Below are 144,179 nucleotides of genomic sequence, written 5' to 3' on the forward strand. Positions count from 1 at the left end.
GGACACGGAACCATGCAGGACTGTGATCCTTTGAATGGCCCCTTCCGGAATGAAGCTTCCATTTAGTTGTTGCTGTAGATTCCTTGCTTGGGGCCGCTAAAGGTTTTTTTACTTTAATTCTTTGCTATTTGCAAGTTTTGAAAACATACTGTCTACGTTTTGCGTGAGCAGAAAAGAAAATTGCAAGGAAGGGGTTACGATAATCGGGAAGAGTAGGCAACGATTTATGGGTTATTACTAGAGGGTTTCGAGAGAGAGCTTGGGAAATTTGAACGCTGCGATGTTCAGTGCGTATTTTTTATCCGAAATTTCTCTCTTGACGGAGGGAGGGGGGGCTTCCTGTGGACCACAAGGTATCAGTGAGTAGTTATCGCATTCAAATGAACTGTCAAAATAAAACTGTCCCAAGTAATTCTTGTGACGTTTTCGTCTCTTGTTGCGACTGAGTAGTAATAAATTTCTCTATGCAGGTGGATAAGTTACGTCGATCTAGATGTCGGAAATGAGCGAAAAATAAAACCTAACTGCAGCACTTTTCATCTCGTGATAATGAAAACCCAAAGGTAGCTGCTGTCTTGTCTAGTATCCATGAAACTGTTGTTAAGGTTTACATTACTTTCTCGGGGTCCGTTTTCTCAGCTGCTTTTTTTTTTTGACTCACTTAAATTCCTAAAAGGAGCGACTTCAGTGAACGGGGGAGGATGGTCGCCAAATTGTTTGTTTTTTATTTCTAGCCATGAAGGTTTCGGTACCCTTGTACAAAAAAATCATTTCGAACAGACATAAAGCTTTTAGTGATAACTTTGTTTCGCGTATGTCAATCTTCGAGTGGAATACAAAATATGTAGGTGGACTCTCCGGATAGCATGAAATCTGTCCAGTGAGCAGGGCACCTCTCATGTCTCCAACAAAGGAAAACAGCAGACATTTGAGACTACAATATGCGTAAATCCACGAGAACAGCGGAAGAACTGCACAGCAGACCGCATATAGAATGCATTTTTTTTGCGGTTCCTCAGGAAATTGTTTGATACAAGCTAGGTTGCAGCAATACCGCATCGAATTGTAATCTTCATGAATTCAGCGACAACACAAATACAGCCATGCGATTGTGTCAAAAAAAGCCACATGGCAGCCAATAGGACATTCCTGATACAGTCGTCACGTGTAATGAAAGTACTACAGGTTTCTTCCGGCACAACCGGCAACCAAGCAGCTATGAGTACGTTTTCACTCTAAAAGCCAGAATAATACTGAGCCAAAGAGGGTGAAGGATCAAGGGATTGATTGCAATTATCCTTCAACTGGTACAAAATTACGCTTAATCGTGTTGTTTCTGAGGGAAGAGCGGTTAATTATGCGACGCTAATATGTATAAATTTTTAAGAGCCCGTTCAGTAGAAGAAAATACAAGGGACGACAGTGCAGAGGGCAAAACACGTCTAGAACGACCGAACTGTGTGTCCCACAGCTCCCAAAGCCGCTGCGACCAGAAAGGCATAAATTTACGATTAAATCCTATGAGTTTAACTGCACCTGCTTACACCCATATCATTTCTAACCAAATGTTTTCGCTAGATATCCTGTGTTCAGCCTTAAACACGCTCAGGACATGTTCTAGGAAAGCTTTTTGCCCTCAATACACGTGGGTTGTCGGGTTTCATATGAGGGCAGCGCTCGGGCACGCCACACCTTTGTTGCCTATCGGCTGTTGATAATGCCTCAGTAGATATCCCACACCACTCGCCTTAGCTCGGCCTATGAGAGTGTGATTATCATACAGAGTCGAAGACAGCGTGAAGTAAGTTTAATTTGTACCTATTTTCTTTAAAAAGTATCACATCAAGTAATATATTATTAGACAAATGCAAAGACCTTATGCTTCCAAAAAGAGAATTTCAGAAGCATTTCGGAAACGCTCAGGAAGGTAAGACAAGCAGATATGAATGTTAGGATAGTACCCGTAATAACTCTTGGTAGCCCTGTAGTTTGTTGATTTGAGTAATTAAACTTCCCTGAAACACTTATAACTGTTATCTGTATGTCAAAAGCCTAGTCTGGTAACTCTGAATAAAATATATATCCAACACTCTAAAATTTGTTGCAATAATACACAGTTATTACCGTAATTTGTGATTGCTTGCGGCTGCATCAAATTGTGTGCTAAAATAGTTGGAGTGTAGCAGGTCTGCAGTGTTCGTCGAAGACCGCTAATGACTGTGGTTTAGGATCAGATGCAAATAGTCCTCATCTGCTGGGACATAAGGGCGCCTTGCAAAGCGTCCATCCGGCATTACCCGCTTAAACAAACAGCCTTCTTCGAATGATAGGTAGGATTGGCTTTTTGTTTGTAGCTTTCGATATTATGCGTTAGGCTTGTTGGCTGTGTTCAGTGGTTCCGAAATCTAGACTTCCTTCATAGCTGCCAACATGAACTAAGTGCCCTTGAATTCATTTAATGTACATCTAATTCACCACACCACATTAAAAATCTCTAGAAATTTTCACTAATACTCGTCTTGGCACTTTCATTACGTATTTCAAAACAGAAAGTCTGAGAAACATTTCATGTGAATGTGGAGCTTTACATACTTTTAGAACATCAGGTTGGATGCCCGTTTGAGCTGAAATCACAAGAATTGAAGCAATATGACCCTTGAACTGCGTCATTTCAGCCCATGTGACTTTATTTCATTTTTTTTCGTGATAGGCGTGAGGCGAACTGCGAGCGTGGTGCGGATGTCCCTGGAAAAGAGGAAGTCTTCGATCCATATTCATCGCATCTCCTTGCGGCGTAAAAGTCCCATGCTCTGCCATGAGGCCATGTACTGGAATCTACGAGCGTGAGGCAGTGGCTTCTACAAGCGTCCTCTGCTTAGGAAGACGCAAGCCAACCTGACAGGTCTTGAAGCATTCGTTTCGCCTTGTCTTCAGAGGTAAGCAAGTGACCCTTGAAGCTGTGTAGCCAAAACCTGTTGTCATCTTTTCAGGCCACCCCAAATTATATTCGCTTTCACCTTATCACTATATTACTGCTCCTACTCCGCTTCTTGTGTGCAAACATCCTTTCGCAGCTTGTTTGCGTATTCACACCCGTCTTTCTCATGCGGGCGCAATGCTGGCATACTGCATTTCGAAGAACGTGCACTGACTGATTGTCAAGGTGCAGATATAGCTAGCAGTACGTTGTGGTAGACTTTCGCAGATTGCTATCTCTGTTATTCTCCTCCCAACATGTATTATAAGATTATGGTTATATGACAGCGCAGGTTACAATGATTAGCTGCATCAGGGATTTCCTCCGATGTATTTAAAGGCGTGCAGTAGTGCGTAAAAGAAAAGTGGACTTCTCAGATGTTGACTAAGAGAATGAAGATTTAACAGCATACTCTGCGGATAGCTCCAAGCCATCCAAATTACGGGGCGGGGGGGGGGGGGGGGGGGGAAGGGGGATGGCGGGCAGAATTCTTGCTTTATACTTAGTGAAATGGTGGCATGTTCATTATATGTACATAGTGAAAAGAGAGAAGCTGTAGGCATCTTTGAGATGATGCACAATGCTATAAGCCAAGAAAAGCAAAGTTGTTTGAACAGTTTATTGCAGAGGAGCGGAACAGACAGAGTTAACATGTGAAAAGAGAGCGTGTTTTATGATGCAGTGTCCGTATGCGACAAGTTTAAAGTTGGGCCAATGTTAGGTATCGTCTGCTGAGCTATATATAAAGAAAATTTACGCATTGAAGAGCCGAAATAAACGCTAAAATACTCTTCCCATGACTTGCCTGGTTTCCTTTCCTGTATTCGGTGCAACCTTGAGAAAATCATCCTTGATACAATTTTAAGGCGAGGAAGACCCTATGATAGGTTTCAGGTAATAAATTATGCCTTGTGATGGCGTTCAATGGATGCCAGTTTGTTTCGGGCTTGTCTTACTGTATTAAAATTTTGTTGTCATGTGCCTAAGATGAACTCACTTGCAGTAACAAAGTTGATGCATTCTTCTTGTGAGACACTTGAGCATTAGGGCGGATACAATTACCAAACTCCTATTTTGGAGCTCCAGTTTTGCTTTAGAAGGTATTTCGATCATTACATTATCCATGTCTTCTCAGCATATCTCCATGCAATGCCACTTTGAGGAGTAAGAACTTTTAAGGTGGATGAACGTCAAAAATGTGTGATTGTGTGTTTCTGGATGCATATTGAGCACACTGCCAACCATGATAACTTACTTTGCATTTTTTTCATGTGCGTCGCGCGGTTATTTTCTCGATCTTATTATATAGTACACACTTTTTGCACGCTTCATAGCTACCATGTTTTAGCGATTCTCTGAGTTGTTTGTCATGAGTAGTTTCACGCAAGACCGGTTGTTCTGCTGGTCGTGTTGCAACTTGGTCAGTAATAGCTTTCCCTATTTCACAGATTCCATTTGAAATCTCAAGTACCCATACAGATGCAGTTCATATGTTAAGAATAATCTAATTTCGCAATAAGCGAGCACTCATTGAATATGTGACAACCAGCTATCATCTTTTCCTTGTTAACTTCAACCTACAATTAAGGCACGCGGTTGCTAAATATTGCAAACACTCTCCTGAGCTTTAGGTGTGCGGCACTTCTGACATAAGTCACGAAGGTTTCAGAACTGTTATAGCACTCATTGAATCAGTATCTTAATGTCAATAAATCCCAACTTTTATTAATGCTTAGGTCTCAGCCTTAGACGCCACAACGCGTCAGGGGTACTAAGTTGTTGTCATTTAGGTACATATGACAACAACTGTTAGGCTATATTGCGTAAAGAAAACTATTTTGGTCTTACCTGGCCAGATTATCCTCCTTATAACATATAAAGACATAGTTCCACAAGCGTAGTATAACTGCGCTTAACACCTCTTCTCTGCCATTGGTTTTAATGTATTGCATTTTATAACTATTTCTAAAGAACTTGGGCTAAATTCAATAAAAATTGCAGTGAGCTGCTTGAAGGTTCTCAACCACAGGAAAGCGACAGCAGAGCATTCATGTACCAATGCGTACAGTTCTACACATACCGTGATACAAAATTAATACATCCGGTATTAAGTATTCGTATTAAAATAAGAACATTTAGCATACATTGTTATATTTACAAAAATATTCGAACATACTGTCACACTTCTCAATACTACACGACTCATGGGAAAGATGAGGGTTATTGGCTAGATTTAATTTTTTTTTAATCCTGCAGTCGTAAGGTCTGTAACATAAAACATCTACGCCTTGTGCGAGCTACGAATTCCATAATCAAGGAAGTGTATTGCAGAGGATCTGATAGTTCGGGAATGAGGAACGTTGCATCATTCAGGCAAATGAGTAACATACCGTGCCGCAGGATTTGCTGATTTAAGGTATGCAAAGGGAATGTGCGACGGACAGTTTTTTACCGCACGTTGGTACACTTTGGCTATGAGTCCTCTCTCCCTACCACATTCTTAGGGGACCACCTAGATGTTGTGAAGCTGCCACCATTTTTTTATTATTATCTTCAGCAGCCGCTGCAACAAATGAACGACAATTCCACATATAATTCTCCCTTTTTAACAGTCCATCATAAGCATCCGCAGTGCTGAAGTATTCATTTGAGTAAGTAAAGCCTCAATTCCCTGGTTTGACTGACTTGGAGTGTCCGCGTTATTATCCGTTGTGCAAGGTGATACTGCTATAAGTATAACACAAAAAGAGCATAGTACTTTTCGGTGATTTTCCAAGGGTGTGTGGGAGCTTTTTCCTCCATATGTGCGTGCTTGTGTGCAGTTTCGACGCGAAGAGACTCAATCAGCGTTCCATTTGTCCGGCAGGAGCTGACCACACAACAACAAGAAGGCACTTACCGAAAGGCAAGCTGCGTGGAACTCTGAATCAAATGTGAGTAAAGAAACGAAAGTTTATCAGCACTACTGGGGCTTGTAAAGCTATTTGTCCCTCCCCCCCCCCCCCCGCCCTTCCTGTGTGAGGTAAATTGCTAAGGTCCATTCAAAAGGAGGGGAAGATGATATGAGTGTTAACATTATTTATTTGCTGTCTGATGTGCTTTGCGTCTACAACCAAGATATATGATAGGTCGCCACAGCAGCACATTTCAAGAGTAAACTTTCTTAGCTCGCAAATGTCGGCAATGTATTCATTCACTCATTCATTCATTCATTCATTTATTTATACTGTCAGCCCAGATCACGGGCTATAACAGGAGTGGATAATGAGGCATGAAAAATTGCAAGTACACAAACAATTGAAACGGGCACAAAATACATTACATAAGGCGTTCGCCACTTGTACAAAAAATAAAACACTGGCATATATTTCATGTAGACGATAAAACATCATGCAGCTTATCTAAAAATTCCCTAAGAGAGTGTGAGGTGACAACAGAGTTTGGTAGCACATTCCATTCCTTAATGGTTCTTGGGAAAAAACTAAATTTAAAGCAATCATTTCGGACTGTGGGCATTGGTATGTACAAGCCGTGATGATGGCGTGATATTTCTCCAGTTTTAATTTCAAAGTGCTTTGAATGGTTTATTTTCAAGCTGCGATTAATAATCTGAAAAAGAAACTTGAGCCTGTCACATTTGGTTCTAAAATCGAGCGCTTCCAAATCAGCACGTTTACAAAGAGACTTTTGGGAATCAGAATGTCGGTACCTATTAAATATAAACCTAGCACTCCGACGATGAATTCTTTACAGCTTAGAGCAATTGAATGCAGTGTGGGGGTCCCAAACAATTTTTCCAGCTGTTGTGTCCTGTAATCTTCAGTGAAAAACTTTCATACTTTGTTTAGAAACATGCGTAAGTATTGCATTAGCTTTTTCGTTAAACTAGCTTTGAGCTTCATGCTTGAAACAGTTCCGTACTTCAGGGCGATATGTCTTACGTCTTGATAACCACTTTACACATTTCCTAATGAGTAAAACGACATGTAAATCTGCCGATAGCTCGGCGCTGCTAATGAGAAGCTAGCAGAAGTCAGTTTCTCTAAATTTTTCGAGTCCCTGGAATTTCCTAAATCAACGGATAAACTTGCCGTTACGTGCTTGCCGAGACACGCGAAAAATGCGATTATTCAGATAGAAAGACGATGCGTGAGGTGATGTAAGCCTAAAGTGCCGCCGCCGAGGGGCATCAGTGATGTAAAGTGTTTGATTGGTGCAATATGACTGTCGTAGCAGTCGGCGAACATAAACACCCAGCATTCCTGGACTTCACCAACTAGCGCCATCTGTCGACCATCCCTAGCGAACACCACTTAACTCAATGAGAAAAATTGATTCCCGCGTCCGCAGCGACTGTAGTCCTAACCGCCATGAGAAATCAATGGGGTGGAACGGGGATGTGAAATTTGTGATAATTTTTATCTTTATTGACATGCAGCACGTGATGGCAGCAGCGAAAACTCGAAGCTTTTATCCTGTCTTTGGTGCTTAGCTCCACATGAAACCCACGTGGCCTTTGCTATGTAGCTTCCTTCTCTATGTGCACTGAGTGCTAGTAGGCGAGATTTCAATCAGGATTCATGAAAATGACAGACGACCCCCCCCCCCTCCCCCCTTATCTTTCGACCCAATCGAGAAAGTTTACTTAAGAAAACCAAAGTGAGCCCCAATTTCTGGATGAAAAACGTCCAAGAAATACATGGTTCAAATGAGAACGTCTGTCCCTGGAGACACCATAGCGCGTTATCTTTGTAGAGTGTCTGCAGCGGGTTGGATATCGTCTTAGGAAGCGCTTTTCAATTTCTGAGCTTTTGTGGTGGCCGTATAGGGGTGCGTTAGTCTCTAATCAGGGGTACACTTTTAAGTCGCCTACAACTGCATACAAGAAATTTTTTTCTCGGTGGGAAAAGTGATCTTCTAAGGATACAATGCATTCTGCTCGAAGGCGCATGTCTAAGTTATTATTCAGAGGAACGCTTCAAATAATATTGAAGAGCCCAAGTTTATTAAGCCTCACGAAAAATAAATTAAGCATCAAGCTTCCATGCTGATACGGTAAGGCCGTTTCGGTGTGCAATAAAAAAGCGTTGCCACTTATTGCGCGAAAAAAAAAAGAATGAAAAAGGAAACGTTCCCCCAACCTCATGCGTAGTTCGCTAAAACATTACGCTTTGAAATGTCGTCAGACAGGGTCCTCCTATATGGAAGAACTTTGACAATGACGTAACACAATAAACTCGTCGTTTCACGGTATTAGTCGCCGTCAGGAAGTGCTTGCTGAAAAGAAATAAACATCTCCCGGACAACGCAAGCGCAGAAAAAGCCTCGGAGATTCACGTACTGTGCAGAGCTCACGTCTCGGTTCTGATGGCATTTTGGCCACGGTGATGCGGCGTTTCGTCACTGCGGAGGCCATTGCGTGGAGGGGCAACAAACACGGAACGCCCTTTCGGGAGAGGGCACCGCGATAGCTGAGAGTGCGCGCCGCGTTTGGTCTTAATGCGCGACGCTTATCGCAACGTATTCCCCGGCGTCGCCGAGTGGTGTCCTGCGCAATACCGGGGTGCTGGATGCCGCCGAAATGTGTACGTGAAAGCATGTGCCGTATATATAAGCGACGCCAACCGGAAAACAAGCAAAAGGAGAAAAAAAAAACGAGAATGAGTTGCACAAACCACCTTCTCGATCCCAAAATGGGAAATGCAACATGATTTTTACTGTGTACGATGCGAAGAACTTGCTGTTCTCCAGCTGCAAAAAATATTTAGTCGCGTGGATACTATTGAGCAACTTCTTTATTTTCTTTTTGCTCTAATTGTGGCTGTGTGATGCAAAAAAAGTTGTACCGTACGAAGATTCCCCGTCGTACTATAGAACTATGGCATGTGTATTAAACCTCGAACTAAGGAAATCACAGGCAACAGTGTCTCTTCTTGCGCGAACTTGATTATGGGGGGTTTAATGTTCCAAGGCGACTCAGGCTATGAGGGACGCCGTAGTGAAGGGCTCCGGAAAATTTCGACCACCTGGGGTTCTTTAACGTGCACTGACATCGCACAGTACACGGGCCTCTTGAATTTCGCCTCCATCGAAATTCGGCCGCCGCGGCCGGGATCGAACCCACGTCTTTCGGGTCAGCAGCCGAGCGCCGTAACCACTGAGCCACCACGGCGGGGCTCTTGCGCGAACTATAGTATACTGATTTAACTATATACATAGCTGCCATCCTGCTCGCTAACGCTAACTTGACGGATACTATAGCAAACCGAGACGGCATTTATCGCCACCTGGAACTCGCCCAGCTTCATTATGACGTCACAAATCTCGTAAAAGTCAAGAAAAAATTGCTTGCTACTTAGCAGGTAAAAGAGACCGGTTGTCCTAGATGTTATAGCGTACAATATAATCCTATTCGCAGCGCCCCAAGTAACGTCGCGGGGCTACACAGATACAGTTATCTGCTTGCCCGACCTCGGGAAATTCAGTTACTAGTGGGCATGAAGAAATAAAAAAAAGCGGAGATGACAAGCTTGCTTTACGTCTACGTAGAGCTCCTGCAGAATTGATAATATTCGGTATTTTATAGAATAAAAACTGCAAATGGAAAGTAATTATTCTGCTCATTTTTTATTTACAGGTTCTTATCGTCAGGAAGCTCTGAAGATGGAAGTCCAGGCCTGCGGTACCAACTGGCTGTACAAAGTAGGCTGGAGGTAAGCTATATACTCTTATGTAGGGACCACACACTACGAAGTTAGCGCCGTACAACATCACTATGAAATTAGTTTTTTTCTGCATTATATTGCGAAAACGTTCGAGTATTGAATCACCAGTTAAATTGTAGTCGGCTCTGTGACACGCTTGTCAGATAAGTCCCATGGTTTCTGAGACGATAATTCTTCATTCAGAAATAAAATATTTTGGCAGACTGCAAAATTCATTCGCCCAGCACCAACACTAGCCATGGAGAAGGAAAAAATATGGCGAACTTATCGTTTTTTTTCTTCCGCGCATTCGATTGTTTCATAAACGTGTATACTGATCCCTCCCAACTTTCTCCATCTTAGTTATAATGCTGTGGGAATATTCCTTGAGTAAATTATTCTCACTTTTAGCAATACGCGACAAGTCTCTTGGTATACACTTGAGAAACGAGAGAGCTCAGGTACACTGGAGTCACTTCATTGAAAATGTCAGCAATAATGTGTATTTAGTAACGCCACGGTTTTTCCGTCGACAAACCTTGACACTTTGGTGGCATATTGAGCAGTGTTCGCGAGTAAATGCTCAGTCGTCACTAGCCTTGCAGCGGCTCAACAAATGCAAGTAATCGACAAATTGCAGTGTGCTTTTTATACATCTGCTCAGCAAAACTTCCTGTCACGACAACAAACAATCGTTCCTGGGTTTAGCTGTGGTAACTCATATGCTGGCTTTCGCTACAACTGCTTTTTATTTGATGGTGGAAAATTACACAAGCAGTATGTTCTCTTCCACTTAGTGTTTCATGCAATTGCGCTCACTGATAGAAAGCCTAATGAAGACAAATGAAAGACATTTGTGGGCATGAGGTTTATTGCCTTCTCAAGTGTTATTTGCATGCAATGAACTTGGCCTTACGCTCCGAAGGAGAAGTCAGAACTCATGCATGGCAACGAGAGAAGGGTGGAAATTTTAATCGATACGATGCCTCAGTATGTAGACAATGTGGAAGAAATTAACAGTCAAGCCTAATATCGTCCGCGATGAAAAAGACGGAAATATATTTTGAGGCTTACAATAACGGAAAGCTGGGCTAGTTCCATTGAACTATACATCACAGCGCTAAACAACGAAGACAGCAGAGAAGAAGATGAGACAGGCGCTATCTTGTCTGAGCACAAGACAAGATAGCGTCTGTCTTGTCCTCTTCTCGGTTGTCTTCGTTGTTTAGCGATATATGATGTATATTTTGAGGCATTCTGAAAGGAATATTTTACACGGCGAAAACCTAATGGGTCTTGAGATTCAAGAACGAATTAGGTTGAGGTTGCAGTAATGAAGTGTCTGCTTGAACCTGGTTTTTGGTCACGGCCGTACCGGAGAGGCGAAGAATTTTCAGGCAGCATAAACTTCTTTTGGTGACAGGTTAAATTTTTGGCAACCTGACAAAGCTTATAAGGGTGAATAAATACATTGCGATAAAGCTTAATTTGTAAAGTATCTTTAGTAACAGTAAAGAGGATGAAGCAAGGGAGACTTCAACCAAGTAATGTATAACAAGCGAGACTCCACTTGACCTAAGTCGCAGTTTACGTATGCCCCTTTATTGTACACGTGGACATTTAAGTACAAGTAGTTAACATGGTGGCTGTTTGGTTCCAAAAAGGTTGTGGCGGGTGGGTCCTTTTGTAACGACTCTCTCTCTCTCTCTCTCTCTCTCTCTATATATATATATATATATATATATATATATAAATCAAACAAGGGAAGGGGAATGAGGGGCTCGTTATAAATATGAGAGGAGCCAACAGCCACAGAAACCATGGGACAGAGGGAATTTTTAATTAATTTATTTATTTTGTGCTGTTGTTCGATTTAGAATATTACTGAATGTGTTATCGCTGATAAACATTCTCAAGGTTAGGTTATTTGTAAACATAAATACCCCCGAAAGCAGAAGATTTGGCAGCCGTCGCCATAGCTCAGCGGTAGAGCACCGGACGCGTAATTTGGAGGTCGTGGGTTTGGATCCCACCGGCGGCATGTGGTTGTTTTTTCTTTTGCTTTTCTAATCAATTAGCTTTAAGCGATAACATATTCAGTAATATTCTAAATCGAACAACAGCACAAAATAAATAAATTAATTAAAAATCCCCTCTGTCCCAGGGTTTTTGTGGCTGTTGGCTCCTCTCATATTTATAACGAGCCCCCCATTCCCCTTCCCTTGTTTGCTTAATGTTCTGGCAGCCTTGACGCCATAGGAAGCATAAGAGGGTTCTCACACCGCTTCCACCCTCGCCGTTCGATGACGTTCTACGTCACATACAGCGGTAAATCAGGACGTGCTACGTCCGCCGCTTAAGAACGTGGGTGGCGCTGATGAACACTCTCAAGGTTAGGTTATTTGTAAACATAAATACCCCCGAAAGCAGAAGATTTGACAGCCGTCGCCGTAGCTCAGCGGTAGAGCACCGGACACGTAATTCGGAGGTCGTGGGTTCGGATCCCACCGGCGGCATGTGGTTGTTTCTTCTTCTGCTTTTCTAATCAATTAGCTATAAGCGATAAGATATTCAATAATATTCTACATCGAACAGCAGCACAAAATAAATAAATAAATTAAAAATCCCCTCTGTCCCACGGTTTCTGTGGCTGCTGGCTCCTACATGCTAGGCCTACATGCTACTTATATTGTTGGGTAGGGAGAACACAAAAAGATGGGATTCTCTTGACAGCACAAAAGAAAATGAACAAGATCCGAGGGCTAACCCCAGTTTGCTAGCCAACGTTTCTACAGGAGGATTTCTCTTTGCCTGTTCTTCAGATATAGCCCAACGACCCACCGCGGTGGCTGAATGGCTTTGACGTTCGGCTGCTGATATCACGGTCGCGGTTTCAGCCCCGTTCGCAGCTGCCGTATTTCGATGCTAGCGAAATACAAGCTCGCCCGTGTGTTGTGAGGTGTCAGTGCACTGATATATTTTGCCGTGCTTGTAGCGTGTCCCACCAGGCATCGGGTCCAGGAGCACCGCCGTAGTGCCGAAGGAGGAAGGAAACGTGGGCCGGAGACGGGGAGTAGGGGAAGTGAAGGAAAAAACTGTATTTACATGGTTACATGATTATTTACATTATTTACATAGAGCGGGACTGAGAATGGCTCTCAGTGGAAGGGGAACCTCTTCGTCAACCGTAGTCGACTGGAGCTAGCAGGCTTCTCTCGGCCACACTCACGGCCGAGTTAAATATCGTTCGGTTTCCCCAGATCCCTGGCTGGGGAATAATGGTCGACGAGCACTGTCCAATCGGATGGACCGAAGGGGACGTTCTTGTTACCACCCACGGCTGGGCAGGTGCGAGCTTTTCCACTCTCTCGCAGCTGGGTCGATGAAAGGGGGAGATGCCGACTCATCCAGCCCTGCGGGAAAGGAATCTCCCGAAGTCTTCCAGCAGGTGAATGAACTTGCTTCCCCGCCGATTGCCCAGAACGCGAGTCGGGGACACAAAATTCTTCAATTAACCGCCAGCGTGACCGGCGCCGGCACGTCGCCTCCGCTGTGGTCGCTCGGACAATACCTCCGGCGTGTCTCCGGCCTTCGCCGCTATAGTGGTCACCTCCGCTCAAGGAATTTCGCTGGGGTTACTGCTGACAATGGCCCCTGACATTCCTGCTACACTAATCCGCTGAGGCTCGGAGGGGCATTCCAAGCATCCCACTTCCCACTGCCGTCGCGAGGTTGTCGGCCTCGTTGATTTTTCACGGTAGATGCTTGATCGGGCCCACGTGGTCAGAAGTACGGTCACAACAGCACGTTTAAGAGCTCCGGGTGACCTAAATTAACTTGGAGCCCTTCAATGCGTCGTGCCTCCTAGCCTTAGTGGCGTTTTTAGACGTTAAACCACATAATTTCCTACAGCTCGTTCGATTGCTATTCACCTTTGAAACTAGAAATACTTTGAAGGAACCGAAGTTTATAAAAGGAAATTCGACAATGAAAAAAGCGTATCCTGTAAATTTAAGCAAATGTTTACCAATGCTTCGAGCAAACTTTTACATCCGATTTGTATTCTCAACACTACATGCAAAAAGATAAGCCCATGTGAAGGATCTTACTAATTTCTGTCTTGCGATGCTAACCAGAGCCAAATACTAGATTAGAAGACAAGTGATGCATTTGTCTCGGTCTTGGCTACATACCTTACATAACACTTGAATTTCAAATTCCGCTTTCTTTTACAGCAAGTTACATACAGAGTTATCATTTCTATAAGGTGAAACTGATATCGCTTGAGCCAGAAAGAGCAGCTGCGCGAAAAAAAAACAGAAAACGCATTCAGTATCCCTCCCCTGCAAGCAAAGCGTGGACTTCGGAAAGCAGTACACAGGACCGATTATCTTTAGGTAAGCTACTAGGTTCAATGCATTTCACAACATTTCAGTATGGTGCTACACTGATGTCTCCAACTGCGTATCACATCACATCACTTTATTTTCTTTAAGGACCCCTTTCGGGATGTTACATAAGGGGTGGGTTTTTATGCGGTGACAAGTGTTCGTCGCCAAGTCATACACACGTTTACTTCATCGAACTTTGCTTGAACGTTGCGGGTGGAGTACTTTTCTTTTTTCGCCGTACCAAAAATTGTGAAAATTAGCCTAAGGATATTATTACTCGCCTCATTGTATATATTCGGATCCCATCCTTTGACGACAGCGACGCATATGCGGTTAGAGAGGTATTTAAGAAAGCTGCAAACTTAACAGGACAATTCGAAAAAATGCGCATAACACATGGAACAGTTGAGGCCACAGAGTCGTTAGCTGGCTTGAAGCTGCAGTGAACACAATGGGAACGGATGAACCGAAATGCTACAAGAAATAGAAATACACTCGAGGATGACTGCGTTACTCGTAGGTTAAAATTTTATTCGCTCGCCTGCGTACGCGAAGTGACCCACTTCCACTCATGGTCTTTCATTCAGGATAACATACACCGACTACTCTTTATGTATTTTACCGCTCATTGCTGTCCAATGACTACGAGCTTTTAGAGCACAGTAAGATCAAGATTAGAAAGAAATAAGTCGTAGATGTTGCTTTTCATCTACGAATGGATCTGACCTTCGGCCCTGTTGCACTTACTCTTCTTAGAGGGGCAGTATTCTTCGAACTTTTGCAAGCGGTCCTGACCTTGGATGTAAATTGCGATGTGAAATTATGAGCACATGTTTTCTAGTACCCCTGCGAATTGAAGGCTCTAGCAGAAATAAGTCCAGCACCAGCTTGAAATACAGAGCTATGTTTAATATAAGGGAAGGTAACAGTTTGTTTAGACATGCTTCTTCGTTCATTCTATGCGGACATAGTGTTTTGTCAGAAAGCTCCCCTCATTCCCTTCCCCAGTGCAGGGTAGCCAACCGTAAACCTTCCTGGTTAACATCCCTGCCTTTCCCCTCTCTCTGTATCTATCTATCTCTTGCAGAGACGGTGACTAAACCAAATTACAACTCAACTTCTTCACAAGAATTACTACTTCTACTACTCCTCCTCTTCCCTCTTTAATCCCCTCATTCCCTTCCCCAGTGCAGGGTAGCCAACCGGAAACCTTTCTGGTTAACATCCCTGCCTTTACCCTCTTTCTGTATCTGTCTATCTCTTGTAGAGACACTGGCAAAACCAAATTACAACTCAGCTTCTTCACAGGAATGCTATGTTCAGGTGAAAAAAAAAAAGAAAATCCCTTAAATCTCGCACAAATTTCACTCGAGGATCTTTTTTCTTTCTTCGTTTGCTTTCATGTGAGTTCTTTCAACAAGTCCAGCACGTTCTGCAGCACTAGTGAAACTTTTTGCCTGTTGGTTCCATCCTAACGTTGTGTTCATGCGAGCTTGAATGCATATTATACATAGTATCCAATATACATTATCCATTATACATTACACATATAGCGCACTATACATAGTATCCATGAACGAAGTAAACATGCTTTATGCTATCAGTACAGTGCCTCTCAAGCGTCCATTGACTCGAAACTGTTGCTTCGCTATTCCTAAAAGAGCAAGAATAATTGAAAACATGAGAGTGCAATGGACTTCTATAATTACTTGTCAAGAAACATTATACAGTCACCCGAAATCTATTTTGGACAGCTGAATATTGTGGTTCAAAGGTTAATGAACCAATTCGCGTCAGCTATTATGTGTGACAAAACAACTGACTCATCACGACGACATTTCGATGAAACACCTGCAGACATTGCGAGTGCGAAGATATTATACCGGTCGCTGTAATATTGAATTCAACTTATGATATTTTTGTCACATTGTCGGACAGCTCATGCGCAAGGCCTGATTAGAAAACATGTTGTAAGATTAGAATCATTCAAATAAAGTTTTGTGCCTGATGGAAGCCTTAAAGCATGTGAATAGCACATGGCTACTACGATATCTACCGATTCGATAAGTATGCGCTTTTCCTTTCCACTATGGAAAAAAGAAAAGATGGGGGGGTTGGCGTAACTTTTCATGTCAGGTTGGTTGGTTTATGGCGTTTAACGTCCCAAAGCGACTAAGGCTATGAGAGACGCCGTAGTGGAGCGGCGCTTCAGCACAGCGCCGCGCTTCATCACAGTTAACCTGAGAAATTAACGCAAAGCTAAAATTTGGCGGAAAAGTAAAGCAGTAACAACACTAGTATTAGAAATCTCTTTCCTCTTTTCCTCGCATATTTTCAGGAAAACAGAACATGTTGGATACATATTTCTACATACTGTGCTACAAGAGGCGTATACGCCTCTTGTAGCACAGTATGTAGAAATATGTTGGAAATGTTTCTTCTCTTCTTGCCATTCATCCGCTGCTTTCAAATAGCAATGCATGATGACGAGTTATGCACCGATTACACGGGAAACGCCAAGCACAACAGATTGATTTGCATGCAATACAAATTTTAATACACGTCTACAGTTCACGAGCTAAACCCTTTCCAGATTTTAGTTCAGACATTTACAATAACAGGTCTAAGCCTAAGCCGGTATTCGCGAAGCGCATAGGCGTATAAGAATGCTAATCTCTCTCATGTTTCAGTTATCTCCCCCTCTTGAGGCTCTTTGATGTTTGTTTATTACATGCGTTCTTTCTTGTGTCGAACTTTGTATTCGGGCTTTCGTTAATTTTACGGTAATAATCAAGCAGCGATTTTGCTCTTTTAAGATACATATGGCGGGCAAGTTCATGCAGTGGCGCAATCATAATCCATCCGATATCTCTCCTTTTTCCTTCTTTCTGCCTTCATTAGTTCACGTTAGTGACTGCGCGTGAAGAAACTAAGCCTTGAGGTGAAAGTAGGTCTGCTGCAAGGGTCGGCTCTGAGCTCATTTTTTTTTAGTGTCGCGATGAAAGTGCTGGCAAACGAGGCAACGAAACAAGTTCCTGGGACGATGTAGTATGCCAAATGATATCGTACTTTTGGGCTAATCGAGGAGAGAAGCGCTGACGATACCGGAGGAATGAAGAACAGGTATTGAGGACAGAGGTGAGCATAAGCAACATGAAATACTTGTCCAGCCGACCAAATAAGTTTGGGAACGGGAATCCGGAAGTGAAGAACATGGCCATAAGAAAGTATAAGCAGCATCAGCTACCTTGGCACCACATACCGAGGTTGAGAAATCGACTTAAAAGTTCGGTACAGAATACGTACAAGCGGGATAGAACAGCTGGAAAGACATGTCAGGAACGCTAAGTTTCAGCGGGCGACCTTGCGGCTAAAGGGTCATGTTTATATGATGGTGGTGGGAACGGCCATAATGTCTGGGATGGAGACAGTAGCTGTGAGGGACACTGGTGTCTAGAGAGAGAGAATAATCATTTATTATGTAAAAGGAGATTGGAGCGGATTATGTGTGGAGTCCTCAGTCCAGGGATCCTGCAGTTTATAAAGTATAGAAATGTGTATCTATATCTAGAGGATAGATATGACTGAGGTAAGAATTCTCAGAGGGATGTGTGGTGTTACCAGAAGAAACTGAGTGCGGAACGACTTCAGGTGTCAAGCATAGGAAAATAGCTACAGGAGTTAAGACTTCGTTGGTCTGGCCACGGCATTTGGAAAGATGATGCTGATGCCGGAAGAAATGTCTTAAAGGTGAACAATGAGGATGTGGATGTGGAGAGAACAGGTGTCTGCAGGCATTTGGAAGAAGAAGCGTTCAGTATGGATACCGCCCAGGACAGGAAGGGGTGGAGCTCACTAATTGGAATTAGTGACCCCAGATAAGCAAGTGAGATAATAAAGAGGAGGATGAAGACTGATTGCAGCTTCTAACGCCCAGAATACTTTTTAATATTTTTCTTGTTTATCTGTCGCTTGATTAAGTCCCGGTTAATATATCAGTCAGTGGCACTCTGCGGGTAAACCTCTAGCATATTCATATGTATCATCTCGTCTGCCAGCTCTGATTTTGTCACAAATAACATGTGGAATGCCAGATCGATGCAGGGAAATGGTAGGGACTGATCTTAGCAAGAAGTTGTCCGGGGAGACAGCTTCTATAACATCAATCATCCGATCCTACCCTCTATACCACAAGGGGCGGAATCACTATCAGCATAATCTCCCACCACTTTCTTCTATCCCTTACCAAATTTTCCTCATCTGCCCATCATGTCTGCACATACCAAAGTCCGAACCTTTCATCATCGCTGTATATAGCTGTTCATTGTCATTAACTAAGCACTTCAAGCAAGAAAATTTTCTTCTGTGGAAAATTTCTTTTATCTCTCATTTTATTAACTTTCAATTGGATAAAGTCCGTTACATTTAATGGCACTGTTTTTTTTTGTTATCAGTCCCACCATAGTATTAGGCGTTAGGGGGACAGCTCATGAGATAAAAGTGTGGCAACTGTGTGTGTGTTCGGGGGAGGGGGGGGGGGGGGGGGGGGGGCTGGAAGGAAGCGGGAGGTGCCGGGAGGAGTATGCGCTCTGAAAGGAAAACAAGACTGATTTTTTCCTAGTGACCTAACATGTCTTTGTTCGCGGCACTAAGTGCGCCTAAAAATCGCATTTAAACCAGCGTCATGCTGTATTTTCGTAACGGGAATAGTGCATTAGTCAAAGTATTTCACTTTCGGATACTTCGTCGCCTTGAGTAAGATCACGCACACAGGAGGGGAATGACCTCTTACTTACGTATTCAATACAAATTTTATATGCATCCTGCTATTTGCTTTTAATATTTCCCTATTTCCGTCCACTTCTTAAATGTGTATTGCAGCCCAAGGTGTGTGCCGTCTTGGGCTAATGTCCTTGGACCCTTCCCTCTTTGATTCAAGCTGCATGCTTGCATGTGCTAAACACATCGTTGATCATTTTGAAACATGAAAAAAAAATGATGAAACATCATTATGAAACAATTCACTTTCGAAATACCACTTAGAAACTCAAGAATACGCACTGGTGTCATGTGGGATGCAAATTCAGCTCAAAGAGGTGGGAAAAGGTGTCGTTTCTAGACGTCCTCACGAGCGCTAACACTTGCTGTCTGAAAACAAACAAACCGAATTAATTGAATAAAATTTTTGGAAGCAGATACGAGCTCGTAGATTGATTAATACGCATTTTGAACTGTACCTCATCTTGTTCATCTGACATGTTTCGCAATTCACTAAGCAGTAAATGTCTATCTGAATTTTTTCTGTGCTCTACACTTCCAAGACAATTTCACACAATCAGGTCATTCAGGTGCGGCACCAATAACATTTCTTGTTCATGATAGTTTTCTATTATCCCTCTCTACAAGCACTACCTCAGCTAACCGCAGCGGACGTTTTGTTTATTGAGATGACAAAAAATATGCTTAGAAAACAACAGCCGGACATGTGAATGCATTGCCAGAGTGAGTAGAACGACGTTGCGGCACGTTGTGACAGCCGTGCGTGTGGTTCAAGAAGTGACCTCCGACAGTGTGCGACATTGTCTACAACGGTGGAACGTAGGACTTTGTGTTATGCTGATATTATTTCGTGCATATGTGAAGAACGCAGACTAGGCAGCCATATTATTCATTAGTATATTCATAGTCTATCCATATGAGTGCGGTTTAATGAAGGAACGGTGTCAGGCCGCGCAGGGAGGTGTCAAAGCTTTGTTGGGCATAATGGGAACTCCATTGCAATGAACAAATAAAAGAAGTTGCTGGGAGTATACTCCGAGTGTATACGCTAGTTAAGATGCCGTTAAATATCAGGAATTTTCAGTAAGTTTATCAGATAGAATTATTATCAAACATCATGCTACACAGAAAGTAACAGAACACTGATGTGTGCAACAAACTGAACGCGTTGTGTTTGCTTTAATCATATGTGGTGACCTCATGATCCCACATGCGAACCAGTTTTTTTTTTTTGAGGGGGGGGGGGGGGTGCGCATGTTAAGAAGATCGCAGACACAAACTGTCGACATGGTAAAGCCCCACCATGAACGTTGCTCGTTGTAAAAAAATACTTTACGTAATTGGGGGAGTGGATTCAAACTGCATAGAAAGACTGGACTGGTGGGGCATGACAAAAAACCAGCATATTAACGCAATAACTTCCTATTTTTAATTATACTTAGCAAGCGCAGACCAGCATCTTTTACGCCAGTTTTTTTAATTGCATAAGGACGCAGTGCATTTTTGGAAACCACCGCACGACAACTGAACTTGACTAAACTTTTTCCTTGCGTGGTCTACAGCGTTTAAAAGGCTTTTCCTTCCGTGATTATCTAGTATGTCAAACCTCTCTGTTCACACTTGTGTTTCTCAAGATTAAGAACGAAACATTTTTTTTTCAGCATTCTGATATACCGTTCTCAGGGAATAAAATGAAAGTGTATGTTTCCAGCTACCATGATGCAACATACACAACTATAAGGTCAAAATCCAAACAGCGATAGCTAAACAGAGAGCAATTAAAATAAGTATGCTTAATCTGAACGCTGCTGTACATCTGAAAAGGCATGGCGCAATTTAAGCGTACTCGTCTTGCTTCATCTTAGTGCTGCATTTCTTGTGGCAATGGAACTTTCCATGAAGTGCCGCAAATGCATGCATTATCGGTGAGCAGCTGATCACCTTCCTTAAGTATATGAGCATTAAAAAAAATTAACATGAAATGAGGTATGGAAAAAAAATCGAGACGTTCATACCTTTTGTTTCTCGGACGAGGGAAAAGAAAAACTTTTGTGCTGTTTTATGGATGCTTGAAGAAATAGGGCTCTTACTCGAACTGGTGTTTTCTTTTGTTTTTGTTTTTTCATATGAAGTCGAGAATTTGATCGAAACAAATCGATAATCATTATATGTGAGTAAGAATGTGCTTTTTTTAGGTTTTGGTGAAAACATAACGAGCTCAACGTTGCGCAGACAAAAAGTCCCCTTTCTTTCGAATCCCGAGAAGCAAGAAAAACAAATAACAGTTGCAGAGATCCCGCCTCGAATTTTCACGAAACCACCCTGCAGTCCTTCAATCCGCAATAATGAGCTCAAAATTTTCAGAGTGGAACACCATTTATGCTTTTCTCAACGCATAACTTTCACACACTCGTTTCGATACGAACGTCACTACCTGCCAAGAAGCTTCGAGAAAAGAAGGCATAATAAAACCACGAGCAGAAGCAAGTTGAAAGCTCTGAGCCAAATCAGGCTTCCTTGTGTTATAGGCACGCAGCCCTATAGAATCCCACTCGCACCTTAAACAGCTCCTGAAGGGCACCCAATCACCTGCGACTGGGATAAGAAAAGGGTAAAACAAGCTCTCCGGTACTTTTCACATTACGTGCATGTAGAAAAGGAAGCTACCGAGCGTTCGAATCCTTGGGGGCAGCGAGATGCTGATTTCGTTCATTGAGTTGTGCTCCTTTTTTTAGCCATGACGTAAGTGTGTCTCCCCCGAGAAAAGAAAGTGGGGGATACGCAGATAATGCGAGAAGCGAAGAAAAAAGGATAAGAAGAAATCCTTAGAAGAGGAAAGAAAGATGTAAGGAAGAACGAGCTGTTCACTTCGCCTAGGGGGCGCCAGTAAAGAACCAGTGACGGACAGTTGTTTGGCTGCCGGTTAAGCGGGCCCTATCGACTTAGGCAGCGACGGCAAACAAGGCTGCGGACGGGATCGACAGCAGGTAGCGGTTTGGTGTAAATCAAGCCCCGCTGGAGGCGATCAATTTGCGAGACATGAGCGCGCTCGCTCGCTCGCCGAGCGACAGACTGGCGCGCCTTTTTCGCGCTAAAGAAACGCGCGCGCAGGAGGAGCGGAGAGCGCGCCAAGCAATCGTGATGGCGCGCTCGCGCTCGCTCCCTTTCGAGCAGCAGCTGCTAACGCGATCGAACGCCGATGGCAGCGCGCCGATCATTCTCGCGCATTAGGCGCGTCAGAATAAAGACTAATGAGGCATTCAGGCGAGGTGTTGCTCTCGCCACAAACTTTCTCTCCATCCTTCCATCTTTCCTTCGTTCGTTCGCGGGGAAATGGAGACGTCATTCAAGGCGAGTGAGAGCGGGTGAAAGAGGTGGGTCGAGATCTCGCGTGCCTCGACGGAGAGGCAGGCATATACGTGCGCGCACACGCTCTCATGACGAAGAGCGCGTAATTAACGAGCGGCGCGCGCGGAAGGCAACCGAACAGCCGCGGGCAGCCTAGTGCAGGCAGCGGCAGCGGAACGGGCTGTCACGTGACCACGCGATTCCCCGCCGAGCGCTCGGGCGCGCGCGCGTGTCTGTGTGTCGCGCTTGTTTCACGTCCGGCGTGAATGGGCGGCCCATTGGCTGCCGTGGAAAGCGGGACCTGGCCGGTTTCTGCCATTGGCGTGCCTTGTTTACCCTCGCACAGCTGATGCCTGCCTGCCCGGCTGCGAGGAGGGGGCGAGGGTAGCCCGTCGCCGCGAGGGGGCGATCCCGCGAGTGCGAGCACGCTGGCGGCGGCGGCGGCGACGGCGGCGGGTTTTTTTTCATCGCGCGCGCGTGTGCGTGCGTGTGCGTGTGCCGGGGCGACCAGGACGACGACGACGAGGAACGGCGAGCCGACCGCTGCCAACATAATGAGCCATGAGCGTCAATTTTATGGACGGCCTGTTGGGGAGTGGTAGCAAGCCGCCGGACACGGCGGCGGCGACGGCCGCTCCGGTGCCGTTCCGTCCGTACCAGACGAGCCGCGCCGCGGACATGTACCCGTTCGTGCACGGCCCGCAGCCGGCGACGTCGTCGGCGTCACCGTTGGGCTACTTCGCCGCCTCGGTGGACTTGGCCAAGTCGGACGCGATGGCAGCGGCCGCGGCGGGCTACGCGGCAGCCGCGTTGGGACTGAGTCCGCACGCGGCGGCGGCCGCCGGAGGCGCGGCCTCGGCGTCGCCCACCACGGCTTCGCTGATGGCCTCGCAGCAGTTCCTGGCCGCGGCCGAGCTCGCCTACCCGCTGCCCAGGCTGGGAATGATGAGGCCCGAGGACGCACTGGCCGACGTGCCGCGCTACCCGTGGATGGCGCTCGCAGGTGAGGTGATGACCGCGGATCTGTCTCTGTCACTGAGAGTCGCCTTCCCCACACGCTGCGCGGCGCGCACGATGCCGGCGACGCCTGAGGATGTGCCCCGGGCTGCCACTGCGCCGCGCATAGGTGACAGCGTAGCAAAGGGGGACGCACTGTGGCGCGCAACGAGGCGGGGTGCGTGGAGTCCTGACCCTATAGAAGGCTTGTATCGCAACTGTATACCATGAGGTTGTCTTTGGGGCGAAAGGAACCACTACAATATGGGCCGGAACTGCTTTTGTCTGGACGCGTTAAACAATGCTGAAGGAAAAAGAAACAATGCTGTGTGAGAACAGTGGGTTTAACTGTAAACGTGAACTAAAGGCTCAGACCTCAGTCACAATTATTGCTTTGAGATTGGTGAAGGTAAGTCTGAAGAAGACAGTGTTGCTTGCAGCTGAACTGAAGTCTACTGAAGCAAGTACAGTTGAGTTCCCTATTAATGCCGCGGCCGCCGCGGTGGCTCAGTGGTTATGGCATTCGGCTGCTGACCCGAAAGTCGCTGGTACATCCCGGCCACGGTGGTCAAATTTCAATGTTAGCGAAATTCTTGAGGCCCGTAAACTGTGCGATATCAGTACACGTTAAAGAACCCCAGGTGGTTTCCGGGTCCCTTCACTACGGCGTCCCCCATAGCCTGAGTCGCTTTAGGACGTTAAACCCGATAAACCAACTATAAACCGTCTATTAATTACGCTGTCTAACCATGTTTCCTTTTTATTTGTGTAAGCATGGCACCTGTTCTATGTAACGAACTATATCTGGTCTGTTTAGTTATCATGCATGAACCTTATCTCTCTCCTGCCTGGACGTACACGTCCGGGGTATTTCTTGAACAAATATAAATAAATATACAGGGATATGAACCTCTCTTATTCTCTTAAGCAAGAAACAATGTGTTGTGACTGCAATGGGGACAAGCCGCGTCATGTAGTTCCTGATACGCATATGTCTTTGAAACTCTTCTCAGCTTATCTCTAGCCGAGACTACACATGGCCAGATTGTTTTAAAATAAACACGCATATAGGCGTTGTCTGAGGTAGGCCTAAAATGTTTTTAGTAGTTTAGCACTAATGAGGTGTTTATAGCTAAATTGCTTACGCAACTAATTTCCCAAATTTTAGTGTGTTAATTTAACCTAATCCAGGTGTAGCGACTATATCAGAAGTATTTTAGCTTTATCGAACTGATGATTAACTGTAGTACTTCAACGTATGTGTTTGATATGCTATGAATACTCCTTCTAAAAATCATCTCGCAAAGCAAAGGTTACCAAATACCGAGTGTTAAATTATTGTTTCATTAATTACACGTTGCTATTACTCTTCCCTATCTTCGCTTCACTTGAATAGCTCGAATCTAGTGTGACATAATCATCTATTTAATGTAAACTCACCTGCCATCACACGTTGCTATGATTGCCTGAGCGATACACGGCTTTGCTATCTTCTCGGTCTATGTCACGTGTTGTGCCGGCTTAGAAATTGAGTCTGTCTTTCCAGTAGTTTCCTTCAAAATCCACCAATACCAATTAAACTGAACAGGCAAGTTATACCATTTTGCTTTTTCAGCCTTTTCTGTGTTGAGCGTGCAACATGTTGCCACCATGCTAAAGGTGCCAATGTCTAGTGTTGTTCTAAGCTAAATTACGTGTGTGTATTTCACACGTTTTTTTTTTACAACTTGAGGCATATAAACAACTGGAGTCCTTAGTGCTTTGACGCACTTTCATCTGCTTAGGTCTCCTACCCTCACGCAGTGAACTAAAGTGCACGTGTCAGTAAGCATGTGCACTTCAATAATGCGTGCTGCTTGAGGTCCTGACCGCATGACAGAGGCTTTCAGGTGCATAAGGGACACTTCTTTCAGCGCTAATAACTTGATATGGCTTCATAGTAGCAAAAATTGCGCGTAAATTCCTTTTGCGATTCAATCAGCCATTACTGCAAAGCAGTAATAAAGTAAATTTATTGAGGTTAATTCGCTCCATGAACAAATGAGAGAAAGCAATTTTAATACGATGATAGCATCAAGGAAAATTTTTCTAGGGTAGCCTGAGCAGTAATCGCTTTTCTGTTCTATATATACCTGTGTACACTGTGCACAGGCTACTACTATTGGCATGCTTATCGTACTCGCTTAGTGTTTTCCTCTATTTGCTCTTTAAAGAGAACTTGATTTATTTCAGTCATGCGGTTCATAAAAGCGTATGCCACGTCATCTTGAGCTCGCTGAAGAAAAATTCCTTACTGCTAGATCGCACCATGTGCTTGTGGGACACGTGTGCGCTGAATGCATAGCTCCCTCTGGCGAAGTATGCGGGCTCAGGGGTACTCAGTGAGGTGCTCCTCATGTAGATACATGTAACTCTTGAGCAGTGAAAAGTGTTAGTTTGGAGAGCTCTTATTCGCCTTCCTTCTCTAAATGATTTTCCTAAGAATATTATGCATGCACTGAAATATCTGAACAGTGAAACCAGAAAGATGTATTAAGGGAGTAATTAGACGTTACCATCCTCCCAAGCGCAGCCATACGGCGACCGGGGAAAGGTCTATAGCTTCCACAGAAGCTTCGTAGTTGACGAAAAATTCGCCCTGGTCCGAGGTTCGAACCCCGGACCACCGCCCCACCGGAGAAGTAGCTCTACCCACTTTCCTAACCGGGACGGCTAACAGCCCTACAGATTTCTTCCTCGGCGGATTCCCTCAAACCTTGGACCAACCAGAAAGATGGAAAACTCTTTCTGGGTATAGCAAAACGTCGCCTTTAACTGTGCCCCTAATCCGAAGTTTAGTCTTGGAACTTGTTGCAGGCGCGTGGAAGAACATACCCTATAAAGAATTTAGTGCGCATCTGTTTTCCCGTTGTATCGGCATGATCAGCGGGGTTAATCAATAATTTTCACCATGCTTTATTCTACACGCACCACTTTCTTGATCTAATAGGCTCTCAACTTCCTTTTGTTGCTATTGTTTAGTTGAGGGCTGTTTTTATTCAATATGTTTAGACACACGCACCTTCCGGTCTAACACTGTGAATTAAAGAAAAAACATTATATACAACAACTATGGGACGGAAATCAGTAGACGCGCACACAAACACTAAACGTGCTCTAGGCAACTACCGTAAGCGGGGCGTGAGGGGAAGAACGCTTTGCGCATGCGCCCCACTTCCGGCCTGCAATCATTCTACGCGCGATGTCCTAAAATGCTGGCTGTATACCAACGTTACCTACTAGCTCATAATTTACGATCCCTTTGTCTCAGCGATTACCGCGTATTCCGGGACTCATTTCGTAAAAAAACAAAAACGAAATTAGCTCTAATCGTTCTCATTGTTTGAATTGGCCGCCTGTTTCTCACTATAAACCGCTAGAAAATGTCGGTTGTATTGCTCTAAAGGCCCTTTGCGGGGGTTTTATTTTTACGGCCCTCTAATGTGGCACCGAGAGGCGTTGGAACGAAATAATTGTGCCCGTAACTTGATACACTTTGAAACCTTTGGTTTCTTCTTGGGCGTAATTAGAATTTTTGACCCAGCAATTAACGGGAATGCATTTGAATACTCGTGGCTAGAACAAAGCAAGTTCCTTTGGCGAATAAATGACGCTGTAGTCTGGTTTAATAAACTCTGCGTGTCCCCTTTCCTTTTTTCCTGCTTTATGTGGCAGTAATGGAGCGAAACAATCGCGCTCCGTTTACTGTCAGCGATCCCATCTTTCAGGTCTCTGCCTGGCAACCCGCAGCGGAACTGTCGTACTTTTTTGGTCGAGCTTAAATGACAAAGAAGAAAAATGTGTCCAATAGCTGGCTGCCAGTAATATATTGAATTGAGTGCATAGTGACACTTGATGCCTTATCTGATCGTGACGGCGTTGCGAGGAATGCAGAACACGAGCACATTTTCTGCTTCTCCTCTTGTTGCGCCGAATACTTTGTATTTGGCGCTTCTGCTAAAACGCATACAAGGAGGGCAGTGACCCCTCATGACTTATCGTTTTTTGCCATCGACATGGCTCCACGAACGAGCCCTATACACAGGGAACGATCAATGAACTCGGGTCGGGTTTGTGGGAGTCGAATACCACAGCATCACATTTGACGTAGAAGTTTCAGTTAAGCTGTTTGTCAGTTCGGATACTCCCAAATGTAGACGCAAAGACTAAGCGGCAGTTAATTTAGGTGGGCGTTTCGCGCAGCCCGAGTGTTTTGACGGCGCGCATGAGTCAGTGCCCAGACAGCGCTTTAATCATGCCTGCCTTCGTTTAATTCCACTGCCATCCTCTCCAGCCGAGTTGGTTACAATAACCCACGAAATGAGGCTCTACAAAGACAGAAAATCAGCCTTCTTGTCTGCATCGCCGGGCATAACTTATTTCTTTTTGTATGATAGCAGAGGTAAAATTTGCCGGCACACTTGTTCACGAACCGCTCGTGGCTCGTTCGATGCAAACGTTCCCATCATGGGACGTAGTTGGGTTCCGAGCCGTCAGTTATGCAGGCTTTAATGGGATGCTGCTTTTTCTTTCATTTACTATATTTTAAAGCCTCTCCCTCCCAAATGTCTCTGTGTGCGCGTGCGTGCCCGCAAGTTAAGAATTAAATGAATTTGTACTTAGCAAAGTTAACAATAATACCGTCACGTACCTCTAATAGCGATATTGCTTGCTCTAGCCCGAGCCATTTGCTTAGCAGCAAGAAAGAGCCCGGAAGCATGAAGCCTTCGTAGTGTATCTCCGTTTCTCAAAGTATTTTGTTCACGTGGTAACCCCCGCATTACAACACATGGTGACTGAACGAACATCCTCTTAAAAGTAGCAAAGGCTTGTATCCTACTGTTTACACGCTGTCAGTGTCTTTAAGGCGTTCGGATATGGCACACAGTTGCATGGATGTGAACATATAGCGCAGTAAATACTTTTTCCGGGCTCCGGGCAAGCACCGTTAGAGTGCTACTTTCTGTCGTTACTATACAATGGCGAGATTCAAGCTATGAAACATCAGTCGCAACAAGGATAAAAAAAAGTGCCGGTCGGTTTGCGTACTTAGGCCAAGTGCGAATGAGGCGCGCAAGCACTTAGATTTTCACTTTGGTCCCGGTGTTCGAATTGCGATAATGGGTTAATGCCCATATATGCGGAATAAGTCATTTTCTACTTTACATTCATAGATCCCAGAGAATCCTCATGCCACTCCTGGAGCAGTGGTGCAGCGGTTAAACAATGTGCCACTGCCCTACGTTGGCAGCCCCTGCCATCGGTTGGGCCTGTAAAACTCAGGTTGCTTTTCCTGACCAGTCTCTCGTGACCAGTCATTAATTTGGTTTATGGTTTATGAGGGTTTAAAGTCCCAAAGCGACTCAGGCTATGAGGAACGCCGTAGTGGAGGGCTCCGGAAATTTCGACCACATGGGGGTTCTTTAACGTGCACTGACAACGGACAGTACACGGGCCTCTAGAGTTATGGCTCCATCGAAATTCATAAGCCGCGGCCGGGATCGAACCCGCGTCTTTTGGGTCAGCAGCCGAGTGCCACAACCACTGAGCCACCGCGCCGGCTTGATCAATAATTGCGCTACCACGGTGGGCAGATTGTCATGACAGTTCAGGAAGGTTGCCTAGGGTGGGCAACCTTCCCAGGTGTGTACTCGCACACAAACATCTGGGAGCGTTGCCCACAACCCGGTAAGCAGACTGCCACCAAACAAGCTTCAGATAAGAAAGTATACAACGGCTAAATGCGAGGAATAGCCACTATATAAGTGCTAACGCACTCAATAACGTCCCTCATAGCCTGAATTGCTTTGGGACGTTAGACCCCAGTAAACCAGTAAAAAAAACTAAAGAACGGTGCCTTCCTCTCTGGGGTAATTGGTCGCTCAAAGTTTCATTGGCTTTATTCGTTCGTGCAAACACTGCAGCGCCTGCGATTGCACTGCCTGGTTGGAAAGAACTTAGCAACATGTTTTCGTACCTGCATCCCCTTGCACCGGCTTCATACGGCAGCTGAAAACATTCTCCGAGGGAAGCTTTTGAAAGCAGTTGACATAGTAGAAAGTAAACTGAGATTTTCCCTTTACGTGCTAGGCGCAGAATTCCTGGGCGTACGAAGATACTCAACGACAAATTTACCTCAAGCTAATGATGTAATAGTTCGCTTTGGTGTTCAAAGAAAATGCACTAGATGCAAGTGAACATGCCGCCCAAGTGCGAATTTTGGGACTTTTATCTCTGTTTTATACGAAACAAGAAAAGGAAGTTAAAGAACGTGCCTTTCGTCACCTGTCATCGAAATTTAGAAGTCACCGCTGAAGATGCTCACGAGCTTCCTTTGTAGAAATGCATGGTTATCCTTATGTCATTGTGATTTATATCGCAAAAAGCAGAAATATGCCTCGCTATAAACATGTTCGAGAGAGCAGTGGTATTTTATCCCATAAGGTTTCCACATTTCCGGGAACATCGCGCCACCTACATCACCGAGGCGCCATCATTAGTGTGCTACATTGAATATCTGGGGTTTGCAGTGACGCAGCAGCGGTTATGATCCGTACGATGAGGTGAAGAGTAGCAACGTACAGAGGTATGCAAAACATCGGTGTCTTGAGTACTCTCAGATTAATCGTTGTTTTATTTATTTGGAAATACTGCAGAGTCGGCTGACTCCAAGCAGGAGTGGACAAAAAAAAACAAATACAAGAATCAAGAATACAAGAATACACGAATACAAGAATACAAGAATACAAGAATACAAGTACAACTTCACCCCCGCATTTTCAGGTTTTTAACGAACTCTTGCGCACTGGGACTGTCGACAATATTCCTTGGTAATTTATTCCAAGCGCGTATGGTTCTCGGAAAAAATGAATACTTAAAGGTATCGTTTAGGGGGCTATATTCACTAATCATTTTCCCGTTATCAAAACGCGTGTCCTTTCTGGCTTGCGAAATGATCGGCTAACAGCGTATGTTGCGCAGGAGATGCGGTGCAAACACTAAAACTTCAGAAATCCCTACTGAAACTTTCCATATGACAAGTTTCATAACTATATACATTTCCATAAGAAATTTTAAGGAGTCACTATGGGACTGTATGGAAGCCCGTTTGTAAACTTACGGGCTCCATATCACGTCATGTACACTGTACGGAAATGGAATGAAAATTATACAAGACGCTTATGGTCCGTGTACAGAGAAGATATGGATTTCGGCATATTTTTCCATACGTTATGGACTCCATATTCCCATAATTCCAAACGAGTGGCTCATATCGAACGTTTCAATAGGGATAGTGAAATAGCAGAACACCGATGGTTTCTCCACCTCAGTGTAACACATGACAGTTACACACTAAAGATTTATGAAATATGGTCTTGTTGAACGGCGTGGCCAGAAGTGAACACCAGAAGTGAGAGCAATATTTCTAGAACTTGGGAACACTTCGCGTAGCTGTTTAAGATGTCGAGCCCTTAATTCCAACTGCCAATCTCTTCTGAGCTGTCAGTGCTTTCCCCTTAATCCGCGATTCCCAAACTATTGCTTTTGGTTCAAGACATGCACAGATGTGTATAGCCCAGTAACGTTATGCGTATCACGCGTTTAAGCGCCCACAAACGAATGGGTGTCGACTGCATTTCGTTTGGGGTGCGTCTAGCATCGTAATGTTACTTTGACGCCAGTGCTTAAATTTATAAGCGCATTAACGAGAAGCGCATGCAGCTGAGGCGAGCCTTTACGACTCCATTCGTGACTCCATTTCATTTCGCGGATAACTATCCTCCGCGTAATGAGGAAATTCGCAGTTCACGCCACGCCTCGACGCGAACGTGAAGGCGGAAAATAAAACCTCGTCTCGGCGGTAAATGGCGGTTTTCCCATTAAGAGCACTTAAGCAGCCGCTGGGTTCGCAAACATGACGAGTTTGATCGGTGACGATATCACGTCGGCGCTCGACTCCGCGCAGATATCTTCGTAATAATAAGTGGGCTGTTTGGAAAGGACGCCAATGCGCTGCGCGCAGGGCAATCAAACGGCGTAAATGCAGCGAAGAAGGCGGTGTGCGTCGTATCTTTCTCGAGGACTTTCGCACTCGTTATTAATTGCTTTTCAGCACTATCCTTCGGACTTTAGATAGTGCGGTTTGAACGGGATCTGATTGGACTCTTGAGCAGCTCGATGGGAAGAAGTTAAGTAATATAGTTGGTTTGTGAAGATAGAATTTAGTATCGTAACTAGATTTAAATTTACGCGTGCAAAAGCAACCAACGATATTGTTTTATGTAGGGAGCAGTGAATATGAAACTATGCATGATAGTATCGTTCAGCACAGTATAAATCAGGGAGGCAATGCAGTCTGATTCAAAACACAGCGAAGCACAAAACAGTGATGAATTTATTTCAGAAAACAAAGGAATAAAAGAAGAATGACAGAAAAAATCAGTAGCGTTGGAGTTGTAGCTGCATAAACTCAGTCAGCAGGACCTTGGATGTCGATGTAATAAAAAAATATGCAGCCTTATTCCTTTTTTTTTTTACTCGAGAAGACACGACATATAAAGAAAGTGCAGCTCTGGTTAGGTGCTCATTTCGCTTCCATTTTAGATCTGCAAGGTTCCTTGCACAAAATTGACAAGCAAAATTCTTCCCCCTTTGTTGAAAAACAGAAGGGGGAAAAATTGTGTTTGTGAACTGTGTACGTAGAATTTAGCCTGCTTAAGATGGCTAACGAAATGAGTACTGACTATGAAGTCCACTCACCGCATGAACACATATTTTTGGCCAAATCCCCTTTTTGTCCAATCTCTCCCCCTCAGTTGATTAATTTAGCTGAAACAAAACGAAACGAAAGAAGCGAAAGCATGTTTGTTTTTGTCGTTTCCTATGGCGAGCACTTCATATACAGTAGCCTCATTTTGTTACAGGTGGTTCTAAACACTCTAATTGCTCTTTTTAATCACTCTGGGTTCAATGTTTGCAAATCGTGCGGAGTGACTAACGCTATGCATGCCGTGCCGAATAAGAAAGTAGCGTGCAACTTCAATTTTCCAAAACAATTTGCCTTTCTTCAGATATCCGAACATCCTCATCACGTGGACCTTCCATATTTATTGGCAATTGCACACCACTAGAAACAAGCCAAGAACATGAAGCCAACACACATACAGCTCTTGTGGGCTTAACTTTAAACGTGCTATAGCACGTGTCGTCATTATATTTTGACCATTGCGACCACTTCACTGCGTACAGATTCGCAAAGATATACAGAAATTCTACACTGTGTGTGTGAATCCGAAATTTCGTGCTATCTTGTGTCCTTACGCCCCGTGTATTGTCATATACTTGTGATACGAGGTTAGGTTTTTAGTCACTGAGTACTGAAGACCTAACTGCCTTAATGCCATCATTTTCGGAACAAAAGCCACAAGGCCAAGTATAATACATTTAGGTGTAATCAATCAATCAATCAATCAATCAACCAATCAATCAATCAATCAAGAGTTTTTATTTTGCACAAGCTAAAAAGGGGCTGGGAGATACAGTTTGAGGAGGCTCCAACATCCGTGATAACAAACTATGCCTTTTGAAAACTAAATGCATTCTATGTCATGCGAACAACGTGAAAGGAGACATTTTCCACGCGGGCATTGCAACAAATCGTTGCTGCATTGATGTGGTAGTTTCTTGCACGGGTGCAACCTGTGAGGCAGTGGTAAAGTTTCATTTCACAAGTCGCTCTCTAACTTTTCATGAGTGCGGATGACAGGAAGTGCACGTCTAGACACTGAATATAATTTATGTGCATTAAGCATTGAACCGTCCCTTGACTTCAGATACGAAAAATAACTTGATCGATGCTTGAGTCTGGAGATCGCTTAGTGGCAGACGAATTCCAAGTAGCTCCTTTGGTCGGAATATATAAAACACAGTCCCATTGAGTTTACACTCTAGCACCAATAAAAAAAACCTTAATGTCTTTAATTCTGAACGTTTGGCACCGTTCTTACACTATATATCCTTACTATCTTAACACCCCCTGGCGCCACAAGCTTGTGAATGTTTTTTACTGTACAGGTCTCCAGGATGGACGCGTTTTCATGTTCAGAATGACTGCTGTGGCTGATCGCTACAGCTGACGCTTTTTTTTTCTTCTGCCCAACAGTTTACCAGTGAGGATAGCGGGCACGAATTATAGGCATCAATATCTTCTTTCGCCTGTTCTTTGGGCAGTAGCTCTTGAGTTAGAAGCCGAAAGCTTGGATCTGTATGTAGCTGTTGCGTCACTATATATATGTCGAACTGCTCAAGAGCACTACCGTGAAAGGTATACCTCTCATGTCTTTCTTTCCGTGAACTTTTCGAAAGCTCGTGTATTTTTTTTAAAACTGCTGTCACTCGTTTGTGCTTGTGATGCAAAAAGCTACGCAACGTAGTATATTAACCAAGAAATCGTAGAATGCGCCACAGCTATAAGCGTCTAGGGCTGCGATTTATGCGCACAATGCCTTTACCGATAAACACTGGGCACTATTTGGAATTCCTGATACTCCGAGTTTTTTTTTTAGCAGAATATCTCTATATCGTCGTGCAAAAGAAAAGGAGACGCTGTTTGTGTCCATACCTTTTGTGTTGACCTCCCCTTTTAAACTGTCCGGTAGGGAACGTAACAAGTGCAGAAGACAAAGCTTCTCTATTTGTAATAAGCAATGAACAAAACTAAAAAGAAATGAATGCAATGACTGCTATGATCAAAATAAAAAAAGAAGACAAACAGAGGGTAGTCGTCGTGTTCTCGAATCTCCCGCTGCACTGCGTATAGGTGCACAAAGGTTCATTTCAGGCCGCTCGCTCGCAATATCGCGCGGACCGCCCGTTGGGACCTCATTTACCGCGCCGTTTCGTAGGGAATGGCTGGCGCATGATTCTTTTCTGTATCCTCGTTCTTTTTTTCTTCATTTTGTCGCACCGCGCACATCGTCCCCGCTGAGTCTAGCGTCAGACACCGTGGCCTGAAACGTCACGGACCGCCACCGCGTGTTTCTCACACCCTCTTCACAAGCCGCCAACCTCGGACGCCCCCTCTCCCTCGTTCGTCCTTGCAGCCACCGCCACTCGCTGTAGGTGCTCAGTCTAGAGCGAGAGAGAAAGAGAGGCGTTCGGCGTTTTCAAGTGACTCATTACGGGCGCACTATACTAATACGCAGAAAGACAAACGTCTACACGCCGCGCCCCCCTCTGCTTTCCCGATACTGGGTTTGTCTTTTATTCAAGCGTCGCTGCGTAGTCTAACCTATGCTCTGCTGCTATGGCCTGCAGCCACTTGGGAACACCTTTAGCCTTTTTTTCCGCGGGATTTATGCCCGTTCGGCGCGTCAGGCTGACTGAAGAACGAGGAACGCTCGGAAGCTGTACGTCATAAATCACGCGCGACTTAAACCTACCCCCTCCGCCCCCCACCCCAACGCCCCCTCCCGGGTGCCCTCGCGCTCGCAAGACACCTTCTTTATTCTTACATTTTGTTTTTCTTAACGGCGACCTTGAAATTCCTGGCCACGCCGTTCTCTCTGCTATACTCTGTAGTCAAGCCGTGTGCAGCCCTGGAGGCCGCATGCCGCGAAACAACCTCGAACTCTTTTGTCCCACGACGCCGTTTCGGGAACGAACGGCGCACCGTGGTCGTGTACGTCGCGTGTATGTGCGTGTGCACGCGGACGCCAGCAGAGCAGTGCGTCCCGCCATCTATGCGTGCTCCGTGGACCGAACGATGCCGAATGCAGTGAAACCATTGTCTCCTTTAGCCAAGCGGGGGCTTGTTTTATGCCTGCAGCTACACCTCCTCGCCTCCTCCCCCACCCGCTGTTTTTTTTTTCTTTTTTTGCGCCATATCAATTCCAGTCAGTACACGCGCTAAACCGGCCGCAACGTGCACGCAACGTGAAGAAGCCGACCGTTGCTCGACGCTGCTACCGTTTAGTCCACGCCGAGAAGGAGAAAGGATAACAAGAAGCTTTTTTTGATGGCCGCACTTTATGGGCTTTTTGTTTCGTGCACGCTAGGCCGGTTTCGTGCGAGCTGCGTTCTTGTTGCTGCCTGTGGGAGGCTGAAAGCCAGAACGACATTCTCGATATATGTACACATATACTCTGTGTATGTATACACATACTGATATATATCGATAAGGTGTCGTTGCGGCAAACTGACGTCCTGACTGAGATTCTCTTTTTTCCTGGCTGTCATTTGGTCCTGATTTTGTTTTATGTATAGGCCGTGACGTGCAGAGCCCGTGATTTCGATTTGATTTACGATTTGAATTCTACAACCCGCCTATTTTTTATTTATTTATATTAAACAGCGTCAGCTTAATGTAAGGCGCTGGTGCTTGCTGCCACTGATTGTGTCGCGTAGCTCTTTTATTCTGTCGCTTTGCTTAGTTCCGGTATAGTCTCGTTTAATTTGTCCCTATTCGAGGCTTAAAAGTGTTCCCATTGTTGGATGGAGCGTATACCGGTGTTGTCACGAGCGGTATTTACGATTCGAGATAAGCCAGCAGCGCACACGGTATGAACACAAGTAGATCCGAAATTTTATGATCGCACTGTACAACGCTTTCGGGATCTACAGGTGTCTGTACTTTCGCAAAAATGCCTTTCTGCGAGGCATCCAAGGAAATTCTTTTTTTTTGTGTGTGTTTTTCCCCTCTCTTGTTTCTTTTTCTAGTTTTCCTTTTCGTTATTGGCTGAATGCAAACAAGTCTGGTTTGTTCGTGTTCTGTTATTACCCGGGAATCGTTTCACAGCGTTTCGCGGAGTTGGGGCTTCGCTGTACAGGGGCGACTGGAATGCGCCCCGAAAGCAACTCGGGCATGACGGCTAAGAGCTCCGCGCTTGTCGTTACCTGTGCTGTGCTTCGGGTGCGGCCATTAGAGCAGCTGTATACCGGGGCGCAAAACGACCTGACAAGTGCGAGACAAAAAAGTGCTTGCGCAGAGACGCATCGAGCAGGTATAAATTTTCCCGAACAATGGCAGCCATTCGATAGCAGCAGTGGTCGTTCGCACGATTTCCTGATTGGAAAGTTAATTACCCGAGACGATCGATATATCCTACTTCCTCTACCACCACCTGGAAGCATCGAAGTGAAAAATTTTTGTGCCGCGTACAAGCTGTCTACAGCGGGACATCACTATTATTGAAAAACCACACGCATGCGTCGGCTTCACTGTAGCTCACCGAGTTGCCTGTTGGGCATCCTGATTTCTGAGTTTGTGTGGGTTTGTTGGGTGTCGGTGTTAGTGTTTCCTTCTCTAAGCTGCTATCGAAGTGACTAGGCCTAACGTAGGCTTAGCTGGAATGTGCCAGACCTATAGTAATCAGACATAGTTTCCGTTAAATCCATTCCAAGGCAACACATTCAGTTACTCAGTTGGACACAAATTCCTACTCAAGCAAACGCGCACCCGCCTGAGATTACTTTTATGCTCTGAGTGTATTAGCAGAGGGTCAATGGAAGGCTTTGCCGGCCTAACTCATTTCTGTCTTGAATGTATGCGTCCCTTCACCACTTTGCTCGCTCAGGCATGGAACACAAGGTAAGGGAGTCTCCCTTGATTTCAAGCTTAATTATCAATACAATGGGAATTTCCATGGGCTTAATAGCAACCACAAAACACCTCCTAAGGAAGCTCGCCGAAGCTATTAGCACTTTTTATATCCTTCTAACGACACTCACAATTTTACCCACTGAAATCCTTAAGCCGCCGCGGTGGCTAAGTGGTTATGGTGCTCGGCTGCTGGCCCGAAAGACGCGGGTTCGATCCCGGCCGCGGCGGCTGGAATTTCTTTGGAGGAGAAATTCTCGAGGCCCGTGTACTGTGCGATGTCAGTGCACGTTAAAGAACCCCAGGTGGTCGAAATTTCCGGAGCCCTCCACTACGGCGTCTCTCATAGCCTTAGTCGCTTTGGGACGTTAAACCCCATAAACCAACCAACCTTAAATTGCATTACCAGAAATTCTGAACAAGTGAACTTTTCAGCGGCAAATAGTTTATGAACGCAGTTTTGTCATACATCGTAAGATGTCACTATAACAATTAGTATATCCGCAGATCTTCGCTCGGCACGCTTGCATTTTTTACCCATTCACGTTCTTGCTATAGTGAAAAACGCTACGTCTTGGTTTTCTGTGGCATTCTTAACTATTCGACGCGAGCGGTGTTCAAACTTTAAAAGAAGGATTTTGCTATGCATCGGAAGATTGGGCCATTACCTTAAATATTTCCATAGCAATACCTAAGAATATTGCAATATTCAAAATTGATATCCAATATTCCTGGACTTGGTGACTGCAGTGGCTTTTCCACTAACATTTGTATTCGGCATCTTTGTATGCCTGATGAAATTTGGCGGTTGGCTCTTTTTATACACAACAGATGTGACTACCGCTTAACGCCCTGCTAATCTGAAACAAAAAGAAGGAAACTGGCGTCTATGCTTACGTTTTTATATCTATATCTGTTCTGGTACAAGAAATAAATATCGTCTTAGCCGTATATTTTCCGTTGGGTGTTGATTGTTTTTTTCTTCTGTTTCCGAAATTTACCTCTCGAATTCGAGCATTCTTCACTTACACCCAAACAAGAAGAAAATTTAGTAAAAGAAGCAGCATTGTATAGCTCAATTTTAATCTCGTCTTACAACCAGCTTTATAGTCAGGGGCCAAGCGCTCGTGTACCAGGTATCTGCTATGTTTTCTTAGCTTTTTTTTTAATGGTTGGGATGGCTTATCGAAACATTACCTATAGGCATGCGACGGAGGTCATTCCAGACACACTGTATACCCTCCCTTCTTGCTTTGCATAGGTTCGACAGTAGCTGCTACGGAGCATCTATACGCCCTCTGGACATTCGTGCACGGTTCGAACTTCGTGCAGCCTATATCTGCTCTCCGCCATCGACTCGTAATCCCGCGTAAAGCAGGACGCGTCTGAGTGTCTGTATAGCCGTGCCAGGCCGCCTATACATACACAGCCGCACAATGCCTCGCATGACTGCATGTATACATTCCGTGCTCGCGGGTGCTACTGAAACAGTTGCGCGGCGACACATAATCCAACCCCCCCCCCCCCCCCTTCCCTTCATCCTCTCCACCCTTGTTCTCGAGCGCAGCACAGTCTACACTTGCACAAAACTATACGCGTTGGGGAACTCCCAACCTCCTCTATACGGCTGCTCAAGGAATTATTCTGCGGCCCGAGATTCCAGCCCCAGATTAAAAGCGAAAAATAAAACGGATAAAAAAATGCAGCTATAGCAACTGCGATTCTCCAAAGCCACCCCATTTCAGTGTGCGTAAAGCGTGCCTTTTCTACTTGTCTTTATTCCGAGTAGATTCCCGCTTTTAGCATTTATTTCCTTCTATAATCCGACTGGCATGTATACGTGAGCTCCCTTATTTCGGCGACTAATCTCCGTCTATTTATTGGGAACCGCAGATACGTATATACCTGCTTCTTTATGGCTTTCGCGATTGCCGATGCCTCGCGGCTAGAAGTCAATAGCGTATATACTCCCCTCTTTTCCAAAGTTTTCGCGCGTCGAACGTCTTCTTGCCAGCCGAAGGCAGTTTGCAATTCGCTTCTGTCTCTAGCAGGGAGTGCTCGAGTCTTCGTCTCCGGGAGTATATATAAATTCGGGGAGTAGCGGCAACGGCAGCGTATATACAGCGAGCGTGCGCGCACCCGCTATCGGCGACGTCGATCGCGAGAGCGTCGCTTGACGTTGTGTAATCCGCACTGCGTCCCGGCCCGACGATAGCGGTGCGAAAACGAGGCGCCCGCTCCTCACATGAAAGGATAAATGGCGCCACGGACCGCTAATGTGACTCTTTGTAAGGTAATCACGGCCACCGACACGTTATACGCGAGATCGGTCGACGCGGCTTCCATATACCAGGCTCTCTGAGTGCTCCTTGCCGGCTCGCCGAACGGTCGGTCGGTCGCGCGGCTTGCAGGCACCGTCGCGCGAACTAAGTGGCTGCTCCGTGTGGTCGCAAACGCACGCACGCACGAACTCAGTCGCTGCCGTATAGCGGCCGCACGAATGTGTGCTCCTTATTTCGCCCTCAAACGAGCGATAAAGCACGCATTACAAACGTTATGTGCTGCGCGGAGGATAACCGGAGCGCTCCTTGCGGCTTCCTCTGTTCATTATTGGTCCCTCTTTTTTGTGCGTGCGTGCGTGCCTGTGAGTTCTCGCTCGTCGTGGTCGTTGTGCTCTCCGTTGAGAGCGGGTTCCCGCGTTGGGGCCGCAAGCTGTCGCGCGGGAGCGTGAAGATACCACGCGGCACAACCACCGTCGTCGCCACCAGCGCCACCGGGCGACCTCGGGGCGTTTCATTTCTTTCGTTTTTTGTTTTAGTTGTTCTTTTTTTTTTGTCCTCCGAGTCGTCGTCTTTAGCAGCTCGGTCACGCGTCTTCTATGGCGGCTGGGCGCGCACGTATTGTACGAATAACCTGACCTGTACACGGCGCGCCAGGCGGAAATGGGAGAACTTTTATGTTATCTTTCTTTTTTTCTATTCCTAATGGGGGGGTTCCTCCTGCTTTGGTGGCTCTCTTACGCGCCGCTTAATTGCCAACGAAGACACCACGCTGAGAGAGACCCCCCCATTCCGGCTTTTCTTTTTTTAGTTCTCTTTCTTTCTATTAGCCTCGTCTCTTTATTTTTTTTATTTTTTCTTAGAATGGCAGGAATTGCGCCCGTCCTTCGTCGGGGGACGAAAAATCGCGAAACTGGCGTTTTTCCTGTCCCCTCCGAGATTCGTTCGGGACGAAAGCGACGCGTGTACAGCTCAGGCTACACGAACGCAGAGTAGTAGTGCCGCCAGCTCATACGTCTTGTTTGAAGTTTACATGACTTCAATTCGTATGCGATGCAGCTGCTGACAACCTTGCATTTGTTTTCTTACCCCTGCCTTATAAACTCGCAATTTCTACTGAATTTATCTTCAAGTAGTTTTCTGTTAGTTCACGGATCAAATGAGGTTATTAGACGGCACTTCGTGTTTGGCGTCTGCAATATATATATATATATATATATATATATATATATATATATATATATATATATATATATATATATATATATATATATATATATATATAGAGAGAGAGAGAGAGAGAGAGAGAGAGAGAAAGAGAGAGATTTGAGTTCCATGGCGATGTGCTTCTATGGACTATGAAACTCCTTCGCCGTCTGATCCTTCTTTTAAATGCCGTTCTTTTCCCTATGGGCTTCAGAAGTGTCGTTTCAGTCTGCTGCCTCACAAAAGTATTGTTGAAACAGTCGGTTGTAAATGTTCAGTAATTAAATAACAACCGCGACCTCGTTGTTGCGGCCTTTTTTTTTTCTGCGGCTTGCGATTGTCCGCTTTGATTGGTCACCTATTCCAGGAACAGATCTACGTGCAAAAAGAACTGCAGTCGGACGTAGCTATATCGGCTGCCATAATTTACTTCAGCTTATTGTACGAGTAAAACTGGTTTGTGTAATGGCACGAAGGGATCCATCGGTGCAGCTACACGCTTAAAAGACGCATCGGGTTTCTGTTCGTGCAGCCTATAATTAATCTTCGCTTCCGCTCTTTATATAGCGTCTCGCTCTAACTTAAGGGCATATCAGGCGTAAGCGGTAATCATATCGGAGATGCCGAGTAGCCGAATGAGGTAAGCGATACTTTACGGTCCTTTAATAAGAGTCCCTTTGACCCCGATGTCACGACACTGTTTTCTTACTTGAGCGATGCTTTCAAAGCAGCTTATTTTTCACATCGTATACTGAAACGCTTCATGGCGCAAAAAACTTACCTTGACAAGCCAGCATCAACACTTTCCGTAGTGATATACAACCTATTCATGCAGATGGTGACGGCTGTTTGCAGTTTTTTTTTTTCGTTTCTTTTATTCAGAAAACTTGGTGCGCCATATGGTTTTACACACCTGCGTCGTCGGCGCTTCCCGTTCGTCCGTTTTATTGTGCGGATGTCACAAGTACGCCAGGTCCTCGACGCAGGCGACTCCGCAACCTTTTCGAGTCGTGTTCGAACTTGGAGGGTGCCCAAAGTTAGAGAACGCCTTCTTTATCATAGCGTATATCGGGCAAACGAATGCCGGAGCTCATCTGCTGCGGTGTTCAGAAAAGACAGGGGTATATGCAAAAGCTGGAAGTGGTCAAACGTGGAAACCTTTGGTGTTGCGACTGGAAGTCTTCAGTCAAGCTACGGCAGAGTAAGTGAAGTCTGTCATAAATGGTACGTCACAGGTCGAGTAGAGATTGTGGTGGTCACGTTGACGGTAGCGTTGACGATGCTGCACAGAAATTTATTATATCTCAAGGCGACAAATGAAGCTGATTGGTATTGTATTCCACTCAGCGCCTGTACGGATATGGTAACAGGAAAGACGCATTGGCCATATCAGCAACTTTCCTCAGAGAGAGATATGCAGGTGTCATCAGATGACAAACGTTGAGTTGGGTCAAAGTGAGCACGAAGCACATTCTCAGGCTTTCGGATACGTAATGATTCTGTTTCTTTTTGCTTAGTCGGTAGCATTGAGAAGCAACAGACGATCGTATTTTTGTTTCATTTTTATGATGTTTGTACGATATCTTAAACTATTGCATCATTCAGTACAGTTGTGCCTTTATGTGTTGTACACAACTGCCGGGCATGCGCTTCAACTCTCTTTTTGACTTTGGTGGGCCTTTATTTGTGTTTTGATTTGCTGAGTAAATACTTTGTCATTATTATAATCGTATGATGAAGCCATAACAGGTACGAAGCCACTAGTAAGGACGGCAAGAAACGGCACAAAATTACTCATACTTGGCGGAGTGTAATAACAAGGTCGCATTAAGGAAGTTTTTTCGCCACATCGGTCGGAACTGATCTGCGCATGTAATGTGTGTATTGAATGGCAGTACTGAATAAATAAATACGATGCAAATTGAGCGAGATAAGTCAGCCTGAGCTTGTGTTGTGGGTATGCAGCCACGCTGTGAAACCTTTCCGACGTCCTAATTGTTGTGGTCAAGCGAAGCGATGTTTATGCTTCATGTAACATGCACGTCAGTGGAGCTTACGACCCCATCATCGCTCCCTGTGAACTTTACTTGTTCGTAAATCCTTTATCAGTTTATATCATTCATCTTTCCCATGCAATGAAGCAATAACTATGGCTAAATAAAACAAAAATAAAAACTGAGCCCATTTTTGTCTTCCGAAGAAAGAGTGTCTTGCATCAGCAGGACTGAATGGAAGAAGAAAGAAGGACCACGGCAGAAGGCAAGTGGGGAGTAGTTCGCGTGCGTACACATAATACGGGCCGGCAGTCTGCGCGCTGCTTTGATGCGCACTAGCACTCACCTCTCGGAGGCCATCGTCATCATCGGCGCCGTTTATGCGGCCGCAGGAGGGCCTCCGAAACACATGGTCTCCAGAAAGTATCCGCCGACGATGGACCCCAGAATAGGGGGAGGGGGGGTCGCCCCTTCCGGTGTTTATGGAAGGCGGCTCCTCTCTAACGAACGTGCGGCACTGCGAAGTCGCTCGCTGATGCCGCTCGGAGCCCCCGCGGCTCTTCTTGCCAAAACGGGAAGAGGAAAACCTGACGAGCGCCATTCATTACGAACGCCGCACCGCCGCCGCTGCCTCCGCCCCAGGAGCAAGAGCAGGAGCAGCGGGGGCTGTTGCGAACGCCCCTCGTCCCATCTTTCCTGCTCCTTTATTATTTGTTTATTTACTCGCGTTCCTTTATGGGGGCGAAAGTTCGTCGTCTCCGCCACTCGTGCCGAGGGCTTCCCAAACGCACCCGGAGACCGAATGGTTGGCTGGCTGCCCCGATGCTGAGCAGCCTTCGTGTCTCGCCTCCACGGAGGAAGCTCCTCCGTGCTCGCCGGAGACGCTTGAGACAAAGTATAAGAGGAGAAGCGGAAGATACGGGGAGGAGGATACTGAGGGAAAAGGAGGAATAGTTGGCGTGCATGGCGAGGGGCAATCTGACACCGCGGTGTGAGGAGCAGAGCGAGCGGACGATCCGGGCGCTCAGCCGGCCCGCGAGGATCGCGTTGGCTTGCCCGGCGCAGCCGGCCCAGGGGCCGTAACTCGTCGCCGCTATTTGATACCCAGATGAGGCTTCGCAGCTGCCTACTCCCCCCCCCCTTCTCCCCTTCCTCATCTACTCTGTCTCTCCGGCCTAGGAGCCCTACCAAGCGGTTTTGGCGTGCTTTGCTCGTTCCTGTCTTTCAAGCACATCGTCTCGCCGTGGCGTCTATGGGTCCCGGCAAACTTCGACGACGGCCTTCCGCCGGAGTACGACGGCCGCGGTCGTTCTAGAAGTTGGACAGGCAGACGAAGGTTAGAAGAATGTCTTTTCAACACGCCTGTGCCTTCTCTGCAGTTCTTTGATCTCTTTTTTTTTCTTACTCGGTCGTCCTTCTTACCCTGACACCCGTCCCTCTCGTGCCGTCGACTAGGCAGGGCCTTCTCTGCTGGGAGAGGAATGGCCGTAGCCGCTGCAGCAGCAGCAGCTGGCCTCGGTATGTGTGCGTGCCCAGCCGCCGCGAGGTACGTGGCACGCCTTTGGAGAGAGATGGGGAGCGAGTCTGCCTTCGTGAGCTGTTTATGAGGGGCGAAATGCCGCGTGACTCTTCCGCCGGACGGCTCAACGTGGCTTCCGCGTGCGTGGGATTTCAGGCGGTGGGCTTTAGTGGTGCCGGCTATATCACAGCCCCTGACTTTTCAGGCTCACGGAGCAGATTATCGTTTCTGGAGGACATCGGCTGGAGATCCTTTTTCTTTCACTTTCCACCACTTCTGATCACTTTTTGTTTTCTCAGAAGTGTCCTTTTTTGTTTCTGTTGGAAACATTTTGAAACAGAAAGCAGAATTTGGGGGAAAAAATGTTTTGTTTTTGTTTCGCGATATTTTGCATTTAACTTTTCCGACGTGGTTGTTCCTCTTTTTGTAGAGCTAGTCCAATGTTTACCGAAAATTTAACCTTGGTCTCCTGGCCAGCTTTAATTTTACTTCAACTGCGAAGATCCTGAGATAGACACGTGTCGTGTCCTTTTGTAAACCTGTGGCTGCGCTCGGGTTGCTGCTAACTAGTAGCCCTTCCCTTGATTATTAGAAGTGTACCTGCTCTAATTCATCGTTTCAGCCCTGAATTTTTTGTGGAATCCTGGATCCCTTTTGTTTGCTTACCTATCTTATTTATCAGCCATGTAACTAATAACGATGAAGATACCACGCACATGTGCTGGTAATAAATTATGGGACCTTCTGACCATATGGGGACGTCACAGGGCCTAGTGGTCGCAAGAGGCATGAACTCGGCACACGATCTTTTACCCGTGCCCCTCGGCTCACGCATATTTTTATGCGACAAAAATGACGTTTTGTCCAGCTGAGCATAACTGAAGCTTAGGACAGTTACTAGCGTGCACGAAAATTTTTGAAGCAGAATTTTTTTCCAGTCGCTGAAGGGTTGATCTTTATATTTTTTCCCTCTTGATCCTGGGTGCGTCGGTACAGCCTACTAGCTTGCACCGTTTCTGTTTTGTGGCACCAAATATCCGGTGGCCGATTCGATCTTACCAAAGACATCCTCGACCGTTGGCCGATCAGAAAAAAGAGTGGTCTTTTCCATGGGTGCTGTAGGGGACATGGCCGCCTTCCGCTTATTCTTCTGATATTTAACAGATGCTCTTGACTGCTTCTAATGCGTGTGCCACACTCGCGTTGAATACAAGCAAGATCAATATTTGAACGTTTCTTCTTATACTACTTTCACCTTTGAACCTGGTTGGTGGGTTGGTTGGCCTCAAATAAAATGACACATATCCATTGCGGGGGAGTGGCCAAGACACAGGCGGTGAACTGATGGAAACAGGAGTATTTATAGAGGAAAAGGAGTAGTAAAAGGGTATAGGCTGACAGATTGGACGACGCAATTTATGTGAAAACTCGAATGCAACGTATATAAGGGTTCAGTTTTGCACTGACTGAAAGAGCTCTTACCCCTACTTCCTTTTCTGCATCTGCATCTTCTACGTATCCTTCATGCATGCTCTACAACTTCTGCTTTCGCAAACCCTCGCTGGGCCATTTTTGAACAGAGGTAGAGATCTAAGGGGCGGTTGCAGTGCAATAAATAAAATACTAAAACAATTTTATGTGCAGGCCTTTCCACGGTAACCAACCCGACCTGACGTCCTCATATGAGGACATTAGAGGACATGTACAGAATTGCGCAATGCATTTATTACTATTGTCAAAGTAAAAAGGCTTTATTTTGATTACCCGCTTTACTGAAGGTAGAAAAAAATGCACAAAATTATCAGCGCCGCCAAGCAAACAGTTAAGTAATTACGTGATAAATTGCATTTCGCATGAAGTCTTGGATTTATGTCGTGTTCCGTCTTCACGTTTTTCAACCAGGCGGTATCAATACGCGGACATTCCTTTGCAATTAAAGTTTTGATCTTAGTGCATTTTATAAATATAATGCTTAAAAAAATTGTCTCTCTTTTTTGAGGACACCAGGGTCGAAAGAGCGAAATGTCTGATGGCTTGCCCCCTCATTCCGCCCATAAAAGTGACAGATTCGTTTCTTTCCTCAATGTGCCGACATATATGTAGTGCAAGGCAGTTTTATGCGTTCTTTTATCACTGCCGCTGTGATGGTTAATGCGGCGAACAGAGTGTGTAAGTACACACACTAATTAAAATCACAGCAGGGCAAAAAAAAAAAAAGAGATGAGATTGACGAACCAAGAGACAAGGACGGGAGCTGATTCTTCGCCTCTTTGTCTGTGCATATCGCAGTGCATATCATACTGCAATATTCATGCCTAAATGCATTAAATAGAGGGCATTAAATCGTAAATTTTCATCGTTCTAAAGGTATATACCTCTCTGTGAATGCTATCAAAACTATCTAGGAATGTGAAGGACAACAAAAATCGACCCTGATACCTCTTCTTCGCGCCTAATGCGTCACGTCGCCTTGTCAAAATAATAAAAACACACGAAAAAAAAAATCTGCCATCGGCGCGATGGCCGTCCTTCGATACTTGGCTATTCTGCGCGCGAGGTACAACGAGTATCCCTGATTTTTATGTCCGCCCTGTTACACGAATAAAAACGCGGAGAACACCCCAGCTTCGTTCCTTGCGAAAGCCTTATCTGGCGAGCGCTAAAACGCACGCAATATCCACACTTGTCCGCAAGCAGGTACATTAACGGAAAAGATTGTGCTGCGTGTGTGTATGTATGTGCGTGTACTGCGCCTTTTAGGCTGCATGCTACAGCACTGCAGCAGCTTCCTCGTTGAGCTCGTTATCAAAAACGCTGTTTGCATACATTCAGAGAGAATGTCGCCAGGGGTGTCCGGGTGGCGGCTACGAGGTGCTCGAATGTAGGGCGACTGGCTGCAATCGCGCTCGCCCCACACTACACGCCTGTTCTATACGCATTACCTCTCCTCCACGTCCTCCCTGCTCTCTTTTTACCGCCGGCGTCGGCGGCAGCACAGTAGAAGCAGCAGCAACGTCGGCTGGCAGCGCAGTTTGCGACGCAATAACAGCCGCGTCGAACATCGCAGATCGCTGTTCGACAAGCAAGCATACACGAGAGGCACTCCGCGACCGCGGCACCCGGCGACGGAGCGCGCGACGCGTGCGGCGAATCAATAACACGACGGGAAAATCGGAAATTCGCCCCCGTATATATATACCGGCAGAGGTATATAACGGCAGCACCTTGTGCGGCCTGCACCTTGTATACGAACCGAACACACATACAGACACGCGATGAGAGTCGCGTATAGATGGGTCCTTTATCGGGACCTCTTCGTTCTCTTATATGGGGTGCTCGAAAGCGCGCGAAGTTTAACACGACGGGAGGCGAGGAGGGCTGAGGAAGAGAGGGAGGGGGAGAGGCAGAACCTTGGGAGTTGTCCAAAGATCGTCTTCGTCTCACGTCGTCACGCCGACGACGTACACTCGCCGTGCGCTGAGCGCGGGCGTATTTTATGTACTTGGCCCCGGCAATTCACGGCTCTTTCGCTGCTCTTGGCCGCTGCTCTTCCTCGTTTCTTCGCCGCGCCAAAAAAAAAAAAACAAAAACAAAAAAAAAACGAAAGAACGAAAGAACGACGTCTGTGAGGGAAGATCCGAGACGGAGACGAGACCGCACGCACAGGCCGCCGCTAGGCTTCATTCGACGTCGAGAAAAGGAGTTGGAAGGCAACATCTCAATGGAAACGCCATCTGTCGTGAAGAGCTACCGCGAGCGCCGCGGTCGCAGCTGAGCAGTATTTTGCACCCGCCGGGGTGAAAAGGGTGGGGGGAGAGGGAAAGTGATAACGTTCCTTTATGCCTCGATGCTGCGCCTTCACGAGCGCCTCCGTTTACGCGAGGCCGTAGTCGTGAGCTCGGTTTTTCGTGAGGAACGAGCGTGCCGCTTCTTTAATGCACCTCCGAAGGAGCATCGCGCTGGTTTGAGGGCCGATATTAATTCGCTTGTACATTGTGTCGCGCCACATTATTTGTGTCGTTGAGCAAACTGGGCTTTTATGATCGAAAACGCGGGGGACGAGTGCTATTGGTTAGTTCTGCGGAGACGCGTCGGTAAAATGGTTCTTCACGCGTGCATACAGACATAAAGGCGAAGCTCTTCGTGCGAGAGATATGTAAATGCTCGGCAGGTGCTGTATCGGTGTGTCTGCGCCCATAAGAGCCATTCAAGGCACGAACACGGTGATGGCTATTGAGGCCAGAATGAGAACGCCGTCGAGAGGGCCATATAGACAGGGCGCTATTTCGATTGATCTTTTCGCTCTGACAGGAATTCGCCGAAAGGTATTCGAAAACTTTGGTCTCGCAGAGGTTTTCTGAATTCAGCACCCGTTGCGATGTGTAGAGCACTAAAATTTCGCCTTCTCTGTTTGTACGTGATCGTCCTTCGTGCAGGAGCAATTGAAGCTTTCACATCGTCGAGCTCGCCCTTGGGCTCTTTTAAAAAAAAAAAAAATGTGCGTTATTTACACGGGCGCTAAGCGACAAATGGAGAGCACATCTGTGCCGCTGACATGCTTTTGGACGCCGTCGGGAACGATAAGGTAGCACGTGTACGTACAGCGCGACCTTTTGTGCTTGCGAGATGCTGGCTCTGTACACCTGTGCGCAATAACGACGACTGCCTCGCGGAAACTGAACACGCCGCGAGGACCATGCTTCTTAAAGGTGCACTGAAGAGGAATCTGAACTCGTCTTTTTGCCGTGGGAACTCGATCTACACGTTCTGAGCATTCTTAGAAACTTCGATTTATTGCCCTGTGTGGCTGATTTTCCTAATTAAATCGAATTAACGTCCGGCTCCCGCCTTTTTTTTTTTTTTTGAATTCTCCCTCGTACGGTGGGCGGAGTCGACCAACGCGTGGAGTGCCTTGCAACCAGCTCCGTGGAGGCTTTGCTTTCGCTTTATTTTGTTTTTTAGGCTTTCGTGAATAAATAGTTTCAGTCGCAGATAATATAACCGCAAAATAAGCCCGCAGAAATAAATATACGCGCGGACTATTTGCTTCTACGGACTATATGTATTACTCCGCCGATGGCAGAGCGGCAAGCCGCCGCGGGACTGGCTGAAAGGCACTTCACGCGTTGGTCGACTCCGCGCTTTGGTCGACTCCGCAGGACAAGCGCTCTCCATTAAGCGCTTGTCCTGTCTACCTCGTTCCTTTGTGTCGTGCCTTTTGCGCAAAAAACCCACAATGCTTAGGCACCAACTAGCCTGCAAAAACATACTCGAAAGCTTGTCTTGTTTTCAGTCTGTTTTTGTGCAGTGGTAAACTGCATCCTCACCCTCGTTGAAGAAAAAAAATTGAGAGGTTAAGAAACGGTGGAAGTCATGTGGGTTTGTTCGTTTAGGAAGCCACGTTGCACTGACAGAAACGGCAACGGTATTGCTCTCACAGGCAAGGCGGAGGTACTTGAAAGGCAGGTAAGCAAAGCTAGAAAATAATTTCAAGCGCGATAACACGCTGACTACGGAAGGTGGCGGTCCGGCGGCTTCCAGCTGCGTACGAAGTAGCGTCTCGGCCTCTTTGTAGCTTGGAGGAAAGGAAAACAGTTAAAGAGGTTTACTAAACGGCAGCGATAACTGTTCACGGAAAACAAGGACGAGGATGTCCTGACTGCGTCACATGAGAGGAGGTGAAAGAACGTGAGCTTGCAATCTGCCGCTAACCGGAGAGTCGTGGGAAGAGTTTGCAGGGTCACGTTCTGGACAGTATTCGGAGCCACGATAGGGACAATCACGAAAGGCAACGGCTTTCAACAATGGCTGTCTTGCGAAGGTTGAGTGTTTGTCGTCTTGCTTCCTTCAATTTTCTTTTTGTTGCGAAAGCAACACTACGCGAGTCGCCGAGCCATTTCGCGGAGCTGACGAAAGACCATACTGCGCATGCGTGAGGAGCAGTGACGTCACACGGCGCACAGCTGGCGCGCCGCCGCCGTCGCTGCACGGATGACTCAGAGCTGCCGCCGCCGCGCTCGCCAGTTGCGCATGCGCAGTAGCGGCGCATAGCTAGCGTGCCGGGGCCGCCGCCGCTGCCGCGCGCTCTCCATCGCCTCTCTCTCTCTCTCCTCGTTGCTTTCGCAATCCTCCAGGTTTAACCAGAGCGAAAGCACTGCCATTTTTTTTTTGTTTATGAATGATCCTAACTTCTATACGCATCCTCACTGCTCGTGTCGGGAGGTTTACTTGCAGTGAGACGGCCATGTTACATGGCGAGAAACGCTGCTATAACAGAAAACTCAGTGATACAGATCAACCAAAGCTGGTGCCCTAAACTCTGTAATAATTTCACTGTACATCCTTGCTCGAGGAAGACAAGCCCAGAAAGGAACTGTCTAAAACTGTCGTGAGCGGTCGGGGGCAGACCAGCGAGCGGATGGGGCGCTTGTTCCTATTCAGCCTATGTGCCACCCACATCTTTCTCGAATAGCAGCCATGTTGAGCAGTTGTAAAACAGGTCTCAGGACATATACGGAACTTCTCTTTGCCGCCACAGCATTCTGAGTCAGCCTTCAACCAAGTGTTCGAAGCAGTCAGTGAGGCAGAGTACAAGGGAAGATCAACCAGGTGGTGCCCGGCTGGGTATACCGTGTACAAGTAATCAGTGGTTTTACGCACCAAAGCGGCACCTTTGCGGTGAGACATGCTTTTGTAGTGAAATATTGGAAGCTAATTTTGATCGCAGAGGCTCTTTACTAGCCCTCAGATACGTTCTTGAGGCCGCTGGCTTGTTCGCACGAGTCAGTAGGCTGACCATGCGTGCATAGTGTAATCCCGCACATGTGCAGTCTTTGTCAAAAGTATACAGCCCAAGAGGTCTGCTTCTGAGCTCCGCAGCGCAGCTCCTCTTGCATACTCGCGAGCCGTAATCTCACGAAGGCGGGAGGAACTCAAGTCCTCAGCCCTCCCAAGCTTACGACTGTCAAATGTGCTTAAGTGCTCCGCAACACGACTTGCAAGCCCCTCGGGCTGTATATTTCGATAAAGACTGTACACCGAAAGCCATAGTTCCGCAGTTCTGCCATTGTCTTTGGCCTGGGAACGCAGCGCGTAAATCTGGACTGTACCTACCGTGTATCTTTCTGCCGGTAACTAAGTGCGTGAAAATGTTCCTATCGCAAGTAGTTACGACCGAACTTCCTGGCCAGAGTTGTCTGGGCGGAAGGGGATGAGGTGATGGGATCGCGAACAGAGTTAGCGCCTATCAGAAGTGGCCTATGAGGTCTTCGCTGTAACTAAGTAGCTAAGTGCTGTGTGTATACTCACTTATCTACGAAGACACCATTTCTCGTTACCACGTAAACGTTCTTTAGCCGAGGGACCAGGGCTTCTGCAGCTCCGTGTACAGTAACGTTGTCTCGAAAAATAACGACTTGCCTTACGTTAGCGGAGCGGGTTCTTAGCGCGTTCCCATGACTCACAGTTCGTAAGCTATACCTGCTGCCTTTCTTCAACCTTCCCTCCCCTCGTTCTCCAGCCACCTTTGTTTCACTAGAGGCCCCTCCCCCCCCCCCCTCCCCCCCCCCCCCCCCCAAAAAAAAAAAAAGGAAAACTGCTGCGGAAATGAGATAATCGCGACCATTGCCGCAGCAGACCCGAAGCAATGCAAAAAGGAGGGCAGAGTGTCTGAAAAGACACGTCGAAAGATGGAGGACGTGCCGAGATAAACGTTAAACGTGCCTGATATGCGGCTTCGAGCAACAGGGACAGGAAAGAAAGATTAGAGAGAGAGAGAGAGAGATAAGGTGGTGAATGTTCCTTTTTCTATTATTTTTTTGTTTTGTCCTCCGTTTTGTCCACAACGTAACTAACTGCCTGTCTCCGCGGCGTCTATCACGAAGCGCAGGGCCGAGGAAGGGCTATGCAGGGTATACAGAGAAGAGGTTCGTGCAACACGAACGAGCGGGCTCTCCCTGCATGCATCGCGGCCTGCTGCTGCGGAGGTACAACTTGCGCACCGACAGACACTTGGCTCGCTCGCAGTCACGTCCGGAGAGCGGAAGTTGTTTCACTCTCCGCCACGGCGCGCTGCAGCGGGGGGTCCCAGCGGCGGCGGCAATTGAAATCACCATTGTCGCCGGCACGGTCGCCGCTGCCGTCGGTCCAGCGTCGGATATAAGCGGCTCTCATTCGCGCCGTATCGCACATACATTGTTTCGGCGGCGACAACCTTGCGAGTGGTCGTCCATAGAAACCAGCGGGGGGTGCCCGCGGTGCGTGCGTGAGTCTACGCGTCGCCTAGATAGAGTACACGGCGTCACGCGACGCGTTTGTGAGTCGTCGGCGTCGTCGCCATGCACGGTCTAAGTGTGTGTATAGGTGTGTGTGTTCCGCGAGGTTGCGGCAGCTGAACCGGCTGCGGCAAAGTCGGATACGCAGCGACGCGTGGTCTGCGTGACCGTTTTCGACAATTTGCGCGGTGTTTAATCTCGCGGCGTCGTTTTGTGGCGCTCGTTAAGGCACTGGAAAAAGGCCTGTTAACGAGCGCCCGCCGTCTCCGCGCCTGGGTTCTACCCCTCTTCCTACCCCCCTTCCTCCGCTTGCTTCTACTTCTCTCACTCCATACTCGTGTTTATATTGGCAGCCAAGGTTTCTGTTGCCGATAGGAAGGAATCCGGCGGTCTGTTCCTGCTGCGTGCATGGTTGTACGCTGCTAAGACGAGCACCATGTAGAAGCTGTTGCGGGTGAAAGGGACCAGTTTCGCGTTTTATGTTTCCGCTTGTGTATTTGCGGGTCTAGCCTTGAGAAGGCGGAAGTATGGGAATTTCAATAAACCTAGTTTTGGTTTTGAGTGATGACTGCCGGCTCCGGCAAACGAAAGCGGTGAACTGGTTCTCGACAGTTAACGAACGTTGTACACAAACTCTCGAGCCGAAGGGTTAACAGCCTTCAAAAGCGGCTTTTTTGTCTCAAAAAGCAGCGCGTCTCATTTAGAGGGTCATACTAACAAAAACAACCCGCCGTTTCTGTTCTCTCAATGGCCAATTAATTTGATGCTACTGCAGCCGAGAGAACCAGCATCACAAGTGTATCTTGTTGGTCTATGCCAATGTTCTTAAGTTGAGAACGCTACAACTTTCTCTTTTACTTTTTATCTCATGTTCTACTGTCTCATCTGTTTTCTTATCAATAAATTTTCAGCCATAAAGTGATTACGCCACTAATTCCCCAATAATCAGCAGTACAAATGAAAAAAAAAAAACATTCCCTATGCTCTCCTTAGTTTCAATGACTGCTGGCTGCAAGCCAAAGTTTGTTAGGCGAGAAGAAAGTCCTCCGTTCTTCATATTCGCGTTTCCATCTTCACCAAGCTTCAGTCAGCGTGTATGCTCATATATACCAAGCGGAGTTGAATATCTCATTGAACGTCTTCACCAATGGCATTTTGCTTAAAGAAGGGACAGAAGAGACCATTTCCTGCGCTTGATTAGCGCAGCGCCTAATTAATTACTCACACAGAGGCGAAACGGAAGAGAGTGGTATGGCCGCGATGAAAGGTTCGGCAAAGGGACGCTCCTATTTAGCTGTCTGGCGAGAAGTGCTCACAAAGGGACGCCTTCATCACAGCGTAAGCATATGACGCGGGTCACGCCAGCCAGGATATAAATCTGGCAAAGCAAAAGCACCATTAGGTTCTTTCGCAGAGGGCCCGTAGTTTGCGGCTTCTGAGCCCTGCAGTGAAGCCAAGGTGGCCCTCTGAGGAACGTATACGTAGCGTCTAATGAAATTCAGAAGCCCGAATCACGCAAACTAACTATACGAACGCGATGCCTCCCTCTTCACGCCTGTCGTTTCTGTACCCCAAGTAAGTGCATTGGCGTAAGAGACCTGAAGAATAGAGCTCAAGAAAAAAAAAAGAAACTCTTCCACTAACTGTTCCACACGGCGAGCGAGACTTGTGGCAAGTTTATTAAGATACAAAACGTGATTTGTTGATTTATAGAAGTTCTTTACAAAATGCTAGCAGGTGTGTTCCTAGAGGTAACGTTAAAAAACAATTTCACGACATCCTGTACATGCTAAGCATGACTGCATTCCACGAAGTATATCAATGTAATTTTTGTGACGCAATAAATCGACAACTGCAGCCTATCCCGTCGTCGGAAGTAGTATGAGATATTTATCACATATACCTGCGGGGATTTTGCATCGCTATATACAACTCGTCTACCGCTCGCTCACTGCCGTCAATCACCGTCTTCTCCTCGGAGATCAAACACCTTCGTCACATCCGGAATATCACTGCCCGCTTAATTCAGCAGCAGATTACCTGCTCCATGTTTTGGCTCTATAAGCTTCAATGGCTTGGCATGACGGCTTCGGTGGCTCGACTGAAGATCTCATAAGCGGTTTAGGCTTTACTCAATTACTTATTTAGTGATAGATGTCGTTTCATCGAAGCTTTCTAAGACTCTGCAGTGATTCAGAATTTGCTTAACTGCCTTAGTGATAAGGTGCATTGGAAGGAAGACTTGTGAGCCTCTGCAGAAACATAGGTGAAGCCAAGAGTCTGGAACCAGAAGGAATTTCAGTTTATCTTTTTTTTTTCGTTCTTGTTAGCTCACGATGATACCGAAAAATCTAATCAACCTCCCTGCCTTTCCTATGGTAATTCCCTGTCTCGGCTAGGGAAGAGATCGCTGCACAATGACAGCTGCTGTTCCTTAGCTGAAAAGAAAAGCGAATGATAATTCTTATGCCCACCTATCATACTCCGATAGCTTCAGTGATGTCTGGAGTGAAATGCCGCCCAACGCCCTTCCGCGTATTTCTGCATCTATCTGAAAGCCGTGCACTCTAAACAGAAAGGAATAAAAAAGGCGCGAGCTCTCCCCTGGAGCACTCCCCTTTATAAAAGGAAGGGCGCATGAGGACCAATTACTACCTTCTATTCCCATATAGGTGTATTAGTGTTTAGAGTGTGGCGGCTTTCTCGGCCGCGAATGGTTTCCAAATGCCTTCTTCAGTAAAACTGCGTGATCACCATTCCCTGCGTCAAAGGCTTCGCTTTAAAACTCCCCTTTAGAATCGCGCTTAAAACTGCTTCTATTATATTCTGATTTAATGTTATACGAAAATAAATGCAGCATTGCCGTTCATGCCGGTAACGAACTCTTCCCGGTGCATCTCTATTGATTCAGTTCCCGTCATTTGAATAATTGAGTATTTCGCACAAGGTCTTAATGAAGACGTATTACGAATGGCCTCTTCCGGAAACTGTAGGGAAACAGGGTGTCCAACAGGACTGTCGTAGAGAAGCTTTTAACGGTTTAGGAAGCAGACTTTTCTATCCCATACTTGGCCCTTAGAAGCTATAGTGTGAAATTAAATGACGTGCACACACACACGCATATTTGATATGGAAGGCAGATCAGAGCACTATGAGTCGCTAATATATTTCTGTATTCCTGCGAGAAGTGAAGTAATATTTTTTTTTATTTAAACGCCAATTATGGCGCCTGCCAGGAGAGAAACCGCAATTAAGAGTACGCGGAATCCTCCTAAGCGTTGCGATCTTTCGCAGGCTGAGTACGCGGAATGCTCCTAAGCGTTGCGATTTTTCGCAGGCTGAGTACGCGGAATGCTCCTAAGCGTTGCGATTTTTCGCAGGCTGAGTACGCGGAATCCTCCTAAGCGTTGAGATTTTTCGCAGGCTGTTGTCACGTGGTCGTGACGGCAGTCCGGCAGTCAGGAACACGGTGAAAAGGATTCCAAACCAAACTCTTTACTGAGCTCTCATGCGCCAATACAAGCTTGATGACTCAGCGGCGGCGTAGCGACAAGCGTGCTAGGGGGTCGTCGAACAGAATGCCCGCCGCTGTCGGCCTCGTTCAATATAAATCTGGCGCAAGGCACAATTGAGATAAGGGGGCGATGCAACTACAACAATCTGGAACGCAGTGGAAGCAGTTGCCTGTTGCTACGATCATTCGAGATAGGCCTGGTCGCATCTTGAGTCGCAAACAAAATGATGGAGCCGAATGCCGGCGGCTTTGAGCTTGAGAAATGTACAAAAATTCGTGGCGATGGCAAGGTCTCTTAAAATGTCCAAAATCGAAACTCACTTAGCATAGTATCTAACTAGACCCGACTGTCGTATTGCACGAAATAAAATCTTATATTACGTAGACGAGGCAATGTCAAAGTGTACGAGTATGTTTAAGAGCTAATACTCAAAGCCTGTGTTGAAACTTGGGATTGTGACTTTTTTTTTCGAAAACGAATTTTCGGTTTTGATACTATAGACTTCAGGCAGGTCGAAAAATGTCCGAAATAAGTGGCTGCGTAGCGCCAAGTTGCGCCAGAGAGGCCATTACCGGAGTATATCTTGACTGCATACCGGCAATAACATGTGTCTCTGTCAGGCGTTTTAATTGCCAGGTCAGAAAGCTTCGATGCGGGCGTGAGCAGGCCGTTTGCGCGCTTGTTTCAACCCGAATGTGCCATTAAAGCAGGCTGTCACTCAACTTTGTTTCATTGCGGCAAGGCACTTCCTCGTCAGACTTATAATTGTACTTTCCCTTTCCTTTGCTCTTGTTCTTTTTAAATCTTCGTTATCGAACGAAGAGGCAAGCGAGCGTATGTGCACAAATATTCGTATATACACCCTTATCGCACACGTGGAATGATAACGAAGGCATGCGAGTTTTGACATGAAAATGGAGAATCAGCTCGGTACAAGGCTTCTATAAATGTAAAAGAAAAAGAAAGAAAAAGTACGGGTAATAAAAGAAACGAGAACACCGTAGAAGATGGGCCTCGTACTACTCCGCAGAGTATATCCGGCTCCTCTGTGGCGCGAATGGAAAGCCAATCAGCCCTCTTTCCATGCCGCTCTTACGGTGCGTAGAATCCATAAAACATGGCGTGATTCTCGGCTCTCTCCAACGGCAGCTTCTGTGATGCGTGTCTACATAGCCAGACGAGACCAGTTCTGAGGCGCGACCTAAATGCTTGCGAGCCTCGGCTTTCGCACCTCGTTTCCCGCGTGAACGGCTTGTTTCGCATCTCGCGCATGCGCACACGGTTGTCGCGTATACGCATCCCGCCCTGTTCTTCCGTTGTCATCGGGGCATTGCCTTTTTTTCGACCCTGCTGATTTTTCTACTGTCTTACTTATTATGTCGGCTATTTCGGAGTTCACCCTTTAGGTGTTCGTAAGAGAATTTGATGTCTCGGCGTGGAAGAATTTATACAACTAACACTGCGAAATGGTGTACAGTTAAGTGCGCTTGTGAAATGTGGAATTCTGCTGTGGGGTGGAGCGCCGGTTGACGCCGTACTACTAGTCAGACTAGGGGCAAATGCATGTACTCCGCAGCTCCTTATGGCAGATTTATGTCATTTACATGTTGTTATTCGTCACACCCAAAAGAAAGTCCGTAGACGTGATGGAAGGGTTACCGTGCAAGCGAATAAGGTTGATGACTGTGTGCACTCTGAAGAACTTTCAAGAAGGAAATTTTAGGCTTAACAAATTCCATCCCAAGAGCCCTAACTCAGTTCATTTTTCCGAGAGGGCCAAGCGAAATACTGTGCTTAGCTAGCCACATTTTTTCTTAGTACAGCGCTGTCATTGCACCTTCTCTTTAAAACATAATCATTTGGTCTGCTGTTAGCTTATCCTTTTTTTAGAGTGCTCAGCAAGGCCTGAATCATTGTGGGCATGCAAGCTTGCGTGCATTTCTTGTGAGTTAAGATTTCTTCGCATTTTGTGCTTTGAAGGGAAAATTCCTGGTTGTGAGTACGCAACTCTGGGATTATTAGTAATTTTTTATGAATAATCTGATGGTGGAGCCAGTTATTTTCGTGCTACAAATTCGTCAATAAAGCCCATGTGACACAGCGATATTCGTTTTTCGATCACTTTGCAATCGAGATATGTTATGCCTGGCTCTCACATCAGAATAGCTCCTCGCAATGTTTTTTTTTTCTTTTTTTGTGAGGGGCAGGGGAGCTTTTGTTGGTACTTCACGCCACACTCATTTTGTTTACATTAAGCCTCACCTAGCCTAAACACTTTTCGCGTAAAAACGGTCATAACAAACTCGTAGATGACGGCCCCGTGTTTCCAATTTCAAATCAATCGGCCCCAATTTTGCTTTAATGCTTGTTCTTTGGAGCACTGGCTGTTGCGTCGTATATTTACGACTTTCTGTTCGGCAGTCAGGCTACCAGAGTCTCTCAGTGCTGTGCCCATTAGAAATTGGATGGCGCCTGCTAAAACATCTCTCTTTGTGAGGCAGAGGTGAAGTAAAGCGGTTAACTAATTTGGTAAACCGGTGCCTACGTTGCATCATCTCTTTTAGAAATTGGGATTATGATGGTGTTCGTTGCATGACACCGCGCAGCTTCGGAAAGGCGTTCAACAGCCTAAAACGGCACACTATACTGTGCAGTTGGAAAGCACGTCTCCCAGATTACGAATGAAATGCTTCGGTCCCTAAATAACCAGACGCGCTATACTTACACTATGTCGCATAGAATGCACTCGCTGATCTCTCTATAGCTCCTCGTGGCCGCTTTGCTTCACCGATTCGCGCTAATGTATTTAGGCTGTAAGCTCATGGAGGAGCATTCGGAACGAGCCGGGAAGCTATAGACGGAGTTCATCTGCTTATTAGTAACTACTCAGGGATTGGGGCTCATGCACCATAACGTACTCGCAAGCAATCGATGAAACGAAACGATGCATAGTTTCCCCTGTGTTTGGCATTTCCTCCTCCCCCTCATATTCAGCCTCTTATTTCGTGCGTATTAGGCAGGCTTTTGCTATCGATTTTATCCAAAGGGAAGCGGTCCCGACCTGTTTTTCCAGAATATTTCTCCTGCCATTTAAAGCACACGCATTTCCGTCGCGAAGGCTTATACAGCTGTAGCAGAACGTGTATTAGGTGTATTAGGTGCTCTAAGTGATAGGTGATTGAGATGTTGGAAGTCATGTATTTTAATTCAACCGATACTTTAAGGCCCAGTTAAAGGCTTTCAAGAGTGTATTCATGGGAGGGGACAATTGCTCCGAAATCACGTGACTGGTGCAGTGGCCACATTGCGCCGCAGCAAATGTGAAGAGACGAAATCGCGTTTCGTAAGCTTGACTAATAACTTTTAACCAAGCGTAAGCTGCGAATACAACACGATCTTATAATTTTTTTAAATTTCACAAGTTATTGCTTATGCATAGATCACGAATACTGCAGCGAAAGATTAGACGGCATGGATAACTTGAAAATAATTTTGTAGGTCGTTTGAGGACTATTCTTGTTAAATAACAGTTCCGTTCCATTAGAGTGGTCAGTGAACGTTAAGGACCAAATAAATTTTATAAATCCAGCAAAAGGTGTGTCGCGTTTGTCGAAGCCAACAATATCTGTGACTTACGCCAAGCGAGCCTATAGCTTATGCGCCGGAGATATCTTCTGGCACCGTGGCTACTGCAGAATAGCTTCCCTAATTTCCTGAAATCTGCTTCCCAGCTGTGCACACAATGTTCCTATTGTTGAAAGCCAGCAGTCTTAAAACCTATATATGCTTGCACATGCCTGACCCAAGGTGCTCGATCAGCAAGAGACCGAAGAAATTAATATTTTCTGCGTGCTTCTACGTGCACAGTTTTTCTGCCGTCTCAGCTACCATGCAGGGCGGGCGCACTAACATACGAGCGTGTCCTTTATTGTTCACAATGTTCTGCCGCACCTGAATCTATAGAATTAGAGAGGCATGCTTACAATAGCGTGGTTTTAAGCGCACAATGGGCGACACAAAAGTCCGGAATTAGCGCCAGGCTTTCCTAGAATCTTCTAAATCGGGATCGCTACTGCTCGCCGGAAAAGGTACTAGCGCGCAAGCCATGAGCGAAACGCAGAGTTGTTTGCGATATTCAATGTTTACATGACCCGGAGGCACACAATGTCTCATCAAGAAGGCTTCTTATGTAAGGCGCTCTGCCCTGATTGGATAGGTTTGCCTTGTTTTTCAAGCTGATTTTTTTTTGTTCCTCTTCCACCTCCCATATCCCACCCCCCGCTTTCCTTTTTTTTTTCTTGTCTAACGCTCTGTTTGTGTTGTTTTACTTGCTGGCGTTTCTGCAGCGTGTTCTAAGTGTGTCTGGACATAGACAGGTTCTGGCTAAGTAATAAGATGCGGAAACCACAAGCATAACGTGCAAACAAGGGAAGGGAAATGATGGGCTTGTCACGACACTCATATGAAGAAAGCCAGCAATAGTCGAAACCATGTTTCATAGGGGAATGCATTCCCTTGTAATTGAGGCTTAATCAGTGACATGATAATAGTGTAAATATTTTATCGCTCAAAAAAAACTGATTAGAGATCAGAAGAAAAAAACAATGTGTTATTTCTGCGAGTGAATGAATTTCTTTAAGTTCGGTGCAAGGTTTATTGATCTAGCCGTACAGTTAATGTGAAACTAATAGTAACAGTAATTGCAGCAATACCACAGCCTGCAAGCGAGGCTTAAGGGCGAACGAAGGTGGGATGAGAGAACACAATACGACAGGGTTCAGGAAACTGCCCCTAGCCGTGAAAATGTCTTAAATTTTTTTTTTTGTACATTTTCTAACAGCAGAGTTGTTCAACAATATTGTTTGTGAAAGCATGTTGCGCCTTTGATTGTCTTTGAGCGTAGCTATTTTCACCTGCGACCGCACTTATTAACTGCCATTTTCAACCGCATATGATGAGGACATGACGTCTGAAGGTAGAAAGGCAATGGCATGGAAACGGAATACACACAAGCCTTGCGCAGGGCCTTTTACTAGACACTAAACTGAAATTCAGTAATTGCTTTTTGAGAATCAAAATGTATTTTGACGAGTTTTCCTGACGCTGCTGCAAAACAACAGAAAGACGAGCAAGAGCGTTGCCACCGTGATGTCTCATATCAACTGAAAGCAGGTTAAAGGGTAGGTGTGCAGCCTATCCTGGAGTCAATATTGCCACCCTTGGCCTTTCGGTCCCGCGAGTGGCAGGAGTAACAAATATAGGCTACTTATACTAAGCACATGCTTTGTGACAGTTTCACTTATACCGTACTAAAGTCCACGCATGCATTCTAGCACATCTGAGTAAGTATTTTTTAGGGCATGATGGTAGCGGCAATAACGTTCAAACGGCTTGCGAACATGCTCACTCGTTGTCAGATTTTTCTTGATACCTAGAGCTCTTGCGATGTTTGTGTCGGTTCAGTTCACAGTGAAAGGATGGATAAAAAAATAAAGATGGTTTTCTTAACCAGCACGGCAAGTGGGTCTTGCTCATGACCAGACATTATGGACAAGCGCATTTTCGAAGGGCAAGTTATTTAGGAATGTAATTTCTGGCACATCGCAAGAATTCACCATAGCAGTCAATATATCCGCAAATCCTTCATCTGGACCCCTGTAGGTTTCTGCCATTTGCTGTAAAAATGCATCTTATTGGTTTTCTGTAAAATTCTCAACTACTCAGTGCGAGCTTGGGACAAACTTTAAAATCGAGATTTTGCTGCGCATCGGTACATTAGACAATTTCCATGCATATTCAGTATGTTTATAACATTATCTTACAATAGTCTACATTTGTCTCACAGTCAAAAGTGCTGTCCAAAAAAGCTGGACTTGTGCTTCGCCTGCAAAAAGAAACAGCTGCATTTCGCCGCTTTAGAAGACAATGAGATTCTAGCTGAGAGTGAAAGAAGCAGGTGGAATTTGGGAAAACATGTCATACACTGAGCAAGCAATCGGTGTTCTATTGAGTAACGGAATTTATTTCAAGGGAAAGGGAGAACTGTACTGGCTGACAAAGAATTAGCCGCAGTTATCAGGCTAAGACTTCTGAGCGGGATGCTGGGTAGACGCTGCTGGTCGGAAACAAGCATTGCCCTCTACAAGATATAAGGGGACGGTGGTGTTGTACTGCTACCACAACCACCAGTGCTTTGCTGTCAGAGACAAAACTTCCTCCCCGCCGAGATGGCTAAGTGGTTACGGCGCTCGGCTGCTGACCCGAAAGACATGGGTTCAATCCCGGCCGCGGCAGTCGAATTTCGATGGAGGCGAAATTCTAGAGGCCCGTGTGCTGTGCGATGTCAGTGCACGTTAAAGAACCCCAGGTGGTCGAAATTTCCGGAGCCCTTCACTACGACGTCCCTCATAGCCTGAGTTGCTTTGGAACGTTAAACTCCAATAAACCAAACCAAACAAAACTTCCTAGACAAAACGTTACCCACGCATGCGGCTGTAAAGCATAAAGCTTTTTGTCTTTGACGCATGTATGCATACTCCGGCACATTAAGATATAATGGTACCCACAGCCTTCGCTCTTTTACTGGGGCCAAACCCCGATGGGTCGGCCACATTTGAACACTTGGTCGATAGGGTCATATAAGGAATGGCACTCAGCATAACCGTCTGCATATATTCGCACGCTGCCGTCGTTTCCGCTGCGTAGCTGTCAAATGGCGCTCGCGCGGACCACCTCGTCCTCTGCGTTTTGTCATTCCATACGCTTAAATCGTTTCCTTTGGCCTCTTAAAGCACTTCGAAACCGAGATAATGTGCTGAAATAAAAAAAAAGAAATGTAAGGAGCAATATTACATTCGCGGCAAGACCTGTGTTGCTAACTTTGATCTCCTTTAGTGGGAAGCTCGCGTTCAGCCCTTTGGGCAAAGTCAGGTATAATTCTGCCAGGTATAGTTTATCACCGTGATGTTGATAACTTCATATAAAAATGTTTCTCCTGCTCACACACAATTTAAGAGCAATACATTTTTCCACGGTGGTTAGTGAAATTTTGTGCAAGCTTCTTAGATTCCGTTCTATAACAGCGGATGTTTTACGTTACAGGTGGATGCCTCTCCGCAATACAAAGAACTGTTAGTTTTCGTGCTTAACGCTGTCCATGATTTCGAGAAGACACCGCTTTCGAAATCAAACTACAGCGCACGCGCAGAGGCGCGCCATTTTCGTGGCATTCTGCAGCGGCTCCACGCGGCTGAAAACTGCCTGTTGTTCTCCCTTCTGCACTCCAATCGGAACCTATTAAAAGTCCGGCCTTGCGCACAGTTCGAACGCGCGTCCCCCTATCCCTTCGCGCCTGACTGGCTCTGCCGAAACCTGGCGCGCGGGTTGCCTCCGTATACAGCGTCCGCGAAGCGCTTTAGAAATAATAATCCGCCGCGGCGTTTGCCTTTGAACTGGCGGCCCGCTGAGACAAAAAGCTCCGGGCAGCAGAGTGCGCGTGCACAAGGCTGCCCACAATAGGGGCTGCCTTGTGCATGGCCAAGTATCGTGTCCGTGCTCGGCTTGACGCCGATGTGCGCGGTTTATTTTGGCCTGGCCCCGATTTTGGTCGGGACGCCCGACGCCGCTGGACGCCCGGCCGAAAAGCGCCACTGTGCTGAGGACGGCCTCTTGTTTCCACGAAATGTGCTTGATGGTTGGACGCAAATAGGAAGAGAGAGAGGAGGAAATTGATGTTCCGCGCGGCCTTATTTGCCGCGGACATATCCAGAACTTTCTTGCTGCCGTTTACCGGCTGAATACTTCTGTCTGCGGGCAGATTTTACGATCTTTCTTTTTCTTCAGCATATCGCTTCTTTCAGTAATCAAGGTGATATTAGCTGGAGCTATTCTCTGACTCTACGACGTGCGTACCAACTCGCAGTTCCAGGGCTCCACGGTGAAGGGGTACTAAGACCGAAAAAAAAAAAATCTACTCAGGAAGCGTCGTAAAGCATTTATGCTCTCGTTTTTAATTTTTGAATATGCTGTCTTTTCCACTTTTGTAGTGCATTGCGTCATTGGTATATCAGCTACTGTATGTATGTTTTGTGACGTATTCCCCCGATAAAATTACCAAAAGAGAGAGGGAGATCTGTTACTGGCGCAAAATATTCTAGATAAACCCTCTCAAGGATTAATAGCAGCCTCTAATACTCCGTATAATTACTTTGTTGAATGCAATGTTGTCTCCTCATTTCTTAAACCTATTACCAAAACATTGAATTTAACAATACCTGCGTAAGGCTGACAGCATGTAATCTGTTCCTGTTACCCCTTATTGCACCAATATTTAGGTAATTTTCGAAGTGATTCATTGAATGATTTTTTCATTAGGTTTTTCCCGAAGATTTATTGCTTCCTGAAGCCGTTGATGATTTTTTTCACTAGCGCTACTTAGCTTATATCTCGCAGCGCCAGTATTTTCTTGCATGCGGTTTAGAAATCTAATGTGTATATGTTTATTTTCCACCCATAATTTGAACTCATCGTTTACGAGGACAAAATGTCTCTGTGTTAAAATAACAGTGTGATTGTGCGTTTGCCGCCGTCAGTGTCCAACTTTTGCTCCAAGTTAGTTGAGACCAATTGACAACGTTGTTCTGTCTCTAATATTGTGTTTTTGTAGTATGGATGAGGTGCGAATAAAAAATACACGCACAGAAATAGCAGTTTGCACACGTGAACCTATCTCATAGGGAAATTGCATGTTGTAACACGGTGGAAGTTTTTCTGTATTAACATTGATTAGCAAATTGAGAAAATTCAAGAAAAACGTATGCAGGATCATATTTAAATAACTGTGACTTGAAGACCACTGGGAGAATGAATCTTGAGAACGCTGAACTAATTTTTTGCAAGGGTCTGAAAATGTAAAATTAATGGTGTCTGTTTTTTTGTTTTTTTTTGGGTGCGTCGCGAACAATGGGTCGTAGAGATAAGTTCTTCGAGCTGGGTTGAGAGCTTAGTGTGCGTAAAACTGTGCAATGAATCCAGAACGATCTGTCGAACGAATTCTAAGTCAAATTTGGGTTGTTTTTTTTTTCGAGCCACATCGACTAAGTGACACTAAGCTGTAATGGTCGGTGAATCCGTAGATCATTTGTTTGCAAAAACTATCAAAACGATGATGATGACGTTGAACTTTAATGGCGCAAGAGAATCTGTGCCTAAGAGCGCCATAACATCAAGGTTTTTTTACTTATCCAAACTAAATACACCAAATAACTTGCATTTTAGAGCATATCATACAACGGCTTGAACAGCATTACGGTCCCTGCGGATAATAAACGGTTATCTGTCAAGGTTAATTTCCTTCATTAAAAAAAAACTTCAATAACGCTACTTTTCTTCCTTGGAAATTTGCCTGGCCGGCCGGGGTAATTGGAAGTAATAGGTCTCGAGCGAGTGTTCTTAGTGCAGTGCCGTGCCATTTTGACGATAACACTGTTGATTGGGTGAGGTGCGAACTTATCGTGATCATGCGGTGCTTATTACAAGCACCCGCGGTGTCAGTCATAACACGTAAATATCTCTGATTAGCTGATAATTGAACGCGAATTTGTAGAATCAATATCTAGCCGTGGCGGATGGGTTTCCATGGCGGCGAAACATTGCAGTACTTTTATATTTGGACGTATTTGTGCAAGCAGCGAAAAGAACGCACTATATTGGCGCCCAACGAACTGAACAATGTGCCTCTCAGTGGTACCCTGGGAGTGCGATTGAGAGCATATTGTTGAGTTCGTTCGTACTCTCAATCGTACTCACAGGCACATTTTTATTCTTGTTTCTTACAAATGAGTTTCTCCCATGCGAATGATCCCCTGTCACATATGTTAAGATCTATTCAAAAGTACGAATGAATTGGACTCTCGAATATAAGCTTGCGTATTTTTTTTAATATTGCTTGCTCCTACGTGTACAGAGGGCAAAGCGCTTGTCAAGAACACGTTCTGGGCGTGTTTCGGGCTGAACACGCAATACCTGGCGATAACATTGGGTTAAAAATAGTCTGGTTTGGTTTGGTTTATGGGGTTTAACGTCCCAAAGCGACTAAGGCTATGAGAGACGCCGTAGTGGAGGGCTCCGGAAATTTCGACCACCTGGGGTTCTTTAACGTGCACTGACATCGCACAGTACACGGGCCTCGAATTTCTCCTCCAAAGAAATTCAGCCCCCGCGGCTGGGATCGAACCCGCGTCTTTCGGGCCAGCAGCCGAGCACCATAGCCCCTGAGCCACCGCGGCGGCTTAAAAATAGTCTGGATGTAAGCATGTGTAGTTAAACTCGTAGGAGTTCATCGTCATCTTTTGCCTTCCTGGCCGCAGCGGCTTTGAGACCTGCGAAACACACAGTTCGCTCGTTTTAAACATGTGTTTCGCCCTCTGCACATGCACTTCAACAGAACTTGTGTGATCGCACTTATTCCGCAGACTTCGCACGTAAAACTGATTTTCTTTTTTTGCACGTTTGCTTTCATACTACTCTTTGTGACTCTCGCTGGACGTCTCAGAGGATTCGTTTTTCAATTTAGCGATTAACTGGTCCCGTGTCACTGTTAACACGAGCTGCAAACAGCGGCAAGAATTAGAATCCACCTTTGTAACATATGTCAATCCATGTACGATTGAAATGTTAACGGTGTCACTGCTTTTCACACCTCAGCCAGATAAAAGGTGCGATTCAAGCGGAACCACTGTGAAATACGTTCTAATTGTTATTTTTCTACGTCTGTTTAAATGTACTCAGTCTTCTGTTCTCGAAGCTTCTCGACCGGTGTGATAAGACCCACGCGGGACATCATGACAGAGTGGTCGGCATTTTGTATCACTCGCCTTTTCCCTTAGCCCATCACGGCGACCACTATTTCAGTCGTGTTCTATGCGGCATACCTAACCCACATCCTGTTCGCCGCTTTCGAAACGGGCTGGTTATTTCTGCTCTCAGACGTGTACAAACCCCCCGTGACAGGCCGCCAAGGTAATGCGAACAGCGGTAAAACGCATTACCGAAACGTTGCCTATATAGGCAATTTAATTTCAATCTCGCGTCCTTGTACGTGTGACAGCAAACTGCCATCGTTAAACAGAGGGCAGGTTGAGCAAACGAATACCGTTCCCCGAGCAGAGCTGCGGTGCCTAGTTAGTCATTCCGGGAATTTGGTATGGCGTTCCGCGCAACTACGTTTCCAATTAGGTCATGTCCCGGCGCTCGGAAACAGCGCTGCATGTTGTTCGTCTTTTGAGCTGCATTTTCTTGTTATCGCGTTTCTGAGTGTTCGGCGCTCGCGCCACCTGTTCAGGTACGATTTATATTTCAGCCGTGATAGTTTAGCTGACGCATTAAAACCTTGGCGGACTGATATCCGTACAGGAAACAGCTGGCAAAGAGAATAGCGGCGTTCATGCAGCTCGTCCGAACAGGATATTGAATGTGACTGTTAACTGGGCACAAGATAGGTGTTTTCATGCTAGATATGATACCGTTCTTGGGCTTAATGCACAGCCGCCTTGTATGAACTGCGTACGGCTATGCTCCATGTAGCAAACTTGTGCAGAGTGCGCAACGCATTGCGTGGGCGAATCGTGTTCAAATGGTTACTAGCCTGTTATCACTTCCGCGTTTTAAGAGGCCGGCTGTCCGCCTACCCCATTAGCCGGTATCTTTCTAGGCTAATTGTTTTTCCTGAAATGATTCGTCATATTGCTACGAGTACCTCTCTGTGTACTCATATTGAACACATGCGGATAACTTTTTTTCCCGCCCGAATTTACGCGGAAACGTACGCTTCAATTACAACGTACGTAGAACCTTTGCCAAAATAAAGAGAAATACATGGGGGGAAATGAGCGCCGTGGCAAGGAGCCAGGGCCGGTATTGTGAAATACGGTTCATTATGCTCTATTCTTGTTATCTCTAATGTCTCTTGGCCAATCCCAGTGATAGCGGAGATGTACTGGGGACGTACTGGTGCTTGTGCTACTGCAGGCAGTAATGAATTTTCATTGGAAGTGCCGCATTACTCCGGCCCATGTGAGATATATTTCATAGGCTTTATAACTACGTTTTAAGGGCGCTATCCCGAAGCACATCATATACTAAAAGCGCCAACAATGCAAGATATGGGTTTGTCTTCAGATAACCTCTGTGTGACAAATACAAAAATTTAACAAGTCTTCCTTGTGACGAATTTCAGAACTAAAATTTCTGTGGCCTAAAAGGTGGAGGTGGTTCGATCGAGGTTATAAATAAAAGGTATTGTGGAAGTTAATGTGATTAGTAGAACAATCGTTTAATTCCTGGTCGCGGCGCCATAATTTCGAAGGAAAAGAAAAGCAAATACGCTTATGTACTGAAATTTTGTTGCATTTTAAAAGGCTTCAGGTGGTCAAAATAAACTCGAAGTCCTCCACTGCAACGTGCATTAGGGCCCATAGTAAAAAAATCACAAACTATTAGTGCTATTATAACTTGCGTTACATGGAACGCATCGACGTACTCGCAGTTCGGATGAACGCCACCATGCAACTTAGAAGGCACATCACAGTTGCATCTTTGCACTTGTTGCCTTCACTATAGTTAATATACAACTTGGAAGTAAGCCACGTAAAATTTGTGACAATAATAGAGCATAGTCGCAGACGATAACGTGAATTATCGGAGGCAGGTCCTGAAATTGCATAAGAGTGGAGTGGAATTTCAATGAATTCTTGGGAAAATTTGCGGATAACTTTCCGCATTAAAGGCTCCAGCTGTGGTACAGAACGTGAGGCGTTCCGATACCACGTGGCGGCTTTTACTTGTGCTGTCACCTCTTTTTAATACTTGCAGGCATGAGCTGCCCTTGGCTGTTCCTTTGAATAACCTCTCTTTCTATTATCAATGCTTTTATCTTAGTTTCCAGATAAAGTTGTGTTTTCAAATAGTATAGTTGACCACGAAGTCACGTTTATGAGTACCGCTCTGATATGCCACTCTAGCCACGACGAGCTTTTGTCTAGCTGACATGAACCTTTGTTATTTTACGTTGTTTATTCACGTTGCACTATTTTAAATTTGAAAATGTTGAACACCTTCATAATCACCGTCTCCTTGCTTCTTGAGAACTGTCATTTTCCTGTCACTGAGAACTTTCTCATTCCGAGGAAATCGAGCGGTGGCGCTAAAATGGCAGGCGCAGAGTTGCAAACCAGAAAGGAAGCAACGTCGGACTAACACAAGCTTACAGTTTTAAAGCTAATACGAAGGGAGGGGCGCAGATTTTTGCAGAATATGTAAAGCACGAAACAGAAAATTGTTGGCGCATTAGAGCAGCAGCAAGAATACTAAGCGGGGAGAAATAATTTCCAGGAGACAGAGTTAGATGAAAGCCATGAGGTTAATAAATTCGCAGGTATATGTTGACGCATTTATTGCAAGGCGTAGTTAATGCAGTTTCGTTTGTCTTTCCGAGGACTGAATTCGGCTGCTGGCATTATTATGAGCGTTGTTGGCGGTGATGCCTGTCATCATATTCTTGCTTTTTGTCTTTAAGCAATTTTGCTCAAAAACGATCTCGTTTCTTTTAGTTCCTGCAATCATCATAACGTTACTCCTGCTCCTACACTGGCACGTACGGATTTTTGCATATCTTTTCGCTAAGCTACAAGTGAAAATAGTACGAACGGTACTATCTGAGCCTCACTGAAAACAGTGTAATGTGCCGTCTGTACCGAATGTAACCAGGCTGTATGGCTTGATTTTCACTCGAATAGCTGCGCCCTCGTGGCAGCCCTAAAAGTTAAACGGTATTGAAAGGTGAGGTAAAGGCTCTCCTTACAGAGACTTAAAGCTATAGAGGGGCGCCGTAGGTGCGCCACTCTACGACTGAAAAGCTCACCATGTAGCCTGGCTACTTTTGGCAAATACAGCACATGTGTACAGTCTAGCGTATCCAATCGCGACACGAGGAGTGGCACTACAACGACTCTTGCGACTGACATGTGTAGAGGTATTAAGTGCCCATACGATGCATTTTGATGACTGCCCTAAATTCTTTCCACGTCTCCTCGCGCAGCTATTATCTGCCTTCCTGCTGCAGCGAAATGACTTTTACACAATATACATAACAAATGATGCGTGGAGCAGGCCCGACTTGAAACACTCATTTCCCCTGTCGGATGGAAAGTTAAATGATAAAAGCAGCATGTGTAAGCTGTACCCGTGATGTTTCACTTTATTTCCCTTTGGCCTCGCGGTTAGGAATTAATAGTTGTCGCAACGACCTTACTCGGAGCCTCCCATCATCCGTGCACGCCAATCTACGGGACACTTTTCATCTGATGTTGCCATGTGCTGTTCCGCAGGGAGAAATTGGCTTCAAATGGACTCGTTAGAGCCCCGTCATTTGCGAAACCCGTCGCGCGTCAAGGGGCCCTATAAAACAGCGCTAGAAAACAAGAGCTCCAACCTGTTGTGCACGCAGCGAGCTATACGGCGGCGGCCGTCATTTTCACCGTGACACGAGCACGTTTGATTAGTTCTCGCGGGAATCTGCGCCGCGCGCCGTCGTTTCGAAATCGGGCGGGCCTGAGATTCTCGGACGACTGCGTATGCCACTGACTCACACACCTGTACATACACGGCTTCCGCTTAAGCGCCGGGTACGCTAACTGGGCGATACGGTATTCGTGGTATAGAGCCAGTGGCAAAAAGTTCGAAGATTAGTCACGCAAGCTTTCTTTTGCGCGATTCCTCAGCGGGTGTTCTGATCACGTTGAGCACGAGGATATGGGTTCGAAACCCAGCCGCGGCAGCCCCCGTATAGATGGAGACCAAAATTTAATCTCATCCGTTTTTACTGAGATAGACTGAAGAGCAGCTTGAACAAGTTCAAAGCGGTCAGAGCGTTATATTTCGATCTTTTCTGGTCCCAAAAGATTTCGGGTGTGAAAAATGTTCCCTTTTCTTTCCGTCAGCTATACAATTGCTCGACCGCCTTTTAATAAACAGCAGACATGCTTGCCACAGTAAATTTAGGCGCCGCTTAATTTTGCTGTTGGAATTCTTTAATCGTTATTGAAAATCAGGTTTGTGTGTTTAGTACAGATCGGCTTCGAACAGCATCGTCGGCTATTGATGACAAATTAAGGATGATTTCTGCTGCGCGAGATGTTAAGAATGCCAGCGCTAGTTTTACTAAGTAGGTCGTAATTTATTACTAAGACTAGTAGCTCCGAAGTAGCTACGGACGCGAAAATATGACCGGTCTTCAATTGCATTTTTTTTTTGTCTGAAAAGTTGCTCTGAAAAGTGAGCACTGAATTCTCGCCACAAATAGCTTTGTGTGCGATTTGTCGCGAGAATTCATTGCGGCTATGCCACAATCAATCCGAATTTCTGCTCGAATTCGATGATGCGCATTTCCTTTGTCGTGCATCGATCACCTAAATGCTCCACGAAACAGGAGGTTTTCATTTACTTCAGGGCATAAGCGGTGTCGCATTGTATTGAGAATACTAATCCGAAGTGGTTACGCTGCTATGCTTTCCTCTTTTCTTTGTTATAAATAAACACAAATTTTGAGGAATTCGGTATTTGAAAAAGGTTTTAGCGGAATGTGCGTGTTCGATTCCACTCTAATGCATCGCTGTTTCCAATTATTACATTACACACACAAAAAAAGTAACTTTTCGCGGCGTACACGAAATTGAATTCTGGGTGACTGACCTAACTGTCGAAATATGGGGCCGCGTCACGACAGCTTGTTGTCCTGAAGGCTTTTCTGTGCGATCTTTGCCGCTATTTCACCCTGGAATTTCCCGCTTATGCGGTCCACGGTGCACACGGTACGTACGTTGGAATTTTTCGCTTCTGTTTAAGGAAAATCGCACAAAATTCTCGCGGTATTGCACAAACCACGTTTAGCGTCATATTCCTCAAACCAAAGTGGCAGCCGCCAGTTATTCTGAAGGCACGCTTTAAGATAACTCACTGAAGAAGTTACGTATACCTAGGCGTGAAACAAAGTCGCTCTTCTACATAAACAGGTAAATGATAAATATTAATTTTTCCTATTGGTATATTCTTGTGTCTGAGTATGTGGGCACAGATTTATCATTTTAAAAGTTCTGAAATTCATCTGATTTGCTCATTTTACTTAGATCGTAATAGTTGTCGGCATAAATTTGCCTGTTATTGGTATTTCTGCATTACTGGGAGCAGTGACGACAAACGTGTATGGGGTATACATATCACGGGATCATTGCTTATTAGAGCCTCGAAGCTAACAGAATGGGTGGACAATAAGTTGTTTGCAATATTTTTCCACGGTATTTTTTTAGCCCAGCTGCTAATGACAAAAACTTTAAGCGCAGATTTCGCCTCATACGCAATCAGGTAACCACACGGCTGTTTTTGAGACGCCGAACAAGCCATTTTGACGAGTAGTTACATTTCGCAGTTTATCGAGCGCGCAATTTACAGCTGCATGCCAGCGCAGTGAAACATATGGTAATAGCGCTGAATGTCATTCAAGAGCACTTCATTAGGAATACATATATATCGCAAAAGCATATCGCAATCCGTCGACTAGAAGTATAGTCAGTCTTTGCGAGGTATTTAAGCACGCATTGCAATCGCGTACCACAATCGGGAGGCATATGGTAATCGTGCCGCATAGAGACGCACGTTGCTTATCGCATGTCGCATCGCAGTCATACAGCAGCTGGTCGATCATTTCGAAGTGTGTATAGTTAGCCCGTTGAAGGTATTGAGACACGCCTTGCACTCACAGCGCCACGATCGCATGACACATTACATGCCGTGCTGCATATCATAATCATACGCTGCATACCGTAACCACATCGCACGGTATACATAGCGGCATTGCAGTTGCAAGGCAATACTTGTACAGGTTCACGCCAATCCCTCCAGGCATGCAGCAGAGAATAACAGGTATAAATCAGAATTGCTAACGGTGGATTTTTAATAGTTTAATGGTTAGTATGAAGGTTAATAGAATTCGCGGCACTCTGATGTAAAATTTCATACCTAGAGGCTTAAAAATGAACACACAGATTTTTACGTGTTCTAAACACTGTTTGCTTAATGCATAAATAGGCAACGCGTATTTACACATATTAACCAGCTGCTGTTGCTCATTCAAGATTAGGAATATCGTAGTTTTCAATGTTATATATATATATTGCGAACTATCATTTTACGTAACCGAATGTTGTAAAAGTTCTGTAAAAATTGGCAGATTTTTACGTATTATAAACACTATTTGCTTATTGCATAAATAGACAACACTTATTTACACGTATCAGATCAGACAGTTGCTATTGGTCATTTAAGATTAGGAGTATCGTAGTTTTCAACGAAAGTTTTAAATATATATTTTTTGCACACTATCCTTTTAGGTAACTCCAGGGTTTTAAAAATTTTGTAAAAATTAGAGGCGCCAATAAAGAAAAAGCGCGTGCAGGGGGTAGTGAACGTCGATATCCACGTACGCAGCATAAACCGGATCGTAAAGCTCCCCTAATACGAAGAACGGCGAGCAAATGAAACAAAGCGCATTCGCCGTGTGCGTGTGACGCTCACGCCGGCGGCGGCAGCTTTTCTGCTGCTGCTGCTGTCGCGAGTGTTAACGGCGTCACAGGCCATTAGCGCAGCTTCAGGGCACGCATTTATGCAAGCTTTTTCCCCCCTCCACTGCCGCGTCATGATCACTAACAAGGGCATTCGCTGTCGATGTCGCAATCACGGAACCCGCTACGCGCGCTTGTCCCGAGCCTGCTTCGAGAATAGCGGGGAAATTTCGCACTGTCATTCGAGCCACGCCGGCTTTCGGTGTACACATGCATCTTACAGCCGTGGTACGCGGGTTTTTCTTCGCGCCATATTCGCTTGACTGGAGCGTGCATAGCATACGTAGGTAACGATTGTTTTTACGGCGGTAAAGATTTGATTGTTTCTCATTGTCTTATTTTTTTTTTCTCATGAGGCGCCACAATGAGGTAGAACCTCCTGAATGTTAAATAATTGATACCACAGTGAGGTTAGTGGCTGGGTGCTGTAATGCTCAAGCTGGTTTTTATCTTTGAGATGGCGGTTTTCATTTCTTCGAGTTGTCATTTACACAAATGGCGAGTTATATAGGAAAAAGTCTATTGAGATACAAACAAAATCCTTCTTCCTTTTTAGAACCGAGCTTACAAAGGGCGCATCTACTTGTTTTTCAATAATATTATCTATACACATCACAATAATGATGTGTATAAAATTGTGCCCCCTAACAATCGCCTGAAGGTAAAACATAAAGCAGACAGTAACCCGAAAACAACACATAAAAACAAAACTAACGCATGAGCCAAAAAGCATTTCCTTGCAAAGCCCTTCGGACAACGATATGCCAAAACATGGGCGGAAAACATTCTTGAGGCGTTAGTTGAGGTGGTGGCTTTCAGAGCGGTGACATCGGCAGAAACTACAGCACTGTGGGACGTGCAAATTTGTTCGCGGTTACGTTTTCAGACTACGTATTGAGGTCGCCATTACGTTTTGCCGTAGGGTGTAGACATACAAAAATATGTGGCTCGCTGAATTTGAACTCACATACCTCCCACTCCGACGCCTTCAGTCCACCGGTGTCCGCTGACTTGAGTAACCGCGAGCTCTGTCACTACAGGTGCTAGTGGCGTACGTAGCGGGCAGATCACAGACTTCAGGGAACGAACTCAGCCAGAACAGGAGCGTTGAAAGACACATCGTAGAGCATCGTGCTATAACTTTCTTTCGCGAATCTACTTCGGAAGAAGCGGGCTACTGCATCGACAAACACGCGGCCATGGAGCAACTTGTACAAGTGAACGTACATCTGGTTTTGGGAATGCCGGGGTAGGCTGCAGTAAATGGCTGACCTCTGAACTCATTGGCTTTCGACGGTGGCAGAGAAGGCTGCCTTCGGCGCCATTATTGGGCTGCTTGGCCCATTCCGTGTAAATCTTTCGCCTTTGGTGTGTTCGCTGTGCCCTCTCTCCAGGCGTAGATCTCCTTAGCGCCCACTTTTGCTGCGTGCGAGGTTGACTTGTCCACAAGGAACGAACAGAATGGGCAGCTGTAAATGGGTAGAGAGTGAGAAGGAGAAGCGCCCTGGCAAAAGGACACTTTCGCTCTTACTCGTCCGATTCGTCGTCTTTCACTGTCTCGTTTTCGAATTTTCTTGCTTGCTTTGCTGTCGAGTAAGCAACGTGTGTGTGCTACCGCGGTGAAAGGAAGGTCACTTTGCAGAAAGCATTTCGCTTTCTGCTTTTGACGACCAATGGGCTTTCTAGACGTTCCTTTGGCCCGGGCCTTGGCTAAAGCTGCTCGCTTGAACGTCCGTTGCTGCCTTGAACTGTTGCTCTCTCCCTTCACTGCTCATCGTCTAACTTTGCAGCAGTTTTCAAGAACTAGATAATCGCCAAAGAAGCCGAAATTAGTGAAGCCCTTACTAAGCTGGCTGGGCGTGTGTTGCGGCTCATCCCGAGTTCGAAGCTGATTTACTCGGCATTTGAACGTGGTCGTAGGAGTTTTCTATATACGTTCATGAATGGTTCTGCGCTCTGTTTAGTACGATAGAAAAAAGTTTACCAAGCTTGTGCGCGGGTTGTACCATAAATGGTACAAATATATTTACATGTCAAAATTACCGCACTGTTTGCCGTCCGTAACACCCAGCTTAGAATCTTAGGGGCCCCTATTAGCTAATTTAGGCAATGAAGTGGCATCGAAAATTTATAAAACGATTTAGAGCTGCAGAAATGATACATAGTACTCCTTGAATCCTTTACAGCTTCTACATTTAATACTCAAGTTACCGTCAACCAGTCAGTTTACATTATTAATTATCTTCCATTCTTGTACTTGGGCTCATCTTTTCGTTCCATGTTGCAGGAAACTTTTTAAATTAGAGGAGCTTCTTTCGAGCTATTATTTAATCTGTTGTGTACGTGTCAGGAGAATTGCTACTCCAACGCCGACAAAGCTGAAGAGCAGCGCCCGGAACAACCTGAAAAAAAAAGAAATACAGAGCAGAAAAGCATGGGTTAAAATCGTCTTGCAGCACTTGGAGGAACCAGTTTTGCAGGCATATAGCGGGCGACAACTGCTTCGAAAGGCTGAATTTGTTGGTGCTGAGCAACGGTCGTTATGACTAATACGTTTTCATATTGAGTCCATATACCACCTTAGAGTCGCGGTAATCATTTGCAGCTTTCTACCATTTTGATACGGGATCGCTGATCCTGATGATCACGATCAGTGATATTAATGGCGGTGATACTAGCCAAACATATTACTAAGTATAGTCAAACATATAACATACCATAAGACTGCGCATATAAGCTAATCAGAAATGGCAGCTGCAATGACCTTCCCGGGCAAGCTCAAGGTGTTTACGTCGAGCGTTTGAGAGCCTTGCAATGTCCCCGTCAATTAGCAGCAGTGGCCTCAACACCCACGGGTTATGGCGCCGTAGCTGCTTTCCGTTCTCGGGACACATATAACGAGTGCCACATGGCGGCGACATCCCAGCTGGTGTTCCCTTTTATTTTCCGCCCGAGCTCTGCAAGTCACCAGAGACAATGAGCTTCACGCAGAGTCCGCCGGGGGCCACCAGCTGCGATATGTCAGGAATACGGAGTAACGCAGCGTATACGCGGATAATAAGGCTGGCCTGCCCGCTACGGCAGAGGTTGCTACCTGCCAAGGCCCGGCGCAGGCAAAAGAGTAGATGCAATTAAAGCACCTGTGCTCTCTGCTAACAATGCTTGCGGCTGTTTGCATGTGCCTGTACTCTGCCTGAGGCCACGGGTAATGCGAGGGTGTGAGCGGTCGTATAGTTATAAACCTTCGCATTGTTTTGTTCCCTGCGATGATAGCTTTGTTTCAGATTTGTCGCGTGTTTAAGGCGTTTAATGAACAGGAAGAGCAGATAAGCAAAGATTAGGAGCATCCTTGTATGCAGGGGTAATTTTTTCTCTCTTTTTTTGAAGTGAGTCAGTATTTTGTACGTGTTATTCTTGTCGCCAGAGATAAAAGTGAAATTTCTTTCGCTCAAAAGAGCCATCTGCATATCGTTAAATTTTCACCGCTTAACAATGACGTCGGCGAGGAAAGAGACCTTCCGTGCTCCTCTCTTCCCCTCAGTCGTGCCGTTGTCAGTCGAGGAAACGAGCCGCTCTAGAAAGCGTTATTTAAAATAGGCGCTAAGTGTTTCTATATATGTACATGCATGGTCATTTGAAATGAGTGGGAAACTAAACTAGAAAGAAAATATTAGTGATAAACTAGATAATGAGGATAGCACAGTGAGATATCACATCTTTCAGGACCGGCTTTTAATCTTAGCCGCCATGAAAAGTTCCCAATTATTTTCTCTTTCCGCTATTCCGATTCGTGCTTTCCGTTGTCCCAAGCCAGGGCGAGCTGAACAAGGATATAACCGTCAACGTTATTCGGCATTGCAGGATGACCTTTCTTCGCTTCAGCCTATCAAGAATACATTTCCAAACCTGGCCAAACGTTAATCGAGGTTTATGAGAAAAACTATCGTTCAGCTGCTCGCAGAACGCTTTGGGCGAGAGGTGAATAAATATAAAGAAAAAAAAGGACTTACTGCACTCGATTCACATCACCTCTGTTTCTCCACAGGCCTTCGGGTTCCAGCTTTAGATCAGCACAAAGAAAGGCGCGTCGTTCAATTTCTTTTGAATCGCTTCATCGCCTAATGAACCTGAGCGCGTCTCGAAGTATGCGATCTGGCGACTGAACTTGTTCCCCCGAAAGAGCGATTTCTGTGAAGCATCTATACATGCGAGAAAAACAGCGGCGAAGAGTGTAAGGTGGTTGACAAGGCGAACAACTACACCCCTTTCCCTATCCCCTCGTCGAAGCCCCTCCGGCAGCTTAGCTTCGGTGGCACGACGTGTACTAGTAGTACACCCACGCTCACTTATAGCTGGTCTTGACACCTGAAAAGGAAACAAGAAGACAGAGCAGTTACTCAACGTTTGCTCGCTCGCGCGCTGTTTCTTCGGGCAAGAAGCAGGGAGCTATATGAAGCACAACGTGGCAGGCTAGACGGCGTGCGCAAGAAAACGCCGATTCCGGTAATCGCTCACGCGGGGAACAATCATTCACTAAGGGAGCGAAGGTAGGCTCTCCCCGTGGTCACAAAGAAACGCCAGCGCCGCGTGTATATGGGCTCCGTGAATGCTTATTAGATTGACAGGCGCGACTATATACGCGAGCGTGGATTGTACGCCGGAAACCGGTCCCGGCCTCTGCTCGGATCGAGTACACATTACACCCGCTGTCAACCTCATTAGGAGTAGCTTCATTGCGAACGTGATTCATATAAGCGGTTGTTTCGAGCTTGTGTGCGCTGGGCACAACCCTCGCTGAATAAGGATTGAGGGAGTAAGAAAGAAAGGCGGCAGGAAAAAAATAAGTCCTCGCTGAAACAGAAACAAGCAGCGACAGGCGAGGATCTGGCCGGCGTATGCCGGCGCGAGCGCACATACACACAGAGAGGCGTGTGCTGCCAGCGACGTGTGTGTTCAGCGAAGCGTGTATCACAATGCGGGCGGATACATGCACATTTGATTGGGTTCTATGCTAATACAGACGCCGCGGCGGCGGTGATCGGCGGCGGCGTCTCTGACTTACATGCAATTCGCAGCTGGAAGTGGCTGCGATGAATTCTCGGCAGTCACAGGCCTCGTGACGCGTGGCGTCCTCCTCTTCCAGGCACCTTTGGAACGTCCGTCAGTCGCCGCTGCGGCTGCGAGGACCGAGGAAAAGAAATGAGAGCTGAACGTAAGGCTTATAGAAGCGACTGCGTGGGTGCGAGTTATACACGCAGTGTGGCTCTGCTGGCACAAACATGGCGGACGTTAAGGTCGAATCAGAATGAAGAAAACAATCAATTTATTATCAGAGAATTTATAGGAAGACAGGGTTGATTAAACGCTGCATACGAACCTTCACAGCTCCCAAATGGAAACGCATGACGCGTCTATACCGTCGAAAGCTTTAGAATTTGTCTCATGTACTTCTGGCGGAATTCAATGTGTCATTGGCACTGCGAAGACAAACAGGAATTAGTTATGACTGCGCTCTCTCTGTGCGAGTGATGGTTGGGCGCTTATTAACTCGCAGAGAATTCATAAACCTGTATGAAACACTGATTTAACGGTTCATGGAAAGCAAGCAACTGTATAAGGGAAAATATGATGCTGAATAGCGTTTCCTTTACGCATGTAGAGTGCCTTTGCCCGACTATAAGCGGTCAGTGGCTTGAATTAAGACTTAACACAGCTTGTTATTCTGCCTACAGAATGTGCCATTAATTGTACGTAACCTTGACTGCGTCTAAGCTTTCACATAGTGCAGAATAAGACTCGCCGAATCTATACCTGAGGTCTCATTTTGTGGCAGACAGCCTGAAACTTTCGTTCTGAAATCTGATAGAACCGGGAATGCACTGACACATGCTTTTTATTTGATAACATGCATGTTTAGTGTGTTCGTTCCTGCAATTTGATCTACTGGCAACCTCTACACTGATAACGGCATTCTAGAGAAAGTGTTATCGAAGTAGAGGAGGTAAATTTACATGTATCTGCGAGTGATAGTGGTTGCGGGCATTAACTGGTTACGAATACCGATAATATTAAAGAGCTCTTACTCTCTATTTGTGCTTCACAATTTTGTTTTATCAAGAGGATGTATATACAAGAACGCACTTCGAAATAAACTTTCAGTTGACAGTTTGCGCCTCAGTGCCCTGTTCCGTTTCACAGTTATGTCGAAGTTTATATAAAAAATTAAATTTACAAGACCATTCAAATAACTAACGAGCGGAGTTTGAAACGCTATTACGAATAAAAGCCGGTGGACGCCTCATGTAGATGGGTGCGCATGATCTGTGCATGCAACAAGAGCAAATAAGGTAATAGTCTGGAAAGCAGTTTTTTTTTTTCTTCTAATGTGCACGGCGACCACAACTGGTTCAAAATCACGACCGCTGACGACAGCGTTCCTCTTGCTTAATCGCCTCGACAAAGATAAGTGCGTAGCTTCCTGCTACCTGTTTCACAGGTGCTTTTTAAAAAAAGCAGCATAGGTAGAATTTAACGAACTCCATTTGTAGCCCTCACGTCGCGTCTCTTCTATTTTTGTTGTATACGAGCAGGTGCTTTGAGAGATTTCTTCTACCGTGTGTACAGATGGGGCAGGTTAACGGCACCCCTCTTGCATGTGCCCTGCCGGGCTTCCTTTTGTTTTTCTTTCTTCCCTTTCCGCTTGTATACGTCTCTTATTTTTAACTCGCACATCACGCTGTTCCTGTTTTTTGATGTCAGACCGATAGCCATCTTCACGCTGTGCGATTTCCGGTCTCCGCAGGCGGTCTCCGCAAAATTCGGAATGCAAACGGGCCCTCTATATGCTTGAGTTGAGGCGTGTATAGATAGGATGAAAATACCCGGATGAGGGCGCACACTCTCGCCCCGCCATGTCTGAGCTGCCAGTGAGACGCCAAACGCAGGCGCCTATTTCCACAGTTGCTTTGATATAGCGCACATCTTACTCGTGAACATCTGCGTTAGCGCACATATATCTCAGCGCGACTTTAAAGACAAGGTTGTCGGATTCTGTGACGATATGAAAAGTGTAGCGTTTTCTGTCTGTAATCATGTGTCTTACTCGTTCTCGTACCTGGAATGAGGTGCCATCATGGAAGTGGTAAGTATGTAGCAGTAATAAACGTAGAAGTTTGTGGTCGCAGTGCGTTCGTAACAGGTGCAGTATATATGAATCCCCCCCTTATTTTTTTTGCTTGAAGTGAAAAACGGAAACCTTCCCTTATTCTGCCATTGGTTTCGGTGGCTTTTTTGTCTTCTGTAATATGGATGCTCTATAGATACAGTAAAAGACATGCGAAACGTCATTCCGTATGTTACAACGGCATAATTTCAGGCGTTGGTATACTCCTTCCAAGTACTCAACTTTCAGGTTTAGGCTTACAGGGGTTTAACATGCCAAAGCGACTCAGGCTATGAGGGACGACGCGTAGTGAAGAGCTCTGGAAATTTCGACCACCTTCTTTAACGTGCACTGACATCGCCCAGTACAGGGGCCTCTAGAATTTCGCCTGTATCGAAATTCGACCGCGGCGATCTAATTTCGGTATCGGAGAAATTCTAAAGGCCCGTGTCAGTGTCGAATGGAAGCTCATTTAACGGCTTTTGTAGTTTCGGCGCGTTGCCTCTGTCTGGGATTTAGTGTATATGTTTAAGTATCTCGATTGAATTGAATGTACAAGTTGATACAACATTTTAATTGGCCGATGTGTGGGGCTGTTCATCAGAGTGAGGATTCGAGTATATTTTAGTCATTCTGTGGATGAGTCAAATTGCGTTTGTTAAGTATACATTTTTGTGCCTTTCTCTATATCGAAGTTTTTAAAGATATTGTGAAATGAAATGAAACGCCATGGAAGTACTTCCGGATAAGGTGGACGAAAGTTTTGTCAGGAAAGAGTTTTGCTTTATGTCGTGCTAGCATTAATGAAAAAGAGCTGTGGTTGTGCGTTTGGTGTGACAATATTAACTTGGAAATCTCATTTTAAGTCAGAAGTTAATATATTATGTTCCGATACGTGTGCGTACGAACACCTTTAAGTGCAATATTTTTAGAGCATACTATATTTATTTCTTGTTGCAGATCAGAAAAGTAGTTTTTTTCCCCCTTCAAGATTCATCTTCCATTCTTCGCGCCACCTTGACGTTGGTATAGCTTTATTTAAAACTAAATGACCACCGGCAAAATTATTTTAATTGTAGGGCGTGCATTTTCAGGCAAAAATTGTAGTATTGGCAGAAATCAGCCGGTAATTCTTGAAAAACTGTCAGATTACACGGGGCTAGAACATCTCTTTGTTGTATACACCAAATGTAGCTTTAGATTTCACATACTCCTCGTTGTCTGTTTCAACACACTCAGTGCGGTTAGGAATGTAGCCCGATTCAGTCTATAGAGGGCGATTATTTTTAATCACTTTCTAATGCGTCAAACGGAAGAAGGCTTTTGAAAGATGCAAAAATATGGCGTCTACCTTTTTTTGGTCATCGTCGTTGAGTGGCAGTCAAGAAAGTTTTTGCTAAACCTCTGTTTAGAAAGTACTGGTATTTTGTTTTCTCCTAGATTCCTAGATTCCTAGATACATTGTTTTCCTTTGATAGACAATGCGCTGAATTTGTTTGCATACTCCAGTGGCTGCTAAGATTGTTCTCAAGTAAAGGGATGCTATTTATTTCCTGATTAGGGTGTTGCTGTTATTTCAGCTCTTCATTGTTTTGGAAGGGAACAGGACGTTAAGAAGTCGTTCAAGACTTCTAAGAACTTTACTTCCCATTTGGCTCATCTTCGCAGAAATATGTAAGGTGCGTTATCAGGCCCAGGTCTTTTATTCATGACCTGATTAAGAGGTTCAATAATGCAGCTTCAACCACTGCAAGTGTAAACAGTATATGTCATTACGTACTTATATTGACACATTTTTGACAATTTTAGTGTTTCTCTTTCTCCATCTACAGAGTCCTGATAGATACTATTAAAGTGGGTTTACATGCATAAGGCGTCTTCACTACTTATATATCATTTAGGTGTATCGCCCCAGCATGGATCCTGCGTACACTTTCAAAAAAAGAAAATGAAATAACCAATATAAAGATGGTGTGAATCTTTGTGGAATGAAGGAGATACTATTTGATACCTTCCTGCTAGTGTGCCCAAAGTACGCCATATGGATTGTAACTTGTCTTGCAGTGTGGTCACAGAAGTGAGTTGTGGGCTCGTTTACACATACGATGCTTGATTCGCGCCTATGCTATAGATACGTGCCACATTTAACAGGAGTTGATATGGAAAACTTTTCGCTTTTCCGCTTGCATCGTAGGCTATATATATGTTATACATATTTTACTTAAATAGTACATACACAGTGACAAAACATAATGACGGTCGCTAAAGTACTGGTTTTATAATTAACCCGGAATAATAAATGTGCCCCCTTTATTTCTCCCTTTCCGACTTCTGGAAAGTGGGCTAATTTATGAATAGATTGAAATATGTGAAGCTCTACGTTTCAGTGGCAGTATCCTGTCTGTCATATTCTTCTGATATTATTATTAGCAATGGCTCTTCATTCCTGTCGGCTTCAGACAAATTGCTTCCTTGTAAAAATGTTTACTGCATGCCGCTGGCTAGACAGCAATTTCTGTAGAGACAAAAGAAGACGCCACTGTAGGCGTATTCTGTCGCTCTTTATGGTTTTAATTTGCGCCCGTAGCGGTATTCTTAATAAAAAAGCTGGAAAAATTAATCAACTTCAGGTACTAAGATTTCCCTTTTGTCGCGCGCCGCCTACATATAAAAACAAGTCGAAATAAAATTAGAAGACAGGTACACTCAAACTGTTTTTTAGCTCTCCTTTAAATAGAGTAATACCCTTTGTAAACTGTAATAAATTAAACGTCACTTTGTCCCCACGCATTTAAACTTCTCAGTTATGACCGCCTATCAGAAATTTGCTGGACAGGGAGTTGTGAGAAGCTGAGTGAAAAAAAAACGAGAATAGGTGGCACACAATATATGGAGCCGCGTCCTGTGCGACTGTACTGAATCGAAGTTTTACGACTGCCAGCGGTATTTCACGTCCCCCCCCCCCCCCCCCACCAAAAAAAAAGACTACACGCAATGAAAACTGGTTGTTTAGGCCACTGGGAATCGCTATCGACGCCCTTCGAAAGAAAATATATTTACATCTTGAAAAGGCTAAATGATAGCTAACTACTACCTTGTTGTCATAAGTCCACTTGAGATTAGATGCTCAAAAGCGTTCAAAGACCCTACTTCAGTGCACACCAAGATACATTTATTTGTAATTCATTTTTTGTGATAGGACTTTTTCACAAGGGTGCGCTAATGAAATTATTGCACGATAAATTGACATTACCAGGTGTTGCCATGTATGCTGGTTAAGCACTTCGAACTTCTGCTCACCGCTCAATTTGTACGCGCTGCTCTGTGCTTTATCGCGCCGACGGTATTTGTCCTGCATGAAAACCGCTAATATGAGCGGATATAAAATCTCTAGAAAAATTACGCATCTGATGCCCATTATGGAGTTGGTTTTTTATCCATTCTGCTCTGAACTGCGGCTCAACCGCACCGCGAAAGTATCACTGTTGAAGCTGAAAACTTGTAAGTCGGGAACGGAGAAAGTATAGGAATCGAATACAAAAAGAAAAAGGGTAAAGGGTCGAATCAGGCTCAAAATTTCGATCTTTGGTACAAACATATCTACTTATGTCGATTGAAAAATTATAAGTTGATGTCTTATAAGCTCTGGGAACCTATCCAATTTCAAGGCCTAGTAAGCTATGATGTTCTGGGCCGGAATCAAATCCCTACCCCGGCAAACGGATTTCACAGGAGGCAAAATTGAAAAAATAAACTCCCGTGTGCTGTAATAGATATCAGTGCACGTTCAAATGCCTCACGTGGTCTCAATTACTCTGGAGTATTCCAATACGTCCATCTCATCAGCAGCTTTTTGGAGTTTAAATTTCATATACCATCCAAATTCACTGTCTTCGTGCATATAGTGTAGCCTGCAGGAACGAAATGTATTGCGATCTTTGACGAGCTTTCTTTAGAAAGCCACATTGTAGTCTGTGCTTACCTTAGTGGCGCTTGGTGCGTGCTACCGTTATGTTGATACCGTATGGCATAATTTTTTTAAGATAATGTTTGAAACTTTGAAGCAGAACCATCGCTCTGAATCATGTAGTTCCACAGCTACCTCACAAAAGTCAAGATTTTCAGTTCAAATTCAAGCTTCTACTGCTCGACCTTTACATTCGTGTTTGCGATTCATGCAAGTGCAAAAAATTTGACAGAATCCAGACGGAATTTCTGCGAGACATTTTTTTTTTTTTGATGACGTATGCAAAATTTTTTCCACGATACGTCCTTTTTCTTTTCTTGTTTACATCTTGACTCTGTGCAACGGAAGTTATATCGTATTATTGAATTGCTACAGAGACCAATCTGTGGAGAATTTTTTCCCCAAATGTTCTTATTTTGTCTATTGCAGGATCAGCGTTCCGCGCGGCCGCCCACAAGCTGCATCACCGGGTGGAAGAATATCCGCACTCGTTCCACCTGTTCTCAGGTACTGAATGCCTTCTTTCTCTCCTCGTTGTGAGACACTGATGCATTCTTTGAACACCAAGCCACACTCCATTGAAAGGGTGCACGCAAGAGCAAGGGAACATCGCAAGACAACTTATGGCCCATAAACATGTGCGAAGAATTGGTGCCGTTGCGTTGAAGAGGTGGCGAACAAACGTTCCTCTTCCATGTAATTCCGTCCGCGCGAACGGAGCCATGCTCGTACGTAGAGCGTCTATACACAAAGCGTGTACGGGTATAAATGCGCGTTAGACCCGACGAATGACCGCATTTTATTTCGTTATTAATTTCCAGTCACAAAAGCGTTCAACCTACGCGAGCTGGCTGAACGATGTGTGCGTGTCTGTCCCTATATACCTATACATGGCGCGCTTTCGCGTTCCAGTCTCGGTCGCAATGTAAGCACTTGCTCGCGCGCTCATCAGACCGAACGGTTGCCATTAATGCTCAAGTGAGCTAACGAGCCAGAGCACTCCCTTTCGTTAGAATAACGAACCCTAGTCGTTATTTACGGCCCTTACCTGAATGGAAAGCGCCGATTGCTTCGCAGAACCGACGATTGCCTCGCTGAATGCGGAATTGTTCTTACAATGACGGCAAGTGGTCGGTTTAAATGTGCGCGTGCGTGCCGGATTGTCCGCGAAACTGAACGCTCGAATGTACGATCGAAACGCGCATTCATTCCATAGCAGTTTTTATCACGAGGCCTGAATGCTGGGCAGTTCCGCGCAAGTAATGGTATTGTCGATTGTGCATAAAAAAAATGCGCTCGCGATAAAGAAGCGCAGACAAGAATTTTACGCGGAGCACAAAAGCTTGTGTGCGAGAGTTGGAGTGCTTGGAGAAAACCCTCCAAGCTAGGACTGCAGATGAAAGTTTAGTGTTATTTATTCGGCGCGTGTTGCTTTGAAAAAGAAATAACTATTTAAAAGCCCAACATCAATATTTCTATGGTAGCAATTATGTAGGTGTTGGGTTGAAGGCAGCTGGAAAGTAATCATATGGGGTAATATTTTTACTAAATCTGAAAGAAAATTGTTGGTTATTCATTTCTAACCTGTCTAGCGCCCGATTGACTGGGAGAGGCATTTAATGCGCAGTGAACGTCACCTGGTGGCATGGTGATAATTGTGATTATGGTGGGGAGAAATGGGACTGTGGGTGGCGAAATACTTTCCCAAAAGTTGAAAAGAAACAACTATCCGTCTAGTATGCGATTTCTCTTCCGTGCCGTATGGTTTTGGGGGCGTGCAGACGATAGCGCACGGCATCAGTTCTCACGTTGTTCAATGGAGTATTCTGGAGGCCGTGTAGAAAAGAAAGAACATTGAGAATTCCTTTAGGGCACGTTCTTGTGAATTTCTCTTAATGGCGAACTTCTAAGCTACTAAAAGGGGCATGTTAAATCGCTGACGCGCTGGATTTATTCTTCATATATGAAGCAGTAAAGTGGCAGAGCATATGCAGTACCGGATCCGTAACAGTGCGCCAGTTCTGACAGATTGGTTTGGTTGGTTTATGGCGTTTAACGTCCCAAAGCGACTAAGGCTATGAGAGACGCCGTAGTGGAGGGCTCCGGAAATTTCGACCACCTGGGGTTCTTTAACGTGCACTGACATCGCACAGTACACGGGCCTCTAGAATTTCTCCTCCAGAAATTCTAGCCGCCGCGGCCGGGATCGAACCCGCGTCTTTTGGGCCAGCAGCCGAGCACCATAGCCACTGAGCCACCGCGGCGGCACTCTGACAGATTGGACTTTAGTTGTTACCCTGTCAAAATCAACGAAATCACCATTAACATACCTTTAAGCACACTAGAACTGTAAATCACGTATTAGGATCGCTTGGCTGTTTCACATCGGTTCCTTCTGTTTGCACTGACAGAACAAGAGTAGCGAAATGCCCTTTCTTTTTCTTTTCGAATTACTCTGGTGATGCTGCATAAAGCGAACTTTACACGAAATCTGAGGAACGCACGAGAGCATTTCTCGTTCGTGAAAGTTTGGCGCACTCAAAGCTTCTACGTGAATCGCGTTGCCGATTCATGTCTCCCGCTCACTCGCGCCCCTATAGCCTCTCGCACACTCTCTCGCAGGTCCTAATGGCTGTCCGCGGCGGCGTGGCAGACAGACGTACACGCGGTACCAGACGCTGGAACTCGAGAAAGAGTTCCACTTCAACCACTACCTGACTCGGCGGCGGCGCATCGAGATCGCGCACGCCCTGTGTCTCACCGAGCGTCAGATCAAGATCTGGTTCCAGAACCGGCGCATGAAGCTCAAGAAGGAGCTGCGCGCCGTCAAGGAGATCAACGAGCAAGCGCGCCTGGAGGCCAAGCACTCGGGCAAGCAGTCTTCGAGCGGCGTGGACTCTGGTCTCCTGCAGCAGTCTTCTTCGTCGGCGACCTCGGGGCCGGCCTCTGCTGCCAAGTCCTCGTCGGAAGCTTCGGGAGTCGAACCCGGGGACAGCGACGACAGTGACAAGGATGACGTCATTCTGAACCCCGACGAGCCGTACGACGACCTCTCGTCGGACGCCACCTCGACGGCGACGGCGACGCGGCCGTCGGCGCCACTGGCGCTCGGCCTGGACGTCAAGAGTCCGGCGTCATCGGCGTGCGGAGCGCTGCCCCGTGCGTGACATTTCGGAGAACCTTTAGTTTCGCCGCCACGGCGAGGCCCACGTGAGAGTGTGTGCTTCGAGCGCATGCATCGCCTATACGTGGACGCGTGACGCGTGAGTCGTGCACAACAACCACCGTGGGTTCCTCCTGCTTCGAGTCAAGTACCTTTTCGGTAGAAGAGTTCATTCTGGACAAAACGTACAAGGTCGCGAAGTCCGTCCAGTGATCACATCATTCGTATGTCATCATCAGATCTCCTGTTCCCCTTTCACGTCGAGCTCATGTACATACAGAGTCCCGATGTGCCTTTGTAATAGTGAGGCTATTTAAATGTTAGTGTGTGCCTACGACGTTAACACGAAGCCTTCTGTAGCATGCGTGGCAGGTCAGTGCGTTCCGTGTGGAAACCATCGCGACCGCTTTGCAATACGTCTTATAATCAAAATAGCTGCTAAGACCATATTTTGTTTCTTTTTTTCCTAGCTAATTTTTTGTGCAATTTCGTGTTGTTCCAATCATGTCCGTCCCTTTTTTAATTTTTTTTTTATTTCACTCTGCCCGAAAGCCGAGTGGCGCGAGCCCTCAGGGAGCTATGATCACGGCATCACCAAAGTGACGTAATGTACCGTTTGCTTTCAAATCGTGCCATGCTCCTTGGAGTTTCACTCGGATGACGTAAAGATGTAACTCGTGTTTTGTTTGGCCTACCTATGCAGATAAAAAAAAGCAAGAAAAAACGCTACGCGAATATTTGCAACGGGCATTTAGTGTCGTAATCTTTCATGCTTTCCTATAAATGGCTTGCATCCTTCTATGTAGTTCAGTCGCGTTGATTTTACGGAGAAGAATGACAGAGAGTTTTATTTTAAATGTTGTCATCTATTTAGAGTCCGTTCTCGCTATACCTTGCAGCCTTGTTGGCACATATACGTATCATCCCGGAAAAGAAATTTATTAAATGAAGTGACCACTGTCCGTGTCCACCCCGCAGATGTATACGTACGGTGTGTTTTCTCAGATTTCCCTTGTCGTTCGCTTTCTCTTTTCGTTTGTTGTCACTTGCCCTCTGATCTAATCAAAGAGCACACGGAGCAAAACTGGCCTAAACAAGCCCGAATAAGAGCGTCGTTTTTTCTGTTGTTTTTTGTTTTTAGTTTAATTAATGCGCTGTGATTAACGAAGCAGGAATATCAGTGACGGCTGGTCGCTGAAAAGGTACTCCAAATACAGCAATACCGATATTCTGCACGAAATTTCAGCCCTCACTTCCACTAGTTTTTATTGAGGAATAGAAACGTTAATTTCAGTCATCTGAATTATGTTCTGTATGGCTTTTGCCTATGTGTATATGGTTACACCAGGCTAAAGAAAGGAAGAGTTATCGCCACCTGGCCGTTTTGAAGAAGCTGTCTTTTTGATAGCTTAGAGCTGCGTTCTGCGTTTCTAGCGCGTGCGGAGCAATCAGGGGATTAATCAATAAGAAAGCAGTAGAGACCGGTCAATCGCAGGTAACCGCTTTCAAAGCAGCATAGATAAGACGTTAGACTGGGTCTTAATTACATACTCTGGACTGACTATCCGCCCGTGCTGTCGAAGTCAAGTTAAATGTAGCTGAGGTTGCTTGCCGATGATTTTCGCGCTTATGAGTGCTTCTTAAACCCGAGTAACGCAAACCACTTTTCGCCTTGACACCACGTCCCGTCCGGTGTGTACAGGTGCGTTGCATAGAATGTATACATTTTCGAAAACAAACAGCCGCTTTTACGCCCCGCAACCAGACGCCTGACACACACTCGCAAGAGTGGCACTCAAAGGCGCCTCAGCTCCGCTCGTTAGTCTATTCAAATGAGCCACCCTAGTGGCACTTCCGGCTAATGCATCTCTCTACTGGCGGTGCGCACAAAGCAACAACGCCACGATGCTGGGAGGGGGGGAAAGCCCATTCGCGCTGGCCGATAAGCGGGCGACTGTGGCACACACACAACACGGCCCAGGCGCGCAGTCGCCGAGCGCGCGCTTGCCGCCGACAGCAAACAGCACGGGGTCATTGGGATCGCGGGCACGCATGGATGCGTGGAAGGCGCATTACCATAACTGCACCCTGTTCATCCGCCGCTATCCTCTTTTTTTGTTTTTCCCCTGCCCTCTTATTACGGTTATCGCCAGCCAAACATAGCGAGAATGCCCCAAACAGAAGCAGCAGGAGCAGGCGCGAACGGTGTGGAGAACACAAGCTCGCACGAATATGCATACGTGCGCGCGAGCCGCAGAAAGAGAGAGGGAAGGGGTGAGAGCAAGCTCGCTTGATTCGGGGAAATGAGACGTCCGTCTCGCTCGTGCCAAGCCTCTGCTTTTTTTTTTTTTTCCTTTCTGCCACAGATAGCGGAGGTGCCCTATACGCTAAAGAAAACAAGGAACAAACGAACACTATCGGACGTTGGAAATTCCGGGTCGAGCAGGACGCGTCCTCATAGACGAGAGTCTTTGAACGTTGCCGAGAACGAGCGAGGCAGGGCTATAAGCTAAAGGCTTTCGGCAGTGCCGCGAGCACAAAGACTGCTGGCGGCCGAGAACGGCCGTTTGGCGCCTGCCCTGCCGCAGAGTCGAGGAGCGCAAGGGTGGTTGTGGGTAGAAGGAGCACGGCGCACAGTTCGTCATAACAAACGCTCTCCACGGCGCGCTGCGAGTCCTTTGTGGAGCGCGACGTGCGGATGTTTCGTCCGGGGCGGCGGCCACGGCTGCACGCCTCTGGGCGCCCTGAATAACGGCCCCGCCGGCGCCACCGTGTCTGGGTCTCGCCGACGCGGACGCGGCCCCGCGGTTCGAACCCGAGGGAGAGCTGGCTTGCAAATCGGCCGAACCCTGGCGGGGTTCTTGCGTCTTCGTAAACAAATCGCCTCTCGCAATGACGACAGTGGGCAATCGCATAGGTGGTGTAGGGGATAGAAGGCCCTTCCGCTGTCTTCCGCTTGGTCTCCGCGGGCACAAAGCGCGAGCCTGTGTTCTCCTGGGGCTGTCGGCGACCACGAACGGACGGGATGTTATATGCGGCGGAAAACTCGGTGAAGCGAAGGGGAGAGAACGCGTCCAGGCTTTGCGTCTCGGGCTTTCTTACGTTCGTAGCCAGTCTTTCTGTCTAATCGTTAGCGGCGCAGTGACCTCAGAGAACTTGTCTTGTCTTGGCAAAGCCCGGATGTCAGTATACAATCCTGAGTACTCTAAGACATTTGCGGTTGCGCTAGTACGGACACGAAACAGTCGTATTCCGTTATACTGCTAAATTCGGCGCTCGTCACCTACATTTGAGGACACCATTTAATGTACCACGTGGTTGTCCCATAAGTTTTACGTAGGCCTCTAAACTGTGGACGAGATGCTTCTGTTGACTACGTGCTCTTCTGCTCGGACCAAACAACTCGAATGCACATATGACAAGAAGAAAAAGAAACAGCCCATTCTTTGGCGCTTGTTGAAACGATGAATCTTCTCACTTCCATCGTATGCTTTCAAAGCTCGTGCCTTATTGGCGTGAGGAGTGTGTGACGTGATGTTTTGCCACCGTGTTGCTCCTTCGCTGTTTCATATCACGCTTCAGCTGCTGTGACTTTGCCTTTTTATACGTGGTACTTTAGTCTGTCGTGTAGGGTACGTATGCAATGTGGTGATTGTCTCCGGCGAGATACATTGATATGTATGAAGAAAGCTATATGATCCGCCCGTCCCATATTTCACGACGTTTGTGTATGAGTGAAGTGCTCTTTCTTCTGTTCTTTATTTCACTTTTTGTTTTGTGTGCTCAGGAAGACGCGCCGTGCAATACAACTGTTCAGAGTGCCTTGATTTCTTCCTTTGTTTTGCAGTTTTTTGTTCATCAAGTGCCTTTTTTTCAATCTTGCCCTTTCAAGCGTAGCTAAAATATGAAGGTGCAAAGTGTGAGCAGGTTGAATGGCTCTCATGCGAGTTGTGGCCTAATGCAAATGCAAGAGCTTCTTGAACGGCTCCGTAAAGCAGAAATATTGACGATTTACGTTCATCGCTTGCAAGTTTGGGGAATTTTTTTTTAAAGGGCTGGTAACTAATCTCGATCACCAGTTTGTTCAGCATTTGAAATTGGCATTTAACCTGCTTATGTTGCCAATGTCCTGTTTGCGACAGGCCAGTACCTTCTTTGGACCGATATGAGGAATATGGCCAAACGCAATAAATTTGTGAGAAAAGAGTAGTGTGCAGACTATATCCAAAGGTGAGCCATGCCATGGAACTTTGGACCATGGCTAAGTGAGCGAACTTAAGCGGTACGCTAAAAAAAAAGAAAGCTGCAGGCATAAGAAAATTTTATATTTTAGCGAGCGCAAAGAGCAAAAGAAATAAAGAGTGTCGACTGATATCTTTAGGTCAGGGAGAATTATTCAGTGCGCAAATATACGGCTCAAGTTTTCCTAAATAGCTAACTGATAAATGCGACTATCAGAGCAGCGAATGGGCTCAACACCTTCAGTGGCTGGAGCCTGAATGCTACCCTTAGGTAATTAACATTATCAAAATTGAGCTGCGTGTTCTGACTCGTACCAGGGCGCATAGGAGTGTTTTTGCATATGCATGAAGACGCTATAGTCATGCCCTGGATGCCGTCGCACTGACTCTCACTAATGCAAGTGAGCACTGTAGCAAAATGCACCGACAGGCAGGGAGTCAGTTGTAACCGTCAACATTAGACTGCGAATTCCAGCAAAGCTACAGCTTTGTAAATTATTGACATATCTCCGACTTCAACTCTCGGTTGCTGAGGGGTGGTTAATCTAAAAACTCAGAGCTATTTTCTTAATATACATAAAAAAAAACTGGACAAGAGCAATTAGCAAGTTTCTCTATACTGGACATAACGGTAAAACTTTTCCTAGATTAGCAAATGGTTCTATTTTCATGCATCGTTAAGCAATATTTAAAAGCCGATAGCTGGTAAACTGTCAGCGGCGGAAAGCAAGTTTAGTTTCAATGGAACTATATGCATATATGTCTTCAAAATATCTTGCCCATATTAAATCCGTGTTACATGTTTAAATCTTAGAACCTGAGTGTTCCAGACGCCTACAGTTGTCGTTGTAAATGAAGACGGTGTCTGCGCTGCGTTCCACGATGATGTTCATACATTTTCATGAAAAAATTTGCAGGCTGAAAAACTGAAAATGTTGACTTGATGGTTTAGTTTCTGTTTGCTTGAAAGAGTACGAATTTCTTTGCAAGAATAAAGCGCTTATTTGAGACATTTTTCACGAGTAGATTTCTGGTTAAGCACTGTTCATTGTGGTGAGGCATGAATGGTGCCATGTATAGCAATTTAAGAACAATGAGAAATTTGGTAGGAAATGTTTACATGCCTCATGCGACGACTCGCACAATGCTTTCGTGTAGCAGGGAGAAATGTTCGTGGCGATTTTCTAAGTCGAGTGCAAAAGATGTACTTGATTTTCCAGCTGTATTTACTATGCAAGGTTCGTGTAAGAAGAAAGGAGAAAAGAAAACTAACAGATTTATGTCATAAAAACTCACTTTGTCTTCGCATCGAGGAGCTTGCATTCATCGGTCCTTCCGGCCTGCGGACGCCAGCCGTAGGTTGCCCATGCCAGTTTCCTCAGGCAGGCCTGCTTAGTAGCCTGTAACCTGAAATCAAAGTCAGACCTACCTTTAGAAAGCATTCGCGCGAGTAAATAGTACAGCACTTTCACTGGCAGTATTTGGCAGCTTACAATTTAAGTTCTTTTTCATGCCACTGGTATATTGTCAAAGAACAAAAATGGAATCAAAATTTATTTATCTTGACTTGCTACGTGTTTTCTTTTTCTGTTCAAACTAAGCACAGCGTGCTTGCTGGTTGTCCAGGTAGCATAGTGAATCACTGGATGTGTACATAAATTTGTACAAATTTTTATGTACACACAAAAAATGTCGCCTCAAGAGCGCTGGAACTGCTCCACAATAGCCTAGTTTTCTTCCTGAAGATCAGCTTCTTTATACCATGATTATTTTCCATTCAGTTGAGCGCTTTTCTACATTGTCTGGAAGAACTAGCGGTCGTTCTCTGCATGCATTAGAGAAAGTGACGCTGAAGCAAAACAAAAAGCCAGGCAATTTGGTAACTCGTAGCAACAACAATAACAAAAAAAAACACCACCTCGCTCATTTTCTTCTCCGGGAACGCGGCACAAAACGCAAGATTTCTTTCCACTCCGGCAATTGCCTCCGCGCGTAATCTAAACTGCCTGCGAAAACTCGCGGTTCACTCGAAGCAGCATCTCTTTCCCGTCATGTGGCGGCGAATAAAAATTGTGTGCTCCGTACAGGGACGAGTTCTTTTTTTCCTGGAAAAGCCATTAAAGGAAGAGCTCGCGTGCTGGGCGCAGTACGAAAGTGGCTGCGGGGTGGGAGTCGTCTGCATATGGCCTCACCGTAAATTGAAACAATGGACTCGTAGTAAAACGTGTCACAAGCCAGGCACCGCCGTGCCACATCGCACGCATGCAAGTTGCTCACGCTACAGCCAACAGCCACATGGGGCATCTGAGTGCAGAGGGGGATGCTCGACAGCAGCAGCGGCGGGGGGGAAGAGACGCAAGAAGTCGTTCTGCGGGATGCAAACGACACAGCGGCATCGTGACTGCGGCGTAACGATCGTCGCGCGAAATTCTCATTGTTTCAGGCCAGTTGACACTGCTGAAGAAGTGCCGCGCATGACAGTCTAAATCTCTCCGCCAAAGGGACGCATCGTTATTTACGTCAGACTTGTGGCTGTAGGTCGTATACTCTGTATGAGTATACACTTTTAGCCCCCCCCCCCCCCCAACCACCCACTTCCCCTGCCATACAGACACGCGCTAGGAGACAGGTAAGGCCACGGCACGAGCGGTTTGGAAGAGTTAAGACGTCGAGAGAAACTGCGTAATTCTACGAGAGGAAGTTTCTTTCTTCCCTTACTTGCGCCTAACAGTTTAATGCCGGAGTGATTGCCCAAAATTAAACCAGCTGTCGCGAAGAAAAGTAACTCAAGCAGTAGTATTGCGCAAAGTAAAACAATAAAAAGGTAGGAAAAGGGGGGGGGGGGGGGGCTGTGTGCGTCGCGTATAGTATACTGTGTAAACCATCAAGTTTTGTACAAACATTTAGTCTCTAATGCAGTGCATAGTTTCACTATAGCGTCGTAAGACATTTCTGTTGTTTAAACTGCACTAATGCTTTTTTACCTGGCTTTTCGAAAGTCCAAAGACAAGCAGTATAAGATGACAATGCAAACATGACGCAAGCCAGCTCAGGAAGGGCATACATACCGGTACGTGGCACTGCAGCAGGACCTACCCTTATTGTCTTCGTAAATTCCAGCAACTGCGAGCTCCAACCCTGCACACGATACACGGCCATATAACTTCACAACAGACTGGGCCCTCGAAAAATTACTATTCTTTACGATAAGATGGCGTTTGACTGCACCAGAAGCTGAGTAAATTGTTGTGAGTCTACGATAGAACGATGCGAATATAAAGAAAAAGAAATCCCTTTAAATGTGTGGCTCACTCTGTTGTATTTGTTTATATCGAGCGCAGCTTTCCCGAAAATGAATATTTTACAGCGTATGGCACTTACAGTTTCGGCTAACGGCAATAGAGCCTTCCACATCTTCAATCTGCGTCCGGAAGTAAATGAGTGTCAAAACGACATAGTCGCAGTGAGCAGAGCAACATATTAGGCTTGGCGGACAGTTTCTACGCGTAACAAAATATTGCAACTACTGCAAGGAAAAAAAATATAATTCTGATATTCATGTATGATCCTTGGTCACTGGATGCTTTCCTTTGACCTGGGTTACTTTCTGTGTCCTGTGATTCCCGATCCGACAAAATTTTGTTGAACTTGTGACTGTCTACACAAGCTTAATGCCTGCAATAGGCAGATTTATTTCACAAGGGGCAGGTCTCACGAAATAGCTAGTCCAGGAGTGTCTTGTTTTTGCTATGCTTCTTGAAGGACACAAGGTGAAACTCTTTTCACAAAGGCAACCAAAGGCAGCTCAAGGCAAAAAATAATACGAGAGACGCGAAACGAAACGTTCAGTAGTGGTGGCGCATATTTGAACGTCGCGAATTCGATTCCGTGATGTTACCTGACAATCAGTTATGAGCCACGGGCTAGCCTTCCGCTACATAGCAAGGCTTAAACCGGTTTGAAACCCGACAGTCGTGTAGAATAGGCTTTGCTAGTCACACCGATGACGTCACTGATGACGATGACAACAGCTCAGGCAAAGCAGTACAAGTCTGCGGCACGAGAGCCTCGCTGTGGACCGAGGTCACTGTTAGTTTCATACCTACAAAACTCAGCTTTCCCTCCCCTTCTGCCCTTTCCCATTCTGTGTCCCTTCAGTGCCATACACTGCAGTTGGGCGTTACCACAGTGTCATCGTCCTTGATTTCGGTGGGTGTGCGACACGAAAATAGAAGCACCTTCGAAGCGACCGCGAAGTGGTCTCTGTCGCAGTGACCTCAGTTTCCTCCGCAAGAGTCATCCCGCGCACCTGGCAAAGAGCGGTGCAAGGCAGCAGCAAGGAATTAGGTGAGTGCAGGTTTGGAGTGCCCTTCTTACCAGGCAGTGTCCTTGACTATTACTCAGAAGAAGAAGAGGAAAATAACTCATGCGATCGAAAGAAACCAGATCTCAACATGAGCTGTGTCTCAGGGTGTTTGCGGAGGCGATGTCGTTCGTATCTCGCCCCGTTCACAGCGCGAGCGAGCTTAACGCGAACTTAACAATGCGTGGTTTGGTTGCTTTTAACCCGCCCCATTCGTGTCGCTGACGCCTTGAAGTAGTGCCGAGCTATAGCGCTGTCGATATCGGTGACGCGGCCCATATTTTTTTTTTTATTATTACAACCTAACGCGAAAGGCGTGACTGGCCACGACGCTAATTAAACACGCTCTAAAGGTCCATTCAGATTACTAGTTTTCCGCGCCATTAGTCCCTATCTTTCGGCGCGGAAAAAAAACTTTCCTCAAGGTAAGGCTATAGCTGTATAGCCAGATAAAGTCAGAGCGCAGTCGGGCCGAAGGAAAACAGCCCCCCGAAACTATTCCTACTCTATCGTCTTGCATGAGTTGTTTCTGCGGACCGTGATTTGCATACGTGAACGGCGACACGGAGATTGCACCTGAGTCGGCCCCTTATCGGAAGGGCGACGCCGACGGAGCTTGTCGAAGCCGTAAACATGGATGTTGCAGCGCGAAATGCCGCCGCCGACGAATTGGCGACAGCGCGTGCGCGCTCGACCGGCCGTGTATGCGGGCTGCGTAATGAAATGTGAAGAAAAATGTGCTGCTTAAGTGATATTACGATAGCAACAAGTCGTATCACTGGCGCAGTGGCTGTGCGCAGCAACGTGTTCGTATCTGTGCTTGCGAATACGCGCTAATTTTTTTTTTTTCATCGCCGAACACGAGTCATTGCAGAGATGCTTGAAAAAAAAAAAAACGAATGGTCACATAATACATGGTGGTAAAATGGCAACACCACTTTTCTTTTCTTTTATTTTCCATTTTATAGGACCACTGCATGGAGATTGAAGAAGAGTCATAAAAATGTCGAACGCAAGCTGCAACTATAACAGCACAACTATGGGCGAATCCTAGAGCACCTATGTATCGTGGTCTAGGAAGAAAGATAAATATTAGTTATTGAAGGGAACTTATGGTAAGGTATGTGGGGTTCAACATGCGCATCGAATACGGAAGACGCCGCAGTGGAGGGCTCCGAATTAATTTCGACCACTCGTGGTTATTTCACGCACCGATATCGCCGAGCACACGGCCGGTTTTGCATTTTGCCTTCATCAGAATGTCTCCACTGTGACCAAGCATTCCAACCGCTTCATTGGGCTTAGGATCCAGACTTTGAACCCACAATACCACCGCGGCGGGGGTCGAAGGGAAGCCAGTGGAGCGACCTGTCATACAAATGCTGCCTACTGCTACGTATAGAGGGCAGCAATAGGACATAAACGAAAGGGAAGGTCGACGACGATGGCGATGGGAAGGAAGACGACGCAGATAATTCACACGAAGAAGAACTCATCTCAAAGTCGAGTCGGAGTCTAGGCCATTTAAAGGCCCAATGTCTTCCATCGATTTTCAGGAGGGTGGCAGGCGTGCCATGTTCTCGAGCTCATCATCAAACAATATATGTTCGAGAAGAAATGGCGACAAAATAATCTTCTTCGCTCATCGCGCGCACACGGTTCGACGACGGAAGCAGGGAAGCAGGTCGGTCGTTCCGTGCTGGCCGCGTCCGCAGCGACGTCTACATGCACCACCGTCGAGATAGCAGTGCTCGGCGTCGCGGTGGCCCCATGGGAATGGCGCGGGTCCCCTTCTCACGGCGCCTGGAGAGCGCGAGTATTTCACACGCGACCGCTTACATGGCCATACATCACGGAGGCGTGCTTCTAAACTGCGCTGCGGCGGCAACGGCGGCGGCGTTATCTCGCGTTTCCTTGCCAGCTCGCTGCAGCTCGGCGCCAAAAGGAAGGAAGGGTGGAACCTCCAAGACGTGTCTGTCTGTGTGTGTGTGCCCGAAATCTCCTTCGTGTATACATATCTCGCTTCGCGCCTCCGGTGCTGCCGCCCGCGGCAGCGCCAACAACTAAAACAAGAAAGCGACAAGTAACTAACAGCCAAGTGCATGACTACGACCACGTATACATCTTTTGCCCCGAAGCCCACGCTGCTTGTATAGCTGCTGCGCTGGAGAGAGAAGACGTGTGGGGGACAGACGCAAATCGTGTTTTTCCGAAAGCCAAAATAGATTCCGATTCCTGCTTCATGTGTGTGTTTTCTTCGCTTCCACGCTTCGGCTAGGCTCGGCGGAGTTGGTGTGTGGGTGGTGGCGGCGTGTCGCGGCGGGCAATAAAATAATTCTGGAGACGGCGACGACAAAATGGCCGATTTGCAAGTCAATTTGTCGCCAGGCAGCGTCGAAGAGGGAGCGCGCGCGCGTGCCCGCGCGATACGACACGTTATTTCTTGCAAATCGCGCCTAGTCGTCGTCTTGGGCGACGCTGACGGCATGTGTGCGTGTCAGATGTATGCAGTGGAAGCGAGAGGGCACGACACGAACTGGCGTAATCGTCGATGTGCGAGCGAGCGAGCAATCTTGCGTGTAGCGTATACGGGCGGCAAAAGGGTGCTGGCAGTCGTAGGGTGGTGTACCCTGCATGCCCGTGGCTTATCAGATAGTAGATGGGCGCAGGAAGTCGAGTGCCTTCTTTCGCGCACACATTTCGATTGTTGGCACAGATTCGCCGAGGCCATTTAAAAGCGTGTCGAACTCACCCTTCTTTTGCTCTCTTCTTTTTTTTTTCCTACTCCTACGACTTTAAAAGCAGAGTTGGCTCGAGTCCCTGCTGCTTTAAAGAAGGATTTTTTCTTTTTCTGGACTCTTCGAGTAAGGAATAATTGGAATCACTTGTATGAAGAACGCATAGCTCCGATGGGCCTGTAATCTCGAATATATATACACACGTAAATGTGACGAAATGTTAAACTCATTCGAAAGGGGCTGTTCAATGTGTGATTCCCGAGATTTCGTTATCGTCATAGAATGTTGCTTTCCTCGAAATGGTCGCATTTCGAGAAAAAAAAAACCTCTTCCGGCTTCGAGGCTGATTCTGAGGGTTGATATCGGCGACGAATGGCAGGGATAAATCGTACGGACAAGCAATTTTGCTAGGCGTTTTGTATTTGCAATAAATATATTAAGCATTCCTAACTAACCGCACTCAGTCCGTCTTTGTAAATGAACACACTTCCAGCTTCCTTCCTGTAACATCTGGCGTCCCTCAAGGTTCCGTACTAGGTCCCCTTTTGTTTTTAATATACATAAATGATTTGCCCTCGCATGTGTCCTGTCAAATTCGCATGTTTGCTGATGATTGTGTTATTTATGAAACAGTTAATAACAATTCTGATCAATTATCTCTCCAAAACAACCTTAACAAGATTCAGGATTGGTGTAAAATTTGGCTAATGGAGCTTAACCCTCACAAATGCAACGTACTCTCTTTTCATCGCCGCCGTAACCCGCTCGTGCCCCTCTATCACATAGACTCCGTTCCCGTGCTGCCAGTATAGAATCATACAAATATTTAGGCGTAACCTTGTGCGCTGACCTCTCCTGGAAAACGCATATAACTAACATCATTTCTTCAGCTAACAAATCCCTTGGTTTTCTAAAACGCCATCTCCGCGATGCGCCCATGCATGTTACGTTATTAGCTTACGAAGCACTTGTGAAATCGAAATTAGAATACGCATCACCCATTTGGCATCCACATCAAGCTTATCTAACCAACGCATTAGAAGTTTTGCAAAACCGCGCCGTCAGATTTATTCATTCTACATATCATTACAGCACGAGTGTTACCTCTCTGAAATCGCTTTCAGGCATAGAGCCACTCGAGCTGCGCCGCCGCACAGCCAGTCTTTTATTATTTCACAAGTTATTTTACAGCCATCTACGAACTGCACCCTACATGGTCCCTCTGGCACGCATATCTCACCGCACTGTCCATCAACTCCAGATCAGCCCTCCACGTGTACGCACAGTCACCTTCGCAGCTTCATTTTTTTCACGCACCGCCGCGGACTGGAATGGTCTTCCCGCTGACATTGCAACAATAACCTGTCTCGCGAACTTCGCACGCAGAGCTAACAGCTTTTTGTCATCATCATAACGCATGATTACTTAGTCTCACCAAACGTTATTCCCACCCCTTATGTAATGCCCCTGAAAAGGGGTCTTTAAGGAAATAAAATTGATTGATTGATTGAATACTGGCACATTTTCGACAGTAAGGTTTGGCCTTTTTCTTAAGTCAGATCGCTACAACGTTGTCTACATATTTCTTTTAAGAATGGAGCAGGTCGGTGAACACCGAAAAAAAAAAGGATGAGGCCGCTTTATTATAAGCAGCGCGACTGAAACCAAATCGGATTTGAGGAGAGAGGATTGTCTCTAATTTGTCTATAGGCTGCACTGCGAAGAAGGAGGTACTATGGTAAAGGCTTGTTAACTCGTCGATTTAAAAATTATACGCACTCATTTCTCACGCCTTGTCGTATGTAGCTTTCAGTTACACTTTAATGCATTAATGCTAAATTTTTATACGATAGAATTAGGAGTGCCATGAAAGCGAAAACTGTCTGGCGGCGGCGTCGGCGTCTGTTTGAAGTCGCCGCCTGCCTACTGTGGCAGGTGCAGGTAATGGATTGCAGGGAAGCTGAAGCGCCGCATTTCTTCCCTCTGGTGCAGAATCTTATACCTCCAGGGCTCTTCAGAACAGCACCGTCGGCGGTCATGGAATGAAGACCGTGACATTTGCGCTTTGAAAAACAATGTCACCATTTTTTACTCGGTGTTCGGGTATAACATACAGACTGTTATCAAGCTGCACAGAATTATGTAGCGTTTGCCGAAAGGTAATGCTCTCGACTGCTCAGGGTGTGGGGCTGACTGCCTTCCAGGCGAACATGTTGAATGCAGCAAAGTTTTGGCTGCCCCGCTTCACTTGTGTGCTAATTTCGGAGCGAAGAAAGAGCGTACTTTTTTCTGGTATGAACATGTTATTAGACGGCATAATTGCAACGCGACAACATAGAAGGCTATAAGTCCTTCCTTGTTGCCCATTGTGACATTTACTTGGGGGGAAAACAATTTTCACTCCATCTCACGCTTACTTCACATTAACACAATAGCGAATACACTAAGGAGGCAGCTTGCTGTCTGATCTTTACGTGTAGTTTTAAGCCACGCAGTCATACAGTCAGTTTTACTTCATTGGTTGTACTAGAATGTACCGAGGAAATCACTTAGAGTTCCAGCCGAATAGAGTTCTTGGTTTTTATTGATCATTGGTTTTTAGACCAACAAACTACCAAGGAGGAAAGCAAAGAGCCAACGTTGTTCTGCCTATTTCAGCTCTTACTGTCAAAATGGTGGTGTTTTTTTTTTTGTGTGCTGAGGGGCTGAGAGAGTGAAACAATGCAGGTGAGTACTAAAAAATTGCAGGGGACATTTAAGATCTGCGTTAAGGGTATGACGCGATAGCTTTGACGGGCTAACGCTCATATATGCGGAATCGGTCATTCTCGGCTCTAAATTCATAGATCCCTGGGAGTCCTCATACCATTCCTGGTGCAGTGGTGCAGCAATTAAGGGATGGCCCTTCGATGGTAGGTGCTGCCATCGCAGGGGCTAGTGCGATCCAGGTTATTCCTCCTGGGGAAACTTTTCGAGACCAACCATTAATTTAAATGCCACCGGCCACGGGAGTCAGCTCGCTCACAATTCGGTGGGAAAGTTGCGATGACGCCACATGGTCACGTGAGCTAGGTTTCCCACCCATGTTGCTTCTGCGGGGATTTTTCGCTCACAACGCCGACGACGCCTGCGCCAGATTTTCTGCACAACGTTAGCCTTAGCGCTAAGCGCTATAAAAGCTAAGCCTGCGTAGTCTAAAAGAAAGCTATCAGAGGATTTTTAGCGCCCTCTGTGACCGAGGTGTCACAGCCCTGACAGTTCTCCCGGAAAGCTCATCGATCGGACCAGCCTCCAAGCCAACCACGATGAATCTCGCGAACCTTGCGGCGCGCAGCGTGGTCGCGCAACACTATGACCCATGTGCGACGGCAGCGGTGGCACCTCTTTTCTCCTATTTAAGCCACGACGCAGCGGCGTCGGTTGGGCCGGCCTGGTAGCTGCAGTCGGTGCGAGGAGGACGGCGCAGGCTCGCGCAGCGGAACGCGCGGAAGGAGAGGACCGGCCGAGATCGTTGGCGCGGCTTAGCGTCCATTCGTATGCGCCGCGGTGTCTGGGCGCCGTTTCATTTCCGATCGTTCGTATTCGTGGCACGCGGCCGGCTCGCAGCCCAGGCTTCCTTTCGTCCCGCGGACCGAACCGGCGGGGCTCGCCTAGCGGCGTACATAATGGCCACGGCTCAATTTCCAGCCCAGCCACCGGCCCGGTTGGCTTTGTTGTCCGCCCAGCGCCGCGATGGATGTGCCGGCCGGTCTGTTAGCGGGACGCGGTGCCTCCTTGTAGCCTTCGTCGCGACACGGATGGTGTCGTGGCGGTGTGGCGCAACGTTCGGGTATTGGCGAGCGTGACGAGTGGAGCGGATGTGACGTGCAAAGGAGAGCTGGCTTTGGATGTCTTTTCGCGCTTAACGAGTATAACTAGATGTCGGCAGACCTGACTCTGATATGGGCGGCACTGGTTTCTTCGATGCGTAGGAAGGCTTGAAATTGCTGGGATGTTATTTATTTGTGCGCGTATGTGTATGTATATATCGGCGTGGTCTTTATGAGCTAGTGTGGTCGGCATGCATTGGAATCATCTGTATTAGCGGTTCACACACACGCAATCGCCGTCAGACTAGCTGCTAAAACAACCAGATAGCTTTTGTATTCCCTGTATCATATATTCAGTTTTCTGGGGCATATCTTGCACTCCTTTCGCCAGAAAAAATGTCATTATGGTAAAGTTGTGTATGTACAAGCTGAAGGTGGGGTCATTGGCCTTATGTTTACAACTGTCGACATTCACTTTTTCAGCGCGTATACCTTGCAGATCTTGACTAGGAAAGCACTATGATAGCTGTGCTTAACAATAGGACGACTTTTACACACGCTGGCCTTACTGGTGGACGGCCACGCTTCAATTCTACAGTACAGTTTTGATTTTCGTATGCATATGGCATGCCGATAGAATACAGTAATCGGCTTGCACATGGTATGCCAATAGAGTGGAGTAATTTGTGCGTGTACTGTACACACCCCTTATTAATTATTTGAACACAGGGGCGGATCTCCCAGAAATAATACGGCTCCTTCCCAGCTTTTGTGCCGCGTTTTCTTTATGCACTTCCATTGAACACATAATGAATTAAACGAACCGAAAAACGGTTCCAAATCGTAATCAGTGCATAAATTCTACTTGATGTATATCCCGTGTATTATGGAAGCCACAGATAACACACATGTCGAATACGCATGAATGCATACAGCTCTCCTCTTCGCCAAAAGTAGCCAAGCAACGTGTTTTATTTTTTAGCCGTTCAGAGAAGCACTGACGGGATCTTTTAAGCTCTAAATCTCTTTAAAGTGAGGAGAACCCTTGTTTTTTTTTTACCTTTTAGTTTTTAGGTATGCCGCAAAAGGCCCATAACACGGCTGGTAAGCAATCGGCGCCCTGGTTACTTGTGGTAAAGGCGGTATATTAGAGACGGAAAAGTCATCACAAATGTATTTCACATCCAGAAAGTCAAGTGCAAGGAACAACTTCTGCTGTTACTTTGCTCACTTCCCTTCCCTTGTTTACTCTCTCTGTCTCTCCTTTTCTGATCAGGTATATTGCACCCTTGCCCAATGAGCGGTGTACATCCTCGGGAAAAAGTGCAGTAGGCTCTCTTCGAATAGACGACTCAAAGCGTGCTTTATGCTGCTGATCATGCCTGAATTTGCAGACTTTGTTTCCTAAGCTTAAGGTGAAAAGGTAAAGTTTTAGACCACAGCCTTACTTGGTGACTCGTCTTCAGGCAACGGGAAACCAGCCTATTTCCTAGAACACATTTTGTGACTTACACTATGACTTTCTGTCGTGTGTATATAGGTGCAGATGCATGTATACATGAAGATTTTCGTCTCTGCATGTACACTATCGGTGAAAAGTGTTAAGTTCGCTGCCTGAACCCGTATAGACCAAAACTAAGGGCATCCCGGAAGCTCGACAAGTCCGTGTGGATGACGATGAGAGTCGTGCTCCTCCTCCGAAATTTTGGGACATCGGATGCTGCGCAACTGCTCACTTATAAGCTACTCAAATCAGGCTCTGTGGCCGGAAAGCTTGTCCATGGCAGTAGATAGGAAATGCTTCGTACAAGCACGTCATTTTTATTTGTTGCTTGCAACGTCTTCTCAGCAATGTGGAAATCAAGGCTACCTGGCGGTTTATGAAGTTCTCATCCAGATAAGCAGAAAATAATTTTCAAGAATGCATATGTACGGGACAGACGCAACAGGGAGTGAGAATTTTCAAAATTTCTTAACTGGCGCCTTGAGGCGTCGGTCCTGGGTACATGCCTTGTACCCTGGCAGCAAGATTCACTAAACGCAGCAGCGCCTAAGGCACGTCCTTTATAAAAATTTTTTCAGACAGTCTATAGACTATATATACTTCTGTCTATAAAGTCTATAGACTCTCTATAGACGATTCCTAGAAAACAGTCTATAAACAACAGTCTATAAGCAATACAAATGCTAAATACAGTCCACAGAAAATCTATAGATTTATGGCTTTTGTCTATATACTATGAATAGACAAAAAGAAATATTTATAGAAAGGCAAGAGAGCCTATAAGAAATCTGTAGATTGTCTATACACCATTTTTATAAGGGGTCCTGTTCCTTCAGACTGCTTCATGCATATTTGGGGTAATTCCAATGTTCACCTCCTTCAACAAACTAAATGCTGCATGCCTAATGTGCTTTAGAGGATAAACTAAATTAAGACCTCTATCCTATGCGGCGGAACTTTTCAATACGTATACATTGCTTTGAACAGAAACTTCAGGCATCATGCGCTCTTTTTATGTCTTGGACGAACGAGGAAAGTTAAGACACAGGACAATTTATATATAGCCCTTATTTTCTTGGCAAGACAGCTCGTATCCATTAAGATACCTGACTAAAGCGTTGAAGGCAAGGTCGCTGATATAAGGCGGAAAGCTAACACATATATAGAGTGCATGCATTAGTGTGAAATGCCCACAGCCCTTTCAATTACGTATTCACCACTGCTGCGACTATATTTAATACCGACATTTAATACATTTAATACCGACAGTTTCGAACGGAGGACCGTCCTTCCTGAGGGTATACACAGGGTGTGTATACCCTGAGGAAGGACGGTCCTCCGCTCGAAACTTTCGGTATTAAATGAAGATAATTACAAAGCTGTGACCCCTTCTTCTACAAGTCTTCCTGGCCCATTGAACGACAAGACCTGCTGCAACTACTATATATATATATATATATATATATATATATATATATATATATATATATATATATATATATATATATATATATATATAGATCGATAGAGAGAGTTTAGGACAGACGATAGCTCGTTAAAATCGATCTGTTAAAAGTTTTCAAGCCCACCGCTTTCTCTACACGCACAGCTAGGTCGGCGCTTGTTTTGTCTGTATTCAAAAAGACAGCGAGGTATGCGAGTTGAGGGGCTTCTGAGATATACGAGTCTCCCCTTGGCCCGGTACAAGAGGCTTTATTCTCTGTTTCGGGGCTTGAAATTGCTGCACGTTAAGATACATTAGTAGATCGTCTAACATCTGCTGTGGGCTGCCGCGGTGGCTCAGCGGTTATGGTGCTCGGCTGCTGACACGAAAGACGCGGGTTCGATCCCGGCCACGGCGGCTAGAATTTCTTTGGAGGAGAAATTCTAGAGGCCCGTGTACTGTGCGATGTCAGTGCACGTTAAAGAACCCCAGGTGGCCGAAATCTCCGGAGCCCTTCACTACGGCGTCTCTCATAGCCTTAGTCCCTTTGGGACGTTAAACCCCATAAACCAAACCAAACCTAACATCTGCTGTATAGTGCCCTCTGATCGTAGTTGCAGTCGCACGGCACAAAAATATCGAACGTCATCATCATATTTTCTGAATAGTCAATTCCTGTTTCTGTTCCTCTTCCTGCATTAACACTCGGTGAACATTCTTTTTAGGAATCTGAGTATCAATCAGTAAATACCCCATGCAGCCGACGCCGTACACGTGGTACGTTACGATTTCTTCCCTTGTATAAGGGTAAGGGGGGTTAGGAGGCACTGTGATTTACTAAGGTGGACACATAGATAAGTCAAATGTATGAGAAAAAAAAAGATGACAAAAGATATAGTAAGAATCTCAAAAAAAGCTTGCTCAACCAGCGACCGCGTAGTCCGCTTCGGAAATACGATCCGGGAGGCATTCACACTTAAGGAGCATTGTCTTACAGTCTGCTTTGATCCGGAGAAGACGTACGAAGCTACCTGGAGGTTCGGTATCCAACCTCACCTGGGAGATTTTGGGCGCCCCGGCAGAATTTCTTAGCGACCGTTTGTTTAAAGTACTATTGGGTGAAGCCTCATCTAAGAATTTCATCTATGAAAAGGGTGTACCTCAGGCGCTCATTTTAAGCATAACGCACTTTGTAGCAAAAAATGAATTCCATAGCCGAAATAATTATGAAACCCATTTTGTATTGTGCCCATGTGGATGACCTCCAAACTGCATGCGGGCAACTTCTTCAACATATCAACGTGGTGAAGACAAATACAAGTGAGAATAAATAAGCTTGCTACTTGTGGAGACAGAAGGAGGTTTAAGTTTTCCCCGCAAAACACAATGGCTCTCTTGTTCTCGTTCAAAAAAGGATCACACACGGACCCCATTCCACGTCTAAATGCAACCGAATAACCAATAAAACAAGTACACAAATTTTTAGTCGTGACTTCTGACGAGAAACTCCCATTCCTATTCCACGTATACAACCTAAAGGAGAAAGCTTCTCGAACCTTCAGTGTTCTAAATGCGCTTTCACAAAAACGCTGGGGATCCGGTAAGACTTGTCTTTTGAATATTTATCCCACTATAGTGCAATCTGCGTTAGATTACGGGTGGACAGTATACGGTTCAGCGAGAGCATCCTAATTAAAACGATTGTACCCTGCATTTAATCCAGGTGTGCGACTATCATCTGGCGCGAAGAGCATCACCGGTAATTAGCCTTTATGTCGAAGCAAAAAGTCTCCACTATGGGACAGAGGAGTCGCACTTACAGACGCATGTTCTAAATATCCGCTAACGTCTGAAACATCTCTGGTATCTAATTGTCGCGAAGTTATCTTCAAGAACATTCAATAATAAACTTCACGCAATCAGGCCACTGTTCCTGTGCTTTGACAAGTGCCAGAACCTAGTTGTATCAGATGTCTTACTGTATATTGCCCTAGGACACGATCGACTGCTACCATGGTACAATCTTCCCATTATATACGACTTCACGTTAGCACGCTTTCAAAAGAAGGAAACATTACATGAGTGCATATTACAAAAATACATGCGACTACTAGGACAGTATGCAAGTTATACAAGATTTTTTAAAGATGGCTCAAAAACAGAAATTCATGCCTTTAAGTGCAGCAGTCCAAAAAAATGAGAAAGTAATATGGCAGACGCAGTATGCGTCAATATTCTCTTCAGAGTGTTATAGAACTTCTGTAGCTGCAGAAAAGAATAGATGAGTGCATCAAAACTAGGGTTATCCACATTAATTCAATGTGTGTACTGACGGTACTATATATTCTAGAAATCCTTCCGTACTCTTAACAGGAAACATAACACACAATATAGCAAAGGTCACGACCCAGGGACATACATTGAAATTCTGCTGCAATATGTAGAAATGAACAATCATGTTTAAGGACAGCGCAAGAAGGGCCGATGCAACACAAAAGAAAACAGATGTTTGCGTCTTTCCGTTTGTGTAACGTCTGCCCTTCTTTCGCGGTTGTTAACCACGACGTTCACAAACTCGCCCTACTGTCAACAGTAATGCAACCAGAAAGCAGATGCCTGTGTCGCACAGGCTGGTGGCGGCATAGTGAAGAAAATTAGTGCACGAGTAGTCCAAATTGAGTACATAAATTTAATGGGCAGTAAATTGAGAAAAAGTGGCTGACTACCTAGGATAATGAAGTGAATAGTAAGCTACATCCCGCAAAGCCTACTTTAGCTGAGTGGAAACCATGCAGATTTACCTATGCATATATGCGAAACTTCTGAAATTTGAAGGAATAGCTGTTTTTCTGTATAAAATGTTTATTTCATTTCGCAATTCAGAATCGCCCTTTTATTGGCGGCAGTATTTTTCTCGACGCGGGCTTTTCAGGAGTCGTATACAATGTATGATACCAGGCAAATTCACTACCTGTTACGTATTGTAAAACTTCAAGCATTTGACACTGTCTTTAAAATCGCACTTCTCATCACGCGCGGTTGTTTCCTTCTGACAATGCCCAAAAATGATTCGCTTTTCTTGGAGAACCACAATGCTCTTGGTGGGGTCGATTTTCAAAAATGGCGTCGAGAGAAGACTGGTAGATCTTTCTGAACGCACACAACTTTAAAAACTGAACGCACCACAGAACACTTGCACAGCTGTTACACAATAAGTTTTTAGAGCTACTGCACAAGAAAGCGACGTGGTAGATGCAAAACTGTAGGCATATATGGGTTAAGACCGTTGTATCAAAGCCATTTTCCGCCTCTACGCACTGGACGCACACATTTTACACATACCTTCATACCCACTAAGCAGAAACGAGTAAAAGGGAAGGAAGCTGTCCTCTAGCACACAGGCAAGAGGACTGCTTACTCTCATTTTTCACCAATATAGGCGTATTCGTGCTTAGAGTGTATACTGACAAAACGGGGCAAACCATTTTGTTAGTATTATGGAGGTGAGCTCGAAGTGAACTACATTTTATTCTTATGGACAAAACGTGTACGGCTAAGGAAAACGTATTCTATTTCTAAGACGAGGGCTGTTGAGTCGGTTCTATTAATACTCTGCTCTGAAATGAACATATCCCTTTTTCATCCATTGTTGCTCCTAGGTGAAAATGCACTGGATTTTTAATGCATTTTATAATTTTCAAGAAATAGAATGTTTTAAACAAACTAAAGGTTCCAGAAACTTTAGTCCATTTAACACAATGAACGGATATTCTAACGGTGTATTTTGCACATGATAGCCTTAGCTGCTGACGTGCCATCAAACCAAACCTAACTACATTAGTTAGAATCACGAGAGGTATTGGCGCCGATGTGCTCTTTTCATAAGCACTACCCTTTTTTTTGTATACAATGCGTAGCTCTTCTGAAGTTATGTTTAGTGCTAGACGGCGGAAAGGTTCTTCTGTATTGGTAGGCACGTACACCTTCCTTAAAGCAGAGTGAAATATAAGATTTTAAAACACAGCCACACCAAGAAAAGCGGTGAGAGCATAACTCTCCATGTGAAGAGTGTAGCGACGGCTGTCGTGTAAGAAACACGATGACGACTGCTGACTAATTTGTACAGGGCTCTTCTTCAGCAACAGTGGCAAAGGAAAAGAAACAATTCGGCCTCAATAGCCTTACCGGTCGCAGTATAGAAGCTGACAGAGCCGCACTCGAGCAACGACCGTGCTCGCTGCATCCGTGACCTTGGCGCTCATAAAATTTTATGGACGAGTCCCTGATATAGCTGTAGCCAAACGTGCTGGCCCTCCGGGCGCGCACGGAGTAGACGCGCCGACCTTCTGCCGCCTTCTTTCTGTCTCGAAATGAGCTCTTATTCCACCAAGCAGCTGGTATAGCTTTGGCCAGCGTTTTCATGCTCCTGGGGCTGCTGTTTGCGGGCGCTGATTTTGCTGAGACACTTATCTTCAGGGAAGCCATTTTGTGGGATGCGGGACGAGGAGTTTTCTGCATCGGTAGCGCTTTGAGGTTTGTTGGCCATTTCTAGGAGACAAGAACAAAGAAACGAAAAATCGGTAATGGAAGGCGGAAATTCGAGCAGTTTGAACTTAGTTTGCACTCTTCTGTCCGCACACCGAAAACATAGAAGTGCGTCGAGATACTTCAGTCTGACAGAGCAGAATTCGAGCTTCCGGAAGTTACCCAATATGGAGACAAAAAAAAAAAGAAGCAGGTTTTATGGGCCTTCTTCTTTTCGATTGCAGAAGAATGGCAGACAGAAAATTTTTTCGTTCCTTTTGGTCGAAGTGGAGACTCGGCAAACTTATCACATTTCCTCTTTTGCAATTTACTGTACAGTGACTCATTAAATAAAGTTTCGTTTTGCTGACGAAATATATCCTCAATAATGAACGTAAAGGCGCAATTTTCGAAATTAAATCTTTTATAAAGCAAATGTTGGACCCGATGTGCTGTAGTCGATAGAGTTATTAAACCTGTAGGCGTTTCGAGAGGTTTTTATTAAAAAAACATGCATTCGTAAAGGTATTTGTGCTCACGTTCTCTGTTCCCAAGACAATTGTGTTCTATGCCAAACGATGTATAGAACTCCTTTGAGGAATAAGTATGCTATTGGCGCATTAGCGCGTGCTGAAAGGCACTGAAATTCACTGAAATGCATCTGAGCTTTGCCTATAATATTACATATATTATTTTCGGCAAGGAAGCACAGTGCACGACTTCAGTCACGACGACAAAAAAAAAAAAACAGCCCGTTTCAACATTACATCTCGAGCTGGATGCTTGCGCTTCTCTGGAGTTTCCGATTACAAGATACACCGGCCATGAGGAAGTGAGGTCTGCTTGTGACGTCATCTTATTTTTGGCTCGAGACGAGCGTTGTGATATCATTTGTGCCGGTTTTCGCTCTTTGAAACAGCTTCCGTCTGTTCTGCAAGTAGAATGAGTGAAATTCATTTAGCTATAGAAATGGCGGCAACTGGTGGGTTAGTACTTTTAACATTTTACCCTCGTGCGACTGGACGCCCGCCAGCTTTCTGCGGCAGTTAAGTGTAGTAATAGACGAGGCACTTAAGCGTGCGTTATCGATCCGCGCAGTATCTAGGTTCGTCAGCGTATTGCAACTCGTTTCTTTTATGGCATTTTCGTATACTTAACAAAGAAGACAGTTTTGTAGGGGTGGTGTGCTTTTGACTCGAGACACTCGCAATTTGTGACGGCGTTCTTTCAAGCCACTTTGGGAAACTTTTAGGACGTGCGCAAATACGTCGGACGGAAGAAAAGTAACAATTGAAGAAAAAGCAGCCTGTTCATGCAACAAAGCATTCGGTTTCTTTGCGACTTTATACGCCGTAATGATTGCGCTCCTCGTGTGTTCCTTCAAGTGTCTCGTCTTTTTCTGCGCTGTCCTTCAATCAAGATGAACCAGTACCAACATACCCAACTTCTCGCTCTGCGTACTAACACCGGCAATCGTACAACGCCGCGAAAGCCATGCTGCCGGGTCTGCGGTCCGGCAAACTACAGAAAATTATATGCATGTTACATCCTCAGCCGTACAAGTATAGGTGCGACAGCGCGAATGACGTCGCCCTATCCACTAGCACTTGTCTATGCAAAAGACACCTTTTATAGTTTATTAATAAGCGTTACCTGCACAATTTATTAGGGTATCTATGCGTACTTACATCGAGCAAAGACGCTGTTCGTATAACGACTTGTAATCACGGCACGATGAAAGTCTGGCCCTGAATGCAAAGTGGCCTGTTAGTTGGCACTGCGGGAAAACAGGTTCCCGCCCGTGCAAGGCGCCTCCGATCCGCTCCGGCTTGTCCCCGTCCAGCAGTGCAGGCGGAAATCGCGTTCCTGCAGAATAGAGACGTTGGAGACAAGCAGAATTAGGAGCCTCCTTGAGATACGCGACACCCGTTTGTCGTCCGGCTCGCCCGGATAGCGACACGTACGCGAGAACGATTATGTAGAGCCGATTAAAGAGTAATCCTTGCATCATGTGTACAAGGCACGATTATGCGCTGAACAGGTTTGGACGGATTGGCTTTATTTTTTTGCTTTGTATTTTGGGTCGCCTTACACATGAATCTCGACGGGTCCTAGAAATACCTGGCGTCGATATGCTTGCCTTGAGTTACAAGTATTAAAGAAGCACACTGAAACTTCGGCTCTGCGTGGGTAAGGAATGCTTGCAGCTTGCAGTGCATGGAAACATTGCCTTCCGGCGAGGTGTTTGTGGCAAACGCACTGTTTTACTTCTACTGACATTCCAAATGGCAATGCATCCAGATCGTGGGCGTCACTGAAGTTGACTGCTAAGAATGCTGCCAAGATTTAGAACATCTGGCATCTCTGCAGCTCCATCATGTCATGTGTAATTAATATTCCACCCGCCTCGAGATTTCCTCTTTAGTTTGTTTGATGCGTTTCTATTGCCTTATCACGTAAATTAGATGTATGATATGTATATGTAAAATATTTTCGGGATGAATAAAGCCAAAGAGGGATCGATAATGGGGTATCTTCTAGTTGTTGAACGATGCCCTTCCGCTCTGCCATGAGCTAGGGGTTTTTGTTGGCTCAAATCGCAGGTCGATTGCCAACTTATTTAATTAGGTGCTCTTTCAAATCGAATACGTCCTCGAAAGTTATTGCACATCAGTTAGCAAGTGCAAGATAGCACACGGTTATTTCCGAAGCAAATGTCGACTAAGCCCAGACTTTGCTGAATAACGCGGGCTGTGAAACAATTTTTTCTAATTAAGAGTCATCAAAAGATGTCGTCGTAATTTTCACGATTTTAAAGTTTTAATTCCCCAATGTTCTATTTAATATTTAATTACGTCGTTACACTTTGTTGTTGCTTCAAACCAGCATATTGTCGTAGCATGATTTTTTTTTTTTTTTACCGCTGTGTTGTAGATTCTTTAGAGCACTGTTGTGCTCAGTTCATGTTAATACATTCTGGGGCTGTTTTGTCGCGGTCTTTGGTGATTTTACTAGAGAAAACGCGTTGTTTTTCTGCTTCAGTTCTGTTTTAAACTAATCCCTTTTATCGTTTCTTTCTTTTATTTGTTGTTTTTATGATTTGCCGGCCGGTAATTTGTGACCCCTAATTCAACTGCCTAATTACTTTCTATTTTCATCGATCTATTAAAGGAATCCCAGTTCCGCGATAGTACCAGATTATAATCCTGAGCAGCGCCATTTCTCCCTCAGTAGAATCGCCAAATGACGTCCCTCTTTGCTTAGCCAGCTGACAGCGTCACGTGACGCTGCACAGCACAGGTGATTGGCCCAATATTGGCAATGATTGGCACCACTGTTCCTCTGTAAGACCGACCTTTGCATATATATTACCGATATTGTGCCAATTAGCTGCGCTGCTGGGGACGTTTGGGGCTGGTTGTAAGCTCTTCAGGAGCCAACCGAAAGGAGTGTGCAGAATGCGAAGCGAGACCATAAGCAACAATTTGTTACTTGGCGCCCCCTAACTTTTAAATGTGCAGTCAACTGAACAGCCACATATCATCTACAAACAAATTTAAGGTTGCCCAGATTAGCCCCACATAAGCAGAAATAAAAATCGCGATGTCAGCCTTCGTAAACGAGAAATTGGTCTAAAAGTCTAGAAATTCTACGCACCAAATTTTTCAAAACTTTATATTTTGAAATATTTTAGCGGGATTCGAATGTAATATAATGGCAACGCCTTTGTAAACGAGAAATCTGTCGAAAAATCTAGAAATTCTACGCACCAAATTTTTCGAAACTTTATATTTTGAAATATTTTAGCTGGATTCGTTTTTAGATGTCTGCGAATGTAATATAATGGCAACACCTTTGTGAACGAGAAATCTGTCGAAAAGTCCAGAAATTCTGCGCACCAAATTTTTCAAAACTTTATATCTTGAAATATTTTAGCGGGATTCGGTTTTATATGTCTGCGAATGTACAATAATAGCGACGATTTACAAATTTTTTTATCGTTTTACGTCACACCCTGCTCAGAGAGAAATATAGCGGACTAAGCTTGCAGTAAGACAAATTTTCACCAGTTCGCCTAGGATGTTATGCAATAAATAAACGTTCAGGATGGCAAAAAACTGCTCCGCGCGATGCTGATCGAAATCGATGTTATGTAACTTACAGGTATCTGGAAAGCAGTACTGGCCTTTCTATATTGATGTGGAAGAAGGCGGGGATAGTCAAGCGGTCGGGAAGGTTGGCTTAAGTGAAAGAAAACAAAAATTTATACACATCTGGGGAACGCGAGAGTACAGTCGCCAAATAATCATCTGACACAGAAATCGGCAAAAAAGTGCGTTTAAAACTTCCGATTAACAAGTCCGAGCAGGTCGCATTCACCTTCAATAGCAGGTGCTTCGTTGAGGGAAGAGCCTGATGTTTCTTCACTCAGACCGTGAGGGACAGTGGACGCCTAAGACTGGAAATGATACTTGGTGGTGTCTCTGGAAAAGACAGAAAAAATATTAGGTTGAAAAATAAATTATGACGCACAATGCGACATAACGTGTAATGGGTGTGGCATCTCTTGTTAACAAAACGCAAGCATGGCAGGCATACCGTGTTTCTCTATGTCGTGCACCAAATTAAAGTATGAGAGGAATATGCAGTGTCTGTCAAAAGTTTCTGGGTCATTTCAAGTTAAATAAGAAGTATAACAGTGATGCGGCGCGGTTGCTATTGCACTCCTGACGTCCGATCTCCTTTGAGCGGAGATTTTTCATGCTTTAATTGGCCTACGTTTAATGTGTTTCAAGCCGGTGTGAAAAGCAAGTTAAACTGTAGTGTTCGAACATATTTCAAATTAAAAAACAAACTGGCTGGTAACGGGTGAATGTTCAACACCTCCCAAATCATTCCTTTTGGCACAGTCTTATTAATTTCTGCTGTTCACAGAAAGTCGAAACAAGCGACGCAGAAGGGGTGTGTTCGGATCATGCCGTGTCACCACCTGCGCTGACAACGGCGAATGCATTCGAGCAAGGAGATCTCTTCGCCATTTCATACTGAGCTTTTGGTTTGGGAGCTTGTTGTCACACGCTGCATACCCGCGCGGCACAAGACAATTCTTCGCTTGCGTCTGTCTAGTTGAAAAAGGTAATATTTTCTTGGAAACAACGTTCGTTTTCCAAATGGGCATGAGGATCAGATAAAACCTAAAATTAATTTTTGACGTCCAAAGCAGACTTACGTGTGCATTTGCATATGTCAGTATGATTTTCGGGCGCGCTACACTGGTCTAAACACTTTATACAGCGCCAGAGCTGAACAAAATGAAGGTGTTTATTGAAAGAAACGCATAGAACTTTCTCAGTCCTTTTCGGTTTAGTTTATTCAGCTGCCTCACTTTGGTACCTGTCATCACTGATTTCTTCATTCTCCCTGAATCTGGTGCTCAGCTCATCTATATACAGTTCCTCTCGTGATTTGAAAGCATTCACAGCGCCGGACTGAGGGTTGACGCAGTTTGGAGCTCGCACTCTGTTCACTTCTTGTCCTCTCTCACGCGCTTCCAACTTTCCCAAAAACGAGAGAACCAAACTACAGCAGCGTTGCACACTTGCCCTGCTGTGCGAATTCGAGGGAAGGACTGTAGAGCAGGATAAAAAAGGCATAATGAACACCAGGCGGAAGCAGAAAGACACAAGTGCAGAACGAAATATTGCCGGCCCTGCCTGGAGCGTCGAGTAATCACATTTTGCTCGCCGAGTAGAGAATTGCTCCGCGCTAGCAGCTCGCAAGAAGGGGTATAGAAAGTATATAAGGGAGACACGCCACCACTTTTTCGTTTTTTCTACGGACATTTAGCTGACTCGCGTCTCTTTTCCATTTGCCGGCGTCAGTGTCGCGAGCTCCCTTCCATCCCGATTTCCTGCTGGCTCCTCCTCCTCCTCTTCCATTCCGAACCTCCTTCCTCTTTTTTCTCTCTATCCCTTCGCTTCACTCGAATCCTTCCTTTTCTTTTTTCTTTTTCTTCTTCATCCCACTTTCTGTTTCTCTTCATGTCCGGGGAGCTCGTCGGTCCCGTCTTCCCTCCTCTTTCGATGTCGCCGCGGCTGCCTCTTTTTACGACGCGGCAGCCAATCGCGTGGCCGCGTTTCCATGGGTTCCGGTTGCGAGTCGATCAGGCCCGCAGCAGAGCCCGTCGGCCGCTCCGCTCACCCGACTTCCCTTCCATGGCGCTCACTTCTTTGATGCATTCATGCTTTTTTTTTGTTTTCGGTCTTCGCGCAAAGGAGACGCCGGCCCAACTTCCCTTCTTGGTCCCTATTACTCTGTGACGAGACTTTCTTTATCTTTACCGCGTTTACTGATTTTTTTTTCTTTTTCTTCCCGAGGCACCGTATCTTACGTTGACACTTTCTGGGAAACGGGCAAGACAGAATTCGCATCCAATATCGGCGAAGCGAGGGACCTACACCTCGCCGGTGAAGCGAACGTTGCAAGCATACGAAGTGAGCGGTGCGAAAGAAAGAAAAAAAGGGGAAAAGGTATACTGCAGGGTAGCGAAAACTGAAATGGCAAATTTTCGAAGGGAGCTAAATAGAGTTGGGGAGACTGAACGAAAACTCGTTTCTCTTGAAGCCCTTGGCAGCGCCTTTCTGCCTGACTGTTCTGCCCATGATTCACTTCAATCTTCAACTTTCCAATATTCTTGCGGCTGTTCCTATCCTTATAATCTTATGTTAGGTGTGAAAACTCTGTGGTATATATCATCCATGTAGCTGAAGTCATATTTTTGCGGATAAAAGGCGGCTACTTATTGTTCGCAGGTTAAAATTAGCAAACCTTTCTAGCGCAGGACCCTGTCTGTCTTGTTCTTAAAGGATTCGTTTGCAGTAAATAAAAATTTATCTCCCTCGTGATTTAGTTTGCTCATTCACATCGGACAGCTCGAAAGCGCTTGCATCATGTTTCTTCAGTTCCAATAAATTCTTAAGAAAGGCAGTTCAGGCAATGTCTTCTATTTTCTTGCATTCGCGTTATTCTAGAGAAGAGGCTCACACAGCGCCAGGAATACAGTAAAGGTATGTGCAGGTGTGATTCGACTCTGTACAATACCGCGTTGATGAGGCTTTTATTGGCCAAAACTGCGGTCTGCGGCGTGGTTATGCTACAATTCTGAATGAAGCGCCTTCGAAACGGCAAGCGCCCTGCCGGCTTTTACCTCCACACTAAAGCTTCAATTTTCTTCGCCTGAAATTGACCACTCAGCGGTCGAGTTTTTATGAATCAATTTGTGACAAAGAGTCAGTCACGACAACATAGGAGCCGATATAGGGGCCCGGATCTTCTTTTTTTGAAGTCATCTCTAAACGACGCTTTTAAGAAGCGCGCAGGAAGTTCATACATCTACTGGACTGCTGGTAGCTACTATCACGCACAAGAGGGGGTAAAAAAAATCCAGCAAAGTTTCGTAAATGTGTCACGACCATACTAGGCAAAGTCTGAAAAGCATTGGCGTGGTCGTATAATTCACATTTTCTTTTGTGCGCGTGACACATTTGGGCAAAAACTGCCACAGGCTTGCATCCACAGCCTTCCTATTCCTCGTGGAGCTCTTGCTTTTTATTTCTTTTTGTATTTCCGGCATGCTTTCTCCGTTCCCCAGACTCTTCTTCGCTGCATTATACGGGCTCTCCGCACCACGGCGTCCATTGGGGGTGTACTTGAAATATGGGCTGCCGTATGGTGTCAACACAGCCGGCGTGTGTGCGCGTGCGCTAAGCATAACCGCGAAAAGTCCCGCTCCTCTTCGAGTTCCCACGCGAGTCGAAGGAGAGGGACGCTGATTCTTTCCCGTAAAAGCGCCCACCGCATTCGCCGCCTCTGTTCTTTAATGTCCAACGCAAAAGTGTATTTCAGAGCAAGACGCGGAAATAAAGGCGTGGAACCGATGGGCTGGGCAACGACTGGTGTGCGTACTCTTAACTCGAGCCATTTTTCCCCATTTTCTTCTATATAGCTGATGTATGCGCGCCCATGACGGCGGTGAAGAGGGGCCGAATATATCTATCTATATATCGTCGCCGGCCTCTGTAAAGGCCAGTTTACGGTTTCCTTCCTCCATATAAATTCCGCTCGGACGCACGCGCGCTCTATTAGGGTTGATCACGTGACAGATCACGTCGCTTCAACGGTGCATGCGTTCCATTGGCTCATCTCTGGGGCTCTGGCATTTTTTTATTCGTTTATCTTTGGCTCGGTTGACTTTGGTTTTGTGTCCGTTGGTTTTTGGTAGTTTTTTTCTCGCCCTTATGCTCATGGCTTTGACTCGAAGAATTACGTTCATGTGAGATATCCAACCTTGGCCGGTCTCTTTCCAATGCGGTCTGGGGTAAAGATTCAACGGAAGAGGGTGGTATGAGGGCGCCCACAACATCTGCGAATAACAGTTTCGTGTGGACCTTTATCTTCCTCCTTTCTTTTTTTCTCGTTTAGGAGTTTGTGGCAGAAAATTTTCGTCTTCATCATTGCCGAGGACAAAACGTACAGGATAGGAGAGCATGGGGAACGTTTTAGTAATACACCAATTTTGTGTAGTTTTCAATCGAAGGGCACTCAAGTCAAGCTAGAAACATAGAAAAATTCGTTTTACGAACTGGATCTTTAAACGAGGTGAAACGTGAGGCTGGTCGGCGCATTATCGAGCGGCGGATCATAGCGCTTACACGAGAAAGAGAAAATGGGGAAATGGGGAAACAGTGTTGTGTCCCCATTTCTCTAATCTGTCTCGCGGAAGCGCTGTTTTTCCGCCGCAAAAACTGGATCTTTTATGCTATTTCACTACAGGCCTTCGTTTCAAGAATTTGCTTTTCAAAGCTTCAAGGCAGAAACTTTAATGCCGATTTGTTATTGTTATTTTAATATTGTACAGCCTTTCTAAGAAATATACAGCCCAACTAGTACTCCTCCAAAGTCATGAAATTTTTCCCGTTTTGCATTGGGACAGTTCCCTACAACTCAGAGAGGAGCACTTCTTCAGCCTTCAGAAGCTTGGGGCTTACACAGGTTCTAGAAAAGCCTCACTATATATGTGTTTCTCTCTGTGTGGCGTCTATTTGTTGGCTGTAGTTCTCCCGGATCATGCACCAGATAGCTTGTACCAACTGGGCCGGCAACTTTCCTTAATGCTTAGAAACAAATTCTGATTGCAGGCGAAGCCTGTGGGAAAAATTTTTTTTAACGAAAGGCTGTAAAAAACTTTTTTTTTTATGGTGTCATATTTCGGGTTTTATGGGTTACTTTTACCATTGAGTTTCGTATAAGCCATCACTTTTTTAGTGCACATATCGAATTGTATTTTTTATTCCTTTCACAAACAAGCCTTAAATGGAACCCTGAAAAAGAACATGTTTACGGAATCTCTCTCATGTTATGAGTGTGTCACAAATACTGGATCACGTACACGACTATAATCAACCGCAGCACTCCTGTGTCATGCTATTTACGCCTGCCCACCTTCGCATGTGCGCTGCCAAAATGTCCTGTAACAACGATTCAAAACGAAATGACGCAATAGAACAAAATATTTTTATAGGTATGGCATAACCCTTGATACAACGACGCATTAAGATGTTAGGGAATATGCCTGCAGTCTGGCGAGAGGTTTTTACGACCTAACCTCTGAAATTATCCTGAAGAAAAGCCAAGCCTTCGATGACAAAGGTTAAAGACCTGCAATCTCCCAAAAAACTGGAGGCAGGCTCAGGAGTATGTTAATCGTTCTCGTTCTCATGCAACAAGTTAAGCTGTTAGCAGAAGCGAACTGTATATTAGGAAAGATAATTTATGGCTTAAAAACATGATATAGTTCGATCTGAATGGAATAATTTCCGGGCGCACAAAATGAGGAAAGGAGTTGTTTCATACGCAAGCAAAGGGTATTCTATGTATTGGCCTTGAGATATCTGTGAATCAAGTTGGCTAGAAAGTTACTTCATTACATCGTGGTCGCACTTGCTGCTTTAACTAATCGAGCCATTGCGAGGATTCGTGACAATACAGAAAAAGACTATTTTCAGCGATATGCATATTCGGCTGCCAGCTTGTGTGGGCTGGCGATATTAGATTCACCAGGATCCCCGAAATATATCGCCGCCTTGGCGGCTATGTTAACAGATTCATTAGTTGCTGCCCCTTAGTGCAGTATACCCTGGTATGCACCGCTTGCAATTCTAAACAAACTAGAAAATCACGCTCAATTAAAGGACAACTGAAGAGACCTACCAAGTCAACGAGCCCTAAGGAGCCGAATGTGTAATACTTGGAGGTAAGGTATGCGATATCCTTGTGCTAGCATTTGAATTAGTTACGTAATCGTCGACTAAAGCAACGATAGCGCTGAGTCTTTTCTTCAGCTCTCACCGCCACGTGCAGGGCCTGATAATGACGTCATCTACGGCGGCGGTAGGAATTTGGTCGCATTCTTAAAAGCCACTTCAGCTTCCTTTAAAACATCGAAGGAGCACACCTCGCCCGCTATAGACGCCATCGCCAACCTCTGCACGGCGATGGCCAAGTACGTTAAGGCTAAACTTCAAGGAAGAAGAAATACCAACGTCAGTCTTCAGGGATGTAGCAAATGTACTTATGTTAGAAAAGAAGCATTTACTATTTCGCAGTGATGCCCATGAAGCAAGAAACTTTAATATTTTGAAGTTTAAGATTTTGTTTAAGTTTAAGAGTTAAGTTAAAAGTTTAAGAGTTTAAGATTTTGAAGCGGTGGTCCCGGGTTCGAACCCCGGACCAGGACGAATTTTTCTTTAACTACGAAGTTTCTGAGAAAGCTGTATAGCTTTCCTTTGTAGCCGTATGGCTGCGCTCGGGTGGATGTCAATGAGTAATTACTCCCTTATTACAAATCTACTCCACCTTGGAGGATTCCCCTAAAAGCATTTGACCAACACAGTTCCCACTTCGAGTTATTGATCAATTCGCTCTCGCCCTACCATAAGCTTGCCATCCCGGTTAGCTCGATTGGTAGAGCGACTGCTCCGGTGAAGCGGTGGTCCCGGGTTTGAACCCCGGACCAGGATGAATTTTTCTTTAACTACGAAGTTTCTGAGAAAGCTGCAAAGCTTTCCTTTGTAGCCGTATGGCTGCGCTCGGGTGGATGTCAATGAGTAATTACTCCCTTATTTTGAAGTATAGTTCTTGAAATATCTTTTTTTTTGTTCAAAATGAGCAAGAACACACTCACCATTAGCAACACCGAGAAATCCGTGCTTATAATGCTTAGAGATGCAACACTGAGCACGATAAGAGGGAAAAATTGCAAAGGCAGAGAGGTATGGGTAACGTGGAGTCCGGAAGCTTTACCACTAGCTGCGCCTTTCCTTTGCTTTTTAAGCTCACGGTCATTTGAAGGTGAAAACTAGGCACAGGCGATCGAAGCACGAGGTCCCGCATTGAAGCTTTCGCTTCAGACATGGAACAGATTAAGGCCTCAGAAACACGACATTTTCACGCACTGTGGAGAACGAAATCAGAATAAAGATGATTTATCCTCTAGACGACAGAAAAAAGAAACACCCTGTTTTCGCACTGTGAGGCTTCTGGCAAGCTGTTATAAAATTAGGGGGGATGGTCGTTATTATTACGAACATTTTCCTGCTTACGCCTCCATATTTTTCCTCAAGTCGTCAAATGGTCGGTCCTTTGAAAATTCATGCTTCATCGTAAAAGATTACAAACAGCTATCCGGAGATCCGCCTAGGTGGCACGCCAACTACATCGATGTTGGCATTCCCTTCTGTATACCTGTTAATAATTGATCAAGGGAGGGGAAAGCATTAAGATTTTTGCCAACGCTTCGACGAGAGTACTTGGCTTCGTCTGGGCGAAGTGTTCATCATTGGCGGCCCACAAAAACTGTTTTAGACAGTCTATAGAGTGTCTATAGACTTGTGTCTATAAAGTCTACAGACTGTATATAGACAAATCCTAGAGAACAGTCTATAGGCATTACAAATGCATTGACAGTATATAGACAATTTGTAGATTTAGGGCCATACACTTTTAGTAGACTTTTGTCTATAGAAAGTCTATAGACTATTAATAGGCAAAAAGCAATATCTATAGGAAGTCAGTAGAGTCATTAAGAAGTCTATAGTCTGTCTATAGACCATTTTTATAAGGGGGGATTTAAATAGGACCTTCACCCCTTAAGGAGGAAGTCCCGGTGATAGGGAGGAGGGCGTGAAGTGGGAAGGGTGTTAGGATGGGGAGCGCGACTCCTGCCCAAGCATGATGGCTGCTAAAGAGGATTAATTAGGGAAAATATAGCCAGCTCAAAGGAAAGGAATCCAGGGGTATGGAGCCCGCCAGTGATGAACGCTTTGCCCAGACGAAGACAAGCCCTCTTGTCGAAACGTTGGCAAGCACCAGGAGGCTCTCCCCTCCCTTGTTCACTTTGTAATTATCATGAAAACATCTACCTGCCCTTTCTCCACCATGTCAACTGTTGATGGCTGTTTAAAAACAGCTATCCACTAGAAAACTTAAACTGTACGCTGGAGAAAAAAAAAGGAAACACACTACACTAGAGACTCGCTAGGTCAAGCTGATCTAAACTACCCCTATTCATGCATAACCATCTCAACTTAATGGTTATTAACGCCTCTACATTATTAGGACAGCGCCTGAATTTACTGTATATACAGCGCAGAATGCATCGTGATGGAAACTTTCTATCATAGCGGTGATAACCTGTTTTCCCCCAATGAAGTTTGCTAGATCGTATTCGGAGCTTAGAGGTCAAACGCCATTCATGCAGTCAAGCTCGGCTGTTTTCGTACCCCTCAGGGGTCATCACAAGGGTGCAGCTGCGGCCCATTATTTCATGGTGCTTATAAATTCAACGAAAATAAAAACACATTTACTGCTCTTCTGCACGTGAAACGTGTGGCACCCTAAGCCTGCACAAAAAATGCCTCCTCCCATTTGCATACAAAGGAAACTGGATGAACCTGTGCGGGAAGGCAGATGAGTTATTTGTGCGCGTATAGCCGTAGCGTATTCTCAACCATGTGGGGTACCTTTACGAAGCACCAATCTTATGGTAAAGTTGGTCGTTCATTTCGAAAAAAAGTGATTGATTTTGTTGATCTTCTTTTTTCTGCAGATGCCAGTATAGGGTCGTAAATCTGTCAGCACGTTCTCGTTGCGTCCGCCATTTTCTTCGATAACATACGAGACGGAACGAGAATGCCCAATCTCCTCCCACCTCAATAATTGTCAGTGTTCTTCCCGCACTATTTCTTTCAGCTCGGAGGAGTAGCAAGTTACACAGACAAGGCCGAACATCTGTCTTTTTGCCGAGTCCCGCGGAGAGGGGCCCGGGGCATTCCTTTCAGCTTGCACTCCCGCTGTTTCACCCCACTGTGTGAAATGCCGGTGCAAGGCGGCTCTTTTGTGTCCCGCCACGAATTATTAATCCCTTTTGACATCCCAGTGGAGCAGGTACCATGACAGAGTATAACTTCTGCGGTGGCATCGCGCACCGGTTTTGAGGTCACCTTCAGGATTACCTGCGAACCTGAGCCTCGGTGTGTTTGCAGTTATGGAAAGCAGTCCTGAAAAGAAGGAGCGCCACCCCCGAGCTTCGCTGAGACTGTTGGCGAAAGAAAGAACGGAGCCACGCCGAGGCATGACTCACGAAACGAAAATTATGAACCGTTAGGTGGCGTGGGGTCACCTTGGGTTCCTCCCACTAAGCCACAATAGATAACGGGGACCTTGGGGGGCCTCATTCTGTTCTTCACTCTGTTCTGTCCTTCACGTTTACCTTTTTTTTTCTTTTCTCTTCGTTCGCTTGAGTGGCGGGCACTGTGCTCAGTCTAGTTTCATTTTTCACGAGGGGTCCGTCCCTTTTCTCCGGCGGGGCTTCGGTGCGGACCGCATAGGGAGACGCCATTGGATGAAGGTGCGCCTTAAGCTAAGGGGATTTGTGCATGGAGCTGCACATCCAATGCTTCCTTACGGGCATCTGATGCTCACGCAAGGGCAGAGCGGTTTTGGGGGTGGCCCCTCCCGAGGCGGACCTGTTTCGAGGCCGCATATATGGGTTCCTTGCTCAAGGTGCCGCGTTATTGAACGTAATCCGACTCCCCACAAGCGCAGCTTTTCAGCCACGTTTGGCGTCGCTTCAAAACTTATCGAGAGGTTTGTCGTGGCACCAATGTGCACGTGTTCTGGGGTACATACGAGGTCGTTTACTTTGCATTTTTCTGTTGCAATTTTTAAATATTATGCGAACTTGGCTCACTGAGATGCACCAAGATGTTGGTTCAATGCACCAACAGACTGTACCACTTTTTGTGGGTGTTGTCAGAAGCCAGCTGAGGCGCGTTACGAAGTGAACGGAAAGTTTCCAAGACCGCATACTGCGTATGCATGTGTCAGAATGCTTCTCATTACCATCACAAGAAGAAATGCAGAATCTGTGTCGTATTTTTAAGGCAGCCCAATTAATAGCCGCTCGCAACAGTAACTTGCTGCGCAGTGCACAGGCGGTAGTGTTGCTGCGCTTTTGATTTTGAACATGCAACGACGACGGCATTCAAGAATAGATCGATTGCTGCTTGAAGAATTTCTTTCAATGAAGGTACACCGGTATCGACAGTGATAGCGATGAGGTTCTTGCATGCAGAAGCACGAAAAAATTACAATATAACCCTTGTAATTGTCAGTGTATAAACCGTATGCTTCTGAAAATTTATTCGCGCACAATTGCTTCTCTATAGAATTTAAGTTTGGATGCTTGATGACGAGAACACAGACTTTCGGTTACACAGATATTTGAGGTAGGACACGTGCCATGTATATAGATTGAGAAAAGTCACGCTGCTACCTCGTGGCTCCTTCCTGGCCTGCTTATTTGCAATCGCAAGTGGCGAAGATACATAACCTATAACGAAGTCATACCGTATGGTTTTGAAGGTGACGTCACTAACTTTCACAGTTCCAGAAACTGTTCTTTGGGACACACACACTTTCAGTAGGCAATAGCCTATTCATTGAGTCGCTTTCCACACGTCGTATAGTAAGCAGTCTTTGCGACTGTCAAAAATCTTCCATCCATTATGAAATCAACATTCCGACTCCTCTAAAACTAAATAGAAAATGACGGCCAATGGCAGCTTGCTGTTCCAGTGCGGGCATTCCAGTTAGCAATTTCTAAAACGAGCAGGTATACGAGACGAGGCTCGGCAGTTTCAGCAAACTGTGATAACCTCCAACACCGTACTTCGAGAATATGACGTCGTAACTTAAGTTCCCTAAAATAACACTTCCAGAAACCGCACCTCCAGAACGAACAAGCTGCAACCTCCACGGCAGAGCGCTTTCAGTTGACCTCAATGATAATACGAAAGAGCCAAAGGACCCGAGATCGAATCCCGACAAAGACGGCCACACTTCAAAGAAGGCGAGATGCAAATGTCGGTCTATGTCCAAATGTCTATGTCCAAAAAATAAACAGCTCACCCAATTTAATAACGTGGAAGGTCTAGTGAGAACCTGTTGATCCTAGAACACATGTGACAGAATGTGTCACGCATTTTAACACACTTAAATGCAGCTCTCAAGGATGCGTGAAAAGTTACCGAGGGGCGCTTATAAAAGGAAGGCATTTTGTGATATTTAATCCTCCTTAATCTTGCGCCATTTTTAAGAACCCTTCTCAGAAATGCTGGCCCGCAGTTATTGCGACGTTCCCTATAAAAAGATGTGATTTGGCTATAACATGTGCGTGACTCCACTCGGAAAACACAAAGGGAGCACCTTGAATGTAGTATACACTCCGTCAACTTTTTCTCATTTAAATGGGACATTATACGCATATGCTGTGCCTAACAGCCTCTAATGGACATTGCAGAAGCGGACACAGGAGATCCACGCGTTACGAATGCCTGATAGGGGCTTGTGAAACGAATGCGTAATATGATATCTAATCGCAGTTATATTTGCGCAGTTTTGAAAACTCGTTTTAGAACTGAACTGTTGGGCCCGTAGCTATAGCGAGGTTTGTAATGGATAGATACGTGACTGGCATCAACACGTACTTGTCGCCAGCGGTGCTACGTACTAAAAGGGTTTGCAGTGTATGCACCCAGATTTTGCTCTTTTTATCGGAGTTTCACTTGGACATCTCCATTACTACAGTTAGCAGCGGCTAATGGAGCTCTCAGAAGCAGGTTGATGAAAATCCGTAAAGGTTACGAGAGATGCTTGTGAAACGGATGCTTGGTAACAGATCTTAACAGGATTAAGCTTCCACAGTTTATGGGATAAGGTTCAAGGAGGACGGATTTGGGATGGATGGAGCACGTGGCTAACTTCTTGTATAAAATAGAAAAAAGGAGAACCTTGGGGTTACTATACAAAGCCCTCTTATACATCTTTGAGCAGACAAGGGAAAGAAATTAGGGGCTCGTTATGATATACATATGAAGGAAGCCAACAGCCACCGAAACCAAGGAGCGTAGAAAAATGTTTCGATCTTTTTTTTATTTGTGGTGTAGATTTTTGTGGAGTAGAAGAAAAGAAATCGCATGCCGCCGGTGGGATCCGAACCCACGATCTCTGAATTTTGCGTCCAGTGCTCTACCAACTGAGCTATACGGCGGCGGCTATCTAATCTTACTTTCGTGAGTATTTGTGCTGCGTGGGACTTAGCCCTGAGAATATTCATCAGCGTCATCCTCGTCCATGGCAGCGGACGTAGTACGCCCCGTATTACTCCGAATATCACGCTGAACGGGGGCCATCATGCACAACTACCCTGGATAACAGCAGCTATGAAACTATCCCAGACGACCTCGTGGAGGTCCGCGCTCGATATCCGCGGGGTGTTGAAGAAGTGAATTTTGCTTCATGAAGGTTTTGCGAGAACCAAGTTGGTGCGCATGCGCATACAGTTAAGACGAGATTTGCTACAGGCGGAGATGTGCCTGACAAGGACACGTGACTACATGACGCTATCGTGAAGGCATACTCGTAAAGCAACAAATCGTTATCCTTCCTGAGTTCGAGACCTCGCTAAAATTTTTTACGTTCTGCAAACTGGAAGGAGAACGACAAGATTAAACCGGTTGCTTGACTTTCTCCAACAGATGCATTCTGACTCTGGGAGAACAACTATTTGCAACTTCTAAACTGCCTGCGGGGTTAACTAAGGAACTAATATTCTTCTGGTTAACCTCCCTTCCTTCTTTCTCCTTCTTACGAACTACTGCTTCGTCAGAAGAACAGCACTCTCCTTCGAACAAACTGAGTTGGTCATTTGTTGTATGTCACCTCAGCTTGTGATTATATCCGATCTTGGGTCTGTTGTCGCCTGCATCTCTAAATTATTCATTAACTGATTCAGCCGGCTGTGCATAACGGGAAGTTTGTTTTTATCGGCAGCATGAAAGGAATGTGCCTCAGCAAACGCGCTTTATTATAAGTATACTTTTCAAGAAATGCGTGTATGTGTGCGTGAGTTTGAACAAAACTGTCTGCTACTTGGAGATATTTTTGTGGATGAACTGCAGCCGTATACATGAGAGAAGAAACGCTTTCATCACGGCACGCATAGAAAATTTTGTTAAGACTTTAAATTATATATTTGTTTCGAAACAACGACCTTTTACGAAGAAAAACATCGCTAAAAAATGTTTGGGCTCAAGCAACGCACTTCCATTAAACTGCGGTCCATCATAAAAGATGTACGCCGCGAAACGTCATAACGAAGTGTTGACGTTGCTGGGGAATATCGGTATGAATGCTCGCTGTGGCCTTGAGTGCACTTCATTAAATTTCGCGTGGCTCGTATTACTTAGCGATACATTGCCAGTGCTCCTTGTTCTCTAGGGACACGCTCAACAAGCTCCACTTATCGCCTGAATGTGCTTATCTTTAAGAAGTGTACACGTTTTCCTTGATTGTTTCTTCACTTATCCAGCTGGTCAAACTGGATAAGTGATCTTTCGCAGCAACGATGCAGCAACGACCTTTCGATGACTGCTGAATTTCATCGCTGAAATTCACAAAATGCATTAAGCAGAAAGTGTACTTGTAGTGCTGTGCTATAGGCAAAATGCAGCATATATAGCTATTTGAAAGGCAGGTAAGCGTTCCAAAAATAGTCGAAAGGTAACTTGTGGTTGCGTTTGTTTTAAAATTGATTACATTAGTAATCCAGATTGCCCAGGATGGAAGTCCAGGCGAGTAAACGTCCTGGATGACCTGAAAAGCGCAACCAAAATGTTGTTCTCGTAGTGCATTAGCGTCTCTTTCATATATAGGCCAAACTCTCGATGATGTTATCTATAATATTGGTGGCGTTCTGTTTCATTGTGCAAGGAGGAAATAACATAAAAAAATGAATAAATGATTACGATATAGTCGGTAATGTGCGCAGCTCTTCCCACGCCACCTGTCTCCGTTGGTAGGTGGCGTGTTAGGCTGCTAGCCTCCCTGCGAGATCTTCCCGTGACAGCCACCTTCCGGTCGCCCAATCCTCCGCTCTCGCCGTCGCAGGTGGCCTTTCGCTCTGCTACTACCTGGCACGGTTGTCAGGTGGCGTGTTATGCCGACTACACAGACAACGCCGACGACAACTGCGACTCGGAATCCACAAACGAGCGCTAAGCAGGTAGCATAAAGTCCAGGTACCGGGAGAAAGTTCTCAGGCTTAGTGATCTACTTTCTCCGGTTTTATTGTAAGTTATTTTTCTGAGGACCCACTATTGACAAAACATTTATACTCCTGTAGGGTGAGTGCATGACTCTTTTGAGTTACTCTGGATCAGAAGGAATACTTCAATCCTTGGAAAAGCCTTTAAACGAGTTGCAGTGTTGCATCAATTACGCTTTAACTCTTTCGTAAACGCATGGCGTCGCTTTAAACGTTTAAACGTACGCTTTAAACGTATGGACCTTTCGTCTGCTTCGACGTGCTGTATTCCTAGACCATTGAATGCCATGGCTCCAGGACCACTAGAACCACATGTTCGTAGTTGGCACCTTCACCAGAGCGATGTGACTGTTAAGATTTAACTTCGCCGCGCCTTGAGCGGACCGGCTGTGGACAATACTGGCGCGCATAATTCTCATGAAGAAAATGTGGCAAGAACTTTACGGAAAAAGTTCGTCCTCTTAATGTTGCAAAAAAAAATGCTTCGATGGGGCGGTCAAGAGCACTTACAATGCGCCTTAGTATGTGAGAAGCATTTACGCTCACGAAAGGGATGCTTCCAAGATTATAGTCGACAGGTGCAAGTGGAGTTCCTGCAGGTTATAACATGAAAGCGACTGCGAAATTGTGAGCGTTTGACTTACCAGAGGGGGGGGGGGGGGGGGGGGGGGGGGGGTGTCTAGTGTGCTTCGGTGTTTAAAGTGATGTTATGAACCTTTTGCAACCGCTTTAATGTTCGTTATTTCACGTCTCATAACGGTCAAGAAATAGCTGCGCATGCCGACAGTCAGAAAAATGTGTTCAAACTGCTTATAAACGCTTGGTAGCAGTGTGAGGTGTTGTGTGTTCACTGGAACCACCTCAACGTCCTCGGTGTACTAAAATGCACGAACTACATAGGTATTTTCTTAGTTACAACAGTTTGAGTTTTTTATTCGATTTTAATCACGTAGAATTGCTGTGAAGCTGCCTAAACGCTAACGTCAGAATTTGACCCCACATAAATAAAGTTAATCCAAAGAGGCGCAAATTTCGCACCGATTTCTATTAAATTCGATACAATGAATATACATTTGCTCGTATCGATATCGAATTTTTACTTGCAATTGTGACAGTCCACTTTAAAATGACATCGAAACAGATTTCAGTCATGCATGTATGTTATGCAGTAAACTTTACGCGATATCATCGGACCTTTTAGTTTTGGTTCAGATATTTAATTTCTGTTACGAAAAGAAATGCAGAGATGGACTGTGGAGACTCCACCCGAGCTAGCACGAACAGACTGCACGACGTAATGATTAATCGCTTGTTATTTTATCGCGTTTTCACCAGTGCGTCCGCTAAACCAGCCGCCAGTGCTGTTAACTTAGGAGATTACTGCTCACAGTAACAGCAACTATAAGCCAAAGCTCATGCGGAAAGGTTTCTGTCCTGATACCGCAGACAGCGGCAATGCCTCTGTTCAGGCGGCAGCAAAAAGCCTCGTTCAACGCTTTTTCCCCTGAAAAATAATAAAAACATAAATATAGCATTTACAAACGCACGCGGAGTGGAAAAATAGCCTAAAGCGAATCTCTTCACTTTAGTCCGCCATCCACTGCATCATTGTTGCAAAACGATCAGTGTACTTTTGAGAGTGAAAAAGTCACTCGTTAAACACAATATTTACAACAATTAATAAAAGGGCTCCCGTTTATAAGCAGAGAAATCTGCCATCCAATATGTGCTTTTGAAAAGTAATAAAATGCAGAGCCTACGCAAGCAGATTGACGCGACAGCACTAATCTGCAGAGCAATCAAGTTTGTATCACAAGGCTATGGACACCACATTACATGCAAATCTGGAAAGAACAGTCCCTGTCACTCAGTCAGCCCACTAATAAAAAGAAAGAAAAGAAAGCAAGGGAATCTTATCCGACGCAACGAGCAAGAATTTGCTGGCCCATGATTACTCCCGGCTGCCTCCAGGCTCCATGTTGATGGTGTTGTCGAGCGTCTCTTCATATGCGCGACTTACCAGCGGCTTCCCATTAGCGTCAGCGCCGTATAACGCGTGACGACATGTCGTCAGCGTCGTTTACAACCGCGGGCTCTGCCCTCACTTACAGTGCACCATAAGTGGCACGCCGCCCTAGGGCCTCGCCGCCACTCGTTGTTGGATTGTTTCTTTTTTTGCCTTTTTGCTCTGGTTCTTCTGAGGCCGCGCAGTTTATTCCTTGCCTGTAAACGTCTCCAGACTGCCTCTTTGGCGGCTCCGGCTCTCCGCAGCCTGCATTTCGGAGAGCGACTTTCTCTCCGTCGGATGCACGGGCGTAATCTACAGGCCTCGGGCTGGCCACATTGAGCGGCATAACTCAGGGCTTCCCGCGCCAGCGATGCGCACTTACACGGGTGACAAACAGGGCCAGGCGGCCGCGAAGGCTGAAATATGGAGGCACGTCGCGGGGGCTGCTGCCGGCGCGCATTCCTCTCCCTCCCTCTCTCGTCGAGTGGCATCCTGTCAGCGGCAGAGGCGCCTCCCAGCGGACAGTCCTTTCGACTCACGTCGCCTCCCGCGTCGGGGTCGGCACGCGGGAGAAGCAGTATAATCCGCATCTGCGGCTTCCGCGGCGGAGTCTATCCTCTGCTTCTTTCCCGAATGCCACACAACGAAGCGGGCAGCAGAGTACGGTCATGGCGTGCCGTACCCTATACGAAGAAGGGAGGGTGGGCCACAGGGGCCTCCCTTCCTCGGGAAAGCTGCGCCCTGCTTCTGGCGGCGGGGCCATCGGATGTGCGGGCATGCAGCGAGCTGCGCACAGACCCGCCATAACTTCTCGGGTCCCCGCCATATTTCTGTCTTTGACGATGGACCATTTGCTCCCCCACTTGCAGCAAGCCCGTGCGCGGGCGGACAGGGGCCGCCAATCTGCTGCGCCCGTCGAGCGAGCGCCCGAGCAATAAGTTGCCGCGGCTCGTCCATTTGCGCCGCCTGGCATCGCGCCGATAGAAGTTTCCCGACAGCCGCCCAGAAGCGTTGGCATGTGCCGCTGAATGCCTTCGCGAGGCTTGTCAGCATCGCGTACACCTCGCCGGCGCGCTCCTCAAGAGCACCATTCGCTGCTGCTGCCCCTGGCAAGCACTGGTATCTTGCTCCGCTTTGCCCCCCTTGTTTTCTGTTTCCTTCGGCTCACGCTCGAGTGTTCGGTACTTTGTTTCGCTAGGTTTCCTGTTTTTGCTGCCCGGCGCGCTCCCTTCAACGCCACGCGAACGGACGCTGCCAGTATTTCTCCCGCTCCATCACTGTCGTGGGAACTAGGAGTCCTCCTCCGTGCAAGAGAGGCTGTCGTGGGAGCTGACGTACTGTCTCTCCGCTTGTTCTTCAAAGCAGTTCGGCCAGCCGTTTCCACGCCGCACTCGAGCGTATTCAGTTTCGTTCTTTCACACTCGCCCCCCGTTCCTGTCTTGCCTGACGGGGTTCTGAGCGAGCATTGGACCATTTGCTAACAGACCATCAGAAACGCCTTGGTAATAGGTTTTTCTTTTCCCCTTCGCTGAGTCCTCCAACTGAGTAGGCGGGCCTTACCGTGGAAGGTTTTGTGATCGATCTAATTAGCATGAAATTTGAAGTTGAAGATTGTTCACTCGGCTTGCAACTGATCACCACTACAGAGCCTTTGTTTTGATACGGGCTTGCATACGCAAAAGTTTGACTCATTGGAAGCTTCCCTGTGCTCGCACAATATGAAGCTCATTTCCGGGTCATAACGCGTACGCTAGGTCGGCAAATGCACTAGGTAGGCTGCCTAGCGGAGAGGTATCTAAGAGGTACTTAAATTTAGAACTATGGAAATATTAGAAACTCCGAAAAGGCGCTGCTGAATTAAAATGCATTTCTATCCATAAGTCTGTTGACGAAACACTAAAATTCCACTTATACGACAGTCTAAGCAGCATGTTCAATTGCGTTGTCCTGCACCACTGTGCGGACAAGACGAGCATGCGTAACTTCAGCTCAGCTAAAGGATTTCACACGAAGCGCGAAAATTCTGCTTAACACTCTACTGGGTATCGTGTGAGCGTATTGTTTCCAGAAGTGTCCTGTCCTTAAACGTGTGCTTGTTAAGAACAGTTAAAGATGAAACACAGCCAGTTGTAATCCGACACAAGTGTTCAGTGCTTCAAGCCAAGCAGTGTGATAATAATTCAGCATGCTTACACAAGTATAAAATACAAAGAAGCCCTGGTGCCGGCCGACTACGCATGGTATTGTTACACTGCAATCTGCTGCATGACTGTAATGCTGCCTGATTAAGCCAGGTGGGTTGTTCTTTAATTCTTTTATTTTATTAATTTAGGTTCAGTTTTACTCGTCAAAGAATCTTCGTTTCTAAAATCATTTCTAACGTGATCAAGAAACGCATCCACTGGGCCGCCCAGCGTATATACGGGTGCGACGGCCGCTCCAGTGCATATAGTTGTGCATAGCTGTCTCAAACTGCGCTCTGGTATACGTCGCGTTTGCGTCATTGTATAACACCTGCAGTGAACTTTCCACACCTTTTCGCTTCGCCGCGCACGTGCTCACTCGCGAAGGGGGCGGGACGCCGTTCCTTCCAATCGGCGGCAGCGTTTTCTTTTTCGAACATTTCTCCAACTCCACCGCATTTCTTTGCTGTTACTTCGCGAGGGAGTGAGGCACGTGGTTATCGAGAATATAAATTTATAATCGCACAAGAGGAAGCAACTCTATGCGAAGTGAGGAAAAGGAAAAATAAAATGTAGTAGAAATAGGAGGAGGACGCAGATGGGCTCGACAGCAGCCGAAAGGGCTGCGCCGGACTTGGGCGAACCGAAAATTTATACTGTGAACTTTGCGAGCTTCGCTCGTGCGGGGAAATAAATGAAAAGGAGTAGTGAAAAAAAAAGTAATCAAGAGAGAGAGGAAAGAAAGTGGTATGAAGACAGGCATGGCTCAAAAGAGCTGAATAAGACCGGAGGAAAAAAAAAATGAAGGCATTGCGCTCTTTTGCATGTAGAAGCAGCCACCCCACCGATGCCGTGTGGGAGAGTCCGCTGCTATCATGACTCGCTCGCCGGGATGGTGTGCGGATCGGTCGTTGAATATTTATGAAGTTTGTACATCGAGGACTCCTCCTTCCTACGTTATAACTGCGTTTTGCCGCCTTTATTTCTATAATTTTTCTTCCAGCGCCACTTAATTCTTCTTTCTTTTTTTTTCCCCCCGTTCCTCCTGCGTCGTGTTTTAGCGCCGTTGCATGCTTCACTCTGGCGGATGGAAGAGATTGCGCCGTCGCCCCTTCGCATGGCGCTAGAGATGACGAAACCACGCGCTGAGCGGGACATTTCTATACGTTTCGCTTTTTCTTCTGCTTGCCTTTGAGGTCATTTTCGCGAGTTCAGCGCGAACATTGAGTTCCGAGCTTTTAACAGCAGCGAACAGATATTAAGTTCCTCCCCAGGTACCTAAAGAACAAAAAAAATTGGCAGAAGAGTGCAGAATTTTTAGGCTGTAGTAGAACTTCCAAATGTGGGCCTGAGTAAGAAGTTCTGCTCTACTGTATTTAAGGACTGTTTCTTATCGAGTTATCTTTCTGTTTGTTTGTTTTTTAAATGAGCGCCGACTTGCTGTGCCGGGTGACGAAATAACAAAAACCTCTTTTTTTCATTTTTATTTTCTACCGATGCTTTTTTATCATTAATTTTTATTTAAGGCAAAAGTTACCGTCCTCCTTTTTTCATTACCAAGAAAACCATACTTTTTTTGGGATTTTTAAAGCGATAAACTAAAGCTATAAACAGCGCTCCTTTTTACAATCAGTTCGCGGAAATAACTTTACTGCAGAACAGATTGCATCGAAGTGATTTTCAGTTCCCATTGCCACCGCCCAACAGCTTGTCTGAAATATCAAAGCCACGGGAAAGCAGCGTATACTCAGTCATTATCAAATTATTGCTCTCCAGCACCTTCTGAAAATACCTGCATGTATAAAGGTCAGATTACGAGTAACAAACGCAGGACTCCTTCTGGTAGGCATTACACCAATTATGAACCTCGCATAGTACCCCCCCCCCCCCCCCCCCCCCAATACATAAAAAAATGTCATGGCGAAGACATCCCTTATTTCATCGACGTAAAGTCTGAAGAGTAGCCTTGAGCCTCTCCCATTCTACACGAGTCCGGTTTCTCCTTCTTTTTACTTTCTTTCAATCGCTATCGTCCGTATTCAGTTTGGTCGCTTTTATAGCTATTTTATTCTAGTGGTGTATTATAGTGTTTTTCTAGATTTCTAGCTTGTGTACGTTTCCCCTAGTGGAATGTATAGGATCCATGGCACACAGGCAAGAACCACCGTTCGCGTTTCTTCATTTAACAGAGTGCCGTTGCATTGGGAACTGTTAAGCCAAGACGTGCTATGGCACAGCAAGCTAGATGCGATCCAGATGCCCCGGGCTCCCCACCCTTCCCGATCTTCCGGCCGTTCTTCTCAGCCGCGTAACGCCCACCGACCACTTCTTTCCGTTCCCTGTCGGCCATCGGGGCTCCGGGCAGATAACGGGGCCCTATCCGGGAGTAGGCCTTATCGTACTTTCTTGTTAGCGCCCGGTCTCAAGCGGGATTCCGCGGCCGGCGAGCGCTGTAGCAACTTCTTCCCCACGTCCCCGCAGCGCCTTCGTTTCCGATTAACCTCCTCAGTTCCTTTTTCCCGAATCTCTATACCACGCACGAAACGGGCCCCGTGCCGGAGATATATAGGGCTTGCCCCATGCCCGTGCGGCAAGCCCAGAATAACAGAGAGGGGAAAAAAGGAACGAAAACCTTTTCTCCGTCGTTCCCTCCATTCCAGGGAATCCGATGTTGCAGGTCCCGAAATCTTCCCCCATTTTATTTGTCCGCCGGAGGAGTCTGAAGCTAGGAGAGAAAGCCTTCGACTGGCAGCACCCTGTCCCTGCCGGCCGGGGCAGCATATCCACATTTCTTCCTTGGCCTGCCCGCGAGGACTGCCCAGAGGAAACGACATGGGCCGGGCAACCTTTCCTTCTCCTGCCTTTATTTCCCTGTTTTCTGCTTTTCTGCTGGAAGCCGTGCGCTGCGCTATACCACACTGTTCCTTGCGCGTCTCTCGTGCTTCCAAATTCTGGCTCCGGGCCGTCAGCGGAATGCGGGGCCATCTCTTCTCGGTGCTCCTCTTTACTGCAGTCACCAGCCTCCGTCCTTATCTGTCTTCTTCCTTTTTTTCCCTATTTCTTCTTTCTACTCCGCTTCCCGCTTCCGATGCGTGGGCCGATACCGGGAGCGTCAGGCTAATTTGAGGAAAGTAGGATTGATTCTAGGTAGCTAAGCACCGCGGCGGATAGGGATAAAAAGGAACTGGGGAAAGAAATCCAGCTTTCTTCCACAGGTTTTCCTATCTGTATGCTTATTTGATCGCTTGTGATGCCTTAAATGTCCAGTATTAAAGTTTCTTTTTTGTTGTCGTGAGGCAGTAGCATGCATTTCGGGTAGCAGAGGCCTAAAAATGGAAAAGTTAACGCAAAATAGAGATAAAAACTATTTCAATAGCGCCGCATGCAAAATGATCCCGCATCATTAGCAAGCCGAAGATGCTAACGGTAAACTTGTAATAAGAAAACAATAACATTCAATATCTACCACCTCGACACCGAAGCAAAATTTGTTGTGGCATTTATTAGTAGGTCATTATGTGTGGTTAGACCCATGATAAGATAACCCTATTTTTTACAATGGCGTTTAATGCTTCCCGCCGGCCTTTTCTACATCTTTCTAACTGCAGCGGTAGGTACAATGATAGTAAATGGGCAAAGAATTAGTAACTTGAACGCCTAACTTTTTCTGTGTCATTTTCTTGAAAGGACGCTAACTGTTCTTTTTTACTGCGATTGCAGTAACAGTTGGACTTGGCGAATGTGCTGGCATTGTCATTGTGAAGCCTGGGTGAGGGACGCCTCCACACTACAGAAGCACCACCCACTAGCCACCTACCTATCGCAAGCCCCCAGAGAAAATGCTTTCCCTTTACCTACTCAATCTCCCACTGACACCCTCAATCCACCTCCCAACCCCTACCGCTCAGAAAAGAGCCATCTACCAACCCTCTTTTTGGGAACGAGCCCGAAAGCGACGCCCACCACCAATCAACCTGCGTTAACCCACCATGCATGAGACCTGCACTCACTGAGTAGCTTACACTCTGAATACGAATATATGGGAATAAAAAAGGAGTAAACTCTACTCTAGTACACTCCCTTATTACAAAAGGGAGTACGCTAGTCTGACCTGTGTTGTTTTGCAGTTTTATTCTTTCAGTTGTGGCGCGTGTAAGTTAACCTAAAACTAAATCTTTTCTGCCTTTATTGTGTCTGTTTATTGTTTTACTTTATTATGCATTTATCCAAACGAGAGGCTTGTTAACATATGTTGAGTCGCTAGCTTTTTAACTATTACTATTAGTTTCCTTGTTTATTTATAGGCGTGTAGACCACCGTGTGCAATATCCATATCAGCTTTCAGAATTTCGAAAATGCAGTTACCGTCGGCTGTATGACTCAAATTTTTGCCAACACCGCGCCAAGATACATGCGCTTTAGAAAAGCTTGCAGGCAAAGCAACCTCTCCAGTGCTTGTAGCTTGTCCGAATTGCCAATATTTACAGGGCCACAGCATCTATAGCGTAAGTGCGTCTTCGAAATTATAGAAACTGATATCAGTATTACTTACGGTGTGCTACAAGCTTTCAAATAAAGTGAATAATAGCAATAGTTAAAAAGCTAACTATTCAATATTAGTTAAGGAGCCTACTGGCTAGTATGTCTTAGCTCTATTCAGATGTGCTTCGCCGCTGACGATACTATGAGCGTTCTTCTGACTTATAAAATCCAACGTTTAAAAACTGCACCCCTTAGCTTAAACGCCCGGCGTAACGCTTGTATAGCCACCGAACAGTCTTATTTTCCGAGTCATCCACGACACTTAGCAGACGTGTCCACAAGAATTAAACAAGAACTATTTCTGGCGGGATCTCAGCTTAGGAAGGAACGGCAAGCGGCGCGCACAAAGTGATTCGGTGCTCGAGGGCACTGTTCCGGCCAAACGCGCACATATATCACTTCAACAAATTTTACACCCTGAAAGGTGTAAAAAAGGTGTTCCAGGGGTCCCAGGGCTAACGCCCTCGAGAGTGTTCATATACACCATTATGCTGTCTATGATTACAGAGTTTTACTCTGGGGGTCTTCACTAACACTTTAAGGATGTTCGCGAACACCCTCAGAGTGTTTCTCCTGGAACAAGAGCGTTACACCTTTAAGGGTGTAAAAAATTTTAGTGTGCAGACATTCCCGGGCGTACTCCTTAGCTGAAGCTACTTTACAGACATCGCAATTCGTAAAACACGCCACCAAGAGAATCGTTACTCAAAGCAACCCATGTTTTGTCCCCCAAGAGTCAGAGCCAGTTTTAATTATTGTCCAACCACCTTCCGCTCTTTACCCACACATATGCGCACTCAGCTTCAAGTGCCAGCAGTTTTGCACAAACGGCGTGCGTGCCCCTGTAGGGCCAAGGGCACTTGCAAAGCGAAACATTTGCTCCGCGGCAACCGTGCGTGTATGGCCCCTACGGGCGCAGGATTGCGGAGCAGGAGGCGCGTGGCGATTTACGATGAGCGATTAGACTTTACTGCCAGAATAGTGGCTGTGTTTACGGGCTCGTATATAGCGCCTCACGGTCAAGTGGCGGCCAGCCCGAAGCTATGCACCCCCCGCTCTCACTGCCCACGCTTCCTCCTCATCCTTTGCCGCCCAATGCGACTGAGAGGTGAGCGCTTGTACTAATAAAGGCGCGGCATTAATGCTGTCAGCGCTACTTTGTTATCTACCACCGACTTCTATTGTTCAGGTGCCCATTAAAGAATGTTCTTTTTGTTGTGGTTGTTGCTGCTGCTGATTTGTTTTGTGTCTCTTGAGAAGGCAACGTTAAACTTTTGCTTCTGTCATTCGGTACGCAGTACGTGATAGGAATGGTCACACCACCACGTGGTGGTGGTGGTGGAAAACGTTTATTTGCTCTATTTTACAATATTTTTTTGCGGCTTCAGACGGAGTCTTCCATCTTATCATCAGGGTCAGTTCCCCTAGTCCAGGGCTCCGCTTAGGGTAGCTTGCCCTGCGTGCACGCCTTACTAGTCATTGTTGGACTTTCAGGATGTCGCTGGATAGCATCCTCTCCCACTGTTCCGCACTAGGTTTTCTGTTATGTTTAGGCCATACCACCACGTGCAAATCGTGCTCTGTAACATTGGTTGGTTGGTTGGTTTGGTTGGTTTATGTGGTTAACATACCAAAGCTGCTCACGCTACGCAGTATGCCTTAGCGGAATGCTCGGAACAATTTAGACTACCTAGGGTTCCTTAAAACTGCACTAAAGTGGATTCTGAGCTCGTCTTTTAACGCGCGAACTCTATCTGCACGCTCTAAGTTTTCTTAGTAACCTCGAATTAATGTCCTGTGCGGCCGATTTCTCCATTAAATCGAATTAAACGTTGCGGCCCCCACCTTTTCTTTTGAACTCGCCTCCGAAAAGAGGAGGAGTCAGCCAACGCGTGGAGTGCCTTTTAGCCAGCCGCGTGGCAGCTTGCCGCTTTGCCATGGGCGGAGTGCTACTTAGCGATAGGCGAAAGCAAAGTGTCCACGCTTATTTTTATTTCCGTGGGCCTAATTTGCGGCTATATTGTCTGCGACTGAAACTATTTATTCACGTCAATCTAAAAAAAAAACAAAATAAAATTGAAAGCGAAGCCACCATGCGACTGGCTGAAAGGAACTACATGCGTTGGCTGACTCGTCTTTTCGGCGGCAGTTAAAAAAAATGGAGGGGGGGGGGGGGGGGGGGGAGCTGGAACGTTTAATTTGTTTTAATCGAAAATCGGCCGCACAGGACAATAATTCGACGTTTCTAAGAATGCTCGCACGGTATAGGTCGAGTTCCCGCGGTAATAAGACGATTCCAGGTTGCTCTTTAGTGCACCTTTAACGTGCAACGACTTCGCGCATTGCACGCCCCTCTAGAATTTCGCCTCTTTCGAAACGTGGTGGCGAAGGCCGCACACAACTAGCTGCTCTGCTTGGTTTAAATTTATAGCTAAGAATTTTCCGCACGAATAATGCTGACGCTGCTTTCCTTAATTGAAGTTCGATTTTCTTGGAAGCATAACAAGGTACAAAGGTTGATCTTTCTTACGTGGGAAGCAACGGTAAAACGAAAGCGTGGGAAAACAGCATATATGCTCCAACTCATCCCTTTTTACGAACAACCTGTCTAAACGCAGTTTTTTCTGTGCGCTTCACAGTTTTGCAACCAAGCACGCCTCCTGTTAAAACAATACTCTTCTCTTATTTTAATCACATGGTAAGCATCACATACCTTGGAGAAGCCTCTCTTAATCGGCAAACTGCTTAAGAATTTTGGTAGAAAGCGGCCAGCCGCTTCGAGAGTTTGATGCATGGACATTGAATGCGTAAAGGAGGGAGGGCAGTGGATGCAAATAGTTTGCAAGTATACATGCCTCGCATGCAGCAAAACAAGAAAGTTGTGTCGGTGAATTTCGGTCATGATATTAGGCATGGTGTTCAAAACCATACCACCGGATGTCGCTACCTGATATATTGTTAGCGAGCGCTCACAGCGGGAAGAGCGTACTCATCTAGCAACCCTAGGGAGGAAGACACACCACCAACCCTGGGCAGGAAGACGGAGGAGGAGAGGCAAGAGGGACTCCGCACTCTACACACGCTTGTAGGCACTCTCCATGTACTCGTAACCTTGCTACTAAACGAAAAAGCAGAGAAGTATTCTGCCGTTCCTTCCAGTCCCCAAAAGAAGTTTGCCTTCAATATACATGTGGCGCTAAAATTATTTTGTTTATTGCCTGTTTTATTTTTCTTTCATATGGCACAAAACAATCATTTATTTAAAATTGAATCGTAACAACTGGGGTACTAAAGCTAGAATATCAGTATTTACACCGACTGCGCAGAAACTTAACAGGGATCTACGTAGTTGCATGCTGCTCTAGACGCCCTTTTTTTTTATTCAAGTTCGCATGTGAATAGATCTGAGTATATTTTACACCAACACGCAAAAAAAAAAAAATGGTTACGATCTCACAGAACAAGAAGCAGTGGGCATACAGGTACTCTTTGTTTCGAGGCATGGCGAATGTATTCAGAAAATTATATATCCTCGGAATAATAGTTAACACACACTATCCACTTGCGGCCAACAAAGCAAGGCGTACGAACATGATGCAGTGTGTTACGATAGAAATTCTGTTCTCAAACTCTGAAAGCAACGTTCTTTATATCAAAACCATTTAGAGGCGCTGTGTCGTAAAGGCGTCTTTTTTTTAAGAGCCGGCCACTTACGTGTGTCTGCCAATAGAAAAGCAACAGAAAAGACGTGTCTCCCTCCGTTTTCCTCCCGCACACGAAAGGAAATTTCACTGCCTTCCTAGAGAAGTCTTTCTGCACTTAGAAGTCCCAAGGTAAGTTTTCCACGGGTGTTGAGCAACACACATGCGCTTCTGAAGCGTTTATTTCATCACCTTCTTTGAGCGAAATCTTAAGTTTGTCTCGTCGCAGCACTGCACGTTGATGAAGAAGAATAAATATCCACTTTATTCAATTTTGTTTGTTTTCGACTTCAGATATCTGTACAACGTAGTCTAATTATAATGCGCTCCGGACACGCAACAACGCACCATAAAAAAGAAAACAGTTCACGAATACACCTTATTTCAACGCGCGACTATACGCAACTGAGTTTTGCCCGTCATTACGCGGTCTTCATAGTTTGTTAAATGTGTAACGTACGTCGGTTTATGCTCCTTCCTGCGTTATCATTTTAGCCATAAAGTAACTTGAGAGGCCACAGCTGAGACAGCAATACACGCTGAAAATGGGCTGTATATTTGCTTCTCTAGAGAAACAACCCTCAAGCTCTCATTGCTACCAGCGAGTGGAAAAAAATAAGCAAAGACGAAAGCCCAACTCCACGCTTCCGAACCATGTTTTCCTCAGACGGCAGCAGCGGCTCAAGCCCTGGCGTTAACTAAATTATTGCTTCCCAGAACAACAAGGCGGCGCAGATGCCGGACGAGGGAAGCAGAGAGAGCGAGACAGAAGCTGAAGAGGAGGCAGTGGAGGAGGGCAAAAGCAATTTTGGCTTTGGTCAAGCGTAAGAAGAAATAACGCGCGCCTGGTGTGTTGTTCCAGGGCGGCGGCTCAGCGTGTGCTGGCGCCGCCATAGCAGCTCAAGCTGTAGAAGCAGCAGCAACAGCGGGAACCGCTTCGATTCTCTGGGAAATGGTGAGGTCTCTGGGAAGCGTTTCCCAGAAGCGCGCCTCTCGAATTCCGGCCGAGCAGGCGGGCGGCGCAGGGCCTCGCCGGGGAGCGCCAACCTTCTCCCCTTGACACGCTCTCTCCCCTCAATTTCCCCAACCCGGCGAGGCGGCTCCGAGCTCCTTCCCGTTACTCCCCCTTTCCTGGTTCGCCACAGCTCGCTTTGCTGACTCGCTTTCGCACTTTACTTCTTTCCCGTTCGTATCCCCCCTCCCCCACCCGTCTCCCACCGGCGAAGAGGAGCCGGCAAGCGCCTTTCCATCCTCCCGGCAAAACCAATTGAGCGCCACCGCCTCTGCCGCCGTTGTCCCCCCTGTTCCTTTTCACGCGAGCAGGGAGGATGGGGGCGTTGTTCCCTGCTCTGTTCGCCTCATCTCCCTTCCGTTCTCCCCTTGACGCAAGGCCTGAAGTTCCCTCCCTGCCATTTTTCTTCCGTCCTCTCTCTCTCTTCCTCGTTGATACTCGCAGTCGCTTGCTCCTTTTCTTGTTTCGCTGGAAGCTTCCCTCTCTTCCCTTTTCCTCTTCCTTCTCCGGCCTCTTCCTCCTCCCTCATTCGTTCCCGCAAGCCGCCCGCATCTCTCGGGCGACGGAAACGATGGGAGGAGAGCCCCTCCCACTCTTCGTCTTCGCTCATGGCAGCTGCGAGACCGGGAGGGGAGTCGAATCTCCTTAGATCTTCCTTTTGGCGCCGTCGTTTTTGCTTTCGAGACCCCGCGAGCTGCCTGCCAGCCCGGCGAGATGGGGGAGGAAGGATCCCGTCTAATTTAGGTTGCCAGGGGCAACCGGCGGCGGCTCGGAGTACGGTGTGCAAGCCCGTGCACAGGCCGACACTTTAGACGGCTGGCCTAAACGCGTGTGGGGTCTAATTTCTTTTCGTTTATTACCTCTTTATTTTGATCTCGTTTGGCTGCGAACCATTGGAAACCTTAAATAGCGGCGTAGAATCCTATAAATCAGGTTTTTGCAGGAAACGAAATTGAAGTCGTCGTTCTCTCACCTACTTTAAATATTTTAATTCAGGAGCGACGGAGATATGGAGGTGAGTAAAAAAGAGCATTTCGTTGTGTATATACGACTGGTAATGCGATTGGGGGGTGTAGAAAACTAGCCCACTGCTTCACTGAATTTTCAGCAGACCAAGAAACGGGAAAATGCAGTCTTGGAGGGGCAGCGCACAATAGTATGAAAATTTTAGTTCGGCTACAAAATCATTTCGGACAAATTTGAGAGAAATTTTACAATAAACATATCTATCTACCGGCTTGTGTTCCTAAATATGCATGAGGAGCCAACTTAGCCGAAGACATAGTGTTGCCGTTCTACCCGGGCCTTTATTTTGAAGTGTAGAAAATGCGATTCACCATATTCCCGAATAATCGTTCTCGAAAGATTCTTTTTTTTCTTCTGGTTTAGAAGGCATTGAAGAAAGAAGGCGTGAGAAGTGACTTTTCTGAAATGATTGTCACTAACGCAATCTTCAATGCGTGCATGACAGTCTGAGTCTGCTCGTTCACTAGTGAGCTTCCCCACTTTTTCCTCTACTTCTCTTTCGTGTTTGTGTATGAACCTGAAACGTGTAAAGCGAAAAGTAGAGCAAAGAGCGGGGCTGTTTTGAACAGCAACAAAAAATATCGTTTCGCTGCTCGCTCTACGTCTGTGGTCGTTTGGACCATCTTACAGAACACCTAAGCCGCTTTCCTTCCTCTCTGACCGCACATGTTTTCCACTGGAATGTACTCCTACTCAGAGGCAGACGTTATCCGATCCGAGGTGTTCACTTTCCTCCCTCCACGTGAACCGACGTGTCCGACGTGCCTGCTGTCCTCAGT

General features: G+C 45.8%; 1 protein-coding gene, 1 long non-coding RNA gene and 1 other non-coding gene across 4 annotated transcripts; 1 reads left to right on the top strand and 2 right to left on the bottom strand.

Annotated features, from left to right (window-relative positions):
• Window positions 1-21,924: 21,924 nt before the first annotated feature.
• On the top strand, window positions 21,925-92,832 carry LOC149339611 (uncharacterized). Its single transcript, XM_089548318.1, has 3 exons — window positions 21,925-23,202; window positions 84,848-84,925; window positions 87,041-92,832. Exons 1-3 carry the CDS (start codon window positions 22,761-22,763, stop codon window positions 87,583-87,585), a joined length of 1,065 nt encoding a protein of 354 aa, XP_089404444.1. The 5' UTR covers window positions 21,925-22,760; the 3' UTR covers window positions 87,586-92,832.
• LOC149339612 (uncharacterized) lies at window positions 75,465-93,356 on the bottom strand. 2 transcript variants are annotated; one of them, XR_016283541.1, is made up of 4 exons: window positions 93,119-93,356; window positions 78,352-78,466; window positions 76,143-77,654; window positions 75,465-75,691 (listed from the first exon to the last, which is right to left on the bottom strand). It is a non-coding gene; the product is annotated as an uncharacterized LOC149339612 (long non-coding RNA). The 2 variants fall into 2 exon arrangements; XR_016283540.1 differs by having other exon boundaries at window positions 75,465-77,654.
• Window positions 93,357-126,800: 33,444 nt separating this feature from the next.
• TRNAL-CAA (transfer RNA leucine (anticodon CAA)) lies at window positions 126,801-126,875 on the bottom strand. Its single transcript has one exon. It is a non-coding gene; the product is annotated as a tRNA-Leu (tRNA).
• Between the last annotated feature and the right edge of the window lie 17,304 nt (window positions 126,876-144,179).

The sequence above is a fragment of the Amblyomma mixtum genome, chromosome 6 (assembly GCF_055824585.1).
Source record: "Amblyomma mixtum isolate Tamu chromosome 6, ASM5582458v1, whole genome shotgun sequence".
NCBI lineage: Eukaryota > Metazoa > Arthropoda > Arachnida > Ixodida > Ixodidae > Amblyomma > Amblyomma mixtum.

What these genes read in the sequence shown, in the direction of transcription:
- LOC149339611 (XM_089548318.1), top strand. Translation starts at nt 22,761, where the DNA reads ATGAGCGTCAATTTTATGGACGGCCTGTTGGGGAGTGGTAGCAAGCCG. An exon ending in CCCGTGGATGGCGCTCGCAG is followed by an intron (nt 23,203 to 84,847) that starts GTGAGGTGATGA and finishes TGTCTATTGCAG; the next exon opens with GATCAGCGTTCCGCGCGGCC. An exon ending in CTCGTTCCACCTGTTCTCAG is followed by an intron (nt 84,926 to 87,040) that starts GTACTGAATGCC and finishes ACTCTCTCGCAG; the next exon opens with GTCCTAATGGCTGTCCGCGG.